A 144,179-nucleotide genomic window follows, 5' to 3' on the forward strand; every position below is an offset into this window, starting at 1 on the left:
TCTCTGCTAATGGGTGGATTTGTGTTCCTATCTTGCTAGTTGTTTGGCATAGGGTGTCCATCACTGTATCTTGCTGGTTGTTGAGTTAAGCTCGGTGTTGGTGTTGAGATGGAGATCCCTGTGGAATTTTCGCTGTTTTATAGTACATGCAGCTGGGAGGTCTCTTGCGGACCAGTGTCCTGAAGTTGACTCTCCAACCTCAGAAGCACAGCACTGACTCCTGGCTGCAGCATCAAGAGCCTTTCATCCACACGGCTCAGAATAAAAGGGAGAAAAAGAAAAGAAAGAAAGAAAGAAAGAAAGAAAGAAAGAAAGAAAGAAAGAAAGAAAGAAAGAAAGAGAAAGAAAGGAAGAAAGGAAGAAAGAAAGAGATAAAATAAAGTTATTAAAATAAAAAATAATTATTAAGAAAAAAAAATTTTTTTAAGTAAAAAAAAAGAAAACGGATGGAGAGGACCCTAGGATAAATGGCGAAAGCAAACTATACAGACAAAATCTCACACAGAAGCATACACATATACACTCACAAAAAGAGGAAAAGGGGAAAAAATAATAAATCTTGCTCTCAAAGTCCACCTCCTCAATTTGGAGTGATTCATTGTTTATTCAGGTATTCCACAGATGCAGGGTACATCAGGTTGATTGTGGAGACTTAATCCGCTGCTCCTGAGGCTGCTGGGAGTGGTTTCCCTTTCCCTTCTTTGTTTTCACAGCTGCTGGGTTCAGCTTTGGATTTGGCCCCGCCTCTGCGTGTAGGTTGCCGGAGGGCGTCTTTTCTTAGCTCAGACAGAACGGGGTTAAAGGAGCAGCTGATTCTGGGGCTCTGACTCATTCAGGCCAGGGGGAGGGAGGGCCACAGAGTGCATGGCGAGCCTGCAGCGGCTGAGGCCAGTGTGACGTTTCAGCAGCCTGCGTCGCACCGTGCGTTCTCCCGGGGAAGCTGTCCCTGAATCCTGGGACCCTGGCAGTTGTGGGCTCCACAGGCTCCCGGGAGGGGAGGTGTGGATGGTGACCTGTGCTCGCACACAGGTTTCTTGGTGTCTGCCTCAGCAACCTTAGTGTCCCATGCCTGTCTCTGGGGTCTGCGCTGTTAGCCGTGGCTCACGCCTGTCTCTGGAGCTCCTTTAAGCAGCTCTCTTAATCCCCTCTCCTCACACACCAGGAAACAAAGAGGGAAGAAAAAGTCTCTTGCCTCTTTGACAGGTCCAGACTTTTCCCTGGACTCCCTCTTAGCTAGCCATGGTGCACTAACCTCTTCAAGCTGTGTTCGTTCCACCAGTCCTCTCCCTGAACTCCGACTGAAGCCCGAGCCTCAGCTCCCAGCCCCCGCCCGCCCTGGCGGGTGAGCAGACAAGCCTCTGGGGCTGGTGAGTGCTGGTCGGCACTGATCCTCTGTGCGGGAATCTCTCCACTTTGCCCTCCGTACCCCTGTTGCTGTGCTCTCCTCCTCGGTTCCGAAGCTGCCCCCCTCCACCACCCACAGTCTCCGCCCATGAAGGGGCTTCCTAGTGTGTGGAAACCTTTCCTCCTTCACAGCTCCCTCCCACTGGTGCAGGTTCCATCCCTATCCTTTATGTCTCTGTTTATTCTTTTTTCTTTTGCCCTACCCAGGTACGTGGGGAGTTTCTTGCCTTTTGGGAGGTCTGAGGTCTTCTGCCAGCGTTCAGTGGGTGTTCGGTAGGAGTTATTCCACGTGTAGATGTATTTCTGATGTATCTTTGGGGAAGAAGGTGATCTCCATGTCTCACTCTTCCGCCATCTTCCTAGTTCTCTGCTTTTGTCTTTTAACCTTTCTACTAGCTTTGTAGCATGTATAATTTGCTATGTTTACTATATATTTTCCTTTACTGATGAAATTCTTCCTTTCACAACTTTCATATTTTTAGCTGTGGCTTTTTATTTTTTGCTTTGATAAGTCCCTTTCACATTTCTTATAATGTTGTTTGGTGGTGCTGAACCCTTTTAGCTTTTGCCTATCTGTAATACTTTTGTGTGTGTTTTTTTAACATCTTTATTGGATTATAACTGCTTTACAATGTTGCATTAGTTTCTGCTGTATAACAAAATGAATCAGCTATATGTATGCATATATCCCCATATCCCCTCCTTCTTGCACCTCCCTGCCACCCTGCCTATCCCATCCCTTTAGTGTGGTCACAAAGCACTGAGCTGATCTCCCTGTGCTATGCAGCTGCTTCCCACTAGCTTTCTATTTTACATTTGGTAGTCTATGTCAGTGCTACTCTCTTACTTCTTCCCAGCTTACCATTCCCCCTCCCTGTGTCCTCAAGTCCATTCTCTATGTCTGCATCTTTATTCCTGTCCTGCTGTTAGGTTCATTGGAACCATTGTTTTCTTAGATTCCATACATATATGTTAGGATACAGTATTTGTTTTTCTCTTTCTGACTTCCTTCACTCTGTATGACAGACTCTAGGTCATCCAACCTCACTACCATAACTCAGTTTCATTTGTTTTTATGGCTGAGTAATATTCCATTGTATGTATGTGCCACTGTAATACATTTTTTTTTTTTTCCGCTACATGGGCCTCTCACTGTTGTGGTCTCTCGCATTGTGGAGCACAGGCTCCGAACGTGCAGGCTCAACAGCCTTGGCTCACGGGCCTAGCCGCTCCACGGTATATGGGATCTTCCTGGACTGGGGCACAAACCCATGTCTCCTGCATCGGCAGGTGGACTCTCAACCACTGTACTACCAGGGAAGTCCCCACCTTTTTTTTTTTTTTGTAATACTTTTGATCTCTCTATCATATCTGAATGGGAGCTTTGCCAGGTAGAGTATTCTTGGTTGTACGTTTTTCCCTTTCATCACTCTAAATATATCATTCCACTACCTTCTGACCTGTAGAGTTTCTGCTGAAAAGTCAACTAATAACCTTATGGGACTTTCCTTATATGTATCTTGTTGCCTTTTTCCTTGCTGTTTTTAACATTATCTCTTTAGCTTTAATTTTTTTGTCAATTAAATTACAATGTAATCTTTGGATTAATCCTATTTGATATGCTCTGTGCTTCTTGGACTTAGATGTAAGTTTCTTTTCCCAGGTTATGGAGATTTTCATAAATTATGCCTTCAAATATCTTCTCAGCCCCTCTGTGTCTCTTTTATCTTTCTGGGACCCCTATAATGCAAATATTAACACATTCAATGTTGTCCCAGAGGTCTCTTAAACTGTCTTCATTTCTTTCTGTTCTTTTTTTCTTTTCAGCATCAGTGATTTCCATTACTTTATCTTCTAGCTCACTGATCCACTTCTCTGTATCATTTACGTTACTGTTTATTCCTTCTAGTGTATTTTTTCATTTCAGTTATTATATTTTTTCATCTCTTTGTTGTTCTTTACATTTTCTAACTCTGTTAAAATTGTCTAACTTCTCACTCTGTGCATCCATTCTTCTCCTGAGTTCTTTAATCGCCTGTATGATCATTACCCTGAACTCTTTCTTGGGTAGATTGACTATCTCCACTTCAATTAGTTCTTCTTCTGGGGTTTTATCTTGTTCCTTCATTTGGAACATACTTCTCTGTTACCTCATTTTGCCTAACTTGCCTTTTATTTCTATGTATCTGGTAGGTTGGTTACATTTCATGGCCTTGGAAAAATGACCTTTTGTAGGAGATGTCCTATGCATCACAGAGGCACACTCCCCTCCTGTCAACACAGCTGTATGCACTAGGGGTGCCCCCTGTGTAAGCTGCATGGGTCTTACTGTTATGGCAACTTACTACTGTTGTGGTCTGGGCTTGGTTAGCCCCTAGTCCAGTTGGATGCCAGGCCCTGCCTTGTGCCGAGGCTGCTAGCCTCTGGTTGAGGCAGCCAGGTCATGTGGCAACTAGCTGCAGAACCCTGGATGGGGCATGCAGGGGGCTGGGGTTACTGTTGGCTCACTTTTGGGCAGAATCAGAGTCCAGGAGACTCCTGGGCTTGTGTCCACCCACTGGCAGGTGAAGCCAGATCCTGGGGCTATTGCCAGACCACTGGTGACCAGCGCTGGGTCCTAGGGTCTGGCTGCAGGACTCAGGGGTCCAAGAGCTGTGTCAGACCACTGATGAATGGGGCTGGTTCCAGACACAGCTGGCTGAAGTGTCGAGGGTGTCCTGAAGATTTTGTTGGCTTGTTATTGGGTAGGGCTAGTGCCAGCCAGTCCCAGAGAAATTATTGGCCTGCTGGTAGGTGGGTTGGGTCCACTGGCTGTGGGACTATGTTTGTACTGCACTGGTGTCTACCTGCTGCTGGATGAACCTGGTCCTAAGGCTAGACCAGACTGTCTGGTAAGTGGGGCCAGGGTCCAGCAGGTGCCAGGGCAGATGCTGGCCTGTTGATCAGTGGGCTGGTTCCACAGGCTATGGGGCTGTGGTTGTCCTGTGATTGGTGTCCATTTGCTGGTGGGTCAGGCTGGTCCCAGACTAGAGCAGGCCCACTGGTGAACAGGGCCAGGGATTCTTGGGCTGGTATCTTCCCACTAGTGGGTGGATCTGGGTCCTGGGGTCTCTGACTGCAGGGACCTAGGGGTCCTGAATCTAGTGTCTGTGCACTAGTGTGTGGGATCAGGTTATGTGCCCTCTTGTGGGCAGGGTCATGTCCAGGGGAAGAACATGTGTCCACATGTTACAATGAGCTCCCAAAAGTGACTTCTGCCAGTGTCTATGTCACCAGGGTGAGCTGCAGTTTCCTCCTGCTTCTCCAGAAGACTCTCCAGATCAGCAGGTAGGTCCAACCCAAGCTCCCTTCAAATTGCTGATTCTGCCCTGGTTCCTGGAGCATGTGAGATTTTGTATGTATCTTTTAAGATTGGAATCTTTGTTTTCCCCAGCCCTCTGATACTCCTGAAACTAAGCCCCACTGGCCTTCAAAGTCACACATTCTCGGGGCTTATCTTCCTGGTGCAGGAACCCTGGGATGGGGAGCCTGATGTGTGTCTCAGACTCCTTGCTTCTTTGGCAGAACCTCTACAATTATAATTATTCTCCTGTTTTGGTGTCCCCCACCTGGGGGTATGGAACTTGACTATATCACCACTCCTCCACTTCTTCCAGTAGTATTTATATTGAAAAGAAAAATCTACATATAAGTGGACCTGTGCAGTTCAAAACCATGATGCTCAGAAGTCAACTGTATTTCCTTTCTCTTAGGAGAAATGCCTGGGAAGTAAGGTTCTCTCTCTCTTACAATATGTGCTTTTGGTGGCAACCTTGAAAGTGATTGAAGACTAAGTGAATACACAGAATGAGGCATTGCTGAGACAAATTCACAGAGAAACAGAGTTAGAGTCCTGATTATATGAGGTCTGAAGATTCTCCACTTCTAGATGTGTTACATAATTATGTAATATTTCTCACACCTTAAGCCCATTTTAAATAAGTTTCTATAACTTGTATTTAAAAACCTTTCTGGAGGTTCAGAGAAAGTATGCTGGTTGATAAAATGTATATTATATCAGAAAGATTTTTTAATACAAGTTACAGAACCTGATATAATAATACAGTATTTTGTTTCTAAGAGTTTATCTCCAACTTTACAGAGCACAAAGGGATGTTTGATTAAATGCAAACACATTTTATCAACCAACATAATTTCTCTGAACCTTCAGGCTTTTACCAGCCTTTTACAGTTTATTATTTCCTTCCCACCAAATCATATCCATTGCCGCTGATATTTAAAATTCTTCATTTATGGGAAAAATTTCCATACCAACATATTAATCCCACTTTGGATATTCTAAAAATACCAGAATATACTCATATTCCAAAAGACAGTTCTTTCACAATTACATATAGCTGTCAGCAGTTATGTATTTATTTATCAGTGTTTTTAATCTGTGTTGGTGTTTCCTCTTCCACTACATTGTAAGCTCCAGTGAAAAGTTAGGCTTGAGGTTTCCTTTTCATTTCCCATGGCACCTAGCACCAGACTCTAAGTGCAAGGGGTTTTTAATCAATTTCTCCTGATGATTGATGATATAAAACATTCCCCTAGTTACCTAGGTGAATTGGTTATGAAGTTCTTTGGTTTTCTGCTTCATAGTTTCAATTCACTCATTATCATAAAATCTGAATGAAACAGGTGTGACTGTTTGTCATAAATTTATGTCTCAATTTAATTTTATATCACATGTATTTTTGCTAGTATAACTCCAATTCCTGCTCAGGCTGGTCCAGTTTCATTTTTGTGTCCTTGGGACTGATGTCTCTCCTGAAAGACAGTTCAGCTTTGCTATCCAATTTGAGACCATCATCTTCTGACATAATGATGTCCTATGAAAGCTCACCTTGTCCCTTTGGGGCCACATCCTGTTAATCATCACCAACCTAATAACAGTGATGTTAATACTGCAGCCGTAATACTCCCATCTTCCTCTGCAGGTCTTCTGGGCTGCTCAGATGGCTAATGTTTTGTTAAAACTTTTTTACTTATTATGTGTGACAGAGCCTGATTAGGCTCTGAATTACTCCATGCCTATTTTTAGTCTGCCATGCTTCTATCCTTCACAGACAGTTTAATCCCAAAGTATTAATTTGTCTCTATATAATGCTGACTTGTCTTTCTACAGGTATCCTAAATCTTCCTGTTTTCACTCAAGGTCCATCCACACTGCTTTAACTTGTATTCCTTGCTCACTCCTTTCAATGATTCACCTCTCTCAGGAGGGAGACAACTCCTTGTTTGGAAGCCATGAGAAATATTAAGGCCCATCACTAAACTATTCTCAATGCATCCAAGAAAATATATGAGATTTTAAATATCTGTAATCAACAAGGACACTAACCTTGTTATCATCTAACCTTACCATTCTGTAAGAGACTTGAGATATTTTTTCTGTACTTTAATGCTCATAAATCGTGTTGTAGAGGAAAACTAATATACCTGCATCCAATTGAAACCAAAGCAAGATCGTTTGAAATGAACAGCCTTTGGAATAAACTGACAATAACAAAGAAACAAAATGGGTGGTCGAAATACTCAGTGCTGTGTGTGGAAAGAAAGAAAACAGAGGGACATGGTGGTTATAGAGCTAGTAGAAAGCATCAACAGAGAGTTCAGACCAGTGTATGCTTCGAATAATAGCTAGGATACTGAAAAGAAACAAACAGTGACGAAGGTAATCAGGATGGGGAGAACATTATAAGAGAGCAATTTGAGAATATAATTAAAATATCATGAGCTTGGTTTGAGAAAGAAAATGAAAGAAGATAACCAGTTGAATAGAGGCGTAGAGTAAAAGTTACATATGTTTTTCAGTTGCACTGAATTTCAAGTTAAGAGTGTGAATATATTCTAACAGGACAGAGACATTGGAAGGACAGGAGAATTGTAGGTTGAAGTCAAAATCAGTTAGACATAAATATTGTACATCCAAATCATTCAGATACTATTATGAAGTCCCATGGAATCTTCTCTATCCAAGACTTGATCCAGAAGTGTATGGAAGTCTATATATAAAAAGTGGCTACTAAGAAGACATACAAATGGGCAAGAGGTACATGGAAAGCTGCTCAACATCACTAATTATTAAAGAAATGCAAATCAAAATTACAATGAGGTATCACTTCACACTGGTTAGAATGGGCATCATTAGAAAATCTACAAACAACAAACCCTGGAGAGGGTGTGGAGAAAAGGGAACGCTCTTGCACTGTTGGTGGGAATGTAAATTGATACAGCCACTATGGAAAACAGTATGGAGGTTCCTTAAAATTAAAAATAGAATTACCATATGACCCAGCAATCCCACTACTGGGCATATACCCAGAGAAAACCATAATTCAAAAAGAAACATGCACTCCAATATTCATTGCAGCACTGTTTACAATAGTCAGGTCATGGTAACCGCCTAAATGCCCATTGACAGACAAATGGATAAAGAAGATGTGATACATGTATACAATGGAATATTACTCAGCCATAAAGAGGAACAAAACTGGGTCATTTTTAGATATGGATGGACCCAGAGACTGTCATACAGAGTGGGAAGTAAGTCAGAAAGAGAAAAACAAATATCATATATTAACACATATATGTGGAATCTAGAAAAATGGTACAGGTGAACTGGTTTGTACAGCAGAAATAGAGACACAGATGTAGAGAACAAATGTATGTACACCAAAGGGGGAAAATGGGTGGTGGGTAGTGGGATGAATTGGGAGATTGGGATTGACATATATATAGCAATATGTATAAAGTAGATAACTAATAAGAATCTGCTGTATATAGCAATAATAATAAAATAAAATTCAGAAAAAAGGAAGTTTATCAACAATGTATTAGCATAAAAAAACACTTAAAAAGTTTGATCACATCAAAAGATGCTTTTTAATTTCTATTTTTTAGAAACAAACTTAATAAGCTTAAAAAATAAAATTAAAAAAATTTTTTTTAAAATTAAAAAAAATAAGTGCATACTATCTCTTTACCAGCATTTGTAGATTTAATTTCATGAGTTTTTCAATCAATTCCATTCTGTAAAACTTGCTTTATTGTTTTCATTCTGACTAATAACCTAATTTCTCCATTACTAATCCATTTCCACTTACTACTTCATCCTGATTCTAGATATAACCTTGATACGCCTGGCCTCATTTCTGTCACCTGATGACTGGATACCTTTATGTACACACCTCAGGGAAGTCTTCAACTTGACTCTTCTTGGTCTCTGGGATCTCCAGCCCCTCGTTCTATGAGCTGCTTCTGAGGATAGCCTTCTATCCTTTCTGAAATACATACACAGACAGGATTTGACATGCAATAGACAATACTTGGTGAGTATAAAATGTCATTTCTATTCTAGAATCAGGACCAGAAACAAGCCTCTTAAAAGCAGGATTAGTTCCCTATTCATCTTTGCACACCCAGAATCTCTGCAGTGACTGGCATGGAGTACATACTCAACATATTTATTTCAGAATTTGGTTTGTTTAATAAATATGATCACAATTATAATTGTGGTGATGGCTTCACAGGTGCATACATATACATCGGAACTCATTGAAGTGTACATTTTCTGTGCAATTCATCATGTATCAATTATTCCTCAATAAAACAGTTAAATATATGTATTGATCACCTGCTATGTGGCATGAACTTTACAATGAGCTTTGCAAGCATATAATGATGAAAAGACATATTTCCTGTGCTAAAGGATCATACAGTTGAGGAATATTGACAATGGCAGGAGGATAAAGTCACACATTTGGCTTGTATGAGTCTGGGGAGGATTCACAGAACTAAGACTTAAAATAAATAGAAAATTTCCAAGTGGTCAGATAGCTGGAGAGCATTTCAAACCAGGCAGAGGGACTTGTGTAAAATCACTGAGATATGAGAATGCTAGGTGTTTTCAATATGGGTAGCATACAAAAAATGAAAGATGACCAGTTCAAACTAGTAAATAATACTATAAATTATAGGACATTGATCTTGAGAGTCCAGACAAACATAAAGCAGTGGAACTGAAGCTCCTTTTTTTGGCTGTGATATTGTTAATAATTACTGTAACTTAATCCTTAATCATTTCCATGTAAATTCCATGCAACTTTTATACTTGTCCAAATAGTTAATTATATTCATCATTTTATGCTACAAGGTAGAGTTTGGCATAGATTGTCATCTCTATTTGACAGAAAATGAAGCTGAGGGTCAAATGAAATGACTTGTTCAGAGTGACAAAATTAATCAGAGACAAGAATGAAACCCTATCCTATTGACCGTTTTTCCTGTGTCATGTTCAGCCTCAGCTCAAAAACACTGAAGCATTCCAAGAATCCAGGGTCTCTTGTTTTTTGCTCTTCAAAGAATTATGATTAACTGTTTACTCTTTCCAAAATCTCTAGCTATAACAAAAAAAGAGAGAGGAGTATTTTAATAAAAAATGATTGTTACAATCACACATCTACTGGAGTATGATAAGCTCCATAATTAGCATGATGCACAGCACACTTATGGGGCCTCTCAACAGTTTCATCACACTATCTCTTGAAACATTCTTGTAACACATGAAGAAAATAATAAATATGAAAGTTTGTTTGGGTTTCTACTTAGTGTTTGTTGTATTGCTCCTGATAACTTAAATTATCCTGTAAGTTGCATTCAACCAAGGAGATGACTGAAGAATCATGATACAGTGATCTAAGGAAGTGGACACTTGGAGAAGTAAGTCTAGGAGAGTTTAATTCAGCCTTGGCCAATGCAGTCTTGATTAAACTTCCTCTTATTTAATCCTCCTATCTTTACTCTTCCATATTAGTAAAATGGGTGATTCTGTTCAACCATCATCAATTCTACATTTATCTTTGTCATTTGTTTTGTATCCTAACTTTTAAAAGCCTTGACTGATTTCGCACTTAATCTAAAGAATTCCAAGGAAAGGGTAGATTTCACTTGGTGCTCATTCCCCAAATGCCTCACAATTCTATCTTTCACCATCATTTGTTCACCTATTGATGAATGTGCCATCAAGTTCCTGAGCCATCTAGGACAATCATCCAGTGCCATTCCCTCACTTCCTACCTGATTTAGTCTTAAACTTTGGGGTTCTACATATGAAAAATGTTTTTATTCTGTTTTTTTTTTTTAATAGTGAGTGGGTGTTGAATTTTGTCAAATGCTGTTTCTATCTCTGTTGATATGATTATATGAGCTTTCTACTTTAGTATGTTGATGTGGTGAACTACACTGATTTTTAAATGTTGAACCATATTTGCATACTAGGGGAAAATATAACATGGTTGTGGAATATAAATTTTTTTTACACGTTGTTGCATGTGATTTGGTAGTATTTTGTTGAGGATATTTGTGTCTATGTTCATGAGAAATATTGGTCTGTAGTTTTCCTTTCTTCTACTATATTTATCTAGCTTAGGTATTAGAGTATTAATGACCTCATAGAATGAGTTAGGAAGTGTTTCTCTGATTTTATTTTTTTTTAATGAGAAATGGAATATTTCCTGACATATCAGTAAACAAAGGATGTCAGTCATCAGCGATTGCAGCCACTGCCAACAGTGAGCTGGTGAGCCCTGAGGAAATTCAGGAAGGAAAGAATATCTGCCATCTAGCAGCCATCAGAGTGCAGCCACTCCCTATGGTGAACCCTGAGGAAACTCAGGATGTGAAAACACAGGATACTGGCCCCAGATAGCTGAGGTTCATATCAAAGGAATGATTTCAGTGAGCCCAGACTCTTGCATCTTCCTATACATAGAAAAGCACTAAATTCCTTAACTTGGGATATCTGGTTTTCTTTCATTAACAATAATATTTTGATATTCTCAACTACCTGTGCTTTGTCTCAAAACTCCTATAAATCCTAGCTATCCCCTCGCCTCCTTGGAGCAATTCTCTCAGGGTTACTTGAGACGCTGTCTCTCAGGCTTGAAGTCCTAAAAATTCCTGCAAAATAAACAAAATTCTCAACTTTTAGGTTGTGCACATTTCTTTGGTCAACAAGAAGTTGAAAATTGGTATCATTTCTTCCTTAAACATAGATATAATTCTTCCACAAAACCATCTAGGCCTGGAGCTTTCCTTTTGAACATTTACTAAGTAATTGATCCAGTTTCTTTGACAGATATAGATCTATACAAATGATCTCTTCCTCCTTGTGTAAGTTTTGATAATTTTTGCTTTCAAATAATTGATCCATTTCCTCTAAGTCATCAAATATGTGAACATAAATAGTTTTTCATAGCATTCCTTATTTTTCTTTTAATACTCAAGAGATCAGAAGTGATGTTCCCTCTTTAATTTCTGATTCTGATAATTTACATCTTCTCTCATATTTTGCCTTCTTTAGGCAGGATAGAGGTTTACAATGACCTAGTTTTGAGCATTGTTGCTTTTATCTATGGTTTCCACCTTTTAAATGTCCTTGATTTCACCTCTAATTTTTATTTCTTTTCTTCTGCTTACTTTATGCCTAAATTGTTCTTCTTTCTCTATTTACCTATGGTGGAATCTTATACTACTGATTTCAGATCTTTCTTATCTTCTAATATGTGCTTCTAATGCCATAAATTTTCCTTTAAATGCTATTTCACTATACCCCCAAACTTTGATAAGTTGTATTTTTATTTAGTTCAACTATTTTAAAAATTTTGTTGTCTTCTTCTTTGACTCATGTATTATTTAGAAATGTATGTTTAATCTCTAAATACTTGGGAATTTTCTATCTATCTTTCTATTATTTTAATAGAAATAGATTAATTTCAATTAAATTAATTTAATAGTTTAATTCTGTTGTGGTCTGGCAACATATCTTGTATTCTTTCTCTTATTTCAAATTTGTTAAGTGTATTTTATGAGTGAATATTCCATATCAGCTTAAGAAGAATTTTTATTTTGCTGTTTCACATAGGAATACTGTATTCTATAAATGATAATCTCATCAAGTTGATTGATGATGCAGTTTGAGTTAACAATACTCTTAGTTATAGACTAACTAAGGATAGACATTGTCTGTTTGATCAATCAAAAACTGAAAGAGGGATGTTGAAGTTTTTAACTTTATAGGTGCACTTTAAAACTTTTTTCCTTTACAATGCTATCATTTCTTGTCTCATGTTATTTCAACACTGTTGTTGGGTGCGTACACATTAAGAATGTTTATATTTTCTCAGTAAGCTGACTTTTTCATTATGCAATGGATGTCTTTATCTCTAATAAATTTCCTTGTTCTGAAGTTTGCTTTGTCTGAAATTAATATAACTATACCAGTTTTATTTTGATTAGTTTTAGCAGGGTGTATCTTTCTGCATTCTTTGTTTTAACTTACCTGAGTCTTTAAAGAACTGTTTTATCTTTTCTGTAGATAAAATATAGTCAGTTGTTGTGGGTTTTTTAATCCTTTTTGATAATCTCTGTTTTATTTTTTTTGGGGGGTGGTTATTTAGACCACTCACATGGAAAGTGATTATTGATATAGCTGGGTTAATATCTACCATATTTGTAACTGATTTTTTTTTTTATTTCTTGGACTTGTTCTTTCTACTTTCTTCCCTTTTTCTTCCTTCTCTGGTTTAACGGAGTATTAAATATGATTCCAGATTATATCCTCTCTAAGATATCAATATATTTATTTTTTAAATTCTTTGTCTTTTCCCTAGAGTTTATAATATATATTTTTAACTAATCCACATTTGCTTCAAATAACTACTGCTTCATGTGGAGTGCAGATATTTTAGATCAGAGTATTTCACATTCCCAAGTCCTTTTTTTCCCCACCCCTAATGACATTTCTGTTACCAATTTCACTTACCCATATGCTACAATCACTCCACACATTTTTACTATTGTTAATTTAAGCAAACATTTATCATTTCCATAAATTAAGAATAAGAAAAATAAAAGATTATAACTTTTAAAATTACTTCTCTGTTGCTCCTCCTTTTTTATATATATATAAAACATGTATTTTTATACATGTTTCTGATCTATATGATTTTCCTCTCCTTATAAAACGTTTTTGACATTTCTTGCAGAGCAGGTCTGCTGTCAATGTGTTCCCTCAATTTTTGTTTGCCCAAGAAGGTCTTTATTTCTCCTTCTATCTTAAGTGTTAATTTTGTTGGATAAAATAGTCTACACTCATGTTGTTTTTTTTATTTGTTTGTTTTATAAAACTTCAATATTCCATTTTATTGACTTCTTGCTTGCATAGTTTCTGATGAGAAATGTTTTATAATTTTATCCTTCTTCCTATATAGAAAAGATGGTCTCCATTCCCCCAAATTTTTCAAGATTTTTGTCTTTGTTTTTCTGCAGTTTGATATGACATGCTCAGGTATAGATTTTTTTTATATTAATTCTCCTTGATGTTCTCTGAAATTCCTGGATTTATAACTTGATGTTTTGTCATTAATTTTGGGACATTTTGACCATTCAAACATTTCTTCTGCTCTAGTCTTTTTATTTTTCTGGTATTTTAATTATTCTTATGTTACACTTTTTGAAATTGCTGCCCTCACCAAGTCTTGAATGCTCTGTTCTGTCATTGTCATTCTTTTTTTGCCCTTTGTATTTCAATTTGGCAAGTTTCTATTGATGTAATTTCAAGCTCCTTGATTCTTTCTTCAGCTATATTCGTTTTACTTTTGAGACCATGAAGGCATGCTTCATTTATGTTTACATTCTTTTTTAATTTCTTGTATTTCTTTTTCATTCTCTAATCTTAGAGTTTCTATCTCTGCTTATATAACTCATCTATTCTTGCATTTTGTCTACTTTATCCATTAGTGATCTTACTATATTAATCATAGTTCAAATTTGCTATCAAGTTGGATTAATTCCAGGGTCACAAGGATGGATCAACATATGTAAATCAATCAATGTGATTGATATGCCACATCAACAAAAGGAAAGACAAAACCCACATGATCATCTCAATAAAGGCAAAAAAAGCATTTGATAAAATTCAACATTCATTCATGATAAAAATTCTCACCAAAGTGGGTATAGAAGGAATATATCTCAACATAATAAAGCTATTTATGACAAACCAACAGCCAACATAATACTAAATGGTGAAAAGCTGAAAGCCTTCCCATTAAATTCTGGAACAAGACAAGAATGCCCAGTCTCACCACTTCTATTCATCATAGTATTGGAAGTCCTAGTCACAGCAATAAAAATAAATAAAAGTAAAAAAAATAAATAAATAAAAGGTATCCAAATCAGAAAGGAAGTGGTAAAATTGTTATATTCAGATAACATGATACTCTATGTGGGAAATCCTAAGGACTCCACACAAGAACTTATAAATGAATTCAGCAAGGTAGCAGGATACAAGATTAGTAAACAGAAATCTGTTGTATTTCTTTACACTAACAATGAAATATCAGAAATGGAAAATAAAAATAAAATTTAAAGTCACATCAAAACAAACAAACAAACGAACAAAAAAACACCCCTAGGAATAAACCTAACCAAGCAAGTGAAAGACTTACACACTGAGAACTATAGAACATTGAAAAAGGAAATTGAAGATAATTCAAAGAAATGGAAAGATATCACATGCTCTTGGATTGGAAATATTAATGTTGATAAATGGCAATTTTAACAAACAATCTGATAGGGATTTATGGTGATCCCTATCATATTACCCATGACATTTACCAATATCATAAATAAATGAGAGAATGTCATCACATAACTCACATATATTTAAGAGACAATAGGAAACACTATAAAAAACTTGTCCATAAATTTGACAATTTACATAAAATGGATGAATCTCTTAAGAGACACAACTACTAATAATCATCCAAGATTACCTAATAGTCCTATATTTATTTAAAAATCTGATTTCATAGTTTAGAATTACAAATAATTTAGATTTTCCAATCTGTTAATAAGAAAGGAAACAAAAAATAGTACAGATGTACACAAATTGATACTTCATTTTGCCAAGGTCTTCCATAAGAACACAAAGTTAGAGATGAGTTATTTCAAAATAAATTACTTAGTAATGAGAAATTTGACATACTGAAATAGAAGGGAATGAGGCAGGGCACAACCTTTAAAAGAATGACAGAACCATAGGACATGGCAAAAACTGGTTAGAACTAACTAGGTCCAAGATGGCAGAAGATTCGACTTCCAGTAGACCTTGAGCCTCATTATACACTCATTGTAACACATTTGTATGCTAAATGACACACCCACCAGGGCCTTGACCGTTCTGAGGCTGACTATAAAAGGCCAAAATGCGTTCAGTGACCCAATTCCTGGAAATCTCCACTCCTTCCCTGAAGTATTTGGAATAATCCTTCCACTCGTTAGCCTATGAAATTACCCAGTCCATAAAAATTAACCACACCATATTTCAGGACTCTGTTGCCTTTTGAGATGGCCCACACTCTGTCTGTGGAGTGTGTTTCTCTCTAAATAAATCCACTTCTTACTTATCACGTTGTCTCCAAATTCTTTCGTGAGGAAGCAAGAACCTTAATTCACTGGGAACAATACTGAGATTTTTCTATTTGCCACAAGAAGAAATTGACATGGATGACTATATAAAAGAAACATTCAACTCTAAAAAGGGTGATAGCAGCAGCATTTTCCATTAGAGAATGACCTCCCACTTTCCCATACAATTAACATTGCTGTCCATTGTTCTGTTAAACATATGCAAACTGCAGAATTCCTTAGTCCTTAGATATAGTATCTGCTCTATGTCTTAAAGCCAGGCTGAGTCCTAGCTGTGACTCTTCTCCTCAGGGTTGAGCTGAGAGCTAAGCATCAAATCTGGAATTTCACCATAAGAGTAACCCCAGTGGCCTTTGGACACGTAATAGACAACATATATAGGGGAAAATCCCCACAGAAACACCAGGATGTCAAAGGTCAGGACAGGAGCAGCCCAACCTTTTCTGTCTCTCTTTTGCTAACATAGCCCATCAACAGGAGGGAGCCTTAATGAGAAAGGTGCCAATCAAAAAATGCACTGTAGCAAGCACAGTGGCCTTATTAATGGGTGAAGGCATCTCAACACACTACAACAGCTACAGTTGGAGTGCGAGCTGCAAGGACAGCAGGCTCAAGGATGGCAGCAGAGATGCCCAAGGCCTCAAGGCACATCTCAACTAACTGCTGCCAGCTCCTACTAGCTCTTCTACATACCTAAATTTGACACTGGAAGTGGCTGTGACCAAGAGGGTATTTTTTTTTAATGATTTCAAAGTAGTATTTATCTTCAAAGGGGGAAAAAAAAATCTCATTCTGTGTATTAAAAACAAACAAAAAATTAAAGTTATCATCCATTTTAAACTGAATATCTTGAATGTAGAGACAAAGACATTTTATAAATATATAAATTTATGAGCACTTGCTATGTTCCAAGTACTGTGCTAAGCTCTTATTTTATGCATTATGTTCACTTCTAGTCTCAGCAATATTTTACACATATAGAGACAGAAACTAGATGTAGAGAGGCTACCTGACTGAACCCCGTACATGAGTTCATTGACAGAGCCAAGACTTATCCCATTTGTTAGATTGCAAACCCTAAGTTGTGATCCATTTCACTATACAAATCTCTTTCTGGAATCACAGAAGACCTATACTTATATAGGGTGTAGATTCGGGTTAAGAATACCAGAAGCATACTTTCAACACATTTGAATACGTTTTTGATACCCTTCATAGTGAGTGTTGCTTCTCATTTACATATCTTCATGGCCATAGCTGTTTATCTCTAAAGGAACCCTACAAACTGAAATACACAAACAAAATGAATTTTAAATCATGAAGCACAGGTAACATCCATGGATTATTTTTCTCAGAAAATTAATGATTTTATTCAAGTCTGTGATTTCAGGAAATTGTTATATTTGTGTTTGGTTTGATATAACTGTAGATTTTTCACCTGCTGTATCATGAAGTCTGGACCAGAGAAGAAAAACCACAAACATTTCATCAAAGTGACAAGACAATGATCCACCATGTATCTCGGCTGCAAAAATATGTTATTAGATTCAATTTATCATGAAAAATTGCTAGATTGTGAGGAGGCTGAAATGGCAGCATGGCAAGAGTGCAGCTGTTTGGTACTAATTATCTTAAGCGTTGACCTTCCAAGTCACCCCAAACCCTGTATTAATTCAGGAGGAGAGCTTAGATGGACAACTCAGAGACATCAGAAAATTCAAACAGAAGTGTTCAGCTTAACTCTTGCAACACTGCATGAGCAGACACACATTACAGTGATATCTAAAGTTTTGACAATCCTATCCCAACCTATCTTTTCAGCCTTGCTTGTCATTCCTCTCTGCACAAATTCCCTTGTGTCAAATTAATATACTCACCTTTCTTGGAAAAAGTCACCCTTTCTTTCTGCCTCTTGCCTTCACTGATGCTGTTCCAGACCACTGAAGGACCCTCTACTTCCTAACTCCTTGCTGAGTTAATAATAATTCTTTCCATGTCAACCTCATCCTAACATCTTTCTCTATAAGATATCCCTAAGGTTGAATTCATCCATTTTTTCCATATAATCAATTAATTAATAATTTGATTTATCTCTCTGCCTAAGGTAGCAAATTTTACATGGAAGGAAGTATGAGTGAAGTAATTGCTGATTCTTTCATTCCTTGTGTCACAAATGCCTTTTTGCCTTACCATCTTTGCTGCCTTTATGCCACATTCCTTCCTACTGAAGTCATAGGATGGGGCTTTTAACCAAAAGGGGACATAGTTAATATTGGTTTTATAAGTTGAATTGTGTTCCCCAGAATTCATATGTTGAATCACAGTACCCTAGAATGTAACTGTATTTGGAGAAAAGGTATTCAAAGTGGTGAGTAAATTAATGAGACTTTTAGGGTGGATCTTAATATAAACTGACTGATGTTCTTATAAGAAGAGGAAATTTGGACAGAAAAAGAGACACCAGGGATATGTGTGCACAGAGGAAAGACAATGTGAGGACACATCAAGAAGGCAGCCATCTACAAGCTAAGGAGAGAGGCTTCAGAAGAAACCAATTCTACCAACACTTTGATCATGGACCTTCAGAACTGTAAGATAACTAATTTCTGTTGGTTAAGCCATATAGTGTGTGACTTTTTTTTATGGCAGCCATAGCAAACTAAGACATTAGAGTGTCTATTTTCTAAGATAAAGTGATAATCTTTGTCCTTGATACTAAAGTGACACATAAGATATCCAAGGGCAACCCTTGTCATTTGTTTGGTTTATTGTGTTTGAAATTATAAAAATCAAGAAACAGATGAAAATAAAGTTTGGGAAAAGAGAGAGAGGAGAGAGAAGTGAAGTAGGTGTTTAGGAAGAAGCAGAAATGGGAGAGCATGCCATGTGGCATGTGAAAAGAAGCTCCTTTGTTCCAAATCTTATTGAATTCAAGCCAAACTTCCTTATCCTGGGTTCCAATGGCAGATCACTGGTAGACTCAGAAAATCTTCTTCTCAAGAAAACTAATTTAAGAATTTTGGGTTTTGTACTTATAACCAATAATTTGGGCTAAGAAATTTATTGAGGGTAGAGGTGGCAAAGAAGTTAACCCTGATATGTGCTATGAACCTTCAGTATCTGTTTAATCTGCACCCTTCAATATGTTTTAACCCTAAATCCTAATTGTTAGTTGAAGGCATAGTGCTCTATTGACCTCTGGATTATCCTCAAGGTATATACATCACTATTTGAAGTGTTTTAAATTTTTGAGATTTGTTTATCTCACATTATAGGAAGTTGAGTGGGAGGTGGCTACTGGTTCTGGTTTGGTAGCTCATGGTCAAGGTGGGTTTGTTTTGGCATTTCTTTTATATCTACTACCTCATCGTTGCAACATGTTTGCCCTCCGTATCAGACATCATGTTTGTATTTAAGAGAGATGGAGAGTAAATAAGAAAATCCATACAAGCTCCAGCTGTTCCCTTTTTATCAGGAAAATAAACCCTTTCCAGATGTCTCTTCCCCTCTAGAACAGATATCTGCTATGCCTTATGGGCCAGACTGGGTCACAGAGTCACTGCTATCTTCAAAAGAGTCTGGAAAAACATTCTAATGTTTATAGTGGGAGGAAAACAAAGGAGAACAATAATGGAAATAGGTTTTAGGTGGCTAATCAATAGTATTTTCTTAATATAAATGTTACTACACTGTGGACATATAAATAACAGAAATATTTAAACATGTGTTGTGTGTGTGTTTCCAATTATTGCAAAAATTTCAATTACCAAAAATGTCCAACACTTAATGAGATCACAAAGGACCAAATTTCTGGCATGAAATATCATTTCTTCCCTCCCTTTCCCCACCCTATGGTCTCCACTGCTCTCTGGAATCACCATTTATCTCGGGACAGTTTTTTGTTTTTTTTAATTTCCAGCTTGAGTCCTTCTCTGAAAGCATTATTGACTCTTAGTCAGACATAGGGTGACAGTGATTGTGCCATGTAACTGCATCATGTGTGATTCTCTCTCTCACTCTCAATCTCTCTCTTTTTTTCACTCTCATTAGAGTTGAAAACAGCAACATCAACACACCCAAAACCTGTACCATCTCCAAACATAAATAGAAGTTAGTCTCCATTTCAGATTATGTTAAAATGAGTCATGTAGATGAAGTGGGCTTGCTCTTTTTTGCTCAAAAATTAAATACGTTTGAATCATGTATCATAATGTTATCTGTGATGAAGTCTTTTGTGTACTACAGGTGTAATTAAAAATATTATTATCCTTAAACTCCAAGTACTTGTTGTGGAAGAGTAACTTTCACATACTTCATATCACTGAACCATCTCAGGACAGGCAAATATCATAGTAAGTTCTATCTTTTTGTTGCTGCCCATAGGTTTCATACTATCTCACGTCACATTCTTTGTACATATTTTCTCTATTGGAGAAACAGTCCTTGCCATCACCTTCATGTGGACTGCTCAATAGTTACCTCCATGGATTCAAAGATTTTCCTCATCCCCAATGGTGTAATAAAGTGAATCCACACTAGCTCATTATAGCCAGTTTTTACATCTTTAGAAATATATGAGCCTGTTAAACCATTGTTAAGCACAGCTATTGTTAAAAACAAACAAACAAACAAAAAACTTGAAATTAAAACTACATTTAAGCCACAGTAATAAATATATAAACTCATAACTTTCTAAATATTTTACATTATATTGCTATCTATGTTCTTACGGTTAGGGGAGGGGTGTGGTTGGAGGCCAGTTATTGGAGGTAGCAAGGAAAAGGTAACAAGGAAAAGTACAGTAAACAAGGGTAAGGTTGTTATGCAGATTTAAGTCATTGACTTCTCCATTAATGAGAGATTCTTTTGATTTAGACATCCTTCTCTTAGTACAGAGAGGGAGACACCCTTACAAATGAAGATTTCCCTTAGAAATGTAAATACCCTTTACAAAAGGGAAGAGCTGCTTGGTGGTTTTCAGAGCTTCTCCCATGTCTGGAGTTTCTTTCACTTTTTTTTTTTTTTTAATTAAAGTATAGTTGATTTACATTATATTAGTTTCGGGGGTACAGCAGAGTGATTCAGTATTGTTACAATTTATAATCCATTAAAAGTCCTTATAAGATAATGACTATAATTCTCTGTGCTATACAATATATCCTTGTTGTTTATACATAATTTTATACATAGCAGTTTGTATCTCTTAATGACATACCACCAGTGTGCCTCTTTCCCCTCCCCTCTACCCACTGGTAAACACTCGTTTGTTTTCAATATTTGTGAGTCTGTTTTTGTTTTGCTATATACTTTCATTATTTTTTTAGATTCCACATATAAGTGATATCATACAGTATTTGTCTTTCTATGATATTTCACTAAGCATAATATTCTCTAGGTCCAGCCACATTCCTGCAAATGGCTGAATTTTATTCTTTTTATGGCTGAATAATATTTCTTTGTACATATATACCACATCTTTTTAGATAATTCATCTATTGATGGATACTTGGGTTGCTTCCATGTTTTGGCTGTTGTAATCAGTGCTAGTATGAACATTTTTGTGCGTGTATCTTTTTGAATTAGTATTTTCATTTTTTTCTGGATATATACCCAGAGTGGAATTGCTGGATCATATGGTATTCTACTTTTAATTTTGGGGGGAATCTCCATACTGTTCTCCATTGTGTCTGCACCAATTTACATTCCCACCAACAGTGTACAAGTGTCCCCTTTTCTCAAATTTCTCACCAACAATTGTTATTTGTGGTCTTTTTGATGATAGTTATTACAACAGGTGTGAGGTGATATCTCTATGTTGCTTTGATTTGCATTTCTCTGTTGATTAGCGATGCTGAGCATCTTTTCATGTGCCTGTTAGCCATCTGTATATCTTCTTTGGAAAAAATGTCTATTCATGTCTTCAGCCAATTTTTTGATTGGGTTGTTTGTTTTTGGGTCTTTTTTAATATCGAATTGTGTGATCTGTTTATGTATTTCAAATTTCAACTCCTTGTTAGTCATATAATTTGCAAATATTTTCTCCCATTCCATAGGCCATCTTTTCATTTTGCCTATGGTTGCCTTTTCTATGCAAAACCTTCTAGATTTAATTAGATCCTATTTATCTTTTCTTTTGCCCTTTTTTGTATTTACTAGTTTATTCACAGTAAAGATAAAGTACAAATGTTTACCATGCATAGATGCTGATCTGAAGTGTTTGAATGCTCCCTCATCTCTGGTACTGTGCCCACTGTGCTCACTGCACATCATGTGTGGCTCTGTCCTTGCTGAGGGGACAGCACCCTAGGCTGAGCAGTGCAGCAGCCCACTCATTTCTTTCTGCAGCTCAGGAGAGAGAAAACCTAATCCATAAGATGTCCATTTTGTTACAGGCAGAGATTTATAAATTAACATTATTTTTGACAGATTACAAAGACAGACTGTTCTGATTAGGATAAAAAAAATAAAGACATCTAATTTTTAGTTTATTTCTCCAATTCTGTCAGAACTGAGACCTAACTTCTTTGACAGTGCTCTAATACCTGTACTGAGACTTATACTATTCAATGAGTCAAAATTTTGAAATATTCATTTATAGGGTCATAACTGCCTTTGAAATTAGTCAGCTTACTGAGCAATTTGTTTGTCCATACACATTCACATTTAACTACTGCTACAAATAAGATATCCCGAATTTCTCCAGTGTCAATCTGAGTTTATATATATATATATATATGTATACAATTTATGACAAAGAGTGTTCTGCCTATGTTCTCTTCTAGGAATTTTAGGGTTTCAGGTCCTACATTTAAGTCCTTAATCCACTTTGAGTATATTTTGTATACTGTGTGAGAAAATATTCTCATCTATTGTTTTACCTGTAGCTGTCCAGTATTCTCAGCACCACTTATTAAACAGAGTGTCTTCTCTCCATTATATATTCTTACCTCCTGTGTTGTATATTAACTGGCCATAGATGTGTGGGTTTATTTCTGGGCTCTCTCTTTTGTTTCATTGATCTATTTGCCTGTTTTTGTGCCAGTACCATGCTGTTTTGATTACTGTAGCTTTGCAGTATATTCTGAAGCCTGAGAGAGTGATACCTCTAGCTTTGCTATTTTTTCTCTAGATTGTTTTGACAATTTGAGGGTATTTTGTGGTTCCATATGAATTTTAGGATTATTTGTTCTAACTCTGTGAAAAATGGCACAGGTATTTTGATAGATATTGCATTAAATCTGTATATTCTTAGGGTAGTATGCATGCTTTAAAAAATATTACTTCTTCCAATCCATGAACCTAGGATAGTTTTCCATTTATTTATCAATTTCCTCCATCAAGGCTTTATAGTTTTCAGAGTATAGATCTTTTGCTACCTTGGTTAAGTTTATTTCTAGGTATTTTATCCTTTTTGATGCAATTCTAAACAAGATTGTTTTGTTTTGTTTTTACTTCTCTTGCTGATATTTCATTATTAATGTATGGAAAAGCACCTAATTTCTCTATATTAATCTTGTATCCTATAACTTTGATAAGTTCATTATTAGTTCTAGTACTTTTGGTGTGGAAACCTTAGGGTTTTCTATATAAAGTATCAGGTCATTTGCAAACAGTGACAGTTTTCATTGTTCCCTTCTAATTTGTATTCCTTTTATTTCTTTTTATTGTCCAACTGCTAAGGCTACAACTTCCAATACTAAGTTAAATAGAAGTATTTAGAGTGGGCATCCTTGTGTTGTTCCTGAATTTAGAAGAAAGTCTTCCAGATTGTCATTATTGAGTATGATGTTAGGTGTGGGTTTGTCATAAATGGCCTTCATTATGTTGATGTATGTTTTCTCTGTACCAAATTTGATGAGAGTTTTTATCATAAATGGATGTTGAATTTTTCAAAAGCTTTTTCTGAATCTATTGAGATAATCATGTGGTTTTTATCCTTCCTTTTGTTAATGTGGTGTACCACACTGATTGATTTGTAAATTTTGAACTATCTTTGTGTCCCTTGGAATAAATCCAACTTATTGTGTATGATCCTTCTTATATATTGTTGGATATAATTTGCTAATATTTTGTTGAGGATTTTTGCATCTATTTTCATCAGCGATATTGGCTTGGAATTTTCTTTCATTTTCTTTTTCTTTTTCTTTTTTTTTTTTTTTAGAGTGTATTTTTCTGGTTTTGTTATCAAGGAAATGGTGGCCTCATAGAATGAAATTGGGAATGTTCCATTGAATTAAATCTTTTGGAACAGTTTGAGAAGGCTAGTTATTAGTTTTTCTTTATATGTTTGGTAGAATTCCCTACAAAGCCATCCAGTCCTAGACTTTTGTTTCTGTGAGTTTCTTTTATTACAAATTCAACTTCACTTGAGGTAAAATTGTCTGTTTCTTCTTAGGTCTTGGCATGTATGTTTCTAGAAGTTTGTCCATTTCTTCTCGATTGTCCTTTAAATATTCATTGTAGTTATTGTTGCTTTTACAATTTTTTTTTTGTCTTTTAATCTTTGTAATGGCTTATTTAAGTGGTTGATCTTCAGTCCTCACCATACATTTACCTTTCCCAGTGTGAGTTTCCCTTTCTTATAGATTCTTATTTCTTTTCCACATAGAGAAGGCTTTTTAACATTTATTTTAGAGTAGGCTTATTATTGATGAAGTCTTTTAGTTTTTGCTTGTCTAAGAAATTCTTTGTCTCTCCTTCTATTTTAAAGGATAATTGTTCTGGGCAGGGTATCCTAGGTTGCAGGTTTTTCCCTTTCAGAACTTTGCATATATCATGCCATTCCTTTCGGGCCTGCAAAGTTTCCCCAGAGAAATCAGCTGATAGCTTCCTAGTGATCCACTTGTATATGACTTTATTTTTATCTTTCTGCTTTTAGAATTCTCTGTTTATCAACTTTTGCCATTTTAATTATGATATGTCTTGGTGTGGGTCTACATTCACCTGGCAGCTGCTAGAGGAGACCTCTCTCTACCTTGCCTTAAGGCCAAGACTGTGCATGAGTTCCTCATGAGTGGAATTCAGGCTTCCCACAGCCGTTCAAACTGTCCAAACAGTCCTCTAACAAGCCGAGGATGCTCGTCTTCCCCACATAGGACCCCAGGACTGAAGCATCCTATTTGTGTCTCTCACTGTTTACTCCTCAGAACAGATGTCTGCCCATGCAATCTCCCTTTTTCTCTGGGTTGCCTCTCACAGGCACATGTCCCTACCCTATTGCTTTCTTCCCTTTCTACCTGATTACTTGTGTATCTTTCTTAGAATCTTGGTTGTACAGGATTCCTTTTGCCAGTTTCCAGTTATTTTTCTGTGAAGAACTATTCCACATTTGTATGTACTTTTGATGTCTTCATGGAGGGGAGAGTTCCACATTCTTTTACTCCACCATCTTGTTCCAAACCTGCAGTTTCTTAATAAACATCTCAAGGTAATCCTTATGACAAAGAGGTATATTTTGGGGAGGGCGGGGCAAGTTCTGCTCTCCTTAGAATCAATGTATTCTTTGGAATTTTTGTTAAATATTTTATATTGTATTATTTTCTTATGGTTTTGCTGTACAATTTTGTATCAGGGAGATTCATAATAAATGAATGTTTGTATATAAATGTATGCACTACTTGCCCACATGGTTAATTGTTAAATATCTATCATCATATCATTCCCTCACCTCCTAGTTCAGTTCAGAGTTCCCTCCTCTGAGCTTCTGTAGAACTCAGCAGTTTACTGAACCATATTTTGATGTGTTTATTTATTTGTCATTTCCACCAAATTGTGAGCCCCTGAAAAGGAGAAATTGTGTACTTTATTTTTGTACTGTCACATCTAAGGCAGAGCTTTAAATAAATGTCATGATCAAATGAAACCCTGCTTCCAGTTTGCAAGTGGAAAAATTGAATATCAGAAAATCAGGATATCTGCCTACTATCATCATACAGTTAGTAAATTACAGAGCTAGGATTTGAACTAGATTGTGGGTCTTAGTTGCTCAGATCTTTACAGAGAGCCAAAAGTTCCAGTACCAAAATCCCATTTTTCCATAACAGTTGTGGAAGCAAAGGCACTGTCACTCACTACCAGAATTCCTACTAATGACCAGCAAGTTGTGGAACAGAGGTGAGAATTTTGATTGTGTTTTAGTATTTTTTATGATGCCTCTGCAATTGAACCAAGAAGATAAATACATAAAACCAAATTCAAGTGCTTGAGAAAAAAAAAAAAAGGGTATATCTTTTTATAAATGTCAAATATCAGGAGGCTTCTATTTTGTTAAGAGTGTGATGAGGAATGAGTGTCCTTTAGTAATTCTGTAGACACAGAACCAGTAACCTGACCTCACAACTACTTTTTGGAGTAATCTGAATCAAAGGAAAGGGAAAAATCTTATGAGGCTGAGGTTGATTTTTTTCTTCTATTTCTTTGTCCCCACCTCTTCCTAAGATGAGAGTAATCAGCAGCCTTATTTAGCCACCAGGACACATTTTGCTAAACAATAGATTCAAGGGAGAAACTTTAGGTAATACAAAGGCAGATGAGCTGCACATTTTCCTTCTTTGATAATCAAATAATTATTTTTGTCATCTTAAGGACTATCTGCTTACAGTGGAATTCAACATAGGGTTTCATTTTCTTATCTGATCTTCCTTTCAGTCCACTAGTTTCCATCTCCTGCCCTATTTGAAATTCCCTTATAATTCATGTGGCAGAAGACTGGTTTCAAAAGCTGATTATATTGACAACTCAGGAGGAGGAGAGGTTTTGGTTTCCTAAAATGTCCTCTCACCCCTCACTACCACACCTCCTGCAGTTTTAGTCTGGATCTCAAGTAGGCACTTTCCTTCTGCATCTTAATTCTGAAGGAGTTATTTTTTTGTGTGCACCACCTGATCAGCGAACTCTCTGTTGCCCTCCTTTAATTAATTACTGTTTTGTAAAGAACTCAGAAGATGAATAGTGTTATATAAGTGCCAAGTATCATGATTTCATTGTCCTATTTCAGTTCTTATTAGAATGAAGTATCATCATAATAATCAGCTTGTTGCATTTATAACTCAGGATGGGGAGATCCATAGTAGTAATATCTTTACTAGTTCCATTTCTAAGTTTCTGAAGAAGCTACTGAAACTTGCAGTGTTCCCCTGGGATAATTCTCAGGCTTTCTATATTGATTGTCCCTTAGAAAACCAACTCCTTAAACATAAATCAGGTATGATAGGAGGGGCTTCACTGGTAAATTAAAATGTACATGGAATTTTTACTCAAATGGCTTAGGTTTTAGCTTTAATTCAATGATTGTGTGAATTGGATAATCATGTAATTCTATAAAACCAATGTTTTCACCTATAAAATGAGAATAAAGGCAACATCTAGTTCACAAGATCATTATGAGGATCATGTTAGGTAATGCCCCTGAAAGCATTTTGTGGGGAGGAAAAAAAAGAAAAAAAATACTGTTTAATTAATTAATGTATTTATATTTTATTTTTGCAGTTTAAAAGAATAAATTCAGTTTTTAGAAGAAGAATGTGTAGTGGGGACCCTAAGAAATATAAAATATGTTACCTGGGATTTATTTTTCTAGCAATAAGATGACCATAGAGATTGGCATGTAATTGTTGACTTGAAGAACAGAGGTCACCTCTGATTGATATTATGAGAAAGAATTGCTAATAAGTTATTGAAACAAATGAAGAAGATGGTGAAGAATAGAAATAAATGATTAGTCAAAATCCAAACTAAGGGAAGTGGAGAAGAAAAGTGGCACAGACAAAGATGATGAGGTGGGAGAAGTGTTAATTCTGGAGGAAAGAGGATAAATGCAGTGTTAAAGTCTTACAGCCAATGATGATAGTCATCATCTTTCTTTCCTTCATCAGTAAGTTCCATATTTGTTTGACTTTGGCTGAAATAAAGGCATAATAGCACTGAAGTTTTAAGCGAGGACTTTGAACTCAGACTTCCTCTATTCAAATCATTGCATTTATCAGATGTTTGAGAGTTATATTCCCCCAGTACCTCCTTCTCCTGTTTTATTGCTTTTCTTTGGTGGTGATAGGAAGTCACTTACCACTCTTGCTTCTCTGAAAGTAATCATAGTCTCTTTCTCCATCACTCTCACTCTCTGCTCTTCTCTTCATCTTCATGTTCTGTAGTTTAATGAGACAATATCTAGGAGGGGATTTCTTATTATACATTGTGTTTGATGCATTAAGGATATAAACAGACAGTTCAATAGATACATGCATACATGGATGGATAGATAGATAGATAGATAGATAGATAGATAGATAGATAGATATGTAGATCAACCCCAAGAGTTTTAGTTGTTTTGGCTAGCTGCCTTATTACTATGAACTTTGAAGCTATCATATTCTATGTCCAAACTGAATATTATCACCATTGCCATTCCATGTTATAAACAGGAATTCCTAGTTGACAGATGGCTGTGATGATCTTTCTGACTTCATGTTTTTTTGCCTTTTCCTCAGACCTCTCTGACAGGAATCAATTCAGAAGACTTTGGAGAAATCAAAAATAATTTCTCTTTAAGAAGAAAAACTTAACTTATCCAACTGTTCAAGAAATGACATTAAGTTTTACACCTGAAGACTGAAAAAGCTCCTTCAACCCTGTTGAGCAGACTTGCACCAACATTTTATGTGTCTTTCAATACATAATTTCTCCTTCTTGAATTTTTAATTTCCTATCTATATTATAGTGGGAAAGGGCTAAAAATCATAAAGGCTTCACCATACTTTGCAATTTATGAATGCTAATTATTAAGATAAAGTCTTTAGAGAAATATCACACACTCAACCTCACTTAGGAGATACTCTTCTATTGAAAAGACCACGTGAACAAACTTAAGTTGAGAGGACACCTTCAGAGAAGCCAATGTGAAAGGGTAGTACTGTTGTTCATCCACTAACTACTGGTCTAATTTTGAGATGCCAGGACAAGTGTTCCAAGCTCTGCCCCAGGGTCAGTGTTGCATCCAGATATTTCTAAATCAAGTAGAAACAAGTTATGGTACAAAAGACACTGGGGCCATGGTGTGCCAAATGTTCACATGAAAGGAGTCACAGTTGATGTTGTTTCAGATGAAATTCTAGACTCAAAATTTTATTTGGAGCATGTATTCCACAACAATATTTTTCCTGTCTCAGAAATATACTAACATGATGTCAGTTAGCAACAGTTTTTAATGATTTATAATATAGGGTTAAAATCATCTCAGAAATGGTTATGAAGGGCTAATAGAGTGCTAGTTTATGTTAAGTGGAAGTCAGACTCTATATAGATTATAAATAAGTTCACAACCCCAGACACTCATCTCTCCTATTAATGAGAATATAAACCATACAGAAACTTCCATGCTGACTTTCAGACTTATTTTCCTTTTTGCAATCTTTTGTTTCTATCAGCTTTGTTTTCTGCACTGTTTTAACTATTGAACATGTCCAATTTTATTATTGTACTATGGCCTTTTTGGTAAGTCACTATTTGGAATTTTAGAAGCACCTAAATCCCCTAAAATACCATCTGACAACCCCTGCCCCAAACCCCAGAGCAAGTGACACCCTTGAGACGTGACACCCTTGAGACAAGGCACCCTCGGAGTTTCTTCTGAGAGAACAGACACTAAAGTATAATTATGTTGCCTCTCACACCCTATCAGTTCAAAGTTCACCTAGACAGCGGAGTAGGATTTCTTCAATTTTCAGAATTGCAGGCAGGAGCAAACAGAAAGTTTACATATATGACTCTCAAATTCATACTGGGTAGAGGAAGGCAAGAGACGGGAATGGATGTCTGTTGTCTGTAGCCTCAAGCTTTGGCTGGAAACTAAATTTCCTGGACTCCATGTGACCATATGTTTGCATTTATCCAGTGTTCAGTATGCTGTCTACAGGTCAATGTTCTCAATCTCACCTAACCTCAGTTACCTCATTAAAAAATAATAATAATAATAACACATCTCATTGGTGAGTTATGATGTACATACATATGAGAGTTAAATAAAATACATATATTCACACGTATTTATCATCAGATGTGATCCAGAGCCACTTACTTAAAAATTGTCTCAGTTTTCTAATTTAAAAAAGTTTTTTTAGCTATGAGTTTTAAAATACACAAACACACAAATATATACATACCAGGAAGAGTTCCTGGCTTATCATAGGTTTTTCATGCATAGCAGTAACAACATTAATCATCATTATTACATAGTAAAAATATTGATAATACTAGAGAAAACACAGAGAAAATCCAAATAATTGGGATGAGAGAGAAAGTAAAAAGATGACAGTAAAGAGAAAGAAAGCAGGCTTTATAAGTGTTCTTTAAAAGAGGAAGAGGAAGAAGAGAAGATCAGCATATGTATTATAAATATCTCTGGCAGGGGGAGGAATCATTTTGTGGGAAGATTTGTGGAAAACAGTAACACCAGTGATAAGGGCAGAGGCCTGGCGAGAGATCACACGGTGGAGACCCTGATTATTAATTCTATTGGATATACCAAGGGACATACTTGCTGTAATTCAAAATCTAGGACACAAGAAATTTGATATGAGCATTAGATGAGAAGATAAATTGAATTTATTATAGAGATGGCATCAGATGTAAAATGGACCAATACTGTTCAGAGAACTTTGTGATGATTCTACTAATAGGCTAAGGCTAAAGACCCTGTTCACTCGCTTGAGGATGAAGCAGTGTCTATGGGCACTTTTTGTTTAAGAACTGAGTTGAATTATAGCTGCATAGAGCACATCTAACTTTCAGCTATTGATGAAGCTCAGGAAACCATTTAAGTAAAAGGCACAATCAGGTAAAATATTTTAGGTCCAGAGAATAAGTACCATTTTTAAAGGTAACTCTTGATAGTTTCTGGGGACAAAAAGGACACATCTATCCAAACTGCACAAGAAAGTGAAATAATAAGAAAGAACCCAGGATGACAGATAGACTCTAGGACTCTTCATGGGAGAGAAAGAGTCTTGGTGTTCGCAGTATCTGCGGAAATTAATGCAGGAAAATTTCTCAAAGTCTTGTTAACACAGTCACTCATTTGTTTTTCCTTTTAATGGGTGCCACTGAGCTCCTAGCAGGTGTTGGGTTCTCTAGGGATGCAAACTTTCCCCCCTAAATAACAAAGAAGTAAGTATATAAGATAGTCCCTGCATTTAAAGACCTCACCATTTAGTAATAACATGCTATTAAAAATAGTTGATGAGAGTTTCAGAAAATAGAAGGAAGGGTAATGAGGATGAAGTTGTAAAGTGAAAGATGGGAGAAAAGGCAGAGTACTCAGAGACAAACAAATGTAAGGATCTGGAAAGAGCTGGTAATGGAGAGAGGACCCCCTCCAATTTTCCTCCCAAAGAGATAGTTGGCCTGAACTTTAAGAATAAGGAAGTAAGGGAAATATTCATAGATATTAACGTATAGAAGTGACAAAGAAAATAACAACAATTGTACAAAAGTATATGGAACTGGGTAACAGAAGGAGGAATAGTAGAGGAATGGGTGAGTAGCAGACAGTGCACATAACAGAAAGAGGTAGGAAGACAGAATTTAAGATGGCTCATTTATACAAGCTACATTAGGGAATATAATTTCCAATAGACAAATTAATTAGTTAAGGGGTGTAGATTAGGACAACCGATGTCTGCAGCAGACTGAAGAACCATTGTGTTAAGGAGCTTTCACTTAGAAGAAGAATGTTAGACGACAATGTTTTAAAAAGGTCAGGCACAATTATCTCACATACTACAAAGTCTAGAGCAGATGACTCCTGGATTGATGAGAAAGTATAACTTAATGGTACGAATATAAATGATGGATCCAACCTGTCAGTGCTCAGATTCCAGCTGTGCCACTGACTAGCTCTGTGACCATGGGCAAGCTACTTAATGCCTTTGTTCTTTACTTTCCTCTGATGTAAAATTTGGAAAATAGATCTTAAAAGCACTTAGGGTTATGTATAGAATTAGATAATATGTGTAAAGAGTATAAAATGCTTGGCATTTAATAAACCCTCCAAAAATCGTCAGCCATTATTACCAACATCATAAGTATCACCATAAATTATTTGTTCTGAGGCATAACAATGTCACTAAGAACCAAGTTTTTTCACACCACTGTATCCTGCTTGTCTGGAGCACAAAATCTCCCTGTGGCCAAAGAATCACTAGTCCCAAGCATCATTGTTTCATAAGATAATGCCCAAGATTAAGAGAACAGTGACTGTGAGAAGGGGTTCCTCAAAATCTCTCTCTTGTTTTTATAAAAGATGGTCTTTTCCAGAATCTTCTAAGCTGACTCCCTCATATCCATTTTTGGCTAGAAATGACTTATGAAACATCCTTAGCTGTAATGAAGTTCTGAAGATTGGGACAGCAAGCATTTGGCATTTTCTGTACTATTTTGGAAGACAGATTCTATCATTAAGCGGGGAAAAGATGGGAATGATTTTTGAGTTAACAAGAAACAATGCCTATAATATTATATAATTTAAAACAAAAGCTATGCTATTTTATAATAGATTTTTTTCCTTTTTTTCAGGAATTCAGAAGATGCTTAAATAAATTTGTGTTGAATGTAGAAGAAACGTGCAAAGGTGAGGGATTAAAACAGAGGTTTTAATGAACAAAGTAAATATTCCAAAATACAGAACTATTACACAGAAAGTACAAATAAAACATAGATGAGGGGAAAAAACAGGAAAGAATGAGGGAAATTTGTGTAGATAGGGTAAAGATTAAAAAAGAAGGAAAAAGCAGGAAAAGAAAAAGCAAAGCCACTAAAGGCTCAGAGAATGCAATCATAATAGAATAGAGGATTGTTGGTTTTGAGATAAGAAATTCTTAGTTTAAGGTATTGTTGAAAGGGTGTATTTATAGAAGGAAGAAAAGTCTTTATGGAAAATGATAAAATTATGCATTCATACTAGAAAACCTATCTGAGAAATTTTAAAAATCATCACTGGAAATCAAATATTATGTTGTTAAAAATATATATATATATAAAAATATTATGTTGTTGGTCAAGGGAAAGTGCTGCTGATTTGATGACATTTTTAAAATTTTTGAAACATCGAGAAAATTTTTGAATTCTTCTTTGCAGCTGTACATGGGAAAAAATTAAGTGACCAGGACATTAAAATAAATAGATTAACAATTTTATTTTACAGTGAAGAAAGTGTAAGAGATTGGAGACCAAAAACACTAATAAAAATTCTGGAACTCCTGAGAAGACCCAATGGTAAGTCAAAAAGAAGTGAAAAATTTCTATTGGTCCCAAGATAAATCATGGGGGACTGTAAAAGAGGGAAGGGATGTGGATATTTATTTGAAAAAAGACAAGATTTTATTTGGCTATATAATTTTCCCATTAAAACCTTGTAAATATATGGTGTGTCAGGTGAGCTCATGTAAAATGTCCCACACCATAATCAGTAGTTTACTGGGAAAGAGATTAAGTCACAAGAGGAATGAGTCAGAGATGATCATGGTATGTTATTTTAAACATTTATTCAGATTTATTACTGTAAAGTCCTACTGAGTCAGAGGATGAAAAGATAAATGAGATCTAGGGCTCAAAGCCCTCTTACAGTTAGGGAGAAAGACAGGTTTATCCCTCCAAAATACCAGCATGTGAGCTTCCATAAATCAAGGGCAAAGGCAGTGCATCAGAGGTTAAGAATGAATTTTCTAAAATATTCATTTTACTTTTGCACATTTATTTTATCATGTGACAGGCCTCTTTTATGTCCCATGCCAACAATCAGTAGCTTGATCACCATTAGAAATCAGTATCTGAATAGGTTTAGGACAACAGATATGATATTTAAATATAAAACCTCTATACCAAGTTGAATGTTTTATGGAAACTTTTATTTTATATGTTGTCTGTAGAAACACTCAGCAAATAAATGCTACATTTGAGAAAACTACAGTGAAAATGTTTATAAAGGAACAGTGTGGTATAGGTAGAAACAGCTGTGGTTTATGGATAGGGCACTAAAACGGTGGTAAGAGTAAAGATGTATTTCTCAATCTCAGCATTACTGACATTTTGAACTGGATCATTCTTTGTTGTGGGCACTCCCTTGTCTTATACATTGGATTCCAGTAGCACCCCTTTTCTAGTTGTGACAACCAAAAGTATCACTAGACATCACCAAATGTCATTGAGGGCAAAACTGTTCCCAGTTGAGAATCACTGGTGTAGAGGAAAAGAAATCACCATGTAACAATGATAAAGTGATAAAGAAAGTAAAGAGGAGGGGGAATAAAGGCAGAGTCTCATAATAGAAAAAATAACAGAAAAGAGGGGAAAATGAAGAGAAGAAGGAAGAGGAATAGGAAGAAGAAAGAAGAGAAGAGAATAGAATATATGTGTAGGACTTAAGGCAAAATAGTGTATGTATGGTGAATCAGAACGTCTTGGATATATTTTCAAATATAAAATTGTAAAGAAAAATTGAAAAATTAAGCTTAAAGAATAAATCATAAATAGAAAACCATATAGAGATATTATGTAATAATATTGTATGTGGTGTCAATGGAATTTATGCATATCATGACGCAATTTGTTTTAGTGTAGTTCATATAAGGTACATCTAATATGTATGACTCCATGGAACACTGGGATACATTTAGAAAACATCATATGGATCACCTACAGGAAAAAAGGACAAAGCATAAGATTCAGAGTTATTTAATATTTAATATTTTGTGTTTTAACTGAAGATGGAAAAGGATAATACCTAGGAATCACTCTATCCCTGATAGAATGGTTATGTTCTCACCAGGAGAAAAGATATTGAAAAACAAAGTTCTTTAAGGTTGATGGAAGCAAAAGAAATTAAACACAGCAGAGATACTGTATCTAGCTAAAGAAATTTCCATGTCAGGAAAGACTGTGCCTGTCCATTGGAAAATAAATCTATACTTAGTCTCCACATAGCACTTTTTATTAAGCTTACAATTAACTAGCAAAAATTATTTTTAAAAAATAGAAAGTTTTCAAGTTACAAGTAGGAAGAAAATCTTTACATTTCTCACTAAAAGAGAAAAGGGAAAAGCATCATCTTTGGACAGATTATCTGAGAATTACTGATGCATATACATGAGTAAGAGTCAAGGGAGGATCTGGAATGGTGAACTATTATTACAGAACTGTAGATGAGGTAGGTGAGGGGAAGCAATGATTTTTACAGTATTGGGCTATAAGAAATTGATATACAATGCCTGTGGAAGTTTTGTTGGTTTCCTTTGATGAGAGAAGAACTGTAAATATGAATAAAATGTAAATATACTTTATGACAAAATAAACTTATGAGGATCAAATGGGAGAAAGGATGTGGAAGTATGCTGAATAAGTTAAATGCATCATTTAAAAAGGGGATTACTGTGATCTGAAACCCTAAATGCTTTCCTGTAAACTATTTTTTAAAATAAATTTATTTATTTATTAATTTAATTTTTGGCTCTTTTGGGTCTTTGCTGCTGCGTGTGGACCCTCTCCAGTTGTGGTGAATGGGGGCCACCCCTCATTGCGGTGTGCAGGCCTCTCATTGCAGTGGCTTCTCTTGTTGTGGAGCATGGGCTCTAGGCACACAGGCTTCAGTAGTTGTGGCATGCAGGTTCAGTAGTTGTGGCTCACAGGCTAAGTAGTTGTGGCTCATGGGCTCTAGAGTGCAGGCTCAGCAGTTGTGGCACATGGGCTTAGCTGCTCCACGGCATGTGGGATCCTCCCAGACCAGGGCTAGAGCCTGTGTCCCCTGAATTGGCAGGTGGACTCTCAACAACTGCTCCACCAGGGAAGCCCTCCTGTAAACTATTGAAACACCCTTTTCCACACCCGTGAGTCATACAGACACATGCATGTGTCCCAAGATGCAGGTGGGAAAAAGAACAAGGCCTAGAAATGTCCAGTGACCCTCTATTCACAAGGCCACCCAAGTAGGCACAAACAAAGTGAAATATGTGAAAATGTTTTCTAATCCATAAATCCCTACATGCACTAAAGAAACATTGTTATTATTAATGATAGAAATAACAAGAAGTATTAATTTCATGATCCTCCACAAAACAGGTGAAATGCATTCTGGAGATCACAAGTTGATTACTGACTCTGCTATCCTGACTTCTGTGTCTGAGGGCAGCTCTCCAAGCAAACACTAATAGAGACAGACTTTTTCAAGGCAACTAGATTGTAAGCATCAACTGAATAGAAATCATCCATTTTACTTCAGCATCACTATTGCAGCTTACTACAATGCTAAGCATTCAGTGGTGTTGAATAAAAAGATTGAATTGAAATCAATGGATTTAAACAGCTGAGAGACAAATACACATAATGAAAGTTGAAACTGTGTGTTCAGCCACAAGAATTAAAATAATTAAACAAACTCTTAATATTCTCAGCAACGTAGAGGAAATTAAACAAAGTACAGTAAAATGACAGTGACAAAGAGGTGTGGCTAATATAGAAGAGTAGGAAAACCCTGAGCTTACCTCTTCCCATGGGCACAGCAAAATTATAACTATTCACAGAATTACTATTTATGAGGATGACCTGAAGACTGGCAGAAAATATTACCCACAATAAAAGATATAAAGAAGGAACCACAAGGAAATATGTTGGAGGTTGAGATGCAGTATAGTCAAGATCCACACTCCTATGTAGCTGATCTAAAAATGGGAGAATAACCATAATAGTTGAGGTTCTCCGTGAGGAGTGAAAGGTCTGAACACCACCTTGGGGTGCTTCAGTGGGAAGAGAAGCTACTAGAATACTTTGCTTTGAAGGCTAATGGGGCTTGCATATGGGAAAGCTGGAGGGTTGTAGGAAAGAAAGACTAATTTTAAAGAGTGTGCACAAACTCTCACACACTCCAAGTCCTAGCACAAAGTCAGTAATTTGAAAGGAGCCTGGGTAAGACTCATTTGCTGATCTTGGATAGACTCCTGAAGAAGTTAAAGGTCACTGGGACTCCCCTGGGGACATAAATGTTGGTGGCAGCCATTTAGGAGCTCATTCTACCACAAGGACACTGGTGTCCTCCTGTCAAGAACCATTTTGGAGTGCTTTCTCCAGCCAATTAGTATTTGGGGCTTCTCTGCCCACCAGTGGGCTAGCATCAGCCCCAGGAACCCCTGAGGCCTGCTGTCAGACACAATGGACCCAGCCCAGCCACCAGTGTGCCAGCAGTCAACTCATGAGGCATGACTTGGCAGCCAATGAGGTCAGTGGCCAGACCTTCCTTCCTGCACACACAAAGTAGTCAGACCCACCACAACATAAGGGTCCATGCAGCCCACAGGAGTGCCCCTAGAGCATATAGCTCTGATGATCAAAGGGGAATGAACTTCTGTGCACCACAGGACATCTCTAGCATAAGGCCCCTTCTCTAAGATCAGGAAATGTAATTGACCTATCTAATACATAGAAATACACAGAGAATTAGGCAAAATGAGGAAACAGAGGAGTATGTTCTTAATGAAAGAATAAGACAGAACCCCATGAAAAGAACTAAACAAAGTGGAGATAAGCAATCTACTCGAAAAAGAGTTCAAGGCAATGATTATAAAGATGCTTAACACACTTAGGAGAAGAATGGCTGCACCCAGTGAGAAGTTTAAAAAGGGTTAGAAAATATAGGGAAGAACCAAACAGAGCTGAAAAATAAAGTAACTGAAATTAAAACACACACACATGCACACACACTAGAAGGAATCAACAGTATATTAGATGATACAGAGGAATGGATCAGCAAACTGGAAGACAAGCAGAGTAGTGAAAATCACCTAAATTGAACAGAAAAAAGGAAGAATATATATATATATATATATATATATATATATATATATATATATATATATACATATATATATATATAAATGAGGATAGTTTAAGAAATCACTGAGGTAGAATCAAGCATAGTAACATTTTTATTATAGGGTTTCCAGAAGGAAGAGAGAAAGGCAGAGAAAATGTATTTGAAGAACTTCTCTAACCTGAGGAAGGAAACAGACACCCAGGTCCAGGAAACATAGAGATTTCCAAACAAGATAAACCCAAAGTGGTCCACACCAAGGTAAATTATAATTAAAATGGAAAAATTCAAGATAAAGAGTTAATCTTAAAAGGAGCAAGAGAAAAAAATACAACTACCTACATACAAGGGAACTGCCACTGGACCATCAGCTGACTTTTTATCAAAAACTGCAGGCCAGATGGGAGTGACACAATATATTCAAAGTGATGAAAGAAAAAAACCTACAACTATGAATAATCTACTTGGCAAGGCTTTCATTCAGATTTGAAGTAGAGATAAATAGTCTTATAAACAAGCAAAAGCTAAGAGAGTTCAGCACCACTAAACCAGCATTATAAGAAATGTTAAAGGGACTTCTCTAAGTGGAAAAGAAAAGACCACAACTAGAAATATAAAAAAAAAAAAAAAAAATGACAAAAGGAAAATCTCATTGGTAAAGAAAATATACAGTAAAGGTAGAAGAGTAACCACATATAAAACTAGTAGGAAATTTAAAAACAAAAGGAGTAAATCATCTATATTCACAATAAGAATTTAAGGGATATGCAAAACAAAAAAGATGTAAAATATGGTGTCAAAAACATTAAACATGGGAGGAGAAGAATAAACATGCAGAGTTGTTAGAATGTGTTCAAACTTAAGATATCATCAGCTTAAAATAATCATAAATAAAATATGTAGGAACATCATATTAACCATAAACAAAAAACCTATAATGGATACACACACACACAAAATAGAAAGAAATTCAAACATAACACTAAAGACAGTCATCAAATCAGAAAAGAAGAGAGCAAGAACAAAAAAGAACTAAAAACAAATAGAAAACAATTAACAAAATGATAATAAGTGCATACCTATCAATAATTAAATGTAAATGAGCTAAATACTTCAATCAAAAGACATACATAGATGGCTGAATGGATAAAGCAAAACAAAACTCATATATGTGCCACCTATAAAAAGACTCAGTTCACATCTAAAGACACCCATAGACTAAAAGTGAGGAACTGGGGGGAAAAAAGGTATTTCATGCAAACGGAAATGAAAAAAAAGCTGTGGTAGCAAAACTTACATCAGAGAAATTTGACTTTAAAACAAAAACTGTAACAAGGGACAAAGAATGACACTATACAGTAATAAAGAGATCAATCCAGCAAGAAGATATAACCATTGTAAATATATATGTACCCAATATAGGATCACCTAAATACATAAAGCAAACATAAAGGGAAAAATTGACTGTTACTCAATAACAGTAGGGGACTTTAACATCCACTTAGATAAATAGACAAATCATCCAGACAGAAAGTCAATAAGGAAACACTGGCCTTAAATGATGTACTAGATGAGATGGAATCTATCTGTCTATCATCTATCTATCTATCTATCTATCTATCTATCTATCTATCTATTGAACTTATCTATCTATCTATAGAGAGAGCATTCCATCCAAAAGCAGCAGTATACTCATTCTTTTCAAAAGCATGTAGAACATTCTCTAGGATAGATCACATGCTGGGCTACAAAATAAGTCTCAATAAATTTTTTAAAAAGTAAAATTATAACCAACCATCTTTCCTGACCACAAAGATATGGGAGTAGCAATGAAATATTAAGAAAAAAACCCTGCAAAATATACAATCATGTGGAGGCTAAACAATATTCTACTCAACAACCAATGGGTCACTAAAGAAATCAAAGAGGAAATAAATAATATCTGGAGACCAATGAAAATGGAAACACAATGGCTTACAATCTATGGGACTTACTAAAAGTAGTTAGTTGTAAGAACAGAGTTTATAGCTGTACAAACCTGTCTCAGAAAACAAGAAAAATCTCAAATAATCTAATCTTACACCTAAAGGAACTAGAAAAAGAAGAACAAAACCCAAAGTTAGTAGAAGGAAATAAATAATAAAATAAGAGCAGAAATACATGAAATAGACTAAAAAAAAGTAAAGAAAAGAAAAGATCAATGAAACTAAAATGATTCATTGAAATGATAAGCAAAGTAGATAAGCCTTTAGACAGACTCATTAAGAAAAAAAGAGAGAGGGCCTAAGTCAGAAATGAAAAAGAAGAAGTTGTAAATGACACCACAGAAATACAAAGGATCATAAGAGATTACTATGAATAACTATGTGCTAATAAAATGGGCAATCTAGAAGAAATGGACGAATTCCAAGAGATGTGCAATCTCCCAAGACTGAACAAGAAAGACATAGAAAATAGAAACAGACCATTACCAGTAATGGGAAAAGAAAAACAAAAAAACCTCGCAGCATTCTAATGTCCAGGATCAGACGATTTCACAAGTGAATTCTGCCAACCATTTAAAGAAAGTTTAACACGTTTTTCCAAACTATTCCAAAAACTTGAAGAGGAAGGAACATTTCCAACCTCATTATATGAAGCTAGGATAAGCTTGATACCAAAACCAGACAAAGATATCACAAAAAAGAAAAATGTCCAATATCACTGATGATCACATTTGCAAAAATCTTCAACAAAATATTAGCAAACTGAATCCAACAATATACACCACGATCAAATGGGATTTATCCTAGGGATGCATAGATGCTTTAATATCTACAAATCAGCCAATGTGATACACCACATTGACAAACTGAAAAATAAAAATTTAAAAATATCTCAATAGGTACAGGAGAAGCTTTTGACAAAATTCTACATTCGTTTATGATAAAACTCTCAACAAAGTGGGTATAGAGGGAACATACCTCTATTTTAATAAAGACCACGTATGAGAAACCTATAGCAAACATTGTACTCAACAGTGAAAACCTGAAAGCTTTTGCTCTAAGATCAGGAACAAGACAATGTTGCCCATTCTTGCCACTTTTATTCAACATAGTATTAAAAGTGCTAGCCACAGCAATCAAACAAGAAACAGTTATATAAGAAGTAAGCTGGAAAGAAAGATGTAAAAGTGTCACTGTTTGCAGATGACATGATACTATATATATAGAAAATCTTAAAGATGCCAACAAAAAAATTTAGAATAAATTAATTTGGTAAATTTGCAGGATATAATATTCATATGTAAGAATCTGTTTTATTTCCATATAATAATAAGAAACTATCAGAAAGATAAATTAAGGAACAATTTCATTTACCATTGCATCAAAAAGACTACAATATCTAGAAAAAAATTTAACCAAGGAGTACAAGAAAACTTGTACTCAGAAAACTGACACTGATGAAAGACACTGAAGACAACAGAAACAAATGGAAATATATAACATATTTATTGGTTGGAAGATTAATATTGTTAAAATGACCATACTTCCCAAGGGAATCTTCACATTCAATGCAATCTCTATCAAACTACCAACGGCATTTCTCACAGGACTAGAACAAATAATCCTAAAATTTGTATGGAACCAAAAAAGACCCCAAATTGTCAAAGAAACCTGGAGAAAGAAGAACAGAGCTGGATGTATCATGCTTTCTGATTATAAATTACAATGCAAAGCTACAGTAATCAAAACAGTATGGAACTGTTACAAAAACAGACACATAGATGAATGGAACAGATTAGTGAGCCCAGAAATAAACTCACACTTATGTGGTCAATTAAACTACAACAAAAGAGGCAAGATTCTACAATGGGGAAAAGACCACCTCTTTAACAAATGATGTTGGGAACACTAGACAGTTACATGCAAATTAATCAAAGGAGACTACTGTCTCACACCATATACAAAAATAGACTCAAAATAGTTTAGAAACTTAAATGTGGGGAGGAGCTCCAAGATGGTGGAAGAGCAAGATGCAGAGATCACCTTCCTCCCCACAAATACATCAGAAATACATCTACATGTGGAACTGCTCTTACAGAACACCTACTGAATGCTGGCAGAAGACCTCCCAAAAGGCAAGAAACTCCTCACGTACCTGGGTAGGGCAAAAGAAAAGAGAAAAAAACAGAGACAAAAGAATAGGGATGGGACCTGCACCAGTGGGAGGGAGCTGTGAAGGAGGAAAGATTTCCACACCCTAGGAAGCCGCTTCGCAGGTAGAGACCATGGGTGGTGGAGGGGGGGAGCTTCAGAGCCATGGTGGAAAGCACAGCAACAGGGGTGCAGATGGCAAAGCGGACAGATTTCCGCACAGAAGGTCAGTGCTGACCAGCACGCACCAGCCCAAGAAGCTTGTCTACTCACCCGCCGGGACACGTGGGGGCTGGGAGTTGAGACTTGGGATTCATAGGTCAGATCCCAGAGAGAGGACTGGGGTTGGCTGCATGAACACAGCCTGAAGGGAGCAAGTGCACCAGAGCTAGCTGGGAGGGAGTCTGGGAAAAGGTCTGGAGCTACCAAAGAGGCAAGAGACTGTTTCTTGCCTCTTTGTTTCCTGGTGCATGAGGAGAGGGAATTAAGAGCACTGCTTAAAGGAGCTCCAGAGATGGGTGTGAGCCACAGCTATCAGCGTGGACCACAGAGACGGGCATGGGATGCTTAGGCTGCAGCTGCAGCTACCAAGAAGCCTGTGTGCAAGTACAGGTCACTATCCACACCTCCCCTCCTGGGAGCCTGTGCAGCCCACCACTGCCAGGGTCCCATGATACAGGGACAACTTCCCTGGGAGAACACATGGCACGCCTCAGGCTGATGCAATGTCATGACAGCCTCTGCCTCTGCAGGCTTGCCGTGCATCCATACCCCTCTCTCCCCCCGACTTGAGTGAGCCAGAGCCCCTGAATCAGCTGCTCCTTTAATCCTGTCCTTTCTGAGTGAAGAACAGATGCCCCAGGTGACCTACACACAGAGGCGGGTCCAAATCCAAAGCTGACCCTGTGAGCTGTGCAAAAAAAGAAGAGAAAGGGAAATTTCTCCCAGCGGTCTCAGGAGCGGTGGATTAAATCTCCACAGTATACTTAATGTACCCTGCATCTGTGGAATACCTGAATAGAAAATGAGTCATCCCAAATTGAGGAGGTGGATTTTGGGAGCAAAGATATATTTATTTTCACTTTTTCTCTTTGTGTTAGTGTATGCTTCTGTGTGTGATCTTCTCTGTACAGCTTTGATTTTACCATTTGTCCTAGGGTTCTGTCTGTCCGTTTTTTTGTTGTTTTTTTTTTAAATTTTTACTTTAACAATTTTCTTTCTTAATAATTATTTTTTTATTCTAATAACATTATTTTATTTTATTTTATTTTATCTTCGTTATTTCTTTCTATTTTTTTCCCATTTATTCTGAGTGGTGTGCATGAAAGGCTCTTGGTGCTCCAGCCAGGGTTCAGGGCTGTGCCACTGAGGTGGGAGAACCAAGTTCAGGACACTGGTCCACAAGAGACCTCCCAGCTCCATGTAATATCAAATGGGGAAAATCTCCCAGAGATCTCCATCTCAATGCCAACACCCAGGTTCACTCAACAACCAGCAAGCTACAGTGCTGGACACCCTATGGCAAACAACTAACAAGACAGGAACACTAACCCACCCATTAGCAGAAAGGCTGCCTAAAATCATAATAAGGCCACAGACACCCCAAAACACACCATAAGACATGGACCTGCCAACCAGAAAAACAAGATCCAGCCTCATCCACCAGAACACAGGCAATAGTCTCCACCAACAGGAAGGCTACACAAGCAACTGAACCAACCTTAGCCACTGGGGACAGACACAAAGGACAATGGGAGCTATGAACTTGCAGCCTGTGAAAAGGAGACCCAAAACACAGTAAATTAAGCAAAATGAGAAGAGAGAAAAACACATCACAGATGAAGGAGCAAGGCAAAAACCCACCAGACCTAACAAATGAAGAGGAAATAGGCAGTCTACCTGAAAAATAATTCAGAATAATGAGAGTAAAGATGATGTAAAATCTTGGAAATATAATAGAGAAAAAAAAAGAAACATTTAACAAGGACATAGAAGAACTAAAGAGCAAACAAACAGCAATGAACAAAACAATAAATGAAATTTAAAATTCTCTAGAAGGGAACAATAGCAAAATAACTGAGGCAGAAGAACAGATAAGTGACCTGGAAGATAAAATAGTGGAAATAACTACTGCAGAGCAGAATAAGGAAAAAAAGAATGAAAAGAACTGAGGACAGTCTCAGAGACCTCTGAGACAACATTAAACCCACCAACATTCGAATTATAGGGGTCTCAGCAAAAGAGAAAAAGAAAGGGACTGAGAAAATATTTGAAGAGATTATAGTTAAAAACATCTCTAGTATGGGAAAGGAAATTGTTAATCAAGCCCAGGAAGCACAGAGAGTCGCATAGAGGATAAATCCAAAGAGAACCATGCCAAAACACATATTAATCAAACTATCAAAATTAAAACAAAAAAAAATATTAAAAGCAGCAAGGGAAAACAACAGAAAACACACAAGGGAATCCCCATAAGATTAACAGTTAATCTTTCAGCAGAAACTCTGCAAGCCAGAATGGAGTGGCAGGACATATTTAAAGTGATGACAGAGAAAAACCTACAACTAAGATTTCTCTACCCAGCAAGGATCTCATTCAGATTTGATGGAGAAACTAAAACGTTAACAGACAAGCAAAAGCTGAGAGAGTTCAGCACCACCAAACCAGCTTTACAACAAAGGCTACAGGAACTTCTCTAGGCAGGAAACACAAGAGAAGGAAAAGACGTACTATAACAAACCCAAAACAATTAAGAAAATGGTAATAGGAACATACATATTGATAATTCCCTTAAATGTAAATGGATTAAATGATCCAACCAAATGATATAGACTGGCTGAATGGGTACAAAAACAAGACCCATATATATGCTGTCTACAAGAGACAAACTTCAGACATAGGGACGCATACAGACTGAAAGTGAGGGAATTGAAAAACATATTCCATGCAAATGGAAATCAAAAGAAAGCTGGAATAGCAATTCTCATATCAGACAAAATAGACTTTAAAATAAAGACTATTACAAGAGACAAAGAAGGACACTACATAATGATCAAGGGATCGATGCAAGAAGAAGATATAACAATTGTAAATATTTATGCACCCAACATAAAAGCACGTCAAAACATAAGGAAAATACTAACAGCCATAAAAGGGGAAATCGACAGTAAGAAAGTCATAGTAGGGGATTTTAACACCCCACTTTCAAAAATGCACAGATCATCCAAAATGAAAATAAATAAGGAAACACAAGCTTTAAATGATACATTAAACAAGATGGACTTAATTGATATTTATAGGACATTCTATTCAAAAACAACAGAATACACTTTCTTCACAAGTGCTCATGGAACATTCTCCTGGATAGATCATATCTTGGGTCACAAATCAAGCCTTGGTAAATTGAAGAAAACTGAAACTGTATCAAGTATCTTTTCTTACCACAATGAGACTAGATATCAACTACAGGAAAAAGACTGTAAAAAATACAAACACATGGCCACTAAACAATACACTACTTAATAACCAAGAGATGACTGAAGAAATAAAAGAGGAAATCAAAAAATACCTAGAAACAAATGACAATGAAAACATGATGACCAAAAACCTATGGGATGCAGAAAAAGCAGTTCTAAGAGGAAAGTTAATAGCAATACAACCGTACATTAAGAAACAAGAAACATCTCAAATAAACAACCTAACCTCACATCTAAAGCAATTAGAGAAAGAAGAACAAACAACCGCAAACTTATCAGAAGGAAGGAAATCCTAAGATCAGATCAGAAATAATTGAAAAAGATATGAAGGAAATGATAGCAAAGATCAATAAAACTAAAAGCTGGTTTTTTTAGAAGCTAAACAACATTGATAAACCATTAGCCAGACTCAGACTCAGCAAGAAAAAAAAAAGCAGAAGACTCAAATCAATACAATTAGAAATGAAAAAGGATAAGTAACAACTGACACTGCAGAAATACAAAGGATCATGAGAGATTACTACAAGCAACTCTATGCCAAGAAAATGGATAATCTGGAAGAAATGGATAAATTCTTAGAAATACACTACATTCTGAGGTTGAACTGGAAAGAAATATAAAATATGAACAGACCAATCACAAGCACTGAAGTTGAAACTGTAATTAAAAATCTTCCAACAAAATAAAGTCTAGGACCAGATGGCTTCACAGGCGAATTCTACCAAACATTTAGAGAAGAGCGAGCACCTATCCTTCTCAAACTCTTCAAAAATATAGCAGAGGAAGGAACACTCCCAAACTCATTCTACAAAGCCACCATCACCCTGATACCAAATCCAGACAAAGATGTCACAAAGAAAGAAAACTATAGGTCAATATCAATAATGAACATAGATGCAATATTCCTCAACAAAATACTAGCAAACAGAATCCAACAGCACATTAAAAGGATCATACACCATGATCAAGTGGGGTTTATCCCTGGAATCCAAGGATTCTTCAATATACACAAATCAATCAGTGTGATACACCATATTAACAAATTGACGGAGAAAAAACATGATCATCTCAATAGATGCAGAGAAAGCTTTTGACAAAATTCAACACTGATTTATGATAAAAACCCTGCAGAAGGCAGGCATAGAGGGAAATTTCCTCAACATTTTAAGGCCATATATGACAAACCCATAGCCAATATTGTCCTCAATGGTGAAAAACTGAAACCATTTCCACTAAGATCAGGAACAAGACAAGGTTGCCCACTCTCACCACTCTTATTCAACATAGTTTTGGAAGTTTTAGCCACAGCAATCAGAGAAGAAAAAGAAATAAAAGGAATCCAAATCAGAAAAGAAGAAGTAAAGCTGTCACTGTTTGCAGATGACATGATACTATAGAGAGAGAATCATAAAGATGCAACAAGAAAACTACTAGAGCTAATCAATAAATTTGGCAAAGTAGTGCGATACAAAATTAATGCACAGAAATCTGTAGAATTCCTATACACTAATGATGAAAAATCTGAAAGAGAAAGTAAGGAAACACTCCCATTTACCACTGCAACAAAAAGAATAAAATATCTAGGAATATACCTCCTTAAGGGGAGAAAAGACCTGTTGCAGAAAATTATAAGACACTGATGAAAGAAGTTAAATATGATACAAATAGATGGAGAGATATACCATGTTATTGCATTGGAAGAATCAACCTTGTGAAAATGACTCTACTACCCAGAGCAATCGACAGATTCAATGCAATCCCTGTCAAGCTACTATTGGTATTTTTCACAGAACTAGAACAAAAAATTTCACAATTTGTATGGAAACACAAAAGATCCCGAATAGCCAAAGCAATCTTCAGAAAGAAAAACAGAGCTGGAGGAATCATGCTCCCTGACTTCAGACTATACTACATAGCTATAGAAATCAAGGCAGTATGGTATTGGCACAAAAAAAGAAATATAGATCAATGGAACAGGATAGAAAGCCGAGAGATAAACCCACACACATATGGTCCTCTTATCTTTGATAAAGGAAGCAAGCATATGCAGTGGAGAAAAGACAGCCTCTTCAATATGTGGTTTTGGGAAAACTGGACAGGTACATGTAACAGTATGAACTTAGAACACCCCCTAACACCATACGCAAAAAAAAGCTCAAAATGGATTAAAGACCTAAATGTAAGGTTAGACACTATCAAACTCTTAGTGGAAAACATAGGCAGAACACCCTATGACATAAATCACGGCAAGATCCTTTTTGACCCACCTCCTAGAGAAATGGAAATAAAAACAAAAATAAGGAATTGGGACCTAATGAAACTTAAAAGCTTTTGCACAACAAAGGAAAACATAAGCAAGACGAAAAGACAACTCTCAGAATGGGAGAAAATGTTTGCAAATGGAGCAACTGACAAAGGATTAATCTCCAAAATTTGCAAGGAGCTCATGAAGCTCAATATGAGAAAAACAAACAACCCAGTCCAAAAATGGGCAAAAGATCTAAATAGACATTTCTCCAAAGAAAATATACAGACTGCCAACAAACACATGAAAGAGCGCTCAACATCACTAATCATTAGAGAAATGCAAATCAAAAGTACAGTGAGATATCATCTCACACCAGTCAGAATGGCCATCATCAGAAAATCTACAAACAATAAATGCTGGAGAGGGTGTGGAGAAAAGGGAACACTCTTGCACCGTTGGTGAGAATGTAAGTTGATACAGCCACTATGGAAAGCAGTATGGAAGTTCCTTAAAAATCTAAAAATAGAAATACCATATGACCCAGCAATCCGACTACTGGGCATATACCCTGAGAAAACCATAATTCAAAAAGAGTCATGTACCACAGTGTTCACTGCAGCTCCATTTACAATAGCCAGGACATGGAAGCAACCTAAGTGTCCATCATAGGATGAATGGATAAAGAAGATGTGGCACATATATACAATGGAATATTACTCAGCCATAGAAAGAGACAAAATTGAGTTATTTGTCATGAGGTGGATGGACCTAGAGTCTGTCATACAGAGTGAAGTAAGTCAGAAAGAGAAATGCAAATAATGTATGCTAGCACATATATATGGAATCGAAGAAGAAAAAAAAAAGGTCATGAAGAAACTGGGCCAAGATGGGAATAAACACACAGACCTACTAGAGAATGGACTTGAGGATATGGGGAGGGGAAAAGGTAAGCTATGACAAAGTGAGAGATTGTCATGGACATATATACACTACTAAATGTAAAATAGATAGCTAGTGGGAAGCAGCCGCATAGCACAGGGACATCAGCTCGGTGCTTTATGACCACCTAGCAGGGTGGGATAAGGAAGGTGGGAAGAAGGGAGACACAAGAGGGAAGAGATATGGGAACATATGTATATTTATAACTGATTCACTTTGTTATAAAGCAGAAACTAACACACCATTGTAAAGTAATTATACTCCAATAAAAATGTTAAAAAAAAAAAAAAACCTTAAATGTAAGACCTGGAACCATAAAACTCCTAGATGAAAACATAGGCAATACACACTTTGATATCAATCTTAACAATATTTTTTAAATATGTCTCCTCAGACAAGAAAAACAAATTCAAGTATAAGCAAATGGGACTACTTCAAATTAAAAAGCTTCTGGACAGTGAAGAATACTATCAACAAAATGAAAAACATCCTATTGTATGTGAGAAATTATTTACAAATTATGCATTCAATAAAGGATTAATATCCAAACTATCCAAAGAACTTATACACTCAATAGCAAAAAAATACCCAAATAACCCAACCAAGAAATGGACAGAAGACATGAATAGATATTGTTTTTCAAAAGAAAACATGCAAATAGCAAGCAGACTCATGAAAAGATGCTTAACATGACTAATCATCAGGGTAATGCAAATCAAAACCACATACTATATTAAACCTGTCAGAATGGCTATCATCTAAAAGAAAATAAATAAGCGTTGGGGAGAATGTGGGAAAAGGAGAACCCCCATGTGCTGCTGGTATGATTGTAATTGGTACAGCCACTATGGAAAGCAGTATGGAGCTTCTTCAAAAAATTAAAAAGTACCGTACAATCCTCTCATTTTACTTCTGTGTATTTATCTAAAGAAAACAAAATGCTAATTCAAAAAGATGTATGCACTCAAATGTTCATTGCAGCATTATCTACAATAGGCAAGATATGGAAGACAATTAAGTGTACATTGATTTATGAATGGATAAAGAAGATGTGGTATATACTACATACAATGTAATATTACTCAACCATAAAAGCAAAATTAAGTCTTGCCATTTGCAGCAACATGGATGGATCTAGGTTTTATGTTAAGTGATATATCAGAGAAAGACAAATATCTCGTGATCCCACTTATATGTGGAAACTATAAATGAAAACAAACAAAACAAAATGAAAACAGACTCACAGATACAGAAACGAATGGGTGGTTGCCAGATAAGAGGGGGTTAGGGGAGGAAGGTGAAATAGGTATAAGGGATTAAGAGGTACAAACCTCCAGTTACACAATAAATCAGTCATGGTGAGTAATACACAGCATAAAAATATGGTCAATGACTTTGTAATAACTTTGTATGGAGATGGTTGGTTACCAAACTTACCATGGATGTCATTTCATAATGTATGCAAATGTCAAATCACTATGCAATACACCTAAAACCAGCATACTATTGTACATCAACTTTAATACAATAAAGCAAAGGGCACAGCTAACCTCTTTTTTCTATCGTTCAATGCTCCCTACAGGGAGGTTCCAAATTTTCTTTTCAGTATTGTCTATTTCACAACTGTAATAGTTCCCGTCAACAAAAATTCCCTCTCCCCAGACACAACTTGCATGAATTTTTACTCACACTAGCTCTTTCCTGAAATGTCTTTCTGAGTACACATTTGCAAATCTACTTGTGTTTTTAGGGCAGTCACTAACACCATTATCCTCCTCTACATTTTCTTTTTAACCCCATATACTTCTTAGATGTCTATAGCATACATAGGCACCTATTCATCAAACAGTGTTTTCCTCTTGTATTTGCTATATTTCAGTGTAGCCTTCCCTACATAATTGTAACATTTTGAGGATAATATACTCTTTGCTGTAGCACAAGAGTACTGACTGTTTAATAAAAATGTATTGGTTGACTGATTACTAGGTCCAAATAATAAAAAGTACAATTAATCACAACACTTATTCCACAGATTAAATCTACCTTCATTTATCCAGGTAATTTAATCTTAGTATGTGTATTTGTGGAAATTTTGACTCATATATTTTGGTCATGTATATTTGGGAAAATTCTAGTTTCGTAACATAAGAAAAATAGAAGAAAGCATAGGGATTGGAATGGTGTTTTGGATCAATGCACATTTCCTCACATGGAAATAGTTGGGTGGCCATATTCAGAAACTTAGAGTCTGAGTATGATGTGAATGTAAACTAAAGATCACCCAAATGTTTTTGTATGTTAAAATAGAGAGTGGGTATTTAAAAAGATACAAACAAACAAACAAAACTCAAACCAAAAAAACCACTGTGCTTCCATAGTCTTCTGTGAATCCTTAGTGTAACTTGCCAGAGAAGTTGATTAGACATTGACATCAGTCAGTCCTAGAATGAAATAGGGAATTTGAAACAGGGAGCAAAAACAAAACATGAGGCAAGTAGAGTTGAATTTGAATCCACTAGTGTTGGTGAACATGGCTTACACATCCTAGTTGATACAAAATCAACTCTTTCTATGTATCTATCTATGGATTTACATATCTATCTATCTATCTACTTTTGTTAAAGTAATAAATACAACTCTAATTTGAATGTCAAAATATAATTCCAGTCCTGCCAAGAACTCGGCATATGGGTGGACACAAATACAACATTGTATTAATGGGAAAAGTCAAAGAAAGAAGTGTCAGTTTACTTCTGTTTCCTGTCTCCTATTCCAATTTAGTAGTTCATCACCAGTTTTCTTTACATTTACTCTGAATGAATTGTAAAGCCCAATGCTAGCCTTAATATTCTCTCTGTCTCTTCTTCCTGGGGAAATCTAAGGAAAAATTTGCTTCTGGGCCAGAAGTATAGCACTTTGTCATATTGTCACTTTGGTCTTTCTCCAGATTCTGCATAGAATCTGCATATGTCCCAAACTGCATAGAAAGACGTTTCCAACTCACCACTCTTTGCTTGCAGGGGATGGTGGATACTTTTCATGTCCAAATTGAAGTTTTATTTCTTGCATTATTGGTAGTTTTGAAGTATGGTTTGGACAGAGCACAGCATCCCTGGCTGTCTTCAACGCACCACCAGGGAATCACACCATTGCTCAGTAGGCTAAATTTAAAACCTTTCAAAAAATAGCTTTTCTCCTGTCTGCATGTTTTCCTAGGAACAATCTCCATAAAAATGACTCTTAATTTAAAGAAAACTAAGGCATTCCTCACCACTGACAAGGAAAATGGCTGTTTTTGGCCAAATCATAGAAATGAGCTTCCTTAAGTACATTGTACCTTTAAAAGCTAACATTATTGCCGTGAAGCCCGAATGGTACCTTGTCAGCATGGAATAACCAGACTGGGCCAAGTTGTCATTTCTGACAGGTCAGTGTAATGAGCAAAAAAACGCTGAGTTTGTCTAAAAGTTTTCACTGGAATCAGCAAGGTAGAGCTGTTTGGGCCTATAACAGCTCTACGTATGTGACTGGTTAAATGTGTCACATTATCAAACATTGTGGCCCACACTATCACAGTCACCACATTTATGCTTTGTTTCCTCCCCCAAGTACCCCCCAAAATTCTTTATATTTCTAATTTAAAAAGAGGACAGATTGCAGAGCTTTGAGGCATTGGATGTTAGCTATGAGTGATTAGATGAATGCCAAATGTCCAGTTACTCCTTTCAGAATACTGTGCAGAAATAAATACTAATCTAATGAACTTGCCTCTGGGCCTCTCCTTCCCCATTCCCTGGGATTTCTCTGATAACATCTTTGTCATCATGAAAACAGAGATATAGAATACATAAAGGAGACAAACAAAAACTGAGTAAAATTGACATTAGAGGGCCCAACTGAATTACTAGATGACATCCATTGTCCAGCATCCTCCCTTACCTGTGCTGAGGAGCCTGCACACAGATTTGCCATTTTGATACAAAACACAAATGTTGTGACAGGAGATCACCTGGATCCATATTTCTCAGTAAATAGATAGCAAAGCTTGAAGGTTCTGCCCCTTCCAGCTTTACCAGCCAGCTGTGGTGCCCTCTTTTTAATCAGATGCATCAAACAACAGAAAACATTTTTCCCCCGTTTCAGAAAAATTCACTTAAAGTTCGTTACTAATTCTCACTCTAGCCATGATTAATATAACAAATAATTACAGCTTAGATCTCATATAGATACAACTAATTGTTCTGCTCACAGTTCATTGTGACTAACAATTAAACACAGCTTTTAAAGCAAAGGTAAGATCTGGGGAGTGACCTTCACCTGGCTTTGCTCTTGCCGCTGCAGGAAATGCCTATAGCTTGTTTTCCTTTTCTTTGATGGTGACAAAATGTTTACTTGTTTGTTTGTTTACATTTCTCTTTCATTAGGTGATAAGCTCTATTCCTTTACAAGTCTTGTTTCTCCAATCAGTGGTGTGTTGAAGGTCTTGAGCAGAGCACTAGAGAGAAATAGAGGGAAGTTGCACCAACTGAATTTTCTCCAAAGATCAAGTGCAAAATTGTCCTCCACATTGTCAAAGTGAAAGATGATGGGGGACTGACACCTCTGATCTGACTGTGAGGTGATGGGTCTGGCCTTTGTGTCTGTCTGCCCTGGTATCTATGAACCCCACCCCAGGAGATAATCTTTTATTCTGTAGTCCTGAAGCAGAGTGGACTGCTGATGAATTTAGGAAGGTATATAGGAGTGGTCTCTGGAAATACATTCCCCAAAGTGCAAACTTTCACAAAACTTCTTGGGAATTCTCACAGCCGTGAATGAAAAATGTTCCTAGTTTTATTAAATGATGAGATAGATCATTGATAACTTACCCATATGCCTCATCTGCCTTGGCAAATAAGAGACACATTGAACTCTCTGCTGAAGAATTTGCTTCCACAATTAGTGCATAGAGTTAAGTCTCTATCAACCACTTTGCCTTCTCCCAAAATAACAAAATATTCTATTTTTATCGGAGCAGAGTTAAGCATAAGTTATCTACATGAACTAAAACTAAAATCATTAGAATGCCCAAGGAGTGAGACTTCTGGCTAGCTTAATATTCAAATATAACTATGCTTCAAACCAGAAAATTTTCTTTGCTCTTTCAAATATTTCTAAAATATTTAAGGCCATTTCCCTGACTTCGTACAGTCTAGTAGACAAACAGAATATTAGTTTACCCTTTAAGGAGTTCATAACATTTTGACTAGATTTGGGGGTCAGAACTGGAAAATTTTGTTTGCACATCTTACATAATTAGTCTGATATAATTCCTCTAAATACATTCACAACTGTGTGATACTACTTTATATTGATTGAACATTTATCAAGTGACCAGATTTGGGCTAGGGATAGTGAATCAATCTTCTACTTTTTCTACCTTCATTGGATAAAGTATATGCAATTCTTGAGAACACTTAGTTAAACTAAATTCCAGCTCAGGCCATGCAGGGTGAAGTTACTCAACCATAGCACGAAGCTTATACTGCTGACCTCTCCTCTGTCACATTTGCCTGGTGTTCTGTCTACCATATCAAACTTCGCATGATGTGTTTTTTTGTTTAGTCAATAATTTTAGGTTTAGTTCTATTCCAGGTTCTAGAAAAATGCCATCCACAATAATAAATAGTTTTAGAACAACAGACCAAAATTAAAAGTCTAAGCACTGTCAGAAATACTACTAGTTCAAGAAAGATATGTTGTGTGAGTTCTCAGATCTGAAAATTCTTGGTTCATTCTTTCTGATGAATCCCACCTTTGTTAATCTTTGTGTGTGTTACTTCTCCAATTCACTTTCTAGTCTCTCATTTCCTTTAGGACTCAAATTCTGCTTTGTTCTAGTTAATTTTACCATCCTAAAACTCCAGTAATTTATGTCAGCAAGATTTGAATAGTGCGATATGTGAACTAAATGAACAACATCAGACTTCCTAGAGGCTGTGAACTCAAGGACAGCCAATGTGTGTTGCAATTTTGTACCCCTGGGAGCAAAGCAGAATAACTATGATCTAGAAGAGCCTGAAAGTTGTTCATAATGAATGAATGGACAGGTGACTGAGTATGACCTAACAGAGTTTTGTGCTAGGGATTTCCTGTGGTTCCCATGGTATCCCTGGGTATCATCTATTGTGAATTTCCTATGATTCATTTTTCTGGGACCAACATATAATACCTCAGAAGCCCTCATTTTTAGGAACTTTAGTATGTATCCTCAGATTTGATTCTCAGATTTTCAGATTTGAAAGGGTCATTGCATGGTCATAAAGCCATCTCACAATTTCCAAAGAGGCTTGAATTTAAAACTAGAGTTAAATTTAGTTTTTATAGTTCAACCATTTACATACAAGAATTTACAAACAACTATGCATAGTTATAACCATTATCCAGGCTTTTTAACCACCAAAGACACCCTTCCTTATTTTATTTCCCTGTGACCCCACACATCTGAGATGGCATCAACAAATAACCAGAACTAGGTAACTTAAAAACATAAAAAATATCCAAATGGATTATCTGGACAATGAAATGATAAAATTCCAGCCTAAGCAAAAGTAACTAAAGTGAGCTAATTCTGTGTAACTCCATCATGGGGAAATGTATGATTTGTTAGACTTTTTTTTTTTTTTTATTTTTAAAATATTTATTTATTTATTTATTGTGGCCATGCTGGGTTTTAGTTGTGGCATGCAGGATCTTTTCAGTTATGGCACGTGGGATCTAGTTCCCCTATCAGGGATGGAGCACAGGCCCCCTGCATTGGGAGTGTGGAGTCTTCCCCACTGGACCATTAGGGAAGTCCCATCTGTTACACTTTTAAAAAGTAGATTTATCAGAAGAAATCCATGAATAAGATCCTCTCCCTGTCCATTATGATGGTACTATCTTGAACGTTCCAACGTCTCTAGGGTAGAAAGAATATCTATAGGTGCTTTGAACAATATGAGTGAATTTTTAATGTCAAATCATATATAATTTTATTTTTCATTCTTTGGAAGCTTCTTTAGAGTACTGAAACTCATAGCAAAAAAAATAGATTTACTCTAATTTTAGAAATTACTGAAGAAATTCTGTAATTTTCACTTCATTTGAACAGAAAAAAAATAATGTTTATGTCTTGACATATTTATCAGCTGCATGTTCCTTTCAAGCCAGTTTTCTGGAAGAGTTTAATTTATAGCTCCCATTATTTTGTTTTTCTTTTTAGATCTCAAAATGAATGTCATGCCTATGAAAAGTGCCAGACAGGAAACTAAAGTCCTGTGTTTATTCCAAGTCCCTAAATCACCATGGGACTGGAAGAAAGTCATCCGCAGGCACCTGGCTCTGTAAAAAACATTGGAAGAAAATGGAAATCAGAGCTTCCAATGGAAGAACAGTTGCTCTACAAGAATTTCATAGCACAGGTTTTTGAAGAGAGTGGTATTATGGCTGTAATTTTAAAATGCTGTTTAAAAAATGCCACTCCTATCTACTGTTCAAAGCCTGTGTTTCTTCCCTGTGCTATTGCTCTCCTTTTGTCAAAACCACTGGCTTTATCCTTCAAATGAACATTGTGTTGCCAGATCTGTTCCTTGGTTCAGAAAGCTCTTTCCAGACTACCTCTTCTTTCTTTCCCGGTCTCTCTGCAAACTATTGACTTTGAAGCTCAGGTTGCTGTTCCTGGAGTCTGGGATGCCTTCCTCAACTATGTCCGTTCATATTCCTGAGAGTTCCATGGCATCTGCTAGGAGTCTCCATCCAAGACTGCCCATGAGAATCGCCTGAGGAATGTGTGTAACAATGCTTAGGCCAACCCAGACCAAGTATGTTGACCTGGCATATCGTTTTCCATATGTTTTAAGTGTGCCAGTGGTGAGCATAATGGCTGAGGCTGAAACCCATTGTTCCATACTAAATTTTCACACCTATGTATGAGATAATTGCAATAATGTATACATATATATTTAATATGCACACACATACACATATTCATAAATATATATATATATTTTTTCTTGACAAGGAAAAACAAAATCAGATCTCAGCAAGGATGGCCCACATCACCTAGGGCAAAGGATATCTCATCTAAGCAAAATAGGGTAAAGGACCCAGAGTCTCATTGTCTTGTCTCTTTTCCTTTGCTTTCTTTTCCCCCCTGCCTCTTTTCTTCTCCTACAGCCACTGATGCACCAACAAGGCCTTCTAACCTTACCCAAATACTACAGAATAAAATTTAGAATCCAATAGTCTATAAAATGCTTTTTGATTTGGAAAGCCTGTGATTTAGAGTTTCAATTTCTCCACATCCTCTCAAATATATATATATATATATATATATTATAGCCATCTAAGTGGGTGTGAAGTGGGAGTTCATTGTGATTTTGTTTTGCATTACCCAAATGTCTAATGATGTTGACATTTTTTCAAGTGCTTATTGGCCTTTGTGTGTCTTTTTTGGATAAAGAGGTCTTTGGCCCTTCAGGTTTTTTGCTCATTTTAAATTAGGTTGTTTATCATTTTGTTATTGAGTTATTGAGTCAATTGGTCATAGATGTATGGATTTACTTCTGGACTCTTAATTTTATTCCACTGGTCTTTTCTATATATCTACCCTAATGCCAGTACTGTGCACACTGTTTATTACTATAGATTTGTGATGTTTTGAAATCAGGAAGTGTGATTTTCATTCTTTTTTCAATTTTGTTGGCTATTTAGGACAAATTAAAATTCTATATGTATTTGAGGATTAGATTTTCCAATTCTGAAAAAAGGTCACTGGAATTTTGGTAAGAATTGTTTTCAATCAGTAGATCACTTTGGGTAGTTTTGACTTCTTAATATTAAGTCTTCCATGAACACTAGATATCTTTCCATTGATTTAGATCTTCTTTTATTACTGCCAGTATAATTTTTGTTATACTGTCAGTTTTGTAGTTTTCATTGCACAGATTTTTACCTCCTTGGTTAAATTTATTCTTAGGTATCTTATTCTTTTGAATGTTATTATAAATGTAATTGTTTTCTTAAATTCCTTTTTGGATTGTTCATTACTGGTATATGGAAACATAACAAGTTTTTTAAGTGTGTTGATCTTGTGCCATGAAACTTTGCTGAATTTGTATATTATAACTTTATAACAGATTTTGATATGTGTATTCTTTGGGATTTTCTATACATGGAATCATGGCATCTAAGAGGAGAGATAGATTTACTTCTTTCTTTCCAATCTGGATACATTTTATTTCTTTATGTTGCCTAATTACTCTGAGTAGAATTTCAGTATAATGTTGAATGGTAATAATGAAATGGGCATCCCTGTCTTGCTCCTGATCTTAGTGGGAAATCTTTCCATCTTTCACCATTGAGAATGATGTTAGCTGTGGGTTTTTTCATCAATGGACTTTATCATGTTGGGAAAGTATGTTTGCATTTTATATTTTTAAGTGTTCGAAAAATTAAAAGAAAAATAATGTTTTATAACACATGAAGATTATATGAAACTAAGATGCAATGTTCGTAACTATCTTTTTATTGGAACCCAACCACACTCATTCTTTCCCACATTTTCTAAGGCTGTTTTGGCACTACAAGGGTAGGGCTAACTATTTGCAATAGAGACCATATGGCCCACAAAGCCAAAAACATTTGTTATCTGTTTTTTTGCAGAAAATATTCGCCAGTTCCCAGTCCAACCCTTCCAGACCAGAAGCTCTATGAGGACAGGTGTTTTGCTTTTATTTCAAGATTGAATCTTCAGCACTTCCCACTATTAGCTGCCTAGTAAATGGTGCACACTAAATAAGAATTTGTTGAAGAATGTGTTGATTACATAATCCTAAAATCTACCACTCCAAGAGCTCTTTCAGCCTTTGTTTACCTACTAATCCAAATGGTTATCGAAGGAAACAAGAAAAGTCAAAACATCTAATTATCTTTCTATATTGAATCAGTACAAAAGTTTAAGATGAAAAGATGACTAACATTACATACATTAAAAGAAAGATATGTGTACATATATGTCTGCATATGAAGAGATATACTCACACATTCAGTGGTTCACACACAATAGGGATTTAGTTTTATCAATTCCCTTTCTTTCTTGGAGTTAGAAGAATTGAATACAGATTCTATCTTGTGTACTACATCATAATTTTATCAAGTGACCTTATTTGTTTCTTGGTTTCTTAGTGTGTAAAATGGTCATAATCAGATCTCTTATGGGACTTTTGTGGTGATGACTTGAATATTAATTCACAGCACCTAGCACCAAGCCTGGACAAAGTAGCTGGTAGTAGTCTATAAGGTTATTATAAGTGAAAGAGTGTAATGACAACTCAAACATTACAACAAAAAACTAGGTTTATCTATAAACTAGCATGAGCATCTGAGATAATCTAGGGTGGTATACAAGATAAATTCACAAACAATGATAAAAACTATCATCACAAAATATCTTGGGTTGGGCTTTGCATGTTTTTAAGTACATTTGCCCTATAGGACCCCCAGGAGATAAGAACTAAAATTTACTACATCCACTGTGGTCAGACTGAGTGGTGAACCTTCATACTGGGGCCATGCTTGCAAGAATTATTGCCCAGCTAGTGTATAAAAGGCCTCTAGCATATGTGTGTTTGTGTGTGTGTGTGTGTGTGTTTGTGTGTGTGTGAGGGATGGAAGTAGGGAGGGAGAGAGAAAGAAAGAGAGAGTGTGAGCTAGCTACTTGGTTCTTGAATAAAAGGGACAGTGAAACAGTGCTCTTGGCACTACATGTCCAATGCAAAAATAATATACATTTTGTCTCCATTTGGACTGTACTTCCTAGTAAATGTTGTGCTCAATGAGAATCAAGTTGAAAATGTTTCTCTGGTCCCATTTAAAAGGTTATACATAATGAGATTTTTGCTGTGGTGGGAAAGTTAAGAATTCTGGGTGACTTGCCAAATCTTTATCCCAAAGAGTGCTTTTAATACACATTGCAAAGCATTTGCCTCTGCAAGGTGTAAAATGCCAGAGCTTAGCTTCCTTTTTCAGGGTCTGTTACTCTCCATAGCATAATTTATCTTGAATTCCCCAGCAGTGTTAACTCTTTACCCGCAGGAGCATAGGAGCTGTGTGTTGATGTGTATAGTTACTGACCCCTGAGAGTCTGGGGTCAGTATTGTCACCTATATGGTTTTACCCATCCTTGGAATTCTACAATCCTGACAAACACAGAAACAATTTATCTTTTCAATTAATCAATACATATATTTTGAGCACCGTGTATGTGCTTGGGTCATTTCTAAGGAATATGGTACATGGTGCTCTCAAGAGACATTAAACAGACTATGATAGTCATAGCATTTCTCTAGAAGAACACGTAAGAAACTGTTAATAGTAGATGCTTCTGAGGAGGTAAAGGGAAAGAACGGAAGGATTACTCTTCACTACCTTTTGATACCATTTAGAACTGTGTAATGTGCTTTAGTTACTAAAAATAAAACTAAAAGTCACAATTTAAATATGGTTTGAGTATGAAGTTATATAGGCAGAAACAAATGGAGAAGGGTCTTAGAGAGCATGCCAAACAACATTACTGATACAATTTCTAAGCACTACTCAAGGGAAGGAAGAATGAGGACTGGAATTACTGGGAAAAATCTGGTCCTCTTGAACTGCCTGTGGATTACCAATCAGGTCATGAATTCATGGTCCAACACAATCAAAATATTCCCCAGTCATTTTGGGGAGTTCACAGAGGTGCCTCAAATACATTCACAAACTTCCCTATCAAATATCTCCCCTTGCCCCTTACCTATGCATCTGCTGGCCCTCAGTTGGGGATGGAGCCTCAGCAGGGTTGCCTCTGCCCATCCTGCTCCTGCTTATGGTGCATTTCTGCCCCCCAAACTGCAAAGTGCTTAAACTATGCCAACACTGCTACAATTCACCCACTACTCATCCTTCAGGCATCACACCACGGAATGGGATGGGTGTGGGGGGCAGCATAGCTTTCTAGAACCCCAGCTCTATGCTAAACTTTGTCACCTGGAGTCTCCCTGGTCTTACAAGACACATCATGAAAACAATTTTTCTGCCCATTACTTACAGTTAATTATAGCTGGCTTGTTCTCTACATAAGGTTGGTCATAGAATGGGTACCAAGCTACCCTCACCACTGTTCACACCTTCCTGACCCTCCTTTCAGAGTCTCACGGATAATTTAGTGCCATGTGTATTATCTTATCTACAGAGATAATTGAATAGACAACTCCAACACATATGCATAACACACATATATAAACTATAAATATCAATATTTTTAGAAGATGTGCATATATTTTCATTCCCATAGGAAATATATTCCCACATGCAATATCAGATGCTTATTAAATACCTATGGTTACAGTTGATTTTTAAAGTTTTATAATAAATACAGCCCTGGAGGATCCAAACCTGGAACAAGGATATATCCCATGATGTTTATCAAATGGATTTAATTTTCTCCAACTTATAAGGATATAAAAATTAATTTCCTCAAGGAGATTGGAAAACAGGTTTTAATACGCCTACTCCAATTATTTCATATCCTTTTCTTTGATTCTTCTGAGTGAAAAGGTCTGATGTCTTGAGTCTGGCCTCTCATATTTGGATAATGGAAGAAATATTTATTTTTTAGCTTTGCAGAAATTCTTAAGTGGATTTGAGTCCTAAACAGCTTTATAAATTATATGGTAAATGCTCTGTCCTGAAGTCCATGCAAGGACTGAGTCAGAAAGTGTTGGGTATGAATGGGCAGAGGTTGCCATGAGAGATGTAAGCTGAAGATTTACAGAGAGAATGAAAATTTACACCCCTAGCGGGTGTTTTGTTGATGGCTTGTAATAGTCTCCTAGGAGGTTTACCTTGCATGTCTTGTATCTTCAGAACAAATAGCCTCAGCTTGCACTGACCTTGATATCATTATGAATTATTTTAACAGGGAGAAACTTGGGAAGACATCTCTAATGTATTAGATACCACCCTGCTAAATGCAGCATCTGTAATAAAGGTCTTCTGTATCCGTCTGTTTACTGTGTGCTGGAGACATGCCAGGCTATCAAAGCCAGCATGAATATGTAGATTGTTTTATCTTCAAACAAGTCGGTACCCAAGTTTGGAATTCTTTTCCATTAATATTTGCAATAACCTGTAAATTTTAGAAGGATAAGAAGCAGAAAGGTATTCAAATATTTGAGGTAAGATTATATATAGAATCATTAAAGGCAACTTCTTAAAGAAAACATGCTTAAAAAGAAAATGATATCGAGTAATTGTACTGGACCCAGCACTCTATTCACTAGTTTGCATCCTGATTTATTTATTTGGCTAGCAGCTGATTAACAGACCACTTAATATGTCTGCTATTTTAGTTTATGAAAGGAGGAAGTTGAACTAAATGATCTATAGGTTCCTACCAGCCTTAAAATTTCATGAGTCAATGAATGCGAGTAGAAGTTAGACACATGAAATACTAAAAGGACAACAATTATAAATTGTGATTTATTTCAAAAAATAGTAAATTAGGAATGTATTAGTAGCAGTTTTCACTAAGGAATACAGAGTGGACAACTGCAGTACTTAGTGAGGGGCAGGGCAATGACTAATTGACATGGCAAAAAAATTTTTATAACTTTATAAATATCTTCTTTAACAACTTGCAGAAAAACAATAAATTTATTTCCCTCTGTACATATAAATATTGAGGACATGTAATTGCTTGAGAATGTAACTTCTCTGCTGCCTGACTTAGACTAGGTCTGAGCTGTAGTTTCCCTTCTATTCCATCCATAACAGGACAGATCCATGGACTGCTGGATGAAGTGGGACCTGAGGACAAAGAGAATTAGCTCCTTATCCAAAATGATTCTCCCTGAAGTCCACCTTTGTGTGAATACACTGGAGACTCCTACAATACATTGCAAGCATCATTGCAGTAATAATCAGAATCATTTACAAGACTACGTTTATTACATTAGCTAGCCAAGGGAGGTAGGTGAACCGGGTTGCAGGGGAGGGACATGATGAAGAGTAAAAAAAGAAGAATATTTTCCACCTCTGAGATACTTACTGACAGATGCCCATTTAACTACTAAACAACAAGTTCACCAAAGGTACTGAGAATATTAGTTATAGCAGGAGCACTGGGGGCAGTCAGGATTGGGTTGATATGGAACAAGCAGTATCAAAAAGAAAGAGGAAAGTGAACACCACATGATACAAAATTCATGAAATAAATGCACTCAACTAAACCCAGGGAGAGGTCCATGTATCTTCACTTCAAGTCTTAGAATTCTCATTTACTCTTTTTTATGCACTAAAAAAGCTCAACTATCTTGTTTCTACCCAAACTGTCCAAGTGAATGATGATACTAGAGCAAGTTTACAATAACAACTTCAAGAAGTGGTTACTAGTAGAAATACTGAAAGATAAAAGACAACATACTGGTAAAGCCAGATTTGAAAACTTGGAAAGTCAAGTGGTCTAGTCCATTTGTGGGGCTAAAAGGAAATGAGTCACCTTAAGAATGTGACAGGCAATGTTTTCCTCCATTTGGATAAAGTTCTATGAACCAGGACTGAGCCTTCACTTCTCTTTTCCACTTTCCATCTGAGGCTGCAGTAGAGGATCAAAGCTTTCCCTCTGCTCACTACCCTCTTGGGATTAAAGGGAAGCCCTCTGAAAGGAAGGCATGTCTTACCTTCTGATGGAAAAGGAAGACATGTCTTACTTTCTGATGAAAAGGAATCTGATTAGAACTAACTCTAAGTTTACAATTCCTGCTTACCTGTGAGAACCCAAATGTATTATGAGAACATAAGGAACAGTAACCAATAAAAAAGGCTTTGGCATGACCAAATCTTTACAGTACCCAAAGAGTCACATCAGTAGAAAAGACCTATGACATTGTGTAAGCAAAATATTTGTTTACTTAACGAGCAGAAATTAAGCTAACATTTTCTTTCTACGTAGACAGGCAAGAGATATTTATTGAGTGCCTATTGCATTCATGTAAGACTGCTTAGGGATGTAAGCCATTCTATCTTCTATGCTAAGGTTCCTATGAAAGGAGCATAACCTGGCTAGATAAGCAGTGCAATTAAATGTCAGGTAAGGAATAAATAAGCAAGTGTGATTGCATTTTTAAGGACAGAGAAGTCATTTCCAGGTGAGGTCAAGAGGAAATTCTTCTGGATATGCAGACATTTGAACTCGGCCTTGAAAGATTGGTAGTTATGAGGATCAGGATGTACAGTTTTTTAATTGTAACATACAAATTACTGGATTTTGACACTTAACTTCATCTGAATCCACATGTGCATGACTATTGAAAGTGTACATTTAACTTAGTAAATGTATTTCTAACTCCCATTAGCCTTAAAAAACTACATTTTAATTTATTGAACATTTAAACATCAATGATGCTTTAGAATTGAGGAAAAATATGTTTGTAGTGTGTCAGGGAAGAGACATTGTGGAGTAAAGACAGGAGTAGTAAAAATGTAAAAATGTAAAGGAAGGTTTGTTGGAGAGATGGATGGATGACATAGATACTTTGCTGTGTGATGTAAGCTCAGTCACCAAACCTCTCTGTGCTTTGGGTTTATTACCCATGAGAATATGCTGGAAAAAAGGAAAAATATGATTATAAGCAGTTTGCTTGACATAAAATTCAATGTAAATGAGTAACTAGTATAAGAAGATATGTTTAGTTAGATACTGATTGTTATAGAGCCTTTATCTGATCTTATAGAAGCTGTGTATTTTTATTTGCAGTTGATTCCAATTTGCCTTGTGAACATACATATAGTTGTACCAGTAAATACAAGAGGTCTTACCAAGAAGGTGAAGAATGGATTAGGTGGAAAGCCAAGGTAAAAGGCATGAAGGCTCAGCCAAATAACAAAGAATAACAGTTTCAACTTTAATTGTAATAGAGATAGTTACACAATGAATATGATGGCTATTTTATCCTGGAGCCAGGCAGCAGTTGGCAGAGCCACACTGTGGTAAAATGTCTGTGGATACCTCTAGATAATGAGTCTATCTTGGGCCTTATGAGAGAGAAGAAATAAAGGTGCTGGCTGTGATTAATGGGCATGCAGTTGCCTCCAGCCAATGTCAGTCATGGCTGCATGTATGAATCACACAAAGGAAATGACACACCGGGGTCAGGAAAGGTATGAACCAAGGTGGGCCATAATCTGAGATCCCTTTTCTTTTTTTTTTTCTTTTAACGTCTTTATTGGAGTATAATTGCTTTCCAATAGTGTGTTAGTTTCTTCTGTATAACAAAGTGAATCAGCTATATGCATACGTATAACCACATATCCCCTCCTTCTTGCATCTGCCTCCCATCCTCCTTATCCCACATCTCTAGGTGGTTATAAAAAACCGAGCTGATCTCCCTGTGCCATGCAGCTGCTTCCCACCAGCTATCTATTTTACATTTGGTAGTGTATATATGTCAATGCTACTCAGCTTACACTTTCTCCTCCCCGTGCCCTCAAGTCCATTCTCTACATCCATGTCTTTATTCTTGTCTTGCCCCTAGGTTCATCAGAACCATTTTTATTTTTAGATTCCATATGTCTGTGTTAGCATACAGTATTCGTTTTTCTCTTTCTGACTTACTTCACTCTAGGTCCATCCACCTCACTACAAATAACTCAATTTTGTTTCTTTTTTATGGCTGAGTAATATTCCATTGTATATATGGGCCATATCTCCTTTAACCATTCATCTGTTGATGGACATTTAGGTTGCTTCCATGTCTGGGCTATTGTAAATAGTGCTGCAATGAACATCGTGGTGCATGACTCTTTTTGAGTTATGGTTTTCTCAGGGTATATGCCTAGTAGTGGGATTGCTGGGTCATATGGTAGTACTATTTTTAGCTTTTTAAGGGAACTCCATAGTGGCTATACTGATTTACATTCCAACCAACAGTTCAAGAGGGTTCCCTTTTCTCCACACCCTCTCAAGCATTTAATGTTTGTAGATATTTTGATGAGGGCCATTCTGACCAGTGTGAGGTGATACTTCATTTTAGTTTTGATTTACGTTACTCTAATGATTACTGAGGTTAAGCATCTTTTCATGTGTTTGTTGGCAATCTGTATACCTTCTTTGGAGAAGTATCTGTTTAGGTCTTCTGCCCATTTTTGGATTGGGTTTTTTATTTTTCTGATATTGAGCTACATGAGCTGCTTGTATATTTTGGATATTAATCCTTTGTCAGTTGCTTCATTTGCAAATATATTCTCACATTCTGAGGATTGTCTTTTCATCTTGTTTTTGGTTTCTTTTGTTGTGCAAAAGCTTTTAAGTCTCATTAGGTCCCATTTGTTTACTTTTGTTTTTATTTCCATTTCTCTTGGAGGTGGGTCAAAAAGGATCTTGCGGCAATTTTTGTCATACAGTGTTCTGCGTATGCTTTCCTTTAAGAGTTTTATGATGTCTGGCCTTACATTTAGGTCTTTAATCCACTTTGAGTTTATTTTTGTGTATGGTGTTAGGAGGTGTTCTAATTTCATTCTTTTATATGTAGCTGTCCAGTTTTCCCAGCATCATTAATTTAAGAGGCAGTCTTTTCTCCATTGTATACTCCTGCCTCTTTTATCGAATATAAGGTGACCATATGTGCGTGGGTTTAGCTCTGGGCTTTCTATCCTGTTCCATTGATCTATATGTCTGTTTTTCTGCCAGTACCATGCTGTCTTGATTACTGTAGCTTTGTATTATAGTACGAGGTCCAGGATCCTGATTCCTCCTGCTCTGTATTTTTTTTTTTTTTTCTCAAGATTGTTTTGGCTATTTGGGGTCTTTTGTGTTTCCATACAAGTCATGAAATATTTTGTTCTAGTTCTGTGAAAAATGCCATTGGTAGTTTGATAGGGGTTGCATTGAATCTGTACATTGCTTTGGAAAGTATAGTCATTTTCACAGTGTTGACTCTTCCAATCCAAGGACATAGTATATCTCTCCATCTGTCTGTATCATCTTTAATTACTTTCATCAGTGTCTTATAGCTCTCTGCACACAGTACTTTTGTCTCCTTAGGTAGGTTTATTCCTAGGTGTTTTATTCTTTTTTTGAGATGGTAAATGGAGTGTTTCCTTAATTTCTCTTTCAGATTTTTCATCAATAGTATATAGAAATGCAAGACATTTCTGTGCATTAATTTTGTATCCTGCTACTCTACCAAATTCATTGATTAGCTCCAGTAGTTTTCTGGTAGCATCTGTAGGATTCTCTATGTATAGTATCATGTCACCTGCAAAGAGTGACAGTTTTACTTCTTCTCCAATTTGGATTCCTTTTATTTCTTTTTTTCTTCTCTGATTGCTGTGGCTAAAACTTCCAACACCATGTTGAATAATAGAGGTGAGAAAGGGCCACCTTGTCTTGTTCCTGATCTTAGAGGAAATGCTTTCAGTTTTTCACCATTGAGAATGGTGTAGGCTGTGGGTTTGTCATATATGGCCTTTATTATGTTGAGGTAGGTTCCCTCTATGCCTACTTTCTGGAGAGTTTTTATCATAAATGAGTGTGGAATTTTGTCAAAAGCTTTTTCTGCATGTATTGAGATTATTATATGGTTTTTATCCTTCAGTTTGTTAATATGGGGTATCACATTGACTGATTTGCATATATTGAAGAATCTTTGCATGCCTGGAATAATCCCCACTTGATCATGATGTATGATCCTTTTAATGTGATGTTGAGTTCTGTTTGCTAGTATTTTCTTGAGGATTTTTGCATCTATCTTCATCAGAGGTATTGGCCTGTAGTTTTCTTTCTTTGTGAAATCTTTGTCCGGTTTTGGTATCAGGGTGAAGGTGGCCTTGTAGAATGAGTTTGGCAGGGTTTCTCCATCTGCTATATTTTGGAAGAGTTTGAGAGGGTAGGAGTTAACTCTTCTCTAAATGTTTGATAGAATTCTCCTGTGAATCCATCTGGTCATGGGCTTTTGTTATTTAGGAGATTTTTAATCACAGTTTCAATTTTAGTGCTCGTGGTTGGTCTGTTTATATTTTCTATTTTTTCATGGTTCGGTCTCGGAAGGTTGTGATTTTCTAAGAATTTGTCCATTTCTTCAGGTTGCCCATTTTATTGGCATATAGTTGCTTGTAGTAATCTCTCATGATCCTTTGTATTTCTGCAGTGTCAGTTGTAACTTATCCTTTTTCATTTCTAATTCTGTTGATTTGAGTCTTTTCCCTTTTATTCTTGATTAGTTTGTCTAATGGTTTATCAATTTTATTTATCTTCTCAAAGAACCAGCTTTTAATGTTATTGATCTTTGCTATTGTTTCTTTCATTTCTTTTTCATTTATTTCTGACCTTATCTTTATGATTTCTTTCCTTTTGCTAACTTTGTGTTTTTTTGTTCTTCTTTCCCTAATTGCTTTAGGTGTAAATTTAAGTTGTTTATATGAGATTTTTCATGTTTTTTGAGGTAAGATTGTATTGCTATAAACATCCTTATTAGAACTGCTTTTGCTGCATCCCATAGGTTTTGGATCATCATGTTTTCATTGTCATTTGTTTCTTGGTATTTTTTGATTTCCTCTTTGATTTCTTCAGTGATCTCTTGGTTATTTAGTAGTATATTGTTTAGCCTCCATGTGTTTTTAATTTTTACAGATTTTTTTTCCTGTAATTATTTTCTAGTCTCATAGCATTGTGGTCCAAAAAGATACTTGATACAATTTCAATTTTCTTAAATTTACCAAGGTTTGATTTGTGACCCATGATATGGTCTATCCTGGAGAATGATCCATGAGCACTTGAGAAGAAAGTGTATTCTGTTGTTTTTGGATGGAATGTCCTATAAATATCAATTCAGTCCATCTTGTTTAATGTATCATTTAAAGCTTGTGTTTCCTTATTTATTTTCATGTTGGTTGTTCTGTCCTTTGGTGAAAGTGGGGTGTTAAAGTCACCTACTATGATTGTGTTACTGTCTATTTCCCATTTTATGTCTGTTAGCATTTGCCTTATGTATTGAGGTGCTCCTATTTGGGTGCATAAATATTTACAATTGTTATATCTTCTTCTTGGATTGATCCCTTGATCATTATGTAGTGTACTTCTTTGTCTCTTGTTATAGTCCTTATTTTAAAGTCTATTTTGTCTGATATGAGAATTGTTACTCCAGCTTTCTTTTGATTTCTATTTGCATGGAATATCTTTTTCCATCCCCTCACTTTCAGTCGGTAGTGGGTCTCTTTTAGACAGCATATGTATGGGTATTATTTTATATCTATTCAGCCAGTCTACATCTTTTGGTTGGAGCATTTAAGCCATTTACATTTAAGGTAGTTATCAATATGTATGTTTCTTTTACCATTTTCTTAAATGTTTTGGGTTTGTTATTGTAGGTCTTTTCATTCTCTTGTGTTTCCTGACTATAAAATTTCCTTTAGGACTCGTAATTTTTTGTAAAGCTGGTTTAGTGGTGCTGAATTTTCTTAATTTTTGCTTATCTGTAAAGGTTTTAATTTCTCTGTAGTATCTGAATGAGATCCTTGCTGGGTAGAGTAATCTTGGTTGTAGGTTTCTCCCTTTCATCAGTTTAAATATGTCCTGCCACTCCCTTCTGGCTTGCAGAGTTTCTGCTGAAAGATCAGCTGTTGATCTTATGGGGATTCCCTGATATTTTATTTGTTGCTTTTCCCTTGCTTATTTTAATATTTTTTCTCTGTATTTAATTTTTGATAGTTAATATGTGTCTCAGCCTGTTTCTCTTTGGTTTATCCTGTATGGTACTCTCTGTGCTTCCTGGACTTGATTGACTATTTCCTTTCCCATGTTAGGGAAGTTTTCAACTATAATCTCTTCAAATATTTTCAGTCCCTTTCTTTTTCTCTTCTTCTTCTGGGACCCCTATAATTCAAATGTTGGTGTGTTTAATGTTGTCCTAGAAGTCTCTGAGACTGCCCTCAATTCCTTTCATTCTTTTTTCTTTATTTTGCTCCCCGGCAGTTATTTCCACCAATTTATTTTCCAGCTCACTTATCCATTTTTCTGCCTCAGTTATTTTGTTATTGATTCCTTCTAGAGTATTTTTAATTTCAGTAAGTATGTTGTTCATCACTGTTTGTTTGCTCTTTTGCTCCTCTACATCCTTATTAAATGTTTCTTGTATATTCTCCATTCTCTTTCCAAGATTTTGTATCATCTTTATTATCATTACTCTAAATTTTTTTTCAGGTAGATTGCCTATTTTGTCTTCATTTATTTGGTGTTGTAGGTTTTTACTTTTCTCCTTTGTCTGTAACAAATATTTTTGTTGTTTCTTTTTTTTTTTTTTTTTTTTTTTGATGAGTTGTGCTGTATTCCTGTCTTAATGATCATTTGGCCTGAATTGTCCAGCCCTGGAGTTTGCAGGCAGTTGGATAGAGCTTGCTTTTTGTGCTGAGATGAGGGCCTCTGGGAGGCCTCACTCTGATTGATATTCCCTGTGGTCTGAGGGTCTCTGTTTGTCCAGTGGTTTGGACTCATATCTCGCATCACAGGAGCTTGGGCCCAATCTCCAGCCTGGGAACCTAAATCCCACAAGCTTCATGGCATGGTAAAAAAAAAAATAAGAAGAAGAAGAAGGAAAAAAAGAGCAATGCATTATCAAAGAACCAATAACAAAATAAAATTAGAAAGATAAAATATATATTAGGAAAAATAAAACTATAATTGAAACAACTGTAACAAGGTAATATAAAACCACAACAGAAAAAATTTTAAAAATGGGGGGTTTGGAGGATAAGCCAGAAGCAGAGATCACCAGTTGCTGGGGGTTCCTCCCATCCCCTTAGGTGTCCATAGTACCCTACCGGTGCCTGGTAGGTGCCTTAGTTGCGAAAAGATGTGAATTCCACATCCTCCTAGTACGCTATCTTGACTCCACACTAAGATCCCTTCTCTTATAGAAGACAGCCCCTTAACTATTACATTTGCTGCTCCTCTCTCTCTCTCTCTCTCTTTTTTTTTTAATTCCACCTCCCACCAATCTGATGTTACATGTGCATTTCTTCTCTCACCTGAATCCACCCAGGCAACACCATAGCAGAGGGAGACAGAATCTGTACTGACTTGTCTCACACTGCACTATTCTCTTTATTTCCTCAACCTAATAGTAAACAGTTTATATACACTTAGTTTGTCCTGCACTATCTTGTGAAATTTTTATATTATTTTCTTGTATTGTTAATTAAGTCATTAACATGCCAGGAGCTTATAATCATAGGGGATGTAAAAGACTCCTAGAGGGAATAGCACATATATTTATTTTTATACTTTCTACTAGACACAAGGGAAAAGGGATATTTTACAAATATATCTTCAAAGAGTGGAAGAATGAATGAAGAAATGAACGTATTTTATTATTTATCTTGTGGCAGTACCGTAAATTTCTATGTGTGGTCAACTCCTGAGATGGGTTGCATGGAGGGGGGATATACTCCCAAATCTGGCCAGCATCCAAATTTCTGGACACTGACTAAGAACTTCATGTTGTAGATCTTTTAGTTATATCTCCATAAAGAAATTAGAATTTAAACAGCATCAATATCAACTTTTAATTGAATTCCACTTGTGAGATTGATGATTGGGTATTCAATGCTCAAAATGTGCCCAGAAAAAGAGGTCTTCTTTGGTTTTATTGGCTCTGTGACTCTTTATTTGAATTATTTTTACATTGTTTTAAAGTAGCTTTTATTGTGTAAGTTTTGTTTTTTTCTAGTAAGACATATTGTTTATATATAGACACACACACACAACACACACACACACACGTACACACACACACACATACACACATACTCACCACATATAGACAATGTTACCTTTTATCTGAACCCTGTGATCCTGGAAAACAGAGAAGATTAAGAAATACCCCCATCCTTCTGTGTTGCAGAAAAATGGCAACATACAACTCTTCCTTATGTGAATTGATAAGACTAATGGATGCCGCCTTGTTTACCTATGACAAGGCCAGGTAGAGACCTTCCAAATTGCCATTATTTGATTCATAAAAGATTGATTGAACTGCTTGTTCCCCAATCAATCTGAACACATGCTTCTTAACCAAACTCTGGTTAAAACTTTCTCCTTCCCCGTGTCCCTGAATTTAACCCACTCTCAAAGTGAGCAGCAAATACAACCCCTTCAGAGAATGGACTGGCCTCAGGGTTAGTGCCCAATCACTTCACTCATTTATTCTGCTTCCCTACATCCAGTTCTTTCTAGCCTTGTTTACACTTATTTAAAAAAGAAAAACTCTCTTTTTGGTGACCGCTTGGGACACTTTCAGATCTCATGGTCAGAGCTCTCCCCATTGCAATAGTCTCCATCCCCCATGACAACAGCCTTCCTCCCATAATCCTTTCCAATAAAGTCTTTCCTTAATAAGTTCAGGTTTGATTGTTATAATTACAAACACACACACACACACACACATCATGCATACATATACACAGATGTACATACATACTATAAAAGTAAAATAATAAAAAAGAGGAACTAAATAACAGTAAATGTCCTAAAAATACTCACCAAATATGTGGAGGGAGGAAGAAATGAAGGAGACAAGAGAGACAAAGACAAAGAAGGAGAAAGACATGGAGAGAATGGATGAGAGAGTGCTGGTTTCATTAAGTACATGAAAATTTAAAAATGAAAAGTATTCAATCTCCTTTCACATGAATTTAGCAGAAGGAAAACACATATAGTTGAAACTGCAACCATGGCTAAGTAAGAAAAATATTTGATGAAAGAGATACTGATTTTCTAAAAAATGCTGTTAAGTTTAAGAAAAACAGTGATTTTTAAAGTACATGTTTCAAATTATGTTAGTACTGATTTGCTCCACATCAAGAAAAAAAGGGCAGTAACATTCTCACTTATCATACTTCCCCTCTCCAGCTTCTATGTATTAATGTGATATTTTAATTTTGATTATTTTATATTTACTGAGATTTAGGGTAATTACTTTCTAACTTTTTTAGATTTTTTCAATTCAAAAAAGCTTCTAGTATAAAAACTTTAATGAAACCATGATATTTTTAAAATTATGCTTTCTCTAATTACTGAAATCTTTACTTTGATTAATCTTTCAACATGCTGGAATTAATATTTAGGACATTTTCTTTTTGTTGCTGTCATTGTTTTTGTTTTCAAGAAGGGATAATTCCTATTAAACTTTCTGAATTCCTTCACGTTTGAAAAACTGCCTGTTGCTTTCCTACCTGAACTAAATCTTGGTGTATAATATTACTTCTTTTCTTTCAAAATTTGGCAGCATTTTTTCACTGGTTTCTCATCGCAAATATTTACTATCATGGTGAGTGAGGCCAGTCCAGAATTGTCTTCTTTGCCTGTAATTTGCTTCTTCTCTCTGGAGAGTTAAAATACTTTTACCTTTACCTTTGAATTTCAAGAATTACCAATCCAAGGTATTTCACATTGTTGAATATTGTTTTAATTATTTCTAACTCTGCATATTTTTATTTAAAGATTCATTTATTTCTTATGTTAAGGAAATGATTTTATATTATTTTTGAGTGTCCTTTGTTTTGTTTGTTAAGCACCTACTTCAAGGATACCCAGTATCCTCATCTCTCTCACCTGTAAGTCAGATAGCCCTGCTCTCCATCTGCTTTAATCTTGTGTTTTGTTTTTCTAACTTGTCATCACTAGGAATTTCTCAAGCTTTCTTTGCATGTTTGTAATCTGAACTTTTAAAATGTGTATTCATCTCCTTCCTGCTTTTATATTATTTCTTAATCCCACAATCTCCCCTTTCTTTTCCCTCTGTTCTTTTGTAATGTCTTACTTGGGCAGCTTGTCAATACTTTCTGTTTTCTCTCATATAGTATATGTGTGTGTGTGTGTGTGTGTGTGTGTGTGAGAGAGAGACAGAGAGACAGAGAGACAGAGAGAGACAGAGACAGACAGAGACAGAGAGAGAGAGAGAGATAAAGATTTACCACTTCCCAAAATATCTGAAGTGGTTGCTTTCTCGTCTGAGCTATAACTTGAGATTTGGGTATTTATTTTACCTATCATTTTTATACCTTGAGGACATACCTGGGATGGGCATGAGTTCAGATAAAATGATGTTTAGTATACTCTTTAAAAGACCAGGTTCTGATTCCTATAAGTGGGGAAAAAAATGTTTGCAAATACCAGCAAGAGTGAGCTAGCTAAAAAACTGTTTAGGATTATTATTCTAGCCCTGGCCCCATTCCAGTCTGCTGGGCCCAGTGGGTTTATCAGCATTCCATCATTCATCTCCTCCTCTGCTTTTGAGATGCTATAGGTTCTATAGGTAGGTTCACTTCATCTAGTTGGTGGGTACTCACACTTTCTGTAGACTGAGTTGTTTCTCCCACTGAATGTTTGGATCCAGAGCATTCATTTCCATCAGAGACACACACCTGTCATTCATATTCCCTGTTTTCTACAACATATCAGATAAAAAAGGGAAACAAATAACATATAGTCAGTTTGCTCCATATTGAAGGACATTCGTGAGAATTCTCAAAGTTACTGCTTCTACCCTATTCCAGAAAGTTCTATTTTTTTTTTTTTTTGGCTTCACCTTGGGAATTGCATGGCATTTAGCTGTGTGCCTTATTTAGGGTTGCTGTGAGGGAATTTCTTTGCTGATTTTGACAATGTTTTTGGTCAGTGGTTTTTTACCATTATTACCTGCAAGAGTGTCCTCAATTGTCTCTAGATTCCCAGCTGTGTCATGCATGTCCACACGGAAACTTCTTCCATGCATTCATCATTTCAGCCTCAGGTGATGCCTATTTCATGAAGGCCTCATGGGGGTAACACCTTATTGCTGCCACTGCTACAAACCTTTGCCTGTCAACATAGCTCCCATTTCCTGGGGTCTGCCTTTCTCACAGTTCCCTCAACATTTCTAAAACCTCAAGCTGTGTAAAAGCATCACTATGCTATATTCAATCCTCACATATGATCTCAAAGCTTTTTGAACTTTGTCTCTAGGGACCTAAAGCAGTGCAGTTTGTAGTCAGGGTCTCATAAAATCCTTCTTCAAATCAATGTCTTGACATTTTCTTACAGCCTTCTTTCTCCAAGCACTCAGACCTGTTCTGTGGAGGCCTATCTCTAACCTTACTGAGGCAGAAGAACGGATAAGTGACCTGGAAGATAAAATAGTGGAAATAACTACTGCAGAGCAGAATAAAGAAAAAAAGAATGAAAAGAACTGAGGACAGTCTCAGAGACCTCTGGGACAACATTAAACACACCAACATTCGAATTATAGGGGTTCCAGAAGAAGAAGAGAAAAAGAAAGGGACTGAGAAAATAGTTGAAGAGATTTTAGTTGAAAACTTCCCTAATATGGGAAAGGAAATACTTAATCAATTCCAGGAAGCACAGAGAGTCCCATACACGATAAATCCAAGGAGAAATACGCCAAGACACATATTAATCAAACTGTCAAAAATTAAATACAAAGAAAACATATTAAAAGCAGCAAGGGAAAAACAACAAATAACACACAAGGGAATCCCCATAAGGTTAACAGCTGATATTTCTGCAGAAACTCTGCCACTCAGCAGGGACTGGCAGGACATATTTAAAGTGATAAAGGAGAAAAACCTGTAACCAAGATTACTCTACCCAGAAAGGACCTCATTCAGATTTGATGGCGAAATTAAAACATTTACAGACAAGCAAAAACTGAGAGAGCTCAGTACCACCAAACCAGCTTTACAACAAATGCTAAAGAAACTTCTTTAGGCAAGAAACACAAGAGAAGGAAAAGATCTACAATAACGAACCCAAAACAATTAAGAAAAAGGGAATAGGAGCATATATATCGATAATTACCTTAAATGTAAATGGACTAAATGCTCCCACTAAAATACACAGATTGGTTGAATAGATACAAAAACAAGACCAATATATATGCTGTCTACAAGAGACCCACTTCAGACCTAGAGACACATACAGACTGAAAGTAAGGGGATGAAAACAGGTATTCCATGCAAATGGAAACCAAAAGAAAGATGGAGTAGCAATTCTCATGTCAGACAAAATAGACCTTAAAATAAAGACTATTACAAGAGACAAAGAAGGACACTACAAGGGATCGATCCAAGAAGAAGATATAACAATTGTAAATATTTATGCACCCAACGTATGAGCACCTCAATACATAAGGCAAATACTAACAGCCATAAAAGGGGAAATCGACAGTAACACATTCATAGTAGGGGACTTTAACACCTTACTTTCACCAATGGACAGATCATCCAAAATGAAAATAAATAAGGAAACAGAAGCTTTAAATGATACATTAAACAAGATGGACTTAATTGATATTTATAGGACATTCCATCCAAAAACAACAGAATATACATTTTTCTCAAGTGTTTATGGAACATTCTCCAGGATAGGTCATATCTTGGGTCAAAAATCAAGCCTTGGTAAATTTAAGAAAATTGAAATTGTATCAAGTATCTTTTCTGACCGCAACACTATGAAACTAGGTATCAATTACAGGAAAAGATCTGTAAAAAATACAAACACATGGAGGCTAAACAATACACTACTTAATAATGAAGTGATCACTGAAGAAATCAAAGAGGACATAAAAAAATACCTAGAAAAAAATGACAATGGAGACACGATGACCTAAAACCTATGGGATGCAGCAAAAGCAGTTCTAAGAGGGAAGTTTATAGCAATACAATCCTACCTTAAGAAACAGGAAACATCTCAAATAAACAACCTAACCTTGCACCTAAATCAATTAGAGAAAGAATAACAAAAAAACTCCTAATGTTAGCAGAAGGAAAGGAATCATAAAAATCAGATCAGAAATAAATGAAAAAGAAATGAAGAAAATGATAGCAAAGATCAATAAAACTAAAAGCTGGTTCTTTGAGAAGATAAACAAAATTGATAAGCCAGACTCATCAAGAAAAAAAGGGAGAAGACTCAAATCAATAGAATTAGAAATGAAAAAGGAGAAGTAACAACTGACACTGCAGAAACACAAAAGATCATGAGAGATTACTACAAGCAACTCTATGCCAATAAAATGGACAACCTGGAAGAAATGGACAAATTCTTAGAAATGCACAACCTGCCAAGACTGAATCAGGAAGAAATAGAAAATATGAACAGACCAATTCATGTACTTTAAAACCTGCAAAGAAGATGAAGAGGACTAGAAGCAGATGTCACTTCACCAATTCCCTGGAAAGAGATAAATCTCAGTTTAGGCTTCCCTGAAAGACTCTGCTAAATATATGTGAATGGTTGATATGTTAGGGTATGTTTAGGCATATATGTTAAAATTAATGTGTACAGTTAAATCTTTGCACAAGTACACTATTTTTTACATAGAATGAATTTCTTGAACTAGTTAATAGGAATACAAAATTCTTACGCTTTTTCTCCTAAAATATCCTGAAGCAGAATAGTATTAAAAGAAAGAGTGCCTATATCATCACAGTCTTGCTGTGGTGGTGTGTCTTTATAGAACATTAGCCAATTTTATGGATTACAGGTTAGCTTAGTTTATTTAGGATTTCTTTTCTTACTAGTGAGACTGAATATTGTTATGTATGGTTATTGGTTAGCTGTATGTCTTAACCTGTCCTTTGTCAATTAATTTTATTGGTATGCTTTTCTTACTGATTTATGTTTAAAAATTTTATATTTATATTTCTTCTTCTTCATCATCATCATCAATTATCTACCTATATCTATCCATCTTTTGCTAATGATATTATTTAGGCAAAATGAAAATATATGTTTGGGTAACTTATAAAATGCAGACTAGTCTTTCTATAACCCTTTACATCATGCCTATCCCAATGGCCTTGGCCTTTTTTTTTGTCTTGATCTCCACTCTTGAATCTGTGACAGAAGCCTTCATATCTGTCTTGATATCTCTGTTCTAAATGATGGGTTTGTTCTTCTCTCAGTTGTTTTTCCCTGGTAAGATAACCTCTCTATTTGTGTCCTCTTCCACCTATGTAATTTCATCCAGTATTAAACCTCATTGCGCAGTCTATTTCCTCTCTTCATTCTCTTATTTTCTAAACAGACTGTGACATATAACATTTACATAAGCAAGTACCTTGGTTTAATGTATTTTCTTCCCTTTTTATATGCATGAAATTTATAAAAACAATGAGGTTGCACTTTTCAAGCATTTTCAGGAACTACAGAACTATGGATGTGTGTGAGTCAATGCTTATAGACCTACAATACCACAATTTTTAAAAAGTGAGTTAAATGTTTTCTAAGATAAACAGGTATTTCCTCTTGATGTGGTCACTTTTGACAATTTGAGCATGCTGGAAAGCCCAGAGTCAACCCTTAAAAAAATATGCATTGTAGGAGATAACACTGCCTTTTATTGAATGTAATTACAATGAATTATTCCATATTATAACATTGGAAAGTGATAAAAATGTCATATGGCCCCTGTCCCTGGTGCACTGCCCTATCCACATCCACATTGCCTTATAATAAAATGGCAAATGGCCTATTTGCTTTTTGGTTTGTGTAGGTGCTGGCTAAGTTGACATACTCTTGAATTTCATCTATTTTCAATCAAATGCTCTTCATAAACTTGGCTTCTCTCAGCTGCCTGAGCCCATTACTAAGTTATATATTCCCTTTTCATTGCTCTATCACACTGCTATAGATTTGAATGACACAAGTCATCTGTGGTTTCTCTTATGAAAGGCTCTATAGTAACTTAAGATATTGTTTTCAGATTGGACTGTATTGTGCAACTCATATTCTAGTTCTGCCTTGACTCCCAACAGGGCTCTTTAGGTAGATAATAAAATATTTGAATAGGAAACATGCAATCCAAAATATTTGCACACATAGTAATTGAATGACTGCAAGTGGAAGATAATTTTCTTATTATTAATCCTGAACAGTTTAGCTCTATAGAATACCTGTACATTTACAATATGTGCTTAGTTTCATTGAATTTTTTTCCTCCCTGACATCTGGTTATTTAATCTTCTGCCAACATTGTGTCTGTGAAGCATATTTTTTCCAGCTATGCCCACTCAGCTTTTAGACTATTGATGTTTTCATAGAGAACGGTGCATGTATGTCAAATTATAGCTATTGATCTATGTTTGTTCATTAATGCACACAGTTGTTTAGATAGTGTTATGGCATGTCTGATTGTGGATATATATATATAAAAGGAGGAAAATTTTTTTAAAAAATGCACTTTTTTATATGAATTTCACTGTTAAGAGAAGATGGGTAATTTGAATTGAAAATGCATTGGAATAAGTGTTTCTTTAGATATGAGTTATCTTTTTTTCTATTTTTCAGTATCAAATGGAAGTAATAGGATGTAGAGCTATAATATAGAGAGAATTCTATTTTTCAACAAAAATAAGTCTTTTAAAACTATATTGTATCAAATTTCCTGTCTTTAAAAAATGACTTTTTTACATACTCCAACATATTTTTCTGTATTAAATGGATACTGTCAAAACAAGATTTAATCTTTTTCAGTTCCTACCTATTAAGGATCTTTTGCTAAAAGTTTTCAAATAAAACATCTTGCCTGACTAATTTGTTTCTTGCCATTTTCTAGTATTGATTGTCTCTACTAACTCTGTGCAGTGTTTAAGGTGGAGATGTAATTTAAATGGTTTTAATAATATTAATAGTAGTCTTCCTTTATTTTCATCCAAACTGTCAAGAAGTAATAATATATGAACATAACATTATCTTTGTGCAATTGAAGTATGTAGCAGGCTAGAAGGCAAATGTTGAGAGCGAGAAAGTATGACTCGTTTGGAAGAATGTAAGCATGAAGGCCCATATTTAAGAAAATCCATTTTCAAAGATCTAAGTATAGATCAGGTTGCAATTAAAACTCACCACATCATCTTATGTGCTTTGGATTCACAGAACTTTCATACTCATTATATCAAGTAGCATGCCACTGACAATACATGGGTGCCTGTGATGGAGAAAAGTGGCCCTCAGAACCAGGGAGAAGCCCTGTAAAAGAAAAACAAAATGATCTGCTGAAAATGATACAGCTGGCTGTTGTCAGATTAAAACTAGGCCTGAGGTATCCTACCCCCAGGCCTCTTTGGTAAAGGCTTATTGCTTGAGCATCCAGTGTGTCCCAGTATGGTGTAGGAAAAACCATAGGATCCCAATGGCCTGGATTTGAAGCTGATCTTATCAGTTATTAAAGGTTTGATCTCATGTAAGTCACTAATTTTCTCTGAGCTTCAGGCTGTTTGTGTAGTAAAGAATCCTTCCTTCTCAAGATAATTTTGAAGATTAAATAAGAAACTATTAGGAGCTTAAGCATTATACTAAGAACTGAGAATACATCAATTAATAAAACATAGTTCTCACCTTTCAGAAGATCACATTTTTGGGGAAGAGGAAGAAAAATATACTAACATCAGGTGAGTGCATTCCTTGATAAAAGAAACACATGTGTTATAAGAGCCAAGGAGGGACACCTGCTAGTGTCAGGGCCAAGTGAGGTTGAGGGTGAGAAAGGGCTTCCTCGAGAGATGATGTTTGTATTGAACCTGACAGATACAAAGATGCCACTCAGGAAGGAGAGAAGTCATTCCAGGCAGAAGGACGAGCAAGTGCAAGGAAATAAACAGAGAAATCAGTGATTTTCAGAAGTCACAAGGAATTCCATACAAAAGGTAGTCACTGGCTGATGAGATGGAAAGAGAGAGATGACCCATGAACTTTTATAATCATAAATTGTTTTTTTTTTTTAAATCATGTTGATGAGTTTAGATTTATCCCCAAACAGTGTACCAGCAAGAATTTTGAGTAGGGGATTTTCTTTGAAAGATTAGTTTGGCAGAACCTTAGAGTATTTATAATATTAAAACCATGGTTTTACCTGAGGCATGTCTTATAGAATAAATGCATTCCATTATTTTATAATTAAATTTTAAAAAATATTTTTAGATTGTTAATTGCCTATTTTTAACAGTCCTCAAATCTTCCTCCATCTGTTTTTATTTATTTATTTTGAACGATCACATAATTCAGTTGCCTCTTGGGAAAGGGTGCATGGGAAATAAATTACTTGAGGCCCTTCACTTTTGAATCTTCATTCAATCCTCAGTTTTGATGGATTGCTTGGCCAAGAGTAAATTCCAATTATTCATAGTTTTCCCTCAGACTTTTGAAAGCTTATCTCCTTGTCTTCCTAATTCTGATGTTGCAAATGCAAAATCTCATACCTTCTAATCCCTGATCCTTTGTGTGGGACAAATCACCAGTATTCAGAAAATTCATTAAGATGTGCCCTGGCTTGGATTTAATGACTCCTTCCAATCTGGAAACATGTCCCTCCACTCTGGTATGTTTTAATTTATTATCATTTTGATAACTCCTCTTTCACACCTACTATTTCTTTACTCTTTTCTCTCTTTCTGTATTTCCACCGAATATTGGGCTTTCTGGTTTAAGTACTTAATTATTTTATATTTTCTTCTATATTTTCTATCTCTTTATAATTTTAAGTGTCTAAGAAATTATTTTAAATTTCAATTCCAACTCTTCTATTTATTTTTATTGTATAATAACCTATGCATTTTTTAAAACGTTTAAACATTTTCTAAATAATTCTGTTTATAATATTCTATTCAGGTTTTCATGGATGAAATATTGTTTCTCATCCACCAAATATAAGGTACAAAAAGGCAAGAGCTATTCTACACATATGCCAAGTACCGAGAACAGTGACCAGCATAGATGTTTTATGCTCTGCTTAATAAATATTTGTTGAATGCATAAATAAATGATGCTTCCTGGAAGACTCAGTTATAGTTTTATTGAAGTTTTCAGCTTATTCCTACTTTGTCTCTATCTCATTTAGTTTGTCACGTTGTTTGTTTTCTCTTTTTGTCCTCATATTTCATGTAAGATATTTTACTTATAAACAAAATAAAACAAGTAAATGGTGAAACTTGGATATCTATACTCAAGAGTGAGGCAAAAATAAGCTGACCAGAACTATCTGTGACATGAGCAGGACTTGTTGCATAGTGGACATCACCACAGTGTGACATGATGGGGAGCTTGTTGTCTCATTCTCTTTGTCTTTATCAGTATCTGTAAATGTTTTCTCCTGGGCTGGAGAGTCTCTTTATAATAATATTCCTTTAGAATAACATTCTTTTTTAAGAATAACATTCCAGTTTTCTGTCAATGGGCTAGAAGCCTGGCTTAGACAATTTGGGAAGATTGTTAAGGGAAGAGAGCTGTAGAAGTGGGAAATACCACAGTACTTCTGAGATTAAAAAAAAAAAATTCATTTTCAGGATAGACTGCTATCATATCTTTCAGATTTGTGATCTCTGGGTCAAGGATATTGTTGTGCATCTTTATTCTTCTGGGTGGATGAAGGGAATTTTCTTGACAGCATGGATTTTGAAATGGAAACTTGGTTCTAACTATTCATTTTATAAATTACAAAAAATCCACTCGATTTTCAAATCCAGCCTGAAACCCTCAACCTCAAAAGTATCTGGTACCCCCAGTTTCTAACTGGCTTTGCAGAGTGAATCAAACTTCTTTCTATGTTTTTTTCCCTATACGAACAATCAGGCTTACTCATTCTCTAATCTATTAAATCAGCTATTATCCGTCAATCTGTTTATTCAAAAATTTTGTTGACAGTTCTAGTCTGATGTTTTCTCCCATCTAATTTTCTTTGTTTTTGTGGGTTTGTTCTTTATTCTTGAATTGTCATTTTAATGGGGTTTCAACAAAGAGGAGAAATAAATGTTTGTGTTTTAGTTACCAACTTTACAGAGAAATTCTTATAAACAGAAAGAGACAGAGAGAGAGGGAGAGAGAGAATCTGAAACACGACCATTGCTTAGAACACTACTATTGCAAGCAATGAACACACCTGTAAATTGTTGTTCTGTAGCAGAGTCATTTACTATTGCACTCTATTTAAGGTTACTTCAGTACTATAAATGGGACTCTAGTGAGTAGGAACAATGATCACAGCAGCCAGAGGGAATCTTTTCCTCTTTGTAAAACTTTACATTCACTATGTCCACTTGAAACTTTCTGCTGCTTTTCTGTTGTTGTTTTTAACTTGAGGGACTTTTCCTTTATACCTTAAATATAGAAAACATCATTATATTACAAAAATGCACTGCTTATAGAATTGTTTAGGTAGTATAGAAACCTACATCTAACTTCTGCAAAAGTCTTCTCCAATCACCCAAATCATTCTTTCTACTTCAATTCATTTTCTAAACTCTGAACCACTAATTCCTTTACTCATATTTTTGCACATTTCAGGAATTAACACTGCTTTTTACATTTATTAAATTTATGAAGTTTGAGTGATGAAAAGAATCTGAAATCAGACAGACCGAGATTTGAATTCAGCATACCCTACTAGCTAATATGACCTTGAACCTATTACCTAATCTCCCTGAGCTTCAGTTCCGTAATCCTTAAAATGGGAGTAAAATAGAATCTACCTCATGAAGTAATCATGAGCCATAACATTTGATAAACTGAAATAGTTAGTAGTCTGTTTCCTAGGAATCATTTTGCAAGGGTAGATAGACAGAAGGTATCTATCAAAAGGTAGAAAATATATCTATCTTTTGATGAACCTTGAGGTTCAATCTTTTTTTTTTTTTATTTATTTAACTGATAAAGCTGAGAAATCCCTAAGGAGAAAGACAAGATAATCAGCAGAGAAACAGAATGGAAAGGAAGTCTGAACTTGTTAGGCCTGGTTGGAGACAAATCATTTAACAAGTATCCTTATTAACTCTTGTCTTTGTTTGTTTCTTTTTTTTTTTTTTTTTTTTTCATGGTTCAGGACAAACATCACCTAATCTGAATCTGGTTGCTTTTCCTAATCATGTTAAGCCCCCTGAGAAGTGTAATAAAAAATACCAGTAACAATTTTGTCAATATCTATCCAGTGCCTTAATGTGCCATGTATTATTAGAAGCATGGAGGGAAAACACAAATACAACTATTAAAGAATAACATCATGTGGCCTCTAGGGCTTAACTACTTGGACTAATGCATTGCTCTATGGTTTCAGAGGAGGAAGGGAAATGCAGACTTGAAGGGATGGTGAGGCTGCAGTTAGGGAGTGGCCTTAAGTCATGCCCAGAAAGATGTCCAGGTTTTGATAGACTGAGAGGGAAGCATTTGAGACAGAGAATATTTTGAGTGAAGATCCAGAGAGGAACATGAACTTGGAAATGCAGGAGACTGACTGGCTGTTAATGCTGGAGGAAACCACCAACCATGGTGGACACCTGAAGTGGGCCTAAGAATGTGCAATGATTTGAGGATATAAAAGAACTTCAGCTATGTTCAAGATCACAGAGCCAATTACTAGCAAAATCATAAACCCATCCTTTAGTCCAGGCCTCTTTCTAATTCTTTCTTTTTTAATTAACTTTTATAATTAACTTTTATTGGAGTATAGTTGCTTTACAATGTGTGTTAGTTTCTACTGTACAGCAAAATGAATCAGCTATACATATATATATCCCCATTCTTTTGGATTTCCTTCCCATTCAGGTAACCACAGTGCATTAAGTAGAGTTCCCTGTGCTCTACAGTATGTTCTCATTAGTTGTCTATTTTATACATAGTATCAATAGTGTATATGTGTCAATCCCAATCTCCCAATTCCTCCCACACCCCCCTTCTCCCTTGGTATCCATATATTTGTTCTCTATGTCTGTGTCTTTAATTCTTTATGCTATGAATGATTTCAAGGTCCCCACAGGGTCTGGGTCAGCATTCTATCAGTGCAGATACATAGAAGCCCTCAAACTTAATCAATAGAAATAGGAAATTCAGAAACCCATGCACGGTCAACATGGGTACCTATGACATTGTCCTGATATAACAGCCAGGGTCATTTCTGCAGCCTGAAGATGGGTCTGCTTCAGATCTGCAGTTTTCCATTCACAGAGCTTATGCATCAGCCCCCCATGCAATATACTTGGAAGGTGCATATGGAAGACTGAACACTGGTTCCGACACTCCTCATGGCATTACACTGGCCACCTCTCAGGCACACAATAGGTCCCCGGGATGTTTTTCTCCTTACTGCGGTCTACACCTTCTTCCCTTTTACTCATGAAAATGTGAAATACCCCAGTACATTTGTCTTCTATTTATCTCTGTTTCTTGACTCCATTTATTGGTTATAATCCATGTTAAGATAAAGACTAGAAAAGGAAACATCCCCAAATTGTGGGTAGAGACTTGATATCAGGTCTGCACTCCATACCCAATTGCTCACAAATCACTAACCACCTTCTCTTCAGTTTTCCTGAAATGAGTGACTCTTCCCACCTCACATGTAAGCTCCTTGTGCACAGAGGCTGTGATTTATGCCTGATACCCACCCTAGGGAAACACAGAGTGTCTGGCCTGGAATTTGGGGTATGCAGGGTCTAATAAGTGTTGACTGATGGATGGATCCTTTGAAAGCAAAATGATTATTACTGGCCAACTGATTATGCTGATGGATGAAGGGAAAGAATGTAAAACTCATCAATACAAGCATGATTGCAGCCTTCTCTGCAGCAATTTCCCCAATTTTGTGTACCCCCACTTCCTCTGGAATGTCTTGCTTGGTTATCCAAGAGAAACTTCACAGCCTTCTCCCCCATGTTGACTCTCATCCCTCTTCCTTCCACTGGTACCTCCTGTAGTTTCTTGGGGTTTGAATTCTTAAAAGAGAGCATGTAAACATTCTCCTGCAGCCTGCTGCCTGCCAGTGCCGAAGGCCTCGTCAGTGATGAGCCAGCAGCGGCAGCGTTGTGCTGGGCTGTGTTTTTGCAAGTACAAGACAGAAAATCCATGTAATTACCTCTGAAGCCCAAGAAGCTGTGCCGCCTGACAGAGCAGCATGTGTAGGAAGTACTTTGTCAGGCCTCTGCTGACTAATTCCCTGCTCCACCTGGGGTTGTGTGTGTGAGTGTATGTGTGTGTGTGTGTGTGTGTTTAGGTGTGAGTGAGTGTGGGCACACCTGTGTCTGTAAATCCCGCCAGCAGTCTCATGGGTATTCAGCTCCAAGTCTCCCACCCCTCCCTGATTTACTAGCAATCCTCATTCTGCTTCACCTCAATTCAGAGAAAATCTGGGCTTTGGAAGGTCCTCAAGAAAGCCTTACAAAGGGGCAGGACAGTTTTCCCTTTCCCTGGTATGGCAGTCATGCAAGATACATACAGTTCTGCTGATCAGAAGCAGAGGAAAATACAGTCTCTGCAGCACATCAGCCATAATGAAGTTCAAGGCTGGGGCATCCTTTGAGTTGGGGAAACCAGACCCTTCCAAAGCAGAGTCCTCTCATCAGCCCCAAAAAACTGTAGGACCTGGGCCATCAACATATGCTTTTTGACCTTGCAGCCCCCTGCACTTAAGGTGTTACAAGTTAGCCTGAATATCTAGAACTATCATCTTCCAGAGGAAACCCAGGCTGAAGGAAAGAGACCTACAGAGCCAGAGAAAACAGATGGATGTAGTTCCTCCTCATCCTGCATTACTAGAATTATGGACCTTTGGGCCATTTTTGTAGAAAGACCCTGAGCCTTTATAGTAAATGAACTTCCTGACTTAACCTCGCTGATTGGTAACCGTATATAATGAGAAAACATGGGGTACAGAACTGTGCTGAAAGCATATCTCTGCCACCAACTGTAATTGGAGGCTTTCTCCATGATATTGCAAGCTGCTTATAACACAGAATTTAATATTTTTCTTTTTATTTTTTTTCCCCACTGGTGTATCCCCATCACATTTAACAGTGCCTGGGACTTAGTAAGGACACAATAAATGTTTGTCTAATGAATGCATAAATGGACCATTAAACTTTCTGAGTCTCTGTTTCTTCTGATGGGGTTTAGGATATGTTACCTCAAAATATGGCTCCTGGCATATTGAAGCTGAAAACTTTTGAGAAAACAGCAGATGCAAGAACACCACTCTGATTATCTCCCTGTCCTTCACTCTCCCACCCAATTGCTGTTCTCCCGTGGAACAAGTCATAGAACCCTCCTGTGGGAGATGTCTTCTCTGTACCCAGAGGAAAGAGCATCCTTATCTCTGAAAACAAAGAGACACCAAGGAGAATTCTAACAAACAGGGCTTGCTATAAGTTTACTACAGTTTACTACAATTACCTCATACTCCTTAACTTGTCACGTTCTTCCACGACTGCCCACTCTTCATAAAATATTCAGGTCTGTTTATTTGGGTCTTCATTTCCTTCTAAAATCAGCTGTGTTATGTAAAACTTACATTAAATACCATTGCATCTTTTCTCCTGTTAAATTGTTTTCATCAGTTTCATTTTCAGACTCAGCCATGGACCCTAAGAGGGTCCAAAAAACTTTTACCTCCCATACACTTCACATAGAAAAACAGTTCAATAATATTCTCTTTACAAGGTTGTTGTGTGGTTGAAAGGGATAAAATAGACATGAAGTTCTATAAATAGGTATAACCTTCTTTCTCCATCTTCTAAAACAGAAGGCCTGAGGGACAATTTCTCCCATTTAATAGTACCCTGGAAATAGTTCTTCCTAGAGTTTTGGCATGTGCTGATGGCAGAGAAAGAAATAACCATAAGGTTAAGTTTACATTATTGTGTAGAAACTAGCTTCTCTCCGTAGCCTGACAGATCAGCTCCAAAATCTATAAGAATCCCAGTAGGACTCCTGGAGATGGGAACATAGAGCAGTGAGTGGCTAGCATCACACTTGCAGCCAGGCCAGTTCTTCTGGATCCCTTGGCTGTCAATTCCTTTATTCCCAAGCTATGCTCTCAATCCATTCCCTTTCCAGTTGATTTGGAGGAAATAATCTGATGAACACTTACAATAAGGGGCCAGAGGCTGGAATGTAACCTCTTACTTAAATATTTGTATTTTTTATGAAGATAGGGCTAATTCAACCAATGGATCAGTATCAATGACATTTAGGATATCAAAGGAAGAGATGATTTTATACCATAAATAGCTGACTGCTTGAGATGTCATAAGAAAAAAGAAATGGGCTACCATCCTACTATACATTGGCCACCACCCCTGTCTCCACTGCACTACAGGCTCGATGAAGGGTGGGTATTGTTGCTGCTTATGAAGCTGGCCCTGCCCAGATATCATTCTTCGAGAGAGAGCACTCATCATCTTCAAGCTATTTCTTTGATACTCTTCACTGTTTTGGAAACTTTTGTTTTTTTAATTGCAGAGTTATTATACATAAAATCACTGGAAGTAGAATTGGAGGCAGCTATATCAGTCAAACCAGGTCCCCAAAATTCCCCATGGTATGCCTACTAGTTTTGTCAGCTGAGTTTTATATGACTTAAGCCAAAAAAAAGAGCCACATGAGCAGTGTGCCTGGAATTATGAGAGCTAATAATGATAACAATGAATAATACATAAATTATAAATCTGCGTTGTTCCTTCATAGCGCTTTCTCTAAAGGACTTGAGCTAAGAGACGAGCAATGGAGCTCAGTTCCTAAGTGTGAAAGGGTTAATGAAGGCAGAGGGAGACTGACATGGCCTCTCCCCGCTGCTGGCCCAGGATTTAATGACGTGAGAAAGGGGCTTTGCTATACCTCCTAATCTAATTTTGACTCCTAGTTGATCATCTTGATTAGTGAACCAATCATTCTGACTTGCTTGTGCTATTGTGCATGCTATCAACTACCCATTTTGAAAACTTAACCTAAACAAACCCTTCCATTTCCTCATGGTAAATATTTTGGAAGACATTCCGAAATTCCAGATAAAGATAAAAGTTATTTAGTAGGAGGACCAAAACTGGGTGGACAAAAATTTCCAGTTTTTTTTTTTTTCCTCATAATAACCTCTACAAACTTAATTTCCATTATCCTTGTTTTGATTAGAATTGGTCAGTGTATTTATTCCCTTCTTATCCCTTTCTTATAGATATCAGTTTAACCTTATTACCAGAAATTATTTCATCCTGCTCTTATTTTTGTGAGTTTCCTTTAAATTTCTAATTTAAAAAAATGGAACATGAGATAAAAATTAAACTTACAACTGAAAATATTAATTATTTTGTGTGAAGAGTAAGTAGAAGCTTGGGAATTTATAGGGCAGGAATGAGGCAAGGAAAAAATGGAAGAATATAAAAAAGGTTCATGAAATATCTGCATAGAAACTAAAAAAAATCAGTGTCCACATCAACAAAAATTATTTGCTTATATATTAAAAGTAAACAAATGCATTGAGGCCCATTGACATATTTTGCAGGGAAGCAAACCAACATATCCACTATCTCTATGTTCAAGGAATGTAAAACTGAGTTGATGATGTAGGGCATTAAAAAATCAAAACAAACAAAAGGAGTAACATAATCATAAAAGTGGTGACATGAGATGCATCGGGGGAAATAGATAATTCATTGTTAAATGAAAAGCATTGACAAGAGCTATAAGTTTAGAGGCCTGGGGAGATCTGAGGAAATTCAAGCCAGATGCCATCTCTTAACAAACCCTAGATATTTGACCTGGTACAAATATCATGAAAATATGCAGCAGCAAAAAAGACAAATTCTGTTAAAGTTAGGTAGCATATGCAATTTGGAATTAATCTGATGTAGTTTGCTAATCTTCCCAAACTGTACAGAAAGACGGATGTGAGAAAAGACCAGTAACACCAGCTCACTGGACTGGGTTTTCTGAGGGCACTTCAGGCCAAAACCGGACTAGAAACATAATGGTGAACACCAGAGGTCAGGATGTGAGGATCTTTCTCTGTCTGGTACTTGCAGGCTATGTGGTCTTTGTCAACTAATACCATTCTGACTTTGTTTCCTTTTTTGTAAAGCCAAAATAATAGTAACAATTCTAAATGCTATCAAAAGTCCATGAAATGATTAGATAAGATACTGTATATGAAAGCACTTTTGAATAATTAAGTAAAAAGTCACATTCAGGTATTATTTTTAACAGTTTATTGAATTATAATTGACATAAAATCAACTGTATTTTAAAAGTACAATTTGATATGTTTTGACATATACACCCATGAATCCATCAACTCTATCAAGGTAGTGAACATATTTATCACATCCCAAGGTCTCCTTGTGCCCCTTTGTAATTCCTCTTTCTTGTCTTTCCCTCCACACACCTCCCCAGGCAGCCACTAATCTGCATTCTGTCACCATAGATTAGTTTGTATTTTCTAGAGTTTTCTATAAATGGAAGCACACAGAATGCACTCTTGGTTTTTTTTGGTCTGGCTTATTTCATTCAGGGTAATTATTTTAAGATTCTTCCATGTTACTGTGTTCATTCATTTTTAGTTCATTCATTTTTTTTGCTAAGTAGTATTCTATGTACTCCACAAATTGTTTATTCATTCTTTTGTTGAAGGTCATTTGGGTTGTTTCCAGGTTTTAGATATTATAAAGAAAACTGTTCTGAGTGCTAGTGTACAAATGTTTGTGTACAGGGTAGCGCATAAGCTTTATTTTCTCTTAGGTAAATACTTGGGAGTGGAATGTCAGGATCATATAATAGATATATGTTTTACTTTTTAAGAAACTGCTAAACTGCTTTCTAAAAAAGTAATGCCATCTACATCCACACGAGTCAATTATTTTTAAAGACTTAAATAAAAGGAAAATTATGATTAATATGTAGTTGTTATTTCAGGTGCTTTTTATTTTTTGTACAGATCTATATTTCCTTGTAGTATTATTTTCAGCCTTCTTGAAGGACTTCCTTTAACATGTTTTGTAATATGGGTCTCGTGTTGATGAATTGTTTAAGCATTTGCATATCTTAAAAAGTCTTTATTTCACCTTCAGTTTTGGAAGATATTTTTCACTTGGTATAGAATTCAAGGTTGATTTATTTTTTCTTTTCATGATTTAATGTTTTTCTCCAAGGTCTCTTCCACTGTATTGGTTTTTTTTGGGGTTTTTTTTTGTTTTTTTTTTTTGTGGTACGCGGGCCTCTCACTGCCGTGGCCTCTCCCGCCGTGGAGCACAGGCTCCGGACGCTGAGGCCCAGCGGCCACGGCTCACGGGCCCAGTCGCTCCGCGTCACGCGGGACCCTCCCGGACCAGGGCACGAACCCGCGTCCCCTGCACCGGCAGGCGGACCCCCAACCACTGCGCCACCAGGGAAGCCCCACTGTATTGTTTTTGATGAGACATCTGTGTCACCCTTATATTTACTATTCCATATGCAACATGTCTTCTTCTTCCGGCTAAAGATTTTATCTTCATTCCTGATTTTGAACAATTTGATTATAATGTGCTTTGGTGTCATTTTCTTCATGCTTCTTTTGCTTGGGATTTTTTGAGCTTTTTGGATCTTTGGGTTAATACTTTTTATCAGCTCTGGAAATTTTTTACTATTATTTTCTCAGAAACTGCTTTTTCTGTTCCCTCTATTTTTCCTCTTCTTTGAGGACTTCTATTAGACATGATAAACTGTCTGCATTTTTTAAATTATTTTTTATGATTCATTTTGGATATTTTCCACAGCTGTTCACAATGTTTTTCCTATGTAATAGCCCGTAAGACCCATCCAATGCAGTTTCCATCTCAGATATTGAAGTTTTAATGTACAGAAATTTTATTTGGAACATTTTGTAATATCATCCATGTCTTTAACTTTTGAATATAATTATCTTAATGTCTGCTAATTATTACATTTATGTCAGTTCTGGGTTGATTTTAGTTGATTGATTTTTCTCATCATATGTTCTATAGTCATGCCCCTCTGCATGCCTGGGTAGTTTTGGTTGTCTACCAGACATTGTGAATCTTAACTTGTTAGGTGCTGGACATTATATATTTCTATAAATACTTGAATTTTGATCTGGGATTAAATTATATCACTCAAAACATTTTGATCCCTTCAGTTCTTGTTTCAGTGGGTTTTTAGGTGAGTCTAGAGTAGTGAGCCAAGCACATTATGAGTATTTTCCTTAATATATCCAATGAATTAAGAGTTTTTCAGTTTAATCACTGGAGATAGACTATTCTCTGTCCTATGTAAGTGCTAGCTAGGCTCTCTGATTCTTTCGGATGATTATTCCCCTTGTCTTAAGCAGTTTCCCCACATGCATTTACTTGTCAGTACTTAGCGGGCAATCCCTTACAGACCTCTAGGATTCTCTCTGAACTATGTCCTTTCCAGCACTCTCTTCTATGAATTTTAGCTACATTGGCCTCCCCAGGTTCTCAATTCTCTCTGCATATCTCAGAATTGTTTCTGGGATCTGCTTCATTACTCTTTCCCTAGTGTCATGGCTTGAAAACTCTCTAAAGTCAGTAAGGTAGGACGATTATAGGGCTCACTTCTTTGTTTCCAGTGTTCAGGGATCACTATTCTTTGTTGCCTAACGTCCAGTGGCTTGAACACTGTTGTTGCATATATTTTGTCTTTTCTTTTCTTTTTTTTTTTTTGGTTGTTTCATGTATTAGGCTAAATCTAGTCCCTTTTTCTGCATCTGCACAGAGGGAAAATTTGCCAATGTTAAGCATTATTATTAGAAAATTATCATTGTTTAAAAATATAAAGACCTTTCAAAAAACATAATAATAGAAAGGTGAATGGACAGACAGAAAGATAAACCTATATATAAATGGGTGTAAATCTGTTATTCTTAAAACATGCTAATACTTCTACAGCAGCCATGAGGCAGGGAACACAGGGATGAGTAGAGAAGGGTCTTCTTATACTTCTCCAGCCTAAGCCCTGTTATGTTTTCCATTATCTCTTTTATTCACTGGAACTCATCAAATAATTATTCTGAAATGGTTTGAAAATAACTGGCTTTTTTAGTGTGATATTAACTGCCTTTAATTATCTGCTTCGACTTAATTTTGTAAGTTGGAGCACAACACAGAGCTCAGCCATCCTGATCACTTGCATTGTTCCCAGTACATTTTTTCTGTTTCAGGCTTCTTTGCCTCTGTTCATGATATATCCTTATGTGAGATTTATTTTGTAGTCCTTTTCTCCTACCTTCTCCCATTCTGTTGAAAGCCCACTCATTTGAACACCCTAAAGTTTCTAGGACCTGCACATTCATTAACTTCCTGTAAACTGTAGTAGGATGTGTCACTGTTTTCTTCAAGCTCTTTCTGTATCCCTGTATCCATGACTTTCTTAGATCTTAAAAAATGCACTGCAGTTATAGTCTCTTTGTTACATAATATCTCTGCCAGATTTATTTTTATATTCCAAATATATCTGAACATTAGCTAATGCATAGTCAATATTCAATAAAATTTTCTTGAATGAATGATAGCACATATGCATGAGTAAATAGTAGCAAGTATGTGAGAGTTTGTATGCACTGCAATCTGTCAGATACAAAACCATGCTCCATCTTCTTTCCAACAAGAGTTTTATTTCCACCTGTAACTATGATCAAAACCTAAAAAAAAATAATTAGGATAAACTTAATTTCACAGTCTACTCCATGGTTTCTGTTCTTTTATTTGTCTGTTTATTGTTTGTTTGTTTTCATGATTTGTTTGTTTATTCTTAGCTCAGGGCTTCAATGATACCCTGACTTATTTCCTGCCCTTTGAGTTTTTATTTTCTCCTTCTCTATTAATGCACAATTCAAGGAAGCATTGATTGATTTTGACAAGTGGTAGAATTGGGTGGGTGGGTCAAGGAGAAAGATTATTCCTGCGTCTCTTTCTCAAGAAAGAAAGAGATGAAGGAATGGATGCAATGCCACCTTCTAATGTTCCTGCACATTTTTGCCTGAGGGCTTTTTAAATCTCAGACTGCCAGGTAGTTGTAAGTGGTATCAATTAATCGAGATTTCAGAAGCTAAAAATCAATTTCTTTTTTCTTAAGTTCACATTAAGGGTCAAGATTATTTTATTATTACATAGAACGAATTCAGCAAATAGAAACCTGTTCACTCACCTAGCAAAAGGAGGAGTTGAAGTAAGAACAAGGAGAAAGTAATGGAGATATGATTTAATTATGGCAGTGCCATCAGTCAGAAGTAGGTGGTACAGGTTCACTCATGCTTTCCTGCCAGCTTGCATTGACTTTCCTTTCTCCTTTGTGTAACTAAATTCCACCCATCTTTCATGGACACTCTCCTCCAGGAAGACTTCCTTTTATCTTCCTTTGTGCTTGTGCAAACTAACTTAGCACTTTAAATATGAAACATTCAGCCTGGTTCTAAATTACAATGCCCTATATTGTTTTATAGCATCCTGTCATATACTGTGATATCTCCTCTTTGATAGGATTTTGTATCTTTCTTCAATTGTTTACACAGAGACTGGCAAAAAATGGAGCAAACAGCAGGTGTGTTGGTAAAGGCTCATTACTTATGTTTTATAGCTTGGCTGATGGACATTTGTGGGCTCATTGTTTTAGCATCTCTCTCTCTACCCATGCTTCCTACAGATGTACATGTAGAAGCTAGAAAAGGGAACTCTGAAAACATATTTCCCTAATTTTAAGGAATGCACCAATAATCACCTAGGGAGAGTACAGGATGGTTACCCTCACTGTCTTACCAATAATAGATTCCATATTAAGCCACTGAGCATGCCCTCATCCAGTTTCTCAAAACAGCAAGCAATCAAGCTTGCTGTTTATTAAGCTAGTACAAAACCTTTATCTTAATGTGAACCTCTAGGCAATCAAATATAGTTTGAGGGCTTCCCTGGTGGCCTAGTGGTTGAGAGTCCGCCTGCTGATGCAGGGGAATTGGGTTCGTGCCCCAGTCCAGGAAGATCCCACATGCCACGGAGCGGCTGGGCCCGTGAGCCATGGCCGCTGAGCCTGCGCATCCAGAGCCTGTGCTCTGCCACGGGAGAGGCACAACAGTGAGAGGCCCGCGTACCACTATATATATATATATATATATATATATATATATATATATATATATATTAGTTTGAGAAAATATCACACGTAATAACTTCTGTTGCCCTTTTTATGTTCCTGAATTTTACTGAGCAATTTATAAGAGAAAGAAAAAAATCTATCAGAACTGCTAAAGAACACTTCTATCCACAAGCAAGCTATTTATCCAGAATATTGAAGTAATAACAAAAATATGTAGGAAGCAATAGGTCAACTAATTGGGAGGAAGAAGTGAGTAAGCAATTCATATCAGGAAATAATTACAGTCCAACACTGTGTTGTAAACGAAAATCATCAGCATTAATAACAGCAATCTAGTTCCAAGGGAAGCTGCTCCTTGAAGTAGAAGTTTGTAGCTAACATTTCCTCTTCCCCAGTCATTCTCATGAGGATTTGGGCATGGAGAGCACTACACATTTAGAGTCAAGAAAATTCATATGAGGCATCATTTTATGGGGAAAAAAATATATAGAATTTTTTTTTTCTGTTTCTGGGGACTGAAGTAAATTTTTCTATAGCTCTACCTGTGTTAACCCTTTATGCAAATGGGCATTACAAGGAAACTTTTGCTTTATGGTCCGCCTACTCTGATAACTGGTTGACATTTCATGCCAGACGTTTCTGCTGTAACACTGGGTTCCATACTGCTGGCTCCCTAAGCACTGACAGTCGTATGCTGATCCTTGCACTCTTGCTGCCACTGCTCCCACTGTCACAAATTCTGTCATAAGACACCGTGGTAAACACGGTGCATGCCCACAGAGAAATGTGAAGAGTGGGCACCGTGACAGGATTCACACACATACCTTTTGACATAGAGACTCACCATCTAAAGATGCTGCTGCTGACGCACTCGCCCTTCCTGTGGGTGGGTAACACGCCACACCTGCGCAACCTTGCCATGGTCATGTGCACCCGCTACGACCCCATCCCCGTGTCCACAGCCCTCCTCGGAGGCACGTCTGACACGACGTCCACCGGCCTCACCCAGCGCTTAGCCAGGAAGACCAGCAAGCAGGTGTTTGTCAGCTATAGCCTTCCAAACACCGACAAGCAGCTTCGCGTCACTGGTAGAAAACAGGATCAAGGACGAAATGGAGGCTTTTCCGGAGAAGTTCTAGCCCAGGCGGCGGCGAGGACGTGAAACTCGCGCACAGCAGACTTTTGAAGAAATGGATGGGATCTCGCTGGCTGTCAGCATGTTAAATATAAATAAATAAATAAATAAATGATGAAGTAGTCATTCCACAATAAGATGAGATTTTAAAAAGTTTCTTCCATGATGAAGAGTGCGTATATATCCATCCATGTTCTTATGCTCCCTTCTCTTTGGGAGGTAATTATCGGGGTTTTCCCAATAAGAACCAGAATTAAGGAACAAGGTGTGGACCTCAAGTTGACACACTTTATAGAGTACGATTGGGATATCTCTTCCTTAAGCTGGAGAGAAATAACACCTATGCTCTCTTAACTGGAAGGCTTAGAGTCACGTTTGGAAATTTACCCCGTTAGTGTAGTTGCTGCCACATTCGGTTCCTATAAAGTACACAGTGTGGTTTGATGTCCACTCACTATTCTAAGAGGGGAGACAGGTTACCAAATCACCCCTGATAGACCTGCCAATAAACTGGGCTTCAGTTTGATAAGGAGTGATTAAGGGAAATGTTCTCTGCTCCTTATGCACAGTGCGCTGTTGCATCCAGAAGTTGGTGGCTGGGGAACTGAGTGTCTCATTCGTGTCTCAGTGAGTTGGATCTGGGGAAGGAGCCTCTTACCTCTAACTTGTCAGAAGTTGCTTCTCCCCAACCCCCTTGCGGGAGGCAACCAGACTGGAGACAAATTAATGAAGAGACCTCCTCCATTTCTAAGTGTTAGAGAAAGCTGAAGGACAAGACTGCAAACATTAAATTACAATTGTATTCTCCTTTTATTAAGTAACTCTTTTTTTTAACATCTTATCGCAGTATAATTGCTTTACAATTGTGTGTTAGTTTCTTCTGTATAACAAAGTGGATCAGCTATATATATGCATATATCCCCATATCTCTGCCCTTTTGTGTCTCCCTCCCACCCTCCCTATCCCACTCCTCTAGGTGGCCACAAAGCACTGAGCTGATCTCCCTGTGTTATGTGGCTGCTCTTCTCAACATTTTTGTTTCTTCAAATCACATTTGATTCCTCACGTTGTTCTCTTGTTGTCTAATTTCCAGTTAGTGTTACATGAAGGCAGAAGATGTAGCTGTCTCTATGATGTGATTTCATAATACCAGACAACCTCTCCTAAATACTGTGTCTAATCCAGAAACTTGTTTGTTCCCTTAGAAATTCATTAGAAATCCATGTAATTCAGAGTGAAGACATAACATAGCAAAAAACTGGATGTAAATGATGCATAAGAAGTTACAGAGCTTGATGTGGTTAAATAAAGGCAAGTTTTCCTATAGCTACAGTTAAACACAAATGGAATTGTCAGTGATCTAATACAGACATTTTAACAAAAGTGTAGCCCTAGAGGTTTCCCTGAGATACAACATTCCAGGCTATAGAAATGTTGGATGACCTACTGAGGTTCCTGATTCATTTTTCCACCTCAAATGAGCAACCATGATTTTGTCTTAAAAACTCGACTTCTATTTTCATTTTCACTTGGTGAAATGATTCTACTGCTAAATACTATTTGGAAGAAAAAAAAAAAAAGCTTTTTTCCTAGTGCATTCTATACTGCTATGTCCTTATGAAGGAAGTGTTTAATTTTCTGGTGATTTATTATAGTTGTTACTAGAGCAAAGTCAATGTAGCGGGGTTTCTATTTGTTGCTTCAATTTTGTTATCCTTAATGTCAAATAAGGTTGAAGTTTTTTCAGGGCAGAACAATTCTATGAACCCAATTATTTCACTACCTCCCCAATGAAATTAAAGTTATAAAATATATTTTTGCTTGTTCAAACACCTTGGCAAGGAGAGAGGTGAAGTGAAATTTCATTGTTTCAAAGATGTATGTTTATATTATCTATGCATGCTCAATCCTAACAGAATATTATTTGACTGAGATTAATAAAAAATCTTGGAGAAAGCAAAAGACTTGACTGGTTTCTGCAAGAGCACATTATTACATAAATTCTACCCATGGATGCCACAAATATGGGTTTCTGAATGTCTTAACCACCCTGGAAAGCCCAATACTGGACATGATACAAGACTTTTAACACTCATTCCTTATATACGTGTTGATGAATGGATGCTTATTGCTGCTGAGTTACTGATTTCCAGTCCTGATTAAGTACTCTGTGGATGCACAGAGTGTCAGCAACGTGATCGTTTTTTCCATCTGGAACTCTGCTCTCATTAATGACTTTTTTGTGAAAGATGGTTTAAAAGCAACCTTTGTTAAATAATAATAATATGGTGTTAAACTACATTGGTACTGGCCACATGGATGTTCACTGTACTTTTTTTTTGAAACATATAAATCATTATGTAAAATCGTTTGTATAAATGATATATTTTGTAAACATGAACACACACACACAGATTCTATATTTCCTAAAACAGAAATGAGCTGGCATGTAATGGTCAGCCTGGGTCTAGTTTGTGTTAAATGGAGACATCTGTCATAAATAAGATGATTAAGAGTGTCCTTTTATCACAATTGTCCTTTTGTTTGGACTTACTACGTAGTCATTGCTGTGGGGTGAATGGAAAAGGAAAGAGGATCCTAATTTTTTTTTTGGTAGTTCAGATAAACAACTAATACTTTATTCTAATATAAGTATTCCTTTTGTTCTTTAACATCTTTACTAGCGTATAATTGCCTTACAATGGTGTATTAGTTTCTGCTTTACAACAAAGTGAATCAGTTATACATATACATATGTCCCCATGTCTCTTCGCTCTTGCATCTCCCTCCCTCCCACCCTCCCTATCCCACCCCTCTAGATGATCACAAAGCACTGAGCTGATCTCCCTCTTCTATCCAGCTGTTTCCCACTAGCTACCTATTTTATATTTTGTAGTGTATATATGTCCATGCCACTCTCTCACTTTATCCCAGCTTACCCTTCCCCCTCCCCGTATCCTCAAGCCCTTTCTCTAGTAGGTCTGTATCTTTATTCATATCTTGCCCCTAGATTCTTCTGACCATTTATCTTCTTTTTTTTTTTTTTAGATGTCATATATATGTGTTAGCATACTGTATTTGTTTTTCTCTTTCTGACTTACTTCACTCTGTATGACAGTCTCTAGGTCAATCCACCTCACTACAAATAACTCAGTTTTGTTCCTTTTTATGGCTGAGTAATATTCCATTGAATATATGTGCCACATCTTCTTTATCCTTTAATCTGTTGATGGACACATAGGTTGCTTCCATGTCCTGGCTATTGTAAATAGAGCTGTAATGAATATTTTGGTACATGACTATTTTTGAATTATGGTTTTCTAAGGGTATATGCCCAATAGTGGGATTGCTGGGTCATATGGTAGTTCTATTTTTAGATTTTTAAGGAACCTCCATACTGTTCTCCATAGTGGCTGTACCAATTCACATTCCCACCAGCAGTGCAAGAGGGTTCCCTTTTCTCCACACCCTCTCCAGCATTTATTGTTTCTAGATATTTTGATGATGGCCATTCTGACTTGTGTGAGATGAAGTCTCATTGTAGTTTTGATTTGCATTTCTCTAATGATTAATGATGTTAAACATTCGTTCATGTGTTTGTTAGCAATTGGTATATCTTCTTTGGAGAAATGTCTATTTAGGTCTTCTGCCCATTTTTGGATTGGGTTGTTTGTTTTTTTGATATTGAGCTTCATGAGCTGCTTGTATGTTTTATAGATTAATCCTTTGTCTGTTGCTTAATTTGTAAATATTTTCTCCCATTCTAAGGGTTGTCTTTTCATCTTGTTTATGGTTTCCTTTGCTGTGCAAAAGCTTTCAAGTTTCCTTAGGTTCCATTTGTTTATTTTTGTTTTTATTTCCATTTCTCTAGGAAGTGGGTCAAAAAGGATCTTGCTGTGATTTATGTCATAGAATGTTCTGTTTTTGTTTTTCTCTAAGAGTTTGATGGTGCCTGGACTTACATTTAGGTCTTTAATCCAATTTGAGTTTATTTTTGTGTATGGTGTTACAGAGTGTTCTAATTTCATTCTTTTACAGGTAGCTTTCCAGTTTTCCAAGCACCACTTATTGAAGAGGCTGTCTTTTCTCCACTGTATATTCTTGCCTCCTTTATCAAAGATAAGGTGACCATATGTGCATGGGTATTTCTCTGGGCTTTCTATCCTGTTCCATTGAGCTATATTTCTGTTTTTGTGCGAGTACCATACTGTCTTGATTACTGTAGCTTAGTAGTATAGTCTGAAGTCAGGGAGCCTGATTCTCCTAGCTCCATTTTTCTTTCTCAAGATTGCTTTGGCTATTCGGGGTCTTATGTGTTTCCATATAAATTGTGAATTTTTTTGTTCTATTTCTGTGAAAAATGCCGGTGGTAGTTTGATAGGGATTGTATTGAAACTGTAGATTGCTTTCAGTAGTACAGTCATTTTCACAAGGTTGAATCTTCGAATCCAAGAACATGGTATATCTCTCCATCTATTTGTATCATCTTTAATTTCTTTCATCAATGTCTTATTCTTAGATACTTTATTCTTTTTGTTACAATGGTTAATGGGAGTGTTTTATTAGTTTCACTCTCAGAAATTTCATCATTAGTGTATAGGAATGCAAGAAATTTCTGTGAATTAATTTTGTATCTTTCTACTTTGCCAAATTCATTGATTAGCTCTAGCAGTTTTCTGGTTGCATCTTTAGGATTCTCTATGTATAGTATCATGTCATCTGCAAACAGTGATAGCTTTACTTCTTCTTTTCCTATTTGGATCCTATTATTTCTTTCTCTTCTCTGATTGCTGTGGCTAAAACTTCCAAAACTATGTTGAAGAATAGTGGTGAGAGTGGGCAACCTTGTCTTATTCTTGATCTTAGTGGAAATGGTTTCAGTTTTTCACCATTGAGGATGATGTTGGCTGTGGGTTTGTCATATATGGTCTTTATTATGTTGAGGAAAGTTCCCTCTATGCCTGCCTTCTGCAGGGTTTTGATCATAAGTGGGTGTTGAATTTTGTGAAAAGCTTTCTCTGCATCTATTGGGATGATCTTATGGTTTTCCTCCTTTAATTTGTTAATAGGGTGTATCACATTGATTGATTTGCATATATTGAAGAATCCTTGCATTCCTGGGGTAAACCCAAATTGATCATGGTGTATGATTCTTTTAATGTGCTGTTGGATTCTGCTTGCTAGTATTTTGTTGATGATTTTTGCATCTATGTTCATCAGACATATTGGTCTGTAGTTTTCTTTCTTTGTTACATGTTTGTCTGGTTTTGGTATCAGGGTGATGGTGGTTACATAGAATGAGTTTGGGAGTGTTCCTTCCTCTGCTATATATATATATATATAACATCTTTATTGGAGTATACTTGCTTTAAAATGGTGTGTTAGATTCTGCTTCAAAACAAAGTGATTCAGTTATACGTATACATATATTCCCATATCTCTTCCCTCTTGGGTCTCCCTACCTCCAACCCTCCCTAACCCACCCCTCCAGGCGGACACAAAGCACTGATCTGATCTCCCTCTGCTATGCGGCTACTTCCCACTAGCTATCTACCTTACGTTTGGTACTGTATATATGCCCATGCCTCTCTCTCGCTTTGTCACAGCTTACACTTCCCCCTCTGCATATCCTCAAGTCCATTCTCTAGTAGGTCTGTCTCTTTATTCCTCTCTTACCCCTAGGTTCTTCATGACATTTTTTTTTCTTATTTTCCATATATATGTGTTAGCACATGGTATTTGTCTTTCTCTTTCTGACTTAGTTCACTCTGTATGACAGACTCTAGGTCCATCCACCTCACTACAAATATCTCAACTTCTTTTCTTTTTATGGCTGAGTAATATTCCATTGTATATATGTGCCACATCTTCCTTATCCATTCATCTGATGATGGGCACTTATGTTGTTTCCATGTATGGGCTATTGTAAATAGAGCTGCAATGAACATTTTGGTACATGACTGTTTCTGAATTATGGTTTTCTCAGGGTATATGACCAGTAGTGGGATTGCTGGGTCATATGGTAGTTCTATTTTTAGATTTTTAAGGAACCTCCATACTGTTCTCCATAGTGGCTGTACCAATTCACATTCCCACCAGCAGTGCAAGAGGGTTCCCTTTTCTCCACACCCTCTCCAGCATTTATTGTTTCTAGATATTTTGATGATGGCCATTCTGACTTGTGTGAGATGAAATCTCATTGTAGTTTTGATTTGCATTTCTCTAATGATTAATGATGTTGAGAATTCTTTCATGCATTTGTTGGCAGTCTGTATATCTTCTTTGGTCTATTTAGGTCTTCTGCCCATTTGGGGATTTATTTATTTATTTATTTATTTTTGTTATTGAGCTGCATGAGCTGCTTGTATGTTTTACAGATTAATCCTTTGTCTGTTGCTTAATTTGTAAATATTTTCTCCCATTCTAAGGGTTGTCTTTTCATCTTGTTTATGGTTTCCTTTGTTGTGCAAAAGCTTTGAAGTTTCATTAGGTCCCATTTTTTTATTTTCGTTTTTATTTCCATTTCTCTAGGACGTGGGGCAAAAAAGATCTTGCTGTGATTTATGTCATAGAGTGTTCTGCCTATATTTTCCTCTAAGAGTTTTATAGTTTCTGGCCTTACATTTAGGTCTTTAATCCATTTTGAGTTTATTTTTGTGTATGGTGTTAGGGAGTGATCTAATCTCATACTTTTACATGTACCTGTCCAGTTTTCCCAGCACCACTTATTGAAGAGGCTGTCCTTTCTCCACTGTATATTCCTGCCTCCTTTATCAAAGATAAGGTGACCATATGTGCGTGGGTTTATCTCTGGGCTTTCTATCCTGTTCCATTGATCTATCTTTCCATTTTTGTGCCAGTACCATACTGTCTTAATTACTGTAGCTTTGTAGTACAGTCTGAAGTCAGGGAGCCTGATTCCTCCAGCTCCGTTTTTCATTCTGAAGATTGCTTTGGCTATTTGGGGTCCTTCATGTTTCCAAACAAATTGTGAATATTTTTGTTCTAGTTCTATGAAAAATGCCACTGATAGTTTAATAGGGATTGCATTGAATCTGTAGATTGCTTTGGGTAGTAGAGTCATTTTCACAATGTTGATTCTTCTAATCCAAGAACATGGTATATCTCTCCATCTATTAGTATCATCTTTAATTTCTTTCATCAGTGTCATAATTTTCTGCATATAGGTTTTTTGTCTCCTTAGGTAGGTTTATTCCTAGATATTTTATTCTTTTTGTTGAAATGATAAATGAGAAAGTTTTCTTGATTTCACTTTCAGATTTCTCAACATTAGTGTGTAGGAATGCCAGAGATTTCTGTGCATTAATTTTGTATCCTGTTACTTTACCAAATTCATTGATTAGCTCTAATAGTTTTCTGGTGGCATCTTTAGGATTCTCTATGTATAGTATCATGTTATCTGCAAAGAGTGACAGCTTTACTTCTTCTCTTTGGATTCGGATTCCTTTTAATTCCTTTTCTTCTCTGATTTTTGTGGCTAAAACTTCCAAAACTATGTTGAATATGAGTGGTGAGAGTGGGCAACCTTGTCTTGTTCCTGATCTTAGTGGAAATGCTTTCAGGTTTTCACCATTGAGGACGATGTTGGCTGTGCATTGTCATATATGGCCTTTATTATGTTGAGGAAAGTTCCCTCTATGCCTGCCTTCTGCAGGGTTTTTTATCATATATGGGTGTTGAATTTTGGCGAAAGCTTTCTCTGCATCTATTGAGAAGATCATATGGTTTCTCTCCTTCAGTTTGTTAATATGGTGTATCATGTTGATTGATTTGCGAATATTGAAGAATCCTTGCATTCCTGGAATAAACCCCACTTGATCATGGTGTATGATCCTTTTAATGTGCTGTTGGATTCTGTTTGCTATTATTTTGTTAAGGATTTTTGCACCTATGCTCATCATTGATGTTGGCCTGTAGTTTTCTTTCTTTGTTGCATCCTTGTCTGGTTTTGGTATCAGGGTGATGTTGGCCTCATAGAATGAGTTTGGGAGTGTTCCTTCCTCTCCTATATTTTGGAAGAATTTGAGAAGGATGGGTGTTGGCTCTTCTCTAAATGTTTGGTAGAATTTGCCTGTGAAGTCATCAGGGCCTGGGCTTTTGTTTGTTGGAAGACTTTTAATCATAGTTTCAATTTCAGTGCTTGTGATTTTTCTGTTCATATTTTCCATTTATTCCTGATTCAGTATTGGCAGGTTGTGCATTTCTAAGAATTTGTCCATTTCTTCCAGGTTGTCCATTTTATTGGCATAGAGTTGCTTGTAGTAATCTCTCATGATCTTTTGTATTTCTGCAGTGTCACTTATTACTTCTCCTTTTTCATTTCTAATTCTATTTATTTGAGTCTTCTCTCTTATTTTCTTGATGAGTCTGGCTAATGGTTTATCAATTTCGTTTATCTTCTCAAAGGACCAGCTTTTAGTTATATTGATCTTTGCTATCATTTCTTTCATTTATTTTTCATTTATTTCTGTTCTGATCTTTATGATTTCTTTCATTCTGCTAACTTTGGGTTTTTTTTGTTTGTTTGTTTGTTTTCTTTCTCTAATTGGTTTAGGTGCAAGCTTAGGTTGTTTATTAGAGATGTTTCATGTTTCTTAAGGTAAGATTGTATTACTATAAACTTCCCTCTTAGAACTGCTTTCGCTGCATCCCATAGGTTTTGGGTCATCGTGTCTCCATTGTCATTTGTTTCTAGGTACTTTTTGATTTCGTCTTTGATTTCTTCAGTGATTCCTTCATTATTACGTAGTGTATTGTTTAGTCTCCATGTGTTTGTATTTTTTACACATCTTTTTCAGTAATTGATATCTAGTCTCATAGTATTGTGCTCCAAAAAGATCCTTGAGAAAATTTCAATTTTTTTTAAAGTTTACCAAGGCTTTACTTGTGACCCAAGATATGATCTATCCTGGAGAATGTTCCATGAGCACCTGAGAATAATGTATATTCTGTTGTTTTTGATGGACTGTCCTATAAATATCAATTAAATCCATCTTGTTTAATGTATCATTTAAAGCTTGTGTTTCCTTATTTATTTTCATTTTGGATGCTCTGTCCATTGGTGAAAGGGGGCGCTGAAGTCCCCTACTATGAGTGTGTTACTGTATATTTCCCTTTTATGGATGTTAGTCTTTGCCTTACATATTGAGGTGCTCCTATGTTGGGTGCATAAATATTTACAATTATTATATCTTCTTCTTGGATTGATCCCTTGATCTTTATGTAGTGTCCTTATTTGGCTCTTCTAATAGTCTTTATTTTAAAGTCTATTTTATCTGATATGAGAATTGCTATTCCAGCTTTCTTTTGGTTTCCATTTGCATGGAATATATATTTTCCATCCCCTTACTTTCAGTCTGTATGTGTCCCTAGGTCTCAAGTGGGTCTCTTGTAGACAGCATACATATGGGTTTTGTTTGTGTATCCATTCAGAGAATCTGTGTCTTTTGGTGGGAGCATTTAGTCCATTTACATTTAAGGTAATTATCGATATGTATGTTCCTATTCTCATTTTCTTAATTGTTTTGGGTTCATTATTGTAGGTCTTTTCCTTCTCTTGTGTTTCTTACCTAGAGAAGTTCCTTTAGTATTTGTTTTAATGCTGGTTTGGTAGTGCTGAACTCTCTCAGCTTTTGCTTGTCTGTAAATGTTTTAATTTCTCCATCAACTCTGAATGAGATCCTTGCTGAGTAGAGTAATTTTTATTGCAGGTTTTTCTCCTTCATCACTTTAAATATGTCCTGCTAGTCCTGTTTGGCTTGCAGAGTTTCTGCTGAAAGATCAGCAGTTAACCTTATTAGGATTCCCTTGTGTGTTATTTGTTGTTTTTCCCTTGCTGCTTTTAATATGTTTTCTTTGTATTTAATTTTTGACAGGCTAATTAATATGTGTCTTGGCGTATTTCTCCTTGGATTTATCCTGTATGGGACTCTCTGTGTCTCCTGAACTTGATTAAGTATTTCCTTTCCCATATTAGGGAAGTTTTCAACTATAATCTCTTCAAATATTTTCTCAGTCCCTTTCTTTTTCTCTTCTTCTTCTGGAACACCTATAATTCGACTGTTGGTATGTTTAATGTTGTTGCAGAGTACTCTGAGACTGTCCTCAGTTCTCTTCATTCTTTTTCCTTTATTCTGCTCTGAAGTAGTTATTTCCACTATTTTATCTTCCAGGTCACTTATCTGTTCTTCTGCCTCAGTTATTCTGCTATTGATCCCATCTAGAGTATTTTTAATTTCATTTATTGTGTTGTTCATCATTGCTTGTTTCATCTTGAGTTCTTCTAGGTCCTTGGTAAATGTTTCTTGCATTTTGTCTCTTCTATTTCCAAGATTTTGGATCATCTTTACTATCATTATTCTGTATTCTTTTTCAGGTTGATTGCCTATTTCTTCCTTCTGGCTTGTTAAGTCTGGTGGGTTTTTATCTTGCTCCTTCAACTGCTGTGTGTTTTTCTGTCTTCTCATTTTGCTTATCTTACTGTGTATGTGGTCTCCGTTTTGCAGGCTGCTGGTTCATAGTTCCCGTTGTTTTTGGTGTCTGTCCCCAGTGGCTAAGGTTGGTTCCATGAGTTGTGTGGGCTTCCTGGTGGAGAGGACTAGTGCCTGTGTTCTGGTGGATGAGGCTGGATCTTATCTTTCAGGTGGGCAGGTCCACATCTTTTGGTGTGTTTTGGCGTGTCTGTGGACTTATTATGATTTTAGGCAGCCTCTCTGCTAATGCATGGGGTTGTGTTCCTGTCTTGCTAGTTGTTTGGCATAGGATGTCCAGCACTGTAGCTTGCTGGTCATTGAGTGAAGTTGGGTGCTTGTGTTGAGATGGAGATCTCTTAGGAGATTTTTGCCGTTTGATATTATGTGGAGGTGGGAGGTCTCTTGTGGACCAGTGTCCTGAAGTTGAATCTCCCACCTCAGAGGCACAGCGCAGACTCCTGGCTGCAGCAGCAAGAGCCTTTCATCCACACAGCTCAGAATAAAGGGGAGAAAAAATAGAAAGACAGAATTGGTAGAAGTAGAAAGAAAGAAAGAAAGAAAGAAATAAGGGGGGGAGGGAAGGAGTCAGGGAGGAAGGAAGGAAGGAGGGAAGGAAGGAAGAAAAGAAAGAAAGAAAAAGATAAAGTAAAATAAAATAAAGTAAGGTAAAATAAACTTATTTAAATAACAAATAATTATTAAGGGAAAAAAAATGGACGGATAGAACCCTAGGACAAATTGTGGAAGCAAAGCTATACAGACAAAATCTCACACAGAAGCATACACATACTCACAAAAAGGGGAAAAGGGGAAAAAATAATCAATCTTGCTCTCAAAGTCCACCTCCTAAATTTGGGGTGATTCGTTGTCTATTCATGTATTCCACAGATGCAGGGTACTTCGAGTTGATTGTGGAGCTTTAATCCACTGTTTCTGAGGCTGCTGGGAGAGATTTCCCTTTCTCTTCTTTGTTCTCTCAGCTCCCGGGGCTCAGCTTTGGATTTGGCCCCGCCTCTGCGTGTAGGTGGCTGGAGAGTGTCTGTTCTTCGTTCAGATAGGACGGGGTTAAAGGAGCAGTTGCTTCGGGGACTCTGGCTCACTCAGGTCGGGGGGAGGGAGGGACACAGAGTGCAGGGCGAGCCTGCAGTGGCAGAGGCTGGTGGGACATTGCACCAGCCTGAGGCACGCTGTGTGTTCTTCCACGGAAGTTGTCCCCGGATCCCGGGACCCTGGCAGTGGCGGGCTGCACAGTCTCCCCTGAATGAGGGTGTGGAGAGTGACCTGTGCTCACACACAGGCTTCTTGGTGGAGGCAGCAACAGCCTTAGAGTCTTATTCTCATCTCTGTGGTCAGTGCTTTTAGCCGCGGCTCACGCCCGTCTCTGGAGTTCCTTTAAGTAGCACTCTTAATCCCCTCTCCTCACGCACCAGGAAACAAAGAGGGAAGAAAAAGTCTCTTGCCTCTTCGGCAGGTCCAGGCTTTTCCCCGGACTCCCTCCCAGCTAGCTGTGGTGCGCTAACCCCCTGCAGGCTGTGTTCACACCGCCAACCCCAGTCCTCTCCCTGTGCTCCAACCAAAGCCTGAGCTTCAGCTCCCAGACCCGCCCGCCCTGGTGGGTGAGCAGACAAGCCTCTCGGGCTGGTGAGTGCCGGTCAGCACCAATCTTTTGTGTGGGAATCTCTCTGCTTTGCCCTCTGCACCCTTGTTGCTGCGTTCTCCTCCACGGCCCTGAAGCTTCCCCCTCCACTACACGCAATCTCCGCCCATGAAGGGGCTTCCTAGTGTGTGGAAACCTTTCCTCCTTCATGGCTCCCTCCCACTGGTGGAGGTCCCATCGCTATCCTTTTTTCTCTGTTTATTCTTTTTTCTTTTGCCCTACCCAGGTACGTTTGGAGTTTCTTGCCTTTTGGGAGGTCTGAGGTCTTCTGCCAGCGTTCAGTAGGTGTTTGGTAGGAGTTGTTCCACGTGTAGATGTACTTCTGGTGTATCTGTGGTGAGGAAGTTGATCTCCACGTGTTACTCTCCTGCCATCTTCCTGGAAGCACCCTGCTAGTGTTGGAAGATCTCCTGCAGAGTCTGGGGGTGGCTCTGTCTCACCGTGAGGACAAGGACACTGGCAGCAGAAGTTCTAGGAAGTATTCCTTGGCCTGAGCCTTTCCAGAGCCTCTGCTATATTGTGGAAGAGTTTGAGAATGATAGGTGTTAGCTCTTATCTAAATGTTTGATAGAATTTGCCTGTGAAGCCATATGGTCCTGACCTTTTTTGTGTGTGTGTGTGTGTGGAAGATTTTTAATCACAGTTTCAATTTCACAGTTTGTAATTGGTCTGTTCATATTTTCTATTTCTTCCTGGTTCAGTGTCAAAAAGTTGTGCTTTCCTAAGAATTTGTCCATTTCTTCCAGATTGTCCATTTTCTTGGCATAGAGTTGCTTGTAGTAATCTCTCATGATCCTTTGTACTTCTGCAGTGCCAGTTGTTACTTCTCCTTTTTCATTTCTAATTCTATTGATTTGTGCCTTCTCCCTTTTTTCTTGATAAGTCTGGCTAATGGTTTATCAATTTCATTTATATTCTAAAAGAAACAGATTTTAGTTTAATTGATCTTTGCTATTGTTTCCTTCCTTTATTTTTGATCTGATCTTTATGATTTCTTTCCTTCTGCTAACTTTGGATTTTTTTTTCTTCTTACTCTAATTCCTTTAAATGTAAGGTTAGGTTGTTTATTTGAGATATTTCTTGTTTCTTAAGGTAGGACTGTATTGCTATAAACCACCCTCTTAGAACTGCTTTTGCTGCATCCCATAGGTTTTGGGTCATCGTGTTTTCTTTTTCATTTGTTTCTAGGTATTTTTTGATTTCCTCTTTGATTTCTTCAGTGATCTCTTGGTTATTAAGTAGTGTGCTGTTTAGCTTCCACATGTTTGTATTTCTTATAGATTTTTTCCTGTAATTGATATTTAGTCTCATAGTGTTGTGGTTGGAAAAGACAGTTGATACAATTTCAATTTTCTTCAATTTACCAAGGCTTGATCTGTGACCCAAGATATGATCTCCCCCGGAGAATGTTCCATGCGCAGTTGAAAAGAATATGTATTCTGTTTTTCTTTTTGATTGATAGTCCTTTAAGTATCTATTGAGTCCATCTTGTTTAATGTATCATTTAAAGCTCATGTTTCCTTATTTATTTTCATTTTGGATGCTCTGTCCATTGGTGAAAGTGTGGTGTTAAAGTCCCCTACTATGATTGTGTTTGTGTCAGTTTTTCTTTTGATGGCTGTTAGTATTTTCCTTATGTATTTAAGTTCTCCTATGTTATGTGCATAAATATTTACAATTGTTATATCTTTTTCTTGGATTGATCCCTTGATCATTATGTAGTGTTCTTCTTTGTCGCTTTTAATACTCTTTGTTTTAAAGTGTATTTTGTCTGATATGAGAATTGCTACTCCAGCTTTCTTTTGGTTTCCATTTGCATGGAATATCTTTTTCCATCCCCTTACTTTCAGTCTGTATGTGTCCCTAGGCCTGAAGTGGGTCTCTTGTAGACAGCATATATATGGGTCCTGTTTTTGTATCCATTCAGCCAGTCTATGTCTTTTGGTTGGAGCATTTAATCCATTTATATTTAAGGTAATTATCGATATGTATGTTTCTATGACCATTTTTTTAATTGTTTTGGGTTTATTATTGCAGCTCTTTTCCTTTTCTTGTGTTTCCTGCCTAAAGAAGTTCCTTTACCATTTGTTGTAAAGCTGGTTTTGTGGTGCAGAATTCTCTTAGCTTTTGCTTGTCTGTAAAGCTTTTAATTTCTCCATCAAATCTGAATGAGATCCTTGCTGGGTAGAGTAATCTTGGTTGTAGGTTTTTCTCCTTCATCACTTTAAATATGTCCTGCCACTCCCTTCTGGCTTGCAGAGTTTCTGCTGATAGATCAGCTGTTAACCTTATGGGGATTCCCATATGTGTTACTCATTGTTTTTCCCTTGTTGCTTTTAATATTTTTTTTTCTTTCTATTTAACTTTTGATAGTTTGATTAATATGTGTTATGGCATGTTTCTCCTTGGGTTTATCCTGTATGGGACTCTCTGTGCTTCCTGGACTTGATTAACTATTTCCTTTCCCATATTAGGGATGTTTTTAACTATAATCTCTTCAAATATTTTCTCAGTCCCTTTCTTTTCCTCTTCTTTTTCTGGGACCCGTATAATTCTTATGTTGGTGCATATAATGTTGTCCCAGAGATCTCTGAGACTGTCCTCAATTCTTTTCATTCTTTTTTCTTTTTTTTTTGCTCTGCAGTCATTATTTTCACTATTTTATCTTCTAGGTCACTTATCCATTCTTCTGTCTCAGTTATTCTGATTTTGATCCCTTCTAGATAATTTTTAATTTCATTTATTGTGTTGTTCATCTCTGTTTGCTTGCTCTTTAGTTCTTCTAGGTCCTTGTAAACATTTCTTTTACTTTCTCCATTCTATTTCCAGGATTTTGGATCATCTTTACTATCATTATTCTGAATTATTTTTTAGGTATACTGCCTATTTCTTCTTCATTTGTTAGGTCTGTTAGGTTTTTGCCCTGCTCCTTCATCTGCTGTGTGTTTCTCTGTCTTCTCATTTTGCTTAACTTACTGTGTTTGGGGTCTTCTTTTACAGGCTGCAGATTCTTAGTTCCAGTTGTTTATAGTGTCTTCCCCCAGTGGCTAAAGTTGGTACAGTGGATTTGTATGCTTCCTGATGGAGGGAACTGGTGCCTGTGTTCTGGTGGATGAGGTGAGATCTTGCCTTTCTGGTGGGCAGGTCCATGTATGGTGGTGTGTTTTGGTGTGTCTGTGGCCTTATTATGATTTTAGGTAACCTCTGTAGTAATGGATGGAGTTGTGTTCCTGTCTTGCTAGTTGTTTGGTATAGGGTATCCTGCACTGTAGCTTGCTGGTCATTGAGTGGATCTGGGTCTTGGCGTTGAGATGGAGATCTCTGGGTGATTTTCTCCATTTGATAGTACGTGGAGCTGGGATGTCTCTCATGGATCACTGTCCTGAACTTGGTTCTCCCACCTCAGTGGCACAGCCCTGGCGCCTGGCTGGAGCACCAAGAGCCTTTCATCCACACAGCTCAGAATAAAAGGGTTGCATAAAAGAAAGAAAGAAAGAAAGAAAGAAAGAAAGAAAGAAAGAAAGAAAGAAAGAAAGAAAGAAAGAAAGGAAGAATCAAATAAATTTATTAAAATAAAAAATAAGAAATAATTATTAAGAAAAAAAATTAAGTAATTAAAAAGCAAAACAAAACAGACAGACAGAACCCTAGGACAGATGGTAAAAGCATAACTATACAGACAAAATCGCACACAGAAGCATACACATACACACTCACACAAAGAGAAAAGGGGAAACAATATATATATCATTGCTCCCAAAATCCACCTCCTCAATTTGGGATGATTCGTTGTCTATTCAGGTATTCCACAGATGCAGGGTACATGAAGTTGATTGTGGAGATTTAATCCACTGCTCCTGAGGCTGCTGGGAGAAATTTCCCTGTTTCTCCTTTTTTCGCACAGCTCCCAGGCTTCAGCTTTGGATTTGGACCTGCCTCTGCGTGTAGATCGCCTGAGGGTGTCTGTTCTTCTCTCAGACAGGACGGGGTTAAAGGAGCAGCTGATTAGGGGGCTCTGATTCACTCAGGCCGGGGGGAGGGAGGGGTATGGGTGTATGGTGTGTCTGCGATGGCAGAGGCCGGCATGATGTTGCACCAGCCTGAGGCATGCCGTGCGTTCTCCCGGGGAAGTTGTCCCTGGGTATGGGACCCTGGCAGTGGTGGGCTGCACAGGCTCCTGGGAGGGGAGGTGTGGAGAGTGACCTGTGTTTGCACAGAGGCTTCTTGGTGGCTGCAGCAGTAGCCTCAGTGTCTCATGCCCATCTCTGGGGTCCACGCAGATAGACACAGCTCATGCCCATCCCTGCACTTCTTTAAGTCGCACTCTTAGTCCCCTCTCTTCGCACAAAAGGAAACAAAGAGGTAAGAAAAAGTCTCTTGTCTCTTTGGCAGTTCCAGACCTTTCCCCGGAGTCCTTCCCGGCTAGCTGTGATGCACTAGCCCCTTTCAGGCTGTGTTCACGCAGCCAAACATAGTGCTGTCCCTGGGATCCTACCAAACCCCGAGCCTCAGCTCTCAGCCTCAACCCGTCCCAGCGGCTGAGCAGACAAGTCTCTTGGGCTGGTGAGTGCTGGTCAGAACCGATCCTCTGTGCGGGAATCTCTCTGCTTTTTATTTATATTTTTTTGTGTGTGGTATGTGGGCCTCTCACTGTTGTGGCCTCTCCCGTTGTGGAGCACAAGCTCCGGATGTGCAGGCTCAGCGGCCATGGCTCACGGGCCCAGCCGCTCTGAGGCATGTGGGAACTTCCTGGACTGGGGCATGAACCCATGTCCCCTGCATTGGCAGGCGGACTCTCAAACACTGTGCCACCAGGGAAGCCCGGAATCTCTCTGCTTTGCTCTCCACACCCCTGTTGCTGTGCTCTCCTCCGTGGCTCCGAAATTGCCCCCTCCACCACCCACAGTCTCCACCCTCGAAGGGGCTTCCTAGTGTGTAGAAACTTTCCTCCTTCACAGTTCCCTCCCACTGGTGCAGGTCCATCCCTATTATTTTGTCTCTGTTTTTCTTTCTTTCTTTCATTTTTTTTTTTTTTTCCCTACCCAGGTACGTGGGGAGTTTCTTGCCTTTGGGGAGGTCTGAGGTCTTCTGCAAGCATTCAGTAAGTGTTCTGTAGGAGTTGTTCCACATGTAGATGTATTTCTGATGTATTTGTGGGGAGGAAGATGATCTCCACGTCTTAGTCTTCTGCCATCTTGAAGCTCCTCTGGGGATCCTAATTTGAATGCTTTGCTGCAAGGATTTTCTGCTCATTGCTTCATGATAACCTATCACAAGTACCTGTTCAAAACAAATGTGTGCCCTAAGTAGAGTCCTTCAATCTCATTTTCTGCCCTTGTATCTACTATAATTTTGTTCTAGCAATGCCAAACCACCTGTTCTCCTAGATCATGATATTTTCCCTCTTGCTTCTCTACACCCGACATTTCCTCCTTTGGGGACTCTTTTCTCTACTTGTACCCCTAGTAAAACTCTGCTGTTCCAGGAGTTGGTCCAAGTGTGACTTCTGGGAATCTTTACCTAATTTCCCACCTAAGGATCTGCTTCCTCCTGGGTGCCACTAAAGGTCTCATCACCTGGCACCATCCTACAGTATGATGCCCTGTGCCACATTCATGTCTCCACTGCACTGTCATTTCCTAAAGGATGAAGCTCAGGATCTTCTCATGCTGCTGCCACAGTGACCAGTTCCATATAGCACCTTGCTCAAAGTAGATGGTCAAGTTATGATTACAGAAGAGAGGAAACAAATAAAGGAAAAGGGAGGGAAAAGAAGAAGAAAAATTTAAATAGCGAAAGAGAGACCAATGATAGAAGAAAAATGGGAAGGAGGGAGGAAGGAATCTTTCACAGAAAAATGTATTTAACTGCTGCCTTTGTGCTGTGCATGAGTCATACGAATGAACATTTCCAAATACTCCAGAGAGGGGTGGGGCTGTTTCTGATGTACAGGAAGGTGAAGACAGAGATCCAAAATATAGCATATTGTCTGAAAGAATGATCCTGAATAACTAAGGACATTCTGATTGGAAGTGGTTGTATGATGGATTTATAAATGTCAAAAATGGGGGGTGGTAGCAGGGCATTGGAAAATGCGGCTGTAGTAGGGGATAACTCTCCTCCTCCACAGTACTGTCAGAGCCTCCCAAAGTTGTAGAGAGTGTGATCCTCTATCCCTGTGTCCCTTACCACTCTCTTAATTCCACATCTAACCTAAAGTGGAATGAGAATCATCAAATTCAGCAGCAGCACGGGCAGTGTGAGAGAGGAGAGAAATATCTACAATTGGTGAATGATTCATTGTTTTGATAGACACAACTGCAAATATCAAAGATTTTAAGAATGTGAATTCTAGTTGAATGTTCCATTTTTTCAGATTTGGGGTGTCAGATAGATGTAGCTGCAGGAAACCTGGGCTGTTAGTAGAACTACAAACACATCAGAGGTAACCTATGAGCATGTATGCACAGAATATTGTCAGGAGCCAAGAGGGAAGGACCCATCCCAAAGCACAGAAAGACACCCTTATATGAGTGCCTCTCACAGCTTCCTTATACCTAGAATCACCACAAAATTAAATTAATTTTTTTTTTCTCATTACACTGAGGGAGTAAAAAAGGCAGAGAACCCAGTGGGAAGGAACAAGGTGCCCAAGAGCCGTCTCAGGTGGAATGATTGGATGTCACATACTTTCCTGAATCCAGAAGCTGAAGTGAGGGCTCTGTATTCAAGATATGGAAAGAGACATATGACTGAAGAAGGGATGCAATGAGAAACCAGAGGCAGAGAATGTCAAGGTTGAGCACCACAAACTCAGCAATTCTGCTGACCATTCATTATGTCAGTCTGAAGAACTGGGATGAGACCACAAATACAACATAGTAAAAGCTGGAAAGAGTTCCAGACCCAAAGCCCTTCTTGGTACAGTTAGGGAATTTGAGGCCAAGAGAAGAAATGGGAAATGGTTTGCCCTGGCTATACTTACTTGATTGGTGACCCCTAAATCTAGATTTCTTGTCTTTGACTTCTGCTTCATTGCTCTTTGCTTTAATCATGATTGCTTCCTTAAAAGTGCTCATGATCTTAGATTGAACCTTGGGTGATAAAAATAAAAGTTCTGAAAAAAATTTTTATTACTGTTTTCCTCTTTTAAAAATTAAATAAATTCCCATATACTTCATGAGATTACAGTTTTGTTTTGTTTTGTTTTTTCAAGCAGCTTTTAGCTCACAGCCCATAGGAATGAGAAAAATGAAAGAGAAAAATCCTATACGATCACCTAAAACTGAAAAGTTTCCACTCATCTTTTTGATTTTTTCTTGTTTCTGGGTCACTTTTCCTGGTTTGGAAGTTTTCCTGCCTTCCTAGCACAGAACCTCGCTATTTATGTAAGTTAATCCTTTTAAAAAATCATTTTCTTTTTCCTTAAGAAGGTTGAATGGGTAAGAGGCAGGAGGAGGGAGGTGAAAAGCATGACCTGTTCCTAGATGACCTGCAAAGAATATCGGATTATCTTCATTCAACAAACTGCACAGCACTGGAAGACATACATTTGTATGTGGTAGAACCAACTGAAAAACTAATCAGAATTCAATTCTACAAACAAGAGGAGACAATTTCTTTTTGTCTGACTCGATTATTGGGAGGGAAAAGACAAAGTGTGGGAGTGGAGTGGGGATAATATATTAGTGCAGATTAATAGATTAAGACCAATGTCCCACTTGGGTCACATGATTTCCCTCTTCTTTACCCCTCAGATATAGAAAAATGAAGCATAAATTGAAAGAGTTCTTATTAAAAGTCTACATCAGGCTTTTATCTAACATAGAAATCAGAAGCCTGGTCAAGTGGCCCAAGCAATCTGGTAAATATCACAGTTCCACTTGATACATAGCAATAGTATTGTCTCAATAAGCCAATCTGGATTCAAATCCCTAAAAAAAGGGCAACTTTTGGCTACTCTATGGATTTGCTGTGGAGCAAATGAGGTTTGATCTCCAAGTTAAAATTACTGGCTCCACTTTGACTTGATACAAAGACAGGCTGTTTGTAAATGTCTCCAGCTGTGCTGAAGGTTGGTATTTGGGACTTAGTTCATAAAATCTGGGTTCCCAACTTCTTATATTAATCACACGGCTCTAACAACATGATTTATTTTGTAAAGATTTTCATGATCCTGCAGCAGCCAGCGCTATTTAAAATATTTCCCAGGTCAGAAGAGACCAAGAGTCAGAGGCAATACCTCCAACTAGAACAAGTATTTGTTATATTTAAAGAGGACTAGAAATATCTTCTCTGTTATTAGTCAATGGGAGGGAGATATTGGCAGTGAAAAAAAAATGCTGGGTGAGATGGGAAAATCTTGGCCATAAGAAAAAGAACAGTCATTGATTCAAACTAACTGATGATTTCTAGGTTACAGATGGGATGGTAAATGGGGTATATTTGAAACATTAGGGGTTCTTCCAATAACAATGATGCTCTCTTGCCCTTACTTTGGTTTCTCAATGGAACACAAAAGAAAAGATTTTTTTTTTGGTTTCTGTCATACTAAATCATATGTAAAAAAGATTGTGGAAGTACTTTCTAAATGCTATATTTTTAATCAAATATTTACTATTACTTCATATTTCATAAGAAAGTAAAATCAGTGTATCCCATAGAGATTTGGATTTGATATTAAAGAAGTCTAGAGGTGTAAAATCTCACATCTTCCAGGCACCATAGCCTATGGAAGTTCACCTGAGATTACATAACTTCACTGGGAGATTCATCACAACAGGGGACTGTTGTTGAATGTCTAATGCCATCGATTGTGTAAACATTACTGCAGTATTTATAGTGTATTAATTGGTTTGTAGAACATAAATACATGGATTGTTAATGTAAATAATGCACAATATGGGAATGTATCTTCTGTTCACATATGCCCATTATAATTACCTCTCCCTGAAAACTACATCTGACTTTGGTCATTTAATGAGAGTATAGCACCTCATGAGCTACAGCAGAGTTTAATAAGCCCTGTGGACACAAGCAAAACCATGTATTGAAATGTCACTATATTTCAGCACTCTGAAAGTTGTTGTGGGGGAGAAAAACAAGAAAAAGTTCAGAGACTCTGCTCTAAGGAGTTATAGTCCGTACCACAAGCAACTTAAGATAAAGTGAAATAATACCAATACCAGTTCTAATAGGATTCAGAGTTGATATGATAAGAAGTTATCCTGGAGATAGGAAACATAACATATGGGATATTAACTGGTCCTTGAAAGATGGAGATGCAGTTCACAGTTCTACCTGTGAGCTAGAGGAAGAGTCAAAGGAGGATGCTTTAAGCTGAGGGAATATTGTGAGAAAAGCAAGAAGGACAGGAGGAGGTGGAGCCAAAAGCATTTTGATGAGAGTGAGTTAAGCAGGATGCTGGAATGGAGAATAAATCTAAAGGGACCAGTCCACAAAACCCTTTGCATGCCATATGATTTTGCATGTTACAGCTCCTAGGTCAGATTCTCCAGGAAACAGACTCTGAGATAGAAACTTGTGTGCAGACAATGTATGTAGTTCTCTGACAGAATGAACGAAGCTGGACAAGTGAGAGCTGGATGATGATGATGTTCTTTGTTATCAACCATTCAACTTTAAGTGTGCTCATTGGCACATGGGATTCTGTATTTGTTTTTCATAACCTCCTCAAATGAATCAGTGTTATACCACACTCGCACAACAATACCAAAAGAAAAATAAATAAGATACAAAATTTTATCAGGAGAATTTATTTCTGTTCCCGTACATGAAACAGGAAAAAACATTTTGTCCTTGTTAAAAATATCTCAAATTCTAGTTTTCTTTAAATGTTCATGCAGGGACAAGAACAAAAATAATGCATTTGCAAAGAGCTTAACTTAAAAAAAAAGAAATTTTAAAAACATCCTTCACTGCACCAAGTCATAACGAGGCATACAGCAAATGCTGCACAGTTAATGTTGCTCATGGACCCCCGTGGAGTGGAAGGATTTTACCAGAACTGTATGAAGTTCCTTGAAATTAATTTTCCTATAATAGAAACTACTTAAAAGAATTATCTTGCTGTGCAGCAAATCAGTTCATGTGGCAGATTTATGCTTTCATCTGGAATTTTCTTAAAGGGGGCAAAGGCAACAAAGAGATGGTTTGGATGAACTTAAAATCAGAGTCTGTCCAAGCCCCGAGCTTTGTTCTTGGGTTAAAAAGACTTCAGAAAATGTTAAGACATGAATAAATGCAAGACTGTTTTGGATAAGCATCGGGCAATCTTCCAAAGAAATTTCAAGCTAAAGAAACTTCTAACCCCACCCTTATCTTAGAGATGAAGATACTGAGGCTGTGGGAAGGGGTCAAAGTGTAGGTCAGTAGTGTATAAGCACACACATACACACACATAGACACACATATATTCATCTATACATAGACAACATCTCATGTTTTAGAAACATTTCCCAGTTTCCAACCATTCATTTAAAATCTGTATTAGTGAGGCTGGGCTAGGCTTTGCTGTGATAACAAATCAACACACATTTAACACAGAAAAAGCTTATTTCTCACTTACTTCATAGGTAAATGGTAAATGTTGGTTTAGAGGCCGTCCTGAGTGGTTTCTCCCCAAATATAGACTCTGAGAAGCAGCATGAGATGCTACTGTCTCAGAGTCCCATGCTTCCAGTATACTAATGAGGGAGAGAGACTCTACTAAACTGTCCTGTTCATGCTTTTTTTTTTTTTTTTTGACAAATATTTCCAGAATTCCACTTTGCCTGGTGAATGGAGAAGCAATTAACTATCAACAGCAAGTTCTGGGAAAGCTTCTAGACTAGTGCTCTCAGGTCTCCTGAATGGCAGGCACCATTGTCTCCTTCTTTAGAGCCAAGATGAGTTCAAGGAAGATTAACTTTTGCAACACGTATTTGGGAGGTAACTGCACTGATCCATGCTCTGGATTAAAATAATAAAACTGTTAGAGAATTTGGGAAGGGTCTTAAAATAGTCATGGGAATGAAATTCAAGAAGTGATTGTATCCAACCATGGAATACGGGAATCCAGAAAAGAGAAAAGTTGAAAGAATATGTAGGAATAAATAATACATTAGTTTTGGCAGAGCAATATAAGAAGAGAAAGACAGAGATTTAGGAAGAAATACCTTTGAGGTAATGAGTAAAAATTATAGAAAACCATGTCTTTCAACCTTTCAGACTATGTTTTATGAGAATATATGAATAATAATGCTGATAAGCAACAGCTTATAAGCAAACAGCCTATGAATCTGGGAGTCTCAGGGGAGAGACATGGATTAACAGAAATTGTTCCTTCTTTGTCCCAACACATTAATAAAGACCGAATTTACTCAAGATCCCTGACTGCACTTATAAAGGAAATGAGGTGTTTTTTTTGTGTCAGTTACGAGGCATGATCTTCAGGTGTTGACAAAGCAGCATGTGTGAGAAGCAAATGGACAAACAGCTTCTTTCTTTGTTTTTGTTTTTGTTTTTGTTTTTCAATTGTGCTTATTTATTTATTTATTTATTTTGAAATTCGTAAATCAAAATCTTAGACAACTTTCTCTGGTCAAGTACAAAGTTGAGCTGAAATTTCATAAGAAGTGGAGAAATTTATTACAATTCTGCTTAAGCGGACCAGGAGAACAAATAAGCAACAGCAAAGGAAGCAGAAGAGAAACATTCCTCAGATTTAAGCTCAGTGTGCATCAACCAACCCAGTTTATCATCTGTCATCATCCCCTCAATCACTTTATGGTTGAGAGGAAGTGCTACTAGGAGTTTTGCTTTCTCGCTTATTCCTTCTTCTTTAATGAATCAGTTCAAGGAAAGTTTTAAAAAGCAATGAGGTAATCAAAATATACAATAATGTTTCTGCTTTCTTTGTTTTAATTACAACCTTCACAATGTGAGAATATTCAGTATCAGATTGTCGTATATTAAGACTGACCATTAGTGCTAAATTTTGCCTGTAACACCTTGCCTTTGCTGAAAAAGTAGCCCTCATTTTTATTCAGCCTTCTTCCAGGCAGACCCTCTCTCTCTCTGGTTTATATAAGCAGGATATTTTAGCTCATTCTGGAAACTAACCCTGGAAAATTCATCTCACTCCCCTGATCAAGGGTAAAATATATCTTGCTAGTTCTGGTAGCCAATTTCTTCTTGACTCTGTAGAAAGATATGCTCCAAGGGGCTGAGTAACAAGCCTTTAACTCCTATGTGCCTGAATTTCTAGCTATAATTCCTTTGCAGAGCCTCTGTTCCTAAAAACATGTTCTAAACCCTCCCTATTCTATATATATGCATTCTATTTGCAATTTATATTTTTAATCAAAAATATTTTAATATGGGTCACTCATGAATAACATAAAGGGCTGATAACTTTAGAGAAATTACTATGATATGTTAAGAAGGTTAAAAGGAGATAGAGATTATATTTTCATGAAATTATCCCCCTAAATGTAGGTGATATGCATATTCTACAGTTAGCAACCTAATGCTGGGCCCTTATAAATTCCAGTGAAGAACAATTATAAAGTCTATTACTTAGTTTCTGTTCAAATCTCTATTCTCTAAGCTTATTGTATTTCTAGGCCACTAAAACCTTCTGCCTGATTTGAGGAGTTAGGTTGTGAAAATATTTACTGAACCTGATTCCCTGATGGGAAATAAAATCCACTAAAATCAAATGTATTTGTGAAACACAAACACATTTTCACTATCTGTAGCTTATAATCAAAGCAAAGTTTCTTGCTTTGACAAACATGCTAGTCACTTTGGAAATAGAAGTGATGCACAGTTTTTGCATTTATTAATTGTGTATCCCTGCTGTAAACATTAGCTAACCATTTGCTGCTGAATCTTAAGTAAATCTCTACACTAAAAGGCACTGCTGATCTTCCAAACTCTTAGGCTCCACATTCTGAGTGGGGAGGAATTAGTCAAAGGAGGAATTTGTAAAGTCACCATATTCACAGAGGCCCTGGAGAATGAATTTAGCTGATGTGTGTAAAGACCTCCAAAGGTGAAAAATAGGGCAGGATAGTCACTGATGCCAGAGGGACTTTCTAGGAAGTTTTGTGGAATATTCCATGAATTAAACAGGAGCATTTCTTACATGACCAAGAGAGGAAGAGGCTTTCTAAGATAGTTACTTGGCAACATATGTGATGTCAAGCAGTTGTTCATATAAGATACTTCTGCAATGGCCCATATTTACTCATTTAAAATTTTAAAATATTTTAAAGCTAGAAGAAAATCAAAAACCTTGAAACAAACAAACTAAAATAATTAAAAGTCCCATTAGAAGATATTGCAAGCCTTTGAAATATCTGTATATTTACTCAATTCTGGAGAGAGGAAAGGAATGTTAGAAGTCCTAAAGTAGATGACCCCAACTATAAAAAGCTTTTTCAGAGATAGAAACCTTGCTCTGCTACATAGATTACTTTGGTAAATTGGTATCTATCTATCTATCTATCTATATGAGTGTGTATATATATATATATATATATATATATATATATATATATATATATATATATATATATATACACTCACACATACAGGGCATTTTCAATGACTATGCTCAGTTATTAGTCAATAGGAAAACTATAAGATTTGGTGTGGAAGTATTCATATTTTTAGCCTCATATATTGGCCACATGATATATTCTAACTGGAAAAACTATGTTAATAAACCAGTAATTAATAAAAATGTAAATAAATATTGTCCAATTATTTTCCTTTGAGTATCAATTTGGGACTTTTGGTGCCTTGACCCATCAGAACTTCTTAGGTCTCTAAGCCCAGTAGGTTCCTCCTTCTGTGTAATGCACTGGTTCTTTCTTTTGGCTTTGCCACAAATTCACCTCGGACCTCACCATCCCATTCAGTGCTACAGCAGTAGTCTTGCATCTCCTTTCCTTCCATCTCTTCCTTATCAAATTAATTACATCTGCAGCAAGCTAAGTCTTTTGAGTATAACACTTTAATTCTGGTTGCAAAACTATCAATTTCTTTTCGTGTCCTAGAAGATAAACTCTAGCACGTTATTCAGACCTTCTACAATCAACGAACCCATCTTCCCTTTATTTGTCTTGTGCCCTTTGCAGCTAGCAAGCCAATCTAGATTTGGTGCCCCAACAATCACTGCATTATTTTACTGCCCCTCCTTTCTTCAAACTTACCTTTCTTGCCTAAATGCATTTGTTCTCATTTCAACTAATCCTTAAGGCCCAGGCAAATAACTCCCTTCTTCTAAGCAGCTCTCTCAGTTCACTCTCGATAACTGTAATCTCTTCCACCAATGGAACTATATGAACCATTGTCCTTACCAATGGAACACACCTTGCCTTGTGGAATCATATACAGATATCTTCTATTATTATTTAATTAACCTTATGTTTATAACTTATCCCTCCAATAAGATTATGATTAACTTAAAACTAAGAATGACTACTTCTCCTTTTCCTCCTTTCCCTCCTCCTTCTTTATTCACAACTACAAACAAAGAACTTTGTACATAATGGACACTCGGGAAATAACTGACAATTGATTAAGAAGTGATATGGGATCAAGTTCCCATCCTGATTTCATCTGGGCCATTTCCATATGAATTTGAAGGAGAATCGCAGTTTTTGAGTGATCCTGATTTGATAATTTTTTTGTGGCTGTGGTTGTTTTAATTTATGTGGACATTTTAAACTATGCCTTTGAAAGTGGTAGTTCTCCCTACTTATAATGAGAATGTGATTTTGAATAAAGCAAATTATCTAGGGTCATTTGAGCTCCAAAGAGAAAGCATAATGTAAATGCCATATTTGCACTGTTATTATGTATGTATATTCCATTGCTTATCAAGTCAAGGGTTAGATTATGATGGTTGTAAACTCGCTTTTTGCTACAACAGTTATTTTATAACATGCCACCACAATTTGACAGCTCTCACTAGATGACAGTTTCTAACTCGTTATATTTTATTTGGCTTAATTTTATTCGATTAAACCTCTCCGTACTATTTTTCTCTTTTGGTGTCTAACCCCTTCAACTGCCAATAGTAAAAGTTTGCAGGATCATGGTCCTACAAAATCTCACATGAAATTTCTGCATGTATCATGGCAACTTTACACTGAATCCATGGAACATCTTTTTATTCTCAATCGGGGGACCAGTAGTTACATTTAGTTACGTTTTCAGCTTATTGGTGCAATGCCAGTGAAGTAAGTACCCTGAGAGAGACACAATGTTGCTGCAACAGAGTTCCTTCCAAACTTAATTTTACAGGTTGAAGACGTATAACTAGTAGACATGCAACACCTCACTACATTGACCTAATAGTAAACAAGTATAATAAAGCACATAAATGTTTGATATTCAGTCCTAAATGAAAAAAAAATATGTATTCTATAATGAATACTTAATTAGCACTGCAAACTGGATATAAGGAATGGAGCCCCTACTGCTTCTGAGACAAAGTAGAGTAAAATGAATTACTATCATGCAGGGAATGATATTAATAGTGTCCAGCTTTATAAATGAATCCAATTTTAAGCCACTTTAGTTGCTATCATACTGAGAATGAATGCAACATGCCTAACATATCATTTCTTTTCTGGCAAATGACAAGACTTAAGCAGAAAACAATTTTAACTTGCTGATGTTTGCCTGCATTAAATATTTCTAATTATTGAGCACTCACAGTCAGACAACATTCAGAAGACAAACGTCAGTGCTCTTTTCAGCAACAGCATGTTGAGAGGGACCATCTTTTTTCTCTCTCTTACAAAAGGAACAAAGTAGTTGAAGGATTGTTTGGGTGACTTTATAGCATCAGTAATTGTTGGTTCACTCCCTTGAGTCTATCCTGCAGAGTACAGTTGGCATTTTACTATATGTGGTAGCTTAGGCTTATGTGCTGTATTTGTTATTCAGAATGTTTGCAGGTGGATGAAGTCACAAGGAAGTGATTTAGTAATCTCCAGGAAAGGCACTGGCAGATTCCACCACAGAGTACCATTTCCACATGCTAGGAGGAGAGGCTGTTGTGCTGATTATTTGGGGAATGAGAATCATAATTACACCATATAAGTTGGACCTAGGATAAAGAATCAGTAAGCTTTTCCAACTTTTAAAAATTTCTGATTTCAACATTTAATCTATTCACCTACCATTGAGTAAATCTCTATTGTATACTCAGTCTGTTCTAGTCATTTGATTAAACAGAAAATTAGGAAGAAGTAGTATTCCAACCTTGGGATTTACAGTTACTGCCAGGCAGAGAAGACCACTATAGCTGAAGAGTATTGTTCCATTCAGAGTGGTATAGAAATCATAAATATTGTGATTTAGAACATTGTATAAAGAAAGAAGGACCAGGGTCATCTAAGATGTGTCTGTCCCACTGCCGAGAGAGGATGATACCTTATCTTCAGAAAGTCTCATTGTGGCAAACCAGAGAGGAGAGGGGACTCAAGGGCTTTGTTCACTTAGAGCCCCCCCAAGAAGTCTTACATGGTTGTTTCTGGGCAACAGCCATATTGTCAAAGGCTTTGTTTGACAAAGGGACAGTGGAGAGGAGACAGTGTCAAACTTTCTGAGACCTTTGCAGGAAACTTAGGGTAGTGTTCAAGGTGCTCTTTCTGAAACCTGGCATGGCTGGAGAAGAGATGCCCTTCTGTCCTGAACTACCCTTCAAACACTTTGATATCCACATGATTATATTCTTCCTGGGTGAAAGCAAGACCCATACAGGCTGTAATTATATTATGTATGTATAAAATTATACTATATATATATATATATATATATATATATACACACACACACACACACACACGTATGTATAATATAGTAAAGGTCAGATGAAACACAAGTTCAGGCCAGATGCCCACTCAGCACTTAGGCTGCTCATTCACAAGTTATGCCTTTGGGAACAAGCCAGCCTTGCCTTTGCACTTAAACCTTGACCATGAGGAAGAAGCAAATCTATTATTAGGTCAACAAAACAGGAGGACCTAAAACACATTCAATTAAACTCCAAGGCAGTAAGACAATTGGTAGATGGATGGATGGCTATATGGATAGATGGATGGATGGATGGATGGGAAAAAGGACTAAATGGATTAACTTCTTCATGGATTGTCTCTTTCAGAACTTCACTCTCTCTTCTCCAGTTAATATGGAAATGGGAGTCCTGAAGTATCTCTTGCTTAAAAAGCTCTTTAGTTACCTAAAGGATAATTCTTCAACTTTATGCCTTTACTGAAGATATCTTAGACCAAGTCCTAAGGAAGAAATTACGATAATGACAATTACCATGTATTGATGGCAATGTAATTTCCATGCTCTAGACTAGGGTTTCATTTGTATGTATTCACTTATTCTTCCCAATAATTACACGAGGTAAGTAATATTTTCATCTAATCCCCATGTTTACAGTAAGGAAACTAAAGCAAAGAAGTGTTCAGTAACTTGCCTGAGTCACACACCCAAGTGGTTGATCAGGGATTTGAACCCAGAGAAGAATGACTTTTGAGGACTTGCTTTTAATTGCTACATTCCTTTGCACATAAAAACTAGGCCATTTGGGTTGCTAACAAGAAGCTGAAAGTGATGCACACAGGAGGCCCTTCTATATCCTCTCTTTCATTGTTTCCCAAAGCATGTCCCCTAAAACTTATCTCCACCAACTGCTGACTGACTCTGCTCCTCACTGCAGATGAGCTCTGGAGAGGGAAAGCCAGCCTGGATAAGATTATAATCGCACAGATATGTCTTGTTTGGGGAAAAGGCACAGTGTCAGGAGAGGAGAATGGATGCTCTCCGTCCATGGGTGACACCCCTTCCACTCCATGATATACGAACACCAAAGACACCGTACATCATGGTGACATGCACTTAAACTTAAAGCTGGTCCAAGCACTTCTGTGCTCCCTGGGGGAGCTGCCATAAGCTGTGATCTATGGAGAGGGCCCAGGGCTGCTCTCTGCTTGGATTTGTCCTGTTTAGAGTAATCCTCCAAATACAACTATTGCCTTCACTGCAAAGAGGCATTTCTTGGAAAAAAAGTAAGTGATATGCATCAAAAGAGCGTGAGATAGAAAAAAAAAAGAAAGAAAGAAAGAAAAAGAAAGCTGGTGTTTGTAGAAGTGATTTTCTAAAATAAAGCAACATATTTTAATAGACGAGTGTTAGACTGGGAATCAAAAATGCATGGCTTCTAGCACTGGGTTTTCCTAAAACAACCTCTGAGACCCTGAGCAAGTCATTTCACACTCTGGATCTCTGCTCTTCCATATGTAAAGTAAGGTAATAAAATTAGACATGTTTTTTAAGGTCCTTAAATTTGTTTAGGGATAGAAATTCACTGTTCCTAAAATTTACAGTCCATAACTTCTCCACTTTGATGTCTTCCTTATCTAGTATAAGCCAGACAGAGAGGTGTTCAAGAAATTTTTGTTGAATTAGTGGATGAGGAAGTTTCATAGAAAATAAGAGCCATAGTATCCTGACCCTCAGTCTGAAATACACATTTGATGAATCTGCCCCAATTTTTCATTAGGCTTACTGGAGTTATTTTTATGAAAAGCTGACAAACAAACAAAACCTCCTACATTGTGTTTAAACATAGTTATAAAAATGAGGTTCTTGCCATTCCCCAGTAACGGCCTGGAGCCATTGTTATATTCATCAGGGATTGATCATTATTGCTCTGCCCAAGATATTTCTGCAAACAGCCAAAACATCATGTTTCACTAGTCAGACCAATAAAAATGCTAGAGCTATGCCTTTAAAAAAAAAGAAAAAATATATATATATTTAAGTCCTGGATTTCACTGGAGCAGAATGCAATTAAAATAGCTGTTTATCTTACCAGTTCTATTTTAGAAAGTAAAAATAATGATGCAATTTAAAATATAATTTTAACTTCTATTATAAAAAAAGAGTGTTTCAATTCTCCAAGGCAAGCACACTTATTTTTTTATAAAATTTAAAATTTCACCCTATATGTAAAAGTGTCCTCCATCATACTATATCTCATGACGAAGTGGCTTTTTGAAATGGCTCTTTTAGTAGTTTTGCAGTTTTTCTTTACTACTAAACTACCTTTATTCTTCAAGACCCCAGCTCTGCCTGTAAGGTTTTTAAAGCAGCTAGTGATTTGAGGTCACATCTCTGATCTTTGTATCTTACTTGTAATAAGAAGGTCATTTGTACTATTAGAGCTTTGAAGGCCATATTTAGGATGTTTTAGATCAGCTCTGCTCAATAGTAATATAAAGTCAGCCCTATATGTAATTTCACGTTTTCTCATAGCCACATTTAAAAAGTAACAAAAGGTAAAATTAATTTTAATATATCTTATTCAGTTCAGTATATATAAAATATTTTAATGTCAATGTGTAATTAGTAAAAAAAAAATCAGTGAAAGATATTACATTCTTTTTAATACAAAGTCTTCAAAATCAAGTGTTCTTTTACACTTATACTTACAGCAAGGTCAGCTGGGACCTTCTTCATTCCATGTGGTCCACAGCCTCTTGGGGTCCATTGCTACTCTACTGGACAGCACAGTTTCAGATGATAGCTTCTAATGGAAGAAAGGCTGGAGTCTGATTTGTTTGCTTATTTGTTGTATTTTTTTTTTAATTTGCTTTGTTTAACCTACTTGTTTTACATATTGAACCTATTCTGAGGTTTCATCAGCACATCACTGGTTCAGTCATTTTTCCTTTAGTGTGAATATCTCTGTAACTGTCCCTTTTATATTCTTTCCCATCCCCACTTTAACCAAGGACTGGAACAATAGCAGATATCAAATGTTTCCAGAATAGAAGAAAAGCAAATAAAAATGTATCTTCTACTATATTGAACAATAAACCTCTCTCTCTCTCTGTCACACATGTGCACACACACATGCACACACACACATCAGATTTTCCCATGAATGGCAGAGAGGTTTAAAAGTATTACCAAATCCTTAGAGGTCTCTCAGTTCATGAGGCATCAACAAATGTTTTTTTTTTTGAATGTGCAAACAGGAAGCAATTGCAAGAAGTGAAGTTACGTAGATGCTTTTAGATAGTCCATTGGGAGACAGAATTTTTTACAGGATCCTTGGTAAGAAAATAATAACATTCAGTGCTTGCCTATGAATCTAAACACAGGAGCTGTATATTCATTGGGAATTGCGGAATTTCAGGCAACTAAGAGGGATGATCAAATACTTTGTAATCATACATACTTTCAGCTTTGTGTGGCGCTACCAATTAAATAAGAAGCTGGATACCACTAACATTCCTTTTATATAAACACGGTGGGACCCAGTACACCTATTGACAAATAAGGAAACGAGTTCAAAGAAGTTTAGCAACTTACTCAAGGGAGTACATGGGACTAGAAGGTCCCTGGGGACATTGTTTCCAGCCTTTCGATTTTTTTATACTGCATCTTTGTAATCATATTTGAAATATTTGTGGATTGGGGAAAGACAGAGAAATTTAATAGGATTTAATTAGTCAATAGATTGAAGAAAACCACAATTTGTTTCATCTGCCCCGTCTCTTAACTTGCCCATTGAAAGTGTCCCTTCTCTAGGCAGGACTTTCCATGAACCCCTTCCCCATTAGAGAGGCTCTAATGAAATTTTTCCCAGGCACTCATGCATGTAGACTTCCCACATGTCAGGGAACAGTGGGCTTCCTTCTCCTCCACTGGTTGGACAGGAAGTGCTGAGAACAAGACTCTTTTCTCCACAGCGATGCTCACAGTGCGCCTCACACAGGAAAGTTCAATCCTGGTGTGGTTTGACTGACACTGATTAGGAGTCTAGGGAAATGAGACTTCCACTTTCCAGTGACCTTCCAGTGGACTCAGCATGAACTCCCCTGGTCACTGTCAGTTCCTTCACTACCCCAAAGTGCTTGTATTCGGTTCCTAGAGAGGTGTTTCAGGGAACTTCCTGCCTCTCTTATTCTCGATGCTACAGAAACATGTACATTACGCTTGGTTTCAGCTTCATATCCTCCCATGCCTCTCCAACTTCCCTGTCATTTTGCCTTTGCCATGAAAATCCTATTCTAGCCTGAAATACTGCCCTGTGATGTGGTTTTGTACATAGATACTAGATAGGTATATCAAAAGGGGGATGCTTTAAACACACAGTACCTGGATTTCAACTCAGTATTTGGCTAGACTTCTTAGATTATTTTGTATAAATGTGAACTGGCTTGTAGCCAGCTAAATGACCACACACAATGGCAGCTAATCAACATATCAGCATTAACCTGAAGGTATATCTCTAGTGGCCTGACAATGAGTTCTGCCCTTGGCCTTGACCTGTTCAACATCCTCATCACTTTATAATTTGCAGATTGAATTGTTATTTGAAGTGTGTTTCAAAAAGGTCATAGCTCGAAGTGCCAGTGTTACTGGGAGTTATATAGTAGCAGTTAGGAGTAGAAATGGTATCAGAAGCACATTTTCTGAATGAGGGAATGGACATTTCAATGATTACTAACTGAATGAGACTGTCCCTGCTGAGTATATCAGCTCAGACATAAGAAAGTAAACAGACTGCCCAACTGGCAGATGAACTTGAATATTCTTCAGGTGGACACTACCAAATGCTTTCATACATGTACCCTGGAGCTGGCTTCCTCTTTAGCTTTCCATATCTCAGTCACTGGCATTATCTTTCATATAACTCCCCAATCAGACACCTGAGTGTCACCGTCATTTCTCTCTCTCCCTTTTACCTATGTTCCCCTGACCACCTGTCCTGGTGATCAGACCTTCTCAATGTCTTACAAATCTATTATCTACCACAAAAAAGGGGAAATGAAGGAATCAGGGCAAGAAATAAAGTTTGAAGAAGCTCCACGTATGTTTCTAATAACGTACCCAACGTGGTCAGCTGGGTTCAGATTCAAAACATTATAGAATGTTGTCTCTACAAAGACCATTCTTGCTTGGGTGAACCAGCCTTGATAAACACATTAGGCTTCTGAAATAATACAAGAAAAACAGAGACTTGAAGATCAATTAAAAATTGATCAAACATTTCTGTTGCCTCTAAGATTTGTAAAAATGTTTGTAAACAGGAAATTATATAAGGGATTTTGAACCCTCAACCCAATTAAAGGTTAGTGTGAGCCCCTTGTATCTCAGAGGTGATGGAGTTTGGGAGTTCATATCACAATAAGAAACACCAAGTGGAGCTTTTCTTCCTCTTTGGTTATTATTTGCTTGCTGAGTTCCAATGTAGCACTTGAGGTTGAGGAGAATGCAAAACAACACAGGTAGCCCGTGAGGCAAACAACAGTTGAACTGTATAGACTGCAACCACTCAGATATTCAAAGAATGGAAAAAGAGAATGGCTGAAAGAGGTGATGTTAGAACACCTGAGCTCAGGGCTGAGGGATGCTAGCAGAGACTAGGAAGAGGCTCTGATGCTGTATTTGCAAACACTCACCCCAGGCTTAAGCCTTACCTTGGACCTGCTCTTCTGGCTCCTGAAAGACAGGTGAACTTGACACATAGCCAGTTTCCCTCCACAAACGTAGTTAGTTGTACAATGAGACGAGAGTCTACAGTCCATGGAAGAATCTACCACCAGGAGGAAGCAGAAGTCCCTGTCTCTAGAGGTCAGCACAGTCAAGCAATGACAAGACACCGTTTTACTTCTGAGAAAGGCCCCTTAATAATCAGAATTACAGCTGATTCTTTGGATGCCTTGTATAACCCAGCTCACAGTCCAGCCACCAGGGTTTTTCCAACACAGGGATTCATCAGCTTCACTGGGGCAGAAGCAAATTCCCCTACACCTTGCACCGCATGACCTCATGCAGCAGCTTCCATGGAAAAGCTGTCCAGCAGACCCCAAACCAGGAAGGCCCATGTCGAGTCTCAACATTCATCCTCTGGCAGTCTGTGACCTCTTCTCAAAATAATGCCTCAAAATGCCTGAAATAAATATATAGAATTACGAAGGAAATCTGTTATTTTTGAAATTTAGTTCTATCCATGAACACCTTGGGAGCTTCAGAATTCCTGGGAGCTCCATGACAAAGAAGAGTTGCAATGGCTGAGGTCTCTAGAGTATGAAGTGGAAAACTTACATATATGGTTAGACATACCTTAGGACTCACCTCTACCTGAGTTGACCATAGATGACCCTGTCAGTTTTGGGTAAAGGAAGGAATTTATTCAGCTACTCATATTCTCTGTGTTCTAATGTCACCAAGAGTTGGGGTAGGAAGACAGTTGTATCTCTATGTAGCCAGTCAAGTCCTATTTTGGGTAGAATCTCAGGCTGTAAGAGGTCAAGCTAATCACTGGGGGACCACTGAGCTGACTATGAGGAGGGAAGAGGAGGAGGGACAACCAGATCTTACCTTTACTGCAGTGGCCTACTGCATCTAAGCCAGAAATAAGAAAAAGAGGAGTTTTGGCAGCTTTGGGAAAGTAAGATTCCATAGCTGATCCTGAGTATCAAGCAGATGTTTATTTAGAACAAGTCAAGAGTCAGGAGGTCCAGCTCACCACTCAACCTTTCTTATCCCTATGTGGGTGAATGGACCCACATGCAGGAGCCAGTAACCAATAACATCACCCATCTTGAGATTTGTACAGAGGACCATGCTAAATTGTTGATATTATATATTACTCTCTGAAAACTGCATCCTTGGTTTCCAATTGCTTGGGACCTGTGACCTTCCTATTGTTTGTAAAACCATAAATTCCTCTTCAAATGAAAAACAAATAAAAAACAAAACAAAACACAAAAACCTGATGACCCTTTTTATTTTATTCGACTGTTTGTTTAATTTCCTGATGTAGTTTTAAAGTCACTCAGAGCAAATAGAAATCATAAAATCTTCTTTTACGTTAGTAGTAGTAACTTCATTTCCCTAAAATAAAAGTCAGTCCCTTTACAGTAGAGCCCAGCACACACATATTCCTGAATTTGGGCTTTGTTGTGTGTTGGAATGCTCTAAGGGAGCAGTCATCTACAAAGCCATAAAGAAACTCACTCTGAACACTGAAGATAAGCTTTTTGTTATTCTCCTTTTTTTCTATGGGTTTGGCTATTGAATTGCAATGACCACTGTTTCTTTTTTAATGCACTTTATGCTGCTTCCCATTACTGCTCATTTTTATCATCTCTTTTCATTGATGGAAGTTTCTAAGTTTCACTGCTTCAGCCCTTCCCTCAATTCTCTCTCCCACAGTAAAGCCTGGTGATTTCTCACAGTACCTGGTCAGAGACTTAGAATAAGGAGCTATTATAGTTTCAATTGGAAACTGTGGAAAAATCAGAAGTCATTCTCAGATAGTTAACGGCATTTGGTCTGAGATTAAATGGCATGAAATGGAGCAATTGGGTCATTGGATAGACATGGCAAATAGCAAAATATAATAAACAGACTCCAGTCTTCACATCCAAGGCCCTCCAAACAAAAGAAGTGCTTCTTTGCATGGCTGCTGCAGACACCTAGATAAGCTTTTTATTTCTAAATATCCTGATTCCAGGGCTTAGGGGTGCCCCAAAACTTCACAGCCCAGTGAACTTCTGTAAACTTGCATCTTCTTTAGGGGCAATATAATTTATTCATCATAGATTCATTTACCCTTAACCCATCAAATTGTTGTTTGGTGGGAGTTGTTTAGGGCTCCTGAAGCCCTGAGCTATTTTAATGTCATTTCAAGCTTCTGTTTCTCTGTGCAAACAAAAGAATGTATTTGACTATAGGATATGCTCTTAACTGCCAACTAATCTGGGCCATGCTTTGGATGCAGACAGCACATAAAACAAGTCATAGGCATACTCTTTCCTTGTTTTTCTATATTACTCCACACCTGAACAAAAGCAATAAGACACCACTTCCATACACTGTACCAAGTAGTAGAGGGTGACACAAGCTTTGCTTTCAGGACCTAGCCCCAATTATACCTATACTCTAGACTGACCCCCTCAATGTGGGAGTTTGAGTGCCCAGGACTCTCTGGTACTCAACTTCTACATCCCTTCCTATCCCTGTGAGGTCAGAGGTTTCCTTTGATGCAATGCCTCCCCCTTGTCTCTCTCTAACAATTAGTTATGAAGGGTTCTTTTTGCTCCATCAGGAAATTTTTTAGGATGACCTTCAAGTCCTTGCTGATATCTCCTTCTGTAAACTTATCAAGCCCATAGAAAACCTAGGAGTTCTTTTACCACTACCAACAAAATAATTGGCACTTAATATAAATCTTGAGGCCAGGTTCTGGTGTGCTTGACCAGGAGCTGTGTCCTCTCAGGAAATACCAGCTGCACAGCTGCACCGGGATCAGGGACAGGTCTGTGGGTCTTGCCCAAGTCCAGCCTGGAAGACACCAGCCTCCACCCTGCAGGACCCCCACCTCCACCCCATTCTTCAATGAAGGAGAAAATAAGCCATGCAAGTCGCTTTATCCACAGAGACGAGGAGAGAAAATGCTATGAAAATGAACTTCATTAACTATTTTTTCCCAAAATTATTTTTTAGCTATTTTTCTAAAATTTCTGAGGGCAAATCAACTAAACCCATTTGGCTACATTCTAATCTCTTTGTGGCTCCTGAGGTCTGAAGTTACTGATACTTTGATACATAACCAGTGCCATCTTGCTTGACAGAAAAGTTGCTTGCACAGCCTAGAACATTCTCCAAGCTGGAAAGGCTCTGAGGTCGTCACCATGACCCAAATTTAAAACCAAAAACAGGGGGAAGAAAAAGTGCAGTTTCCCACTAATGAACACCCATTGTCTCCTGTGGGCAGAACAAAGATCTGCAGAGAAAATCCTGAGTATTTAAGGAGATGAAAAGTAATATGTGCAAGAGACAGCTATAGATGAGACATACCTTCTGGAGATTCTGCTGGACCTGCTAAGGCTATGTCGGAATAAAACCAACCAGATGGTAGAAACCATGTCTGGTATCCCCATCTCTTCCATTTCTGGACCTGGAACTGCCCAGAGTCTTTCATCTGGGCTCCACTTCCTGGCTATGACCTCTCTTCAGCCTCTGCTTTCACAGTTGGCCCATGTTGAGCAGGTTAAGAGTGCCCACTATACTATGCCCACAGAATGAACTCTTGGTTACACCAACATAGGCATTTAAGTGAGTAAAACGTCAGGACAGAGTCCTTGCTCCATCACACTCCAGCTGTGACACTGGGCAGTTACTGAACCACAAGAAGAAAATTCCCATTTCCTTATCTGTAAAATAGGATGATAGTATTACCTACCTCATTCAGCTATTGTAAGGATTAAAGGAGACAGTGCTAATGCTTAGTAGAGTTTCTTGCACATCTTAAGCCCTCAATAAATATTAGCTATCATTATTATTTTTATTAAATGATACTGGTGTAAAATGTGGCATCGTTCAAGGGAAGTTAAAAGGATTTCAGTTCTTGGACCCCCAAATACTGTATTTTAATAGTGGAATTCCAAACACCTTAAAAAGCTTGGGGGGCTGGAGATTAAAGTTTTTGTTTTTGTTTTTTGAGTTTTTATTTTTCTGGGGGGAGGGGTCACCAAATTATAACATATTCTGTTGGTATTTAAGTTTACTAATGGATCCAGTATCTAAGATTGATTTATTTTTAATCCCTACTTGAAAGCAGTTTTAAGTTTTCAGTGTGATTTGAGAATGTGGTTGTTCAGAAATCATAGCCTCGCCCCAGCTTTGAGCAGCGTTAGACTATATAAAAGGCATATTACAGGAGGCAGGCTCTACATCTCAGGACAGAGCACTAATTCATTCTTATGCAAGGAAGCCTTTTTCCCAATATTAATGAATATGTTTAATCCTGAGAATATCGCTCAGATTTAGTCACACATGACTGCACCCATTTTGTTTCAAAATTTAAAGAAACAATTTTGACTGAGGTTAATCCTGGCTTTTTAGCTTTTTTTCTGGAACAAAGAAACTATAGTGTTCTTAACAGAGGAAACTATCAAACTTTTCACCATATATCTTAAAAAATTACCACAGATAAATGTCAGTGTCCTGGTTTTAGTCCCTACGTCTCCATGGATCCCCTACCATGTTTTCTGTAGTGCATTCATTCCTTCCTTTATTAATTCATTCATTCTCAGCACACATTTGGTCTGGTAACAGCTACTAAAAGAGGTAAACACTACAAAGTAGAAAAGGAAAGTCTCACAAAAGTACTTAACAACTTAAATAATTCCAAATTTTAATAGCGAGAAGGTCATTATAAAAGTAATATCTAGATGGATTAAAACTCTTTGACACAGAAAGTGAACCCAAAACTATAAGGAAGAAGAATAACACATTGGACTAAATAACAACTAAAATTTTTGTGTATTCCAATATACCATAAATGACAGCAAAATACAAATATCAGTTTAGGAAAAACACAGACGGCAAACAGGTTAATATGCTAAATATTCATGGAGCTCCTATAAATCTATGAGAAAGAAAAAAAGAATCTCTATTCAAAGGACTGCCCTAATGCTGTTTTCAAAATATTTGAAACCACATGATAAGATGGTTCTGTCATTTGTAGCCATTGGCCAGGATGCTTGCAATGACAAAGTTAGCGTGGGGTGAGGTGAGGGGGAGAAAACATAATCCGGCTAAGGGCTCCAGAGCCCATATCTGTTGGTTTGTTTTCAAAATGGCTGGTTTCTCCATTTTAAGGAATATATTTCTGAATTCTTCAACCTCCACCAAATCAGGAATTCCATCCACTGGGACTGTTCATCATTTTTTACATGCATATTGTAACATCATCCCTCCAGCACATGGAGGGAAATAGGTGCCTGCCTTCATGATGTCAAATACACTCCCTCATGGGAACATTTCCTTCTTCTTAAAAGCATACATTTCACTCTTTCTACCTGCATGAAATGTGAATTAGAGATGTATTTGTTTTACTAGGCTGACTTTTAAATCATTAACCTTTGTAGGCTGACGCAGGGCATCCATTAGTCACTGTAATCATACTGTGAATTCACCTGATCACCTGTTTGTTAAATACCAGGGAAGCAATTAGTGCATTGCTGGTGGAATCAGGAAAGAGAATTTACTTTGACTACTTCGACACTTCTGGATGCCACCCAGGTATGCCAGGGTGAAGTCCATGGACAGAGCTTTCCTGCAGGCCAAGAGAACTTAGCATCAAAGAACTGAAGGGTGTGTGGTGGGGAAATGTTGGCTTATAAGAGGAGAATTAAAAATGAGATAGGGCTTCCCTGGTGGCGCAGTGGTTAAGAGTCCGCCTGCCGATGCAGGGTACACGAGTTCGTGCCCCGATCCGCGAAGATCCCACATGCCGTGGAGCGGCTGGGCCCGTGAGCCATGGCCGCTGAGCCTGCGCGTCCGGAGCCTGTGCTCCGCAACGGGAGAGGCCACAACAGTGAGAGGCCCGCGTACCGCAAAAAAAGAGATAAGGAGAGGCAAAAGAAATTGCATCACTTTGGTCTGCCCTGTAAGACTTGCCCTACCCAAATCTGATGACTCTTACCCCCATCAGAAAGTTCTAATAGCTCTCTTATGGCCAAGGAGAAAATAACTGTCAATGCCATCTGGGTTTTGGAAAACATAAAAATTCTCTTTGTATTTTTGTAGTCATCATTTTCCAATTTCCTCTGATCCAAGTTATTTATGAGCTTTTTAGTGTGGCTGGCACGGAGCTGAGTACAGCCCCTAGAAAAATGTGATTATAGACCTTGATGCCTGCTGGTTAAAAATACATGGGACTCTTATCAATACACAGACACTGCCTCTGGTCACTCACAGGGCTATTATCTAGACGTGTCCCTGCCTTAACTTGAGGATATTGTTCTCAGATTACAGACTTTACTGTTCTTTCTCTGACTGCATAGGAAATATAAGAAAAAGCCAGAAGGAAATAAAACGTAGGAGACCTACCATTAGCCTCACACAGCTTACGACAGGCAAAGGAAGAATCACATTCATGAGGAGTAGAAGGTGGGTCAAGAGTGGCAAGGTGAGGGAGGAGTCAGAGGCAGAAGAGGAGACAATGAAGGCAAATGGATAGCTCTGGTGATACATATGACAATGTAAGAGGATTTGGGGACAGGGGAGAGCGAACCAGTCTCAGTAAAGGTGACTACATGTGAAACACTGCCACTTCCCACCTTACTTTTTGAAATATATTTGAATTGTTTTTTCTTTCCCATTTTACACTCACATTCATTTTGAAGAGTCAGTTTCAAGGTGAGTTAATGGAAAACTGATTTTCTTCAGGATTGTGGAGATTAAGGTTGTAGCATTTATAGGAAGTGACAGTCCCAGGTCTGGGAGTTGTACACATGGAGCTGGGATGCTAGGACACCAGCTTTTACCCAGCACGACCAGAAGCATGGCACTGCCCCACTTAGGCAATGCTTGCTTCTCTTGAAAAGGGTGATTTTCAAGGGAGTAAATATTACTTGTGGAAGAAGGAAGCACCAGAAGTTCATAATTAAGTGCTTACTGTATTCTGGATCTTGTTTCAGACACTGAAGATGAACAACAAGCGGACACAGAATTGCCCTCTTGTGTTGTGTCTGCTAGTGGGAGACGGTTGATAGTAAGTGCTACAAGGAAACCACAGCAGGGTGAGTAGATAAGAACTGGTGAGGGTGGTCAGAGATGCCTCCTCAGAGAAAGCGACATTTGTGCAAAGAACTGAGTAAAATGGGGGCACCAATTTCTGGTATTCAAGAGAGCCTAGCATACACGAATTTTCACCCCATCCAAATTCAGAACCAGTTAAGAGATGTGAAGTTATATGTGTCATTATCCTGGCAGGAAGAACATGACATCCTTAAAAGTGTACTGAGAGCTGTTTCAATGAAGACACTGTTAGTAAATGTGTAGAATAGATTAATGACAGTCAACAAGGCATTGACTATCACAGGATAGGTAACAGCAGAAGCCACACCACCCTCAGATCTGCAGGGTCTAGGAAGGGAAGAAATTATTGAAACTGGGAAAGAAAGGGGACTGCTGTTTAAGGGGTCATGGGCTTCGGTACAAGGATGGAACTATTGCCAGCTAGTAACACAGCAAGAAGGGAGCCAGGGAACAAACAGACATCCCGTCCTATTTTTTTTTATGCTCTGATCTTTTGCTGGTGCCTCCCACTGGTATAACCCACTAGAAACCAGTAGGCAAGGGGGCCCTGGACAGAGAAAAGTGAAAGAGAGTAGATAAGAAGGATAAATGGAAAATATCCAGTGCAAATAAGGGGTAAAGCATGTAGCATTCAAAACACTACCTCTGATACTTACAATGCAGATGTTATCCTGTGTGTAATAGGAAGGATGTGGATTCTGATGGAGAGGAGGAAACTGAATCTACGATCACTGGGAAGAAGGGAGCTAGGGGCTGAAAGGTGGCATTGAGGAATATGAAAGAATGGAAAGAGAAACCAAAAGCAAACATAATTTTCTCTGCTCGCAATGTTTTCTAGAGCTGGCTGACGTTAGGCCAGGGGAAAGTGGATAGAGACCGTGACACTATAAGCTGTGTTATTCCAGCTGCCTCTGAAGCCTTGGGTTTTATCTCTGATTGGCAGCTGCTGTCATGTTCTGCAATTGTAATAATAGCAGCAGAGATAAGCACTTTTGAAAGAGATCGCTGTGGAGATGAATAGATCGGATGGTTTCATAGCACCTTTCCCAGTTACAATTTTCATGTTAACTGTTTTTTCTCATGCAAAATTTGCTTTATTTAAAACACATTGAGATATTAAAGATAAGAGAAAATTGTTCTTAGCTGGCCTTTGATTAAAGTAATGAGCACCTTTCATCTATTTCCACTGGCTAAGACAGTTAAATGTAAAAAAGAAACTTAGTTACCCTGAATTTGATGACTATCTCTAATTGAAACATATGGACACTGTTCAAGTTAGCCCCATAGCAGTGACCTCAAAGAGCACTCTTAATCCTTTCTCCTATTGACTCACAGAAAAACGTTGTCAACTAAGAGGTAACATAACTGGACCTAACCTAGAAAGCCCGTGTATTTAGTGTATGAAGAGAGATCCATATGAGTCAGGCAGGCCCCAGACTCTCACTTTGCCAGATGGGATAGTAACTCAATCCTAGACATTTATTAAATACATACTGTGTATCAGAAGAAGAAAGTAAAGCTCGAGGAGTTTAACCTAAATTGACTCAATTAATAGAAACCTGGGACAAGAACTTGGAGTCTATGCTTAGACTCTTTGTACTGAACCACCTTCAGATTTCTCAATTCACTTCCATCCCTAACAGGTTACTGGAGTACAAGCCTCAGCCAACAGGGCCAGCCAAGTGATGTAAATGTGCTTCTCAAAATATAAAAGGCAGGGGATGGAGTGAAGAGTGGGAGCCCCTCATTTTAGTATACACAGTCCATTATAAACACAAAAACAAATCAAAATGACATTTTGTTGGTCGTGGGCCAGATTTGCCCTGGGATCTGACAGTGTGCACACCTTGGAATTCAGTCCTCTTAGGAAATAGTTCTCTTCCCATAGTTGGGCGTGGTCCTGACTGAAAGCTTCCTTTGTTTCCTCCCTCTCTTCTATTCTCTCTCCCTTTTCATTGAAATGACTTTGTGTTTCTCATCACAGAAATTCTTGTTGATATTAGCATCTTTTAAGGATAATTCATTACCAAAATGTATATGGCCATGTACTGACAGAAAAAGTAGAATTGATTACAAGTTTTGTTATGGGGTTTCCATGTTCCTAAAGTTTACAGTAAATTTGAGTCTGTAGAAGGGTTCAGCCCAGGGGAATATGTACTACTTAGTGTCCCTCCTGAAGCATAAAATTCAGCAAAAATACAATTGTGCTGTCAAGAGCCAAATACACAAGTTGCTGTGTGAAATAGGAAGTAGTAGCAACTTCAGGAAAAAAAAACAAGCCAAGCCTTCTGGCCATGCTGAGATATAAACCCTCATGATTTTGCACCTCTATGCTTAGCCTGTATGCAGAGTGTTATGTCTGAGAAATACAGCTAAAGTATGTTCCGACTAGATTGAAGTTTTTGAAATAATCAAATCTGTATACAACAACTACAGCCTAACTCTCCTGAAAGTTTTGGCCGCTTTATAAGTGAAATGGAGTGATTGACAAAGCACAGAAAGAATCAAATATTCCTTAGACATTTCCTATCACAAGAATAAATTGAAGAAATGAGCAACTTAGGCATACAGATGGTATCTAAGGGACTAGTCTTCAAGTCATACATAAACACACACACACACATACATACACACTACTATTCCTCAATTCCTCTGGAAATACTTAATCTTTAATTTATACTAACTTTAAATTGAAGTAGGGAATTAAAAAAAAAAACTAGCAATCTATGAAATTCCATCCTTGAACATTTTAGGCAAAGATTTTCAATAAAAAATCCTGGAAAGTCTCAGAACAACATTCATATTTTCATATCTTGATGAATTAATGCACATACTATAGTTCAGGAAAGAAGACTTGAACATAATAAAATAACTAAATTAATCATTAAATGGACAGTATGAAAAATAAGTTGTTCATGTACTCCAAGATACCAAGAGCCTTGGAAACTAGGTTTTTCTTCATCTATTTGAGGAGAATGTATCATAATTCCATGCTCCAGGCAGTGTGTTAGGCACTGTAGTGGTAGCAATAAAAAGAGATGCAGTGCAAGTCTTCAAGAATGAAAGTGGATGTGTATACTGGGTCTTGAAAGATGGGTATCACTTGGTTAATTGGTAAGAGGATGAGGAGGGCTTTCCAGGTGAACGGAACCAAGGAAGCAGGTCACACATGTGGAAATCAATCAGTGAGATAGACTTGGAGAATTGCCTCGCAGGAGAATTCATGGTTGAGGTGAGCAAGAGGTACATTTATAAGAGGTCAGAGTCATATTGTAGAAGATCTCCTTAGATTTGGTACTTTTCCCATTGAAATCCTGCATTTATCTTATCAGAATCTTCTCTGAAGTTGACTTTGTGCTCACTTTGCCTTTACCTCAGTGATCTGAAGTGACATAATGATGGTATTAATAATAATAATTGTTGATAGTGATACATGTAGCACCTTTACGCTCTCAAAGGGCTGTCAGTGCATTATCTCATCTTGTCATTTGAATAAACCTTGGGAAAGTAACTAGCTTATTTGGATAGTGGGAGGGGAGAGAAAAAGAAAGTCACCTTTGTTTACACAGACTTGGGACCAAGTACAGATGGCCAAACTTGGAAACTAATACTCCAGTTAGAGTATTAGATTAGAGAGGAAAGAAAAATCACATGGTAAGGTAATACTCTAGACAGTCAGATTATTACCCCCATCTTAACAACAGAATTGTTCTAGACCAGAAACAGGCACAAGTGCATAGTTCATTCTGAAAATCTCCACATAATCCCACAATCCACATCATTAGTTGATAGCTGTGTCTCACAGGGTTGACACAGCATGTGTGCATAGAGGGAAGAGAAGGTTACCAATCAGAAAACTCCCTTGATCCCTATTCTAGTTCTATCTGGCCTAAAATCTAATACAACACTTTTCAAAATAATCCAACTAAGATGGTGAAGGTGGAAATGGGAGGTAGGTTCCATAAAATGACAGTAACTAGCCCTGTCCAAACTCTGTTACAGGATTGAGGTAAGTATTACAATATAATTATATGTGTGAAATTACATTACAAATTTCAATGTAGAAAGAATAATAGCATGAACTGGGAATCGTACTCCTAGCTCTCTTCAAGGAAATGAGAGAATTTTGGTTTCTAAATAATATAAGGTAACCAAAGTGACATCACCACTCATAGAGGGAAAATAAAACTAGCTTTAAGACACAGAATCAAATTCTCCATATGATGGAGTTCTTTTTTTTCTTATCTTTCTTAATTTATTGAAAGGGGCAATAGAAAAATTATGTTAATAGGTGACTATATTTAAATCAAATATAATATATTCTGAGGAAAAAAAGCAATGGTTACATCTTGAGTAAATTAAATAACCCATTGATTTTTCTTATGTAGAGACAAAACTGACATTGTAACACCTACACCACTCTCCTGCATAAGAATCTCCAGGATACAGAGCCTAATTCCACCATCTTCCAAATTGCTCCATTAGTTTTTTACAAAAATTTGAGACCAAGTTTTTAATATACAGAGAAGTACCTAAGGACTAGCTCCCTCCTCCCCTGTGAGAAGATATGAAATTTCTCAGGAGGAGATTGTGTTGATTCAGAAAAAATGTTCATGTGAAAAAGAAAGAGAAATTGAAAGAGGGAAAGAGAAAGAGACAGATAGACAGACAGGCAGATAAAATAAAGATAAACCCATGTGGATTTCTGCAGTCTGAGATAACTGCTTAACATAAGGCAGCCTGAGGAGGGTTTGATTTCCAGATTCCATCAACAATACCTCCCCAAGCTACCAAGGAGTTCCCCCTGAGAGAGGAGAGGAAGACCCTACCTCAATGAGCCCACATACTTAAATATAAGTTATTATTTCTATTTTTATTAACAATACTAAAGGTGAAGTTTTAATTTGAGAGTGGCACTAAGAGATTTGGTTGAAAACTGAGTCACTCTTTTTCAGTGGTCATGACTTGATAGGTCTGTATTCATGTTCCATATTCAAGAGATCCAAATCTGGATATATCCAGAGACTATCAATTTATTAGGAACAGACTATCACAAACTATTTTCACTGAAACACAAAATGGAAAGGAGAATTCTGAATTATATACTTTCAATAAAAGTTGTAAGTCTAATGGAATCAGTAAATACATTTATACATCTATTCATTCTCTTCTCAAAGGAAAGATAAAGGATTGATATACTGAAAGTCAGAGACTCTTGCTAAATAAAGTCAGAATAAACAGATTCAAGTACACTAAATCACTACCAGATTAGACTTACCAAGGGTGATAGGAATAGTAGTGAGTACTGAGTGTGCTAGACACTTGTCTAAGGTCTTTCCGTGAACTAACTCACTTATATTTCATAAACAGCCCACTTGGGAGCTCAATCGTTATCCCCATTTTACACATGAGTAAATGAGGTATAAAGAGATAGCTCACTTGTGGAATGAGACACATCTAATAGGTGGGTGAGCCTGGATTTAAACGTAGATAGTCTGGCTACCTAAACATTCTACATGAACACTCATCTTTCTACCAACTGAGAAAATGAGCCTCTACTTGACAAAATGAAACCTGGAACTCCACATCTTCTCATATGTTCCAAGTTGAGATATTTCTTGCAGAGACAACACAATGATGTGTGTATGTGTCCACTGGACATGTGCCCACTCACCATTGCTGTCTTGTCAAACAGGAAGCCTGTTTCTTGTGTCTGTCTTTGTCCATCACCTAGCACAAGTAGGCCTTCAGGAAATATTTGTAGTTTCTGGAGTAGATGAATCAGTAATGCCACTGATTGAATCAAATCTTTAGGTAGCTGAGTGTACGTGAAGCTATTCCCTGAAGTAGTGACAGAAAAGGGGTTTGGAAACTCCTTAATCACCCTTATAATTTCCTGTGAAATATCATAAAGAAAGCTAACTTTCCATATTCTCTTCTCTCTATTTTTCCTAATTTCATTCTAAGTGTTCTGAAATGATCTTATTGTCAACTATTGCTCAGCACAAGAAAGCCTCAGAGCTCCTAGGATTGTTTTGTTTGTTGTGTTTTTTTTTTAGACTATAGTGTGCTTATTAACTTGTAGACTAGCTAGATTTCCATAGGTAATATTTTGTAAGAGTTGCATTTGCATATCATCCACATAGGGATCCATTTAGAATCATCATGAACCTATTTGCTAGAGCTCATGCTTTTTTCATACTTTGGAATCCTAGGAAAACAGAGAACACATTCTCTCCTGCTGTATGAAATATGCAGGAGACAACTTTAGGTTACAATACTCTTTTGCATTAGCACAGATGCTGAAAAGCGAATTCTCAGCTGGTCAGTTTCATTCAGAAGGTGTGCTACACTAATAACTGTGTATAGGGTAGCAGTGCCGACTCACAATATAACAAGTTAAACTGCGTGTTGTATTAGCATTATTCTTAATGCTAATGTAATGTCTATCCACGAAGGCAGCATTGTTAGATTGTTAGTACTGTAGATTGTAATGACAAAAGGAATTAGATGGGTTTTCTATGTTAAATCAATCATTAAGCAGTGCTATAATTATTTGCTGTTGGGAACGCTCTTTTTCTATTGTAAAATTGACACAGTCTATGAACGTAATTGCTGTGTTTTCATCCTAGGGCCCTTTAAGATTAGAGTCTGGGAGGAAGATGTGGCACTTCTAAT

The sequence above is a fragment of the Pseudorca crassidens genome, chromosome 12 (genome assembly GCF_039906515.1).
Source record: "Pseudorca crassidens isolate mPseCra1 chromosome 12, mPseCra1.hap1, whole genome shotgun sequence".
NCBI classification, from domain to species: Eukaryota; Metazoa; Chordata; class Mammalia; order Artiodactyla; family Delphinidae; genus Pseudorca; species Pseudorca crassidens.